The 144,179-nt window shown below is 41.0% G+C and overlaps 1 pseudogene; it reads right to left on the reverse strand.

The window, feature by feature from the left end:
• Positions 1 to 4,075: 4,075 nt before the first annotated feature.
• Positions 4,076 to 97,307, reverse strand: LOC113709947 (uncharacterized; annotated as a pseudogene).
• Between the last annotated feature and the right edge of the window lie 46,872 nt (positions 97,308 to 144,179).

Genomic DNA, 144,179 nt, shown 5'->3' on the forward strand with positions numbered 1-144,179 from the left:
ATCTTGTCCAAGGAGTGGCCGACCCTCCTTAGCTAGTTTCTTAGGGTTTCATTAGCCCCTTAGCCTATATAAAGGCTCACTTTGTACGGTTAACGGGTACACAAGTTTTATAATAAAATTCTGATTTGTTTCTCTTCAAATTATTGAGAGCAATCGAACCTTAACTTGCTTGGCAAGGGTTCTTGAGCAATCTCGCGAATGTCCATGATTGTTCTACCGACCTATCCACTAGAGTATTCACCTCAATTGAAATTGTCGTTCTACCACCTTCAATCAATTCGTGTGGTCCGTTTTGTTTTAGGTCCCGCAACCCAAGCGTTGGACAACCTCGCTAGATCCTTGGGCAAACGTGCTACGTGTCTCAAAACGTGTTGATCGAGGAGCGTATCAGCTTCTTTGTCTTCTTGTACATCGGCCCTAAGCATAAGGATCTCCATCTCTTTGTGATACTCATTAACATTCCTAGTGCCTTGTGTAAGAGTTTGTAACCGTTGGTACAAATCTCTATAATAGTGGCTCGGCACAAATTGGGTTCTCATCATGCCCTTCAACTCGGTCCAAGACATGATTTCTGGTAGCCTACTCCTTCGTCGTGATTTAGTAAGCTGGTCCCACCACACAACGGCATATTCACTAAACTCAATCACAGCCAACTTCACCTTTTGCTCATCCATGTAGTCTTGACAAGCAAAAATCATCTCAACCTTCGATTCTCATTCCAAATATGCCTCCGGATCCGACCTTCCTTTAAATTTTGGAATTTTCATTTTGATGCTTTTGAAAGGATCGGAAGAACGTCCTCGAGTCCTTTGTTGAGACATAGGACGCCTAATGAGTTCCTCCTCACCATTTGAACTTTCGGACTCCATAATTTTGGACTTCCCGCTGAGATGTACTTGGAGAGCTTTTGTTGCGATAAATCTCACTATGAATTGGTTCCAAGGCGTCATCCAACATCTTCTTGAACTTTGCCTCCAACGCCTCTGTCAACAATTTCACGTCAAATAGAGGGGTACTTGGTGGTGGATTACTCCGTCCTCCTTCTTGTGACATGATTGAATAGCCTGCAATTCAAGCAAAGACAACAAAAAAACAAATTGTGTGTCCTCACTTGCTCTCTCACGTGTATGCACTCGCGCTCATGTATTCACTCTAATTTTTTTTTGTCTTCAAATAATTCTTGCAATTATGTTCTCAAGGTCCTGCTTGCTTCACTTGAAGAAAGTAGAAAATTTCCCTGAAAAGTTGAACTAGCTTCGCACAAGAATCTACTCAAATGTGGCTCGTTATAAGCTGGAAATTTGAGGAGGTATAAGACGAAAATGACTCAAAAGAACTGAAAAAAATCTGCTGGAATTTGCTGGAAAAATGTGCATAGATGCACGACAAAAGGACTACTAGTTACGCAACACAAAAACTTGGCAAATGACTCTACACAAGAGCTGGAAATTTGGACACTACTATGGCTGGAAATTACTGGAAAAATAAGCTAAACAACTGATTCAAGAAAGCTATAAAGAATTGACTCAAAAACAAATGCCTAAAGAGTGCACCAACACTTGTTCTTGTCGCAGCAATTTAGGAAATAATGGATAGTGGAAATTCTTGGATTATTCTGGAACTAATCCCCTTTTCCTATCCCAATAAGGATTTAACAAGCTATAAAAATGAAATTGAAGTAAATATGGACAGCCTTATTCATGTTGGACTAAACTAGTCAAATCCAACTTGGAATTGGAGTAGGGTTGGTGGTTGTTTTGGTGCTCCTTTTTTTTTTTGATGGTCAGCTTTTAGGAAGGCATTTATCACAATCAATGGTCAAATCTGAAAGCTTTCAAGAGTCAAATTTTGTGGCTTAGGAAGGCTGGCTTTCAAGAGTCAAATTTCATGGCTGAATGTTTTTCTTCTTATCAATGGTCAATTCTGGAGGCTTTCAAGAGTCAAATTTTGTGGCTGAATGTTCTTCTTCTTCCTTTGTTTTTATTTTTTTTAATCAGCCAAGAAGAGTCAAATTTCGTGGCTAAAATGTTCTTGATCAAGAAAGAAGATTGTTGTGGTGAAGACAAGGATTTTGGCAGTTGGAATTTTGCAGCCTTGTTGTTTACCAAGATTTGGTTCCCAAAACCTAGAAACTTCATGATTCTTTCAAGAATTCAAGATGTTAATTTCCAGAATTCAAGAAACATGAAATTGAAGATGATTTCCTCCCCAAACAATCCAAGATTTCACGATTTGATCAAGATAGATTTTGGTTGGCTTCAAAAATCCCAACTAAAGTTCCAAGAACTTCAAGATTGTGGTTTTAAACAATCAAGAACTTCAATGATATGTGCACGGATGGTGATGACCCCACGGATGGTGATGACCAAGTGAGAGTTCGAAGTGTCCAAGGTCAACAAGGGGTCTATAGGAACATTGAAGGCTTGGACGTGGCTAATCAAGTTGTCTACACATTGATCCAAACCCATGAGGCATTGATTGAGGGCCACACGTGTCCTTAAAAGGCTGGGCCGAATGTTAGCATTATTAGTCGTATGAGTTGTTAGTCGATTTTGATCATCATCGAGTCATTAGTTGTTAGCTGCCTTGTTAGTCATGTTTTAATTAATAGTTTATTAGTTATTGGAGTCAAATAATCGGCCCATTCATGTTCAAGAGTGGATCGAGTTCCTTTTCTAGTTTAGGTAGATGGGCCACCAATCCTTGACCAAAACGGATTAGGCTCATAGGTTTCTAACCTATAAAAAGGCTCCTCTTGTACGAGCAAAGGATTAGACATCATTGATAATAAAATTTTACTTTGTTTCTCTTCCAAAACCGAGAGTTACATCCTTACTTGCATGGCAAGGGTTCTCGAGCAATCTCGTGTGACGTTCTTGGTTGTTCATCCAGCCTATCTACTTGAGTAACCATCTCAATTAGAGTCGCTGTTCTACCACCTTCTACCAAGTTGAGTCGTCCATCTTGGTTCTAGGTTCCGCAATCCAAACGATTGATCATCCGTCTAGATCCTTGGGCAATCGTGCTACGTGTCTCGGAACAAGTTAACCGCACTTTTGTTGGCTTCAGAACTGGTTGAGGTATCCATTTCTCTTGTCCATCTAGTCATTCTAGGGTTTGTTATTTCCGCTGCATTGTTAAAAAAAAAAAATATGCTGTCCGCACTTTTGTTCGTTTGCACGTCTTGCCCGTAGTGTCAAATCTGGCCGTCTTGTGCTTGCTCGTTGCTTTACCATTTAGTCGTGTGTTTGGTCAAAATTTCTGGCTGTAGTTGCTTACTTGTTGTGTCTCATAACCTGTCCGAAGTTTTGTGTTTCTCGTGTCACAAATCTGTCCGAAGTTTGGTCCTTCATTGGCATCAATTTCTGTCCATGTTTGCATTTTATCGTGAGCACTAAAATTCTGACCGTACGTGTGTTTTGTTGCGTTGAATTTTGTCCGTGCTTGTGTCTTGTCGTACGTCTTCAATTTTGCCATAGTTGCCTTTGCAAACCTGTCCGAATTTCAGTCACTAGGGTTTCATCGTGTTTTGGTGTCCTTGCTATCCGAAGTTTCTTTGTTGTCGTGGCTTGCTGTCCAAGTCTGTCCAACCTTGTTCGTGAGTTATCCAACTTGTTTACTTGGTTTTCAAATCTGAATTTTTGTGAAATTTGTTGGCAATTTGTGAATCTTGAGAGAACCTACAATAATCTTGAGTTTGTTGAATTTCTTGACCACAATCTTGAAGTTCTTGATAATATCCTTGAAAGTTCTTGAGGGATCTTGAAGTTCTTGAAGGTGTCTTGTGCGATTGAATTGGCCGAACACAAATCTGGAAAAACAATAATCCATTCGGTCAAAGCTTTGTGTTGTATTTGTTTGTTACAAGTCAAAAAAAAAGGGAACAAAACAGAAACGAAAAAAAAAGAGAAGGAAGGATCGGTTGGCAAAACAAAACAAGAGAGAAAAAAAAGGAAGGCAATCGAATTGTGGGAAGGAAATTTCTGATTTGCGCAATACTACTTGGAGTAGAATTTGGAACCTTCTAAAAGTTGTTACAAGAAGGAAAGGGGGTTTTCCAAAAAGGTTTCCTAAACTAATCAGATTTGCGCAATCCTTCTTGGATAGAATTTGGAAGTTCCTAAAAGTCGTTACAAGAAGAAAAGGTTTTCCAAATGGTTTCCAAAACTAACTTGTTTCCAAATTCAATTAGGTAACTAAGTGGACAGCTTGGATAACTCTCCTTTTTCCAATTTACCAAGCCCAATCGAATTAGGAAACTAGGGTTTCTTATTTCCTTTTTCCATTCTCGCGTATTCCAAATATATCCGCCTTAGGAAATTGCCAAAATCATTGTGTCCAAATTGTGTCTTCATTCTTGGTTACTCTTGTGCGAAAGTTTGGTAAACAATTTTTGGATTTTGTACGGCATTTCTCTACTGCTCAAACAGGCAAAGTAAGGAATTTTGGTAAGATTATTTGAGTGCATTTGGAGTGATACACGAGAGTAGAGTGTACATACGTGAGCTTGTGTGTGGGAGGAAAATTTTTTCTCTGCTAACCGTCAATCATGCCTAATGGAGTTGCATCTTGCTCATACAATCAAGAATTCTTGGAGACTGAGCCTCTCAAAAGGAGCCTCTCGTGAGTTTTGTTCACTCCGGGAGGAGATGGTACGTTACCGTGCCTCGTGTGCATATGAAAGGTATAAACATGATTGTGATGAGTATGAGAAGGAGCAAAGAAGTTTGCCCCGAGCATCTAAATCGAGGTCAACCTCAAGCAAACGAGATTTCATCTAAGAAGTGCCTTGTGATACGAACGTCGCCAACCTTGTGACGAAACCCGTAAAAGATTAGATTCAGGATCGACAAGAGGACACCAAGTTTGGAGCGGATGACCTCAACCCGTTAATCACGTGGTTAACGAACCTTGGTATAATGGTAGAAGACGCCACAACCTAGTGCGATTCTAGATTGATAAGTCACGAACACCTAGAGAAATTCTAAGGTATTCAAGAAGCCTTGGAGAAACCAAGAAAACTCTCAAAATCTGATTTATTGATTGAATGCCTAAATCCATTGGAAGTGTGGGCTATTTATAGCCTTACATAGAGATGAACAACTAAATGTGGAACTAGTCTAGAGTTGTGGTCTTGACTAAGACTAACAATTGTAGGCTTGACTATTTCCATAAGACTAAGAATTGTGGGCTTGACCAAACCTTATGAGGTCATCCCTTAGGTAAACAACCTTATGAGGTCATCGCTTAGGTAAATAACCTTATGAGGTCATCGCTTAGGTAAATAAGCAATGCTATGGACCATTAAGCCCTTATTACAATGACTTAATTAAAACAGCAAATGTGACTAGAGAAGGGTCACACATGGTTCTCTTTGACGTGCACTACATGGATGGCTTTCATTCCTTCATGCTCAAGTCCCTCAATGACCTTGGGGACAATTTCTTGGCCTTGTATCTCATGAACAAGTCCTTGGAGTTCCTCCCTCATCTTCTTAGCTCGTGCTCGAGTTACGGGTCCTAGGGGAACTCGAATAGTTCGCAATGGTGTCTCTTGGTTCGTATCATCCCCCTCCTCTTCAAAAGGATTTGTCCTCAAATCAGCTTCATCGTCTGCAAGAAAAGGAGATAGATCAGAGACATTGAATGTAGCGCTCACATTGTACTCACCGGGTAGGTCCAGTTTGTAAGCATTGTCATTGATGCGCTTGATGACTTGGAACGGCCCATCTCCTCGGGGAAGTAATTTATTGCGCCTTTGGACTGGGAACCTTTCCTTGCGTAGATGTAACCACACCCAGTCACCAGGTTCAAACACAACGCGTTGGCGTCCCTTGTTAACCCGTTGAGCAACTTGGTCCATCCTTCGCTCAATGTTTAGGCGTACCTGCTGGTGTAATTTCTTGACAAAATCTGCTCGTTTAGCACCATCCATGTTAATGTGCTCAGAAGAAGGTAAAGGTGATAAGTCTAGTGGTGTTAAAGGGTTAAAACCATAGACTATTTCAAATGGTGAAAAATGAGTAGAACTATGCACCGTACGATTGTATGCAAACTCAACATGGGGTAAACACTCTTCCCAGGTTCTAATGTTTTTTCTAATGATGGCACGCAAGAGTGTAGATAGTGTACGATTGACAACCTCAGTTTGGCCATCAGTTTGTGGGTGACTAGTAGTAGAAAATAGCAATTTGGTACCCAATTTTCCCCACAAAGTTTTCCAAAAGTAACTCAAAAATTTGACATCCCTATCAGAGACAATTGTCCTAGGCATGCCATGCAATCTAATGATTTCTTTGAAAAATAAATCAGCAATGTGCGATGCATCATCTGTTTTGTGACATGGTATAAAATGTGCCATTTTTGAAAATCTGTCAACAATAACAAAGATGCTATCATTTCCCCTCTTTGACCTAGGCAACCCTAAAACAAAATCCATGGAAATGTCGGTCCAAGGTTCCTTAGGTACAGGTAAAGGACTATAAAGGCCATAGGGTTGAAGTTTAGACTTAGCTTTGTGGCAAGTAATGCATTTAGCCACCATTCGCTCCACATCTCGTTTCATCCTTGGCCAATGGAAGTGCTCTTGAAGGATAGCTAAGGTTTTAGCCACGCCAAAGTGTCCCATCAAGCCACCTCCATGTGCTTCCCTAACAAGTAAAGAGCGAATAGAGCAGTTAGGTATACATAGTCGATTGAGGTAGAAAAGAAATCCATCAAGGATGTAGAATTTACCTTGAGTTGCTGAACCACAAGAGTCATAAATACCTGAGAAATCTGGGTCATTGGTGTATAACTCTTTAACTAATTCAAATCCTAACAACCTTGCATCAAGTTGAGTAAGCAAAGAGTACCGACGTGATAATGCATCAGCAACAACATTAGTTTTCCCCACTTTGTACTTAATCACATAAGGGAAGGTTTCAATAAATGCAATCCACCTAACATGACGCTTATTCAACTTGTATTGTGACTTAATGTGCTTAAGCGACTCATGGTCAGTGTGTATGACAAATTCCCTTGGTCTCAAGTAATGTTGCCAAGTTTCTAAAGCACGGATTAAGGAGTACAACTCCTTATCATAAGTGGAATAGTTCAAAACTGCCCCATTGAGTTTTTCACTAAAGTATGCAATTGGTTTGCCCTCTTGCATTAGGACAGCTCCAATACCCACCCCAGATGCATCACACTCTATTTCAAACATCTTGTCAAAGCATGGTAATGCAAGTAGTGGTGCATGTGTGAGTTGATGTTTAAGCATTTGGAAAGCACGTACTTGAGCATCTCTCCACACAAATGGCTCATTTTTCTTAATTACAGCAGTTAGAGGTGCAGCAATGGTACTAAAATCTTTAACAAATCGTCTATAAAAACTAGCAAGACCGTGGAAGCTACGTACCTCACCCACCGTGCTTGGAGTAGGCCATTCTCGAATTGCTTTAACCTTCTCCTCGTCCACTTTGATTCCCTGTTTACTCACAACAAAGCCTAGGAAGACAAGTTGATCAGTACAAAAGGAGCACTTCTTAAGGTTAGCATAGAGCTTTTCCCTTCGAAGTACATCAAGAACAAGCTTCACATGTTCAACATGCTCATCTAAGCTCCTACTATAAATCAGGATATCGTCAAAATATACAACTACAAATTTTCCAAGGAATGGACGAAGTACATGGTTCATCAATCTCATGAACGTACTAGGTGCATTAGTTAGTCCAAATGGCATAACTAACCACTCGTACAAGCCATGTTTGGTTTTAAAGGCTGTTTTCCATTCATCCCCCTCTTTCATCCTAATTTGATGATAACCGCTTTTTAGATCAATTTTAGTGAAAATCACAGCACCATATAGCTCATCTAACATATCATCAAGTCTAGGAATAGGGTGACGATATTTTACCGTTATTGCATTAACGGCCCTACAGTCAGTGCACATTCGCCAACTTCCATCCTTTTTAGGCACCAAGATGACGGGAACCGCACATGGGCTCAAGCTTTCTCGTGCCCATCCCTTTGTTAGAAGCTCTTCGATTTGGCGTTGGAGCTCCTTTGTCTCATCTGGACCCATTTTGTAGGCTGGTCTGTTAGGAAGTGGGGCACCTGGAACCAAGTCAATTTGATGCTCAATTCCCCTTATTGGTGGTAGTCCATTTGGAATCTCATCGGGAAAGACATCCTCATAATCCTGCAAAAGAGAGACAATACTAGATGGTAGAGTGTTAGTAAGATCACTTGTAACAACCAACACCTCTTTGCACAAAAGTACAAAGATGGGTGTATTAACACTCAAAACTTTTCTTACTGCATTGGCTTTTATCAATAGATTTTGCCTTTTCTCTCTCTTTTCAATTTTGGCCGGCTCACCATATGTTTTTTTCCTCTCAATTTTCTCGGCCTTATCATTTTCTGTTGAGCTCTCGGCTTTTTCTATTTTTTTCTTCTCATTCTCGAGCTCACTTTCCTTGATCAAGCTTTCTTGATCTTCACGAACTTGAATAGGAGTGAGTGGCACAAGCACAATCCTCTTCTCGCCTTGCTTGAAAGAGTATTTATTAGTAATGCCATCGAATGTAACTCCCTTGTCGAATTGCCATGGTCTCCCCAATAGTATGTGACATGCTTGCATAGGGACCACGTCGCATAACACCACGTCCTCATACTTTCCAATTCGGAAAGGTACTTGGACTTGCTTGGTCACACGAACATCCCCGCTATCGTTCAACCATTGCAAACGATACGGTGTTGGATGTCGTAGAGTGGGTAGTGCTAGTTTCTCCACCATCAAGGCACTAGCAACATTAGCACAACTACCTCCATCTATGATCAAACTACATACCTTGCCTTTGATATAGCAACGGGTGTAGAAAATGTTCTCCCTTTGTGCATGGTCAGCGGCTTTCACTTGGGTTGCTAAGGCTCGTCTGACAACGAGTCCAACTCGTTCATCGATGGGCAATGCTTCCTCTTCTTCCTCTTCTTCCTCAAGGGATGGCAACTCCTCCTTCTCATCTTCATCATCAGTGAGAAACTCACCATTGGGTAAGATGATCATAGTGCGTTGGTTCGGGCATTGGCTAGCAATATGCCCTCGGCCTTGGCATTTGAAGCATCTAGTATCTCGATTTCGCCCCAAGCTCAACTCAATGGCAGTCTTTGGTGTTGCTTTAGACTCCCACTTAGTCGTATCCGGCCTCGGTCTTGAAGGGATGGAATTACTCGGCCCTTTATCCTCTTTCTTTGGTGGTGTAGTTCGGGGATAAGAGGGTGAAAAGTTGGAGTAACTCCGAGTTGAACCCTTCCTCTTAATCCTCCTTTCAATCTTGATGGCCTTCTCCACCAAGTCCCCAAGTTCCACATAGTGGTGTAACTCCACTTGATCAGCAATTTCGGGCCTTAATCCGTTCAAGAAGCGTGCCATTGTTGCTTCTCGATCCTCCATGATGTCTGCCCGTAGCATGAGTATTTCCATTTCCTTGTGATAGTCCTCGACACTTCGTGCTCCTTGGTTGAGGGTTTGAAGCTTTTGGTACAAGTCACGGTAGTAGTGACTTGGTACGAAACGCTTCCTCATTAGTCGTCTTAGCTCCGTCCAAGTTTGTATGGTAGGTTCACGACTCCTCCTTCGACTAGTAGAGAGTTGATCCCACCACACAACGGCGTAGTCGGTGAATTCGACCACGGCCAACTTGACCTTTTGCTCCTCCGAGTAAGTATTGCAATCGAAGACAAGTTCAATCCGCTTCTCCCACTCTAAGTAGGCATCGGGGTCTGATCGTCCTTGGAAAGGCGGAATTTTCATCTTTATGCCCGGAATGTGGTCATTTGAAGGCCTAGCTTCACGCTTGGACCTACTTTGCTTATGCTCATAGTTGTTGTCTGAGTTAGAGTCGGTAGACTCATGTGCATAAGCCTTTCCACGGCTGCCTTTGGAGCTTCCATGAGACAACTCTAAGCTGTCAATGCGTTGGTGCATTAGTTCAAGTTTTTGGTCCATCATGCGTCCCAATTCGCCTTTGATTGCTTCTGTGAAAAGTTTAAGATCAAAAGCTTGGGAGCTTGCTCCCCCCTCGTTAGCCATGGTAGGGTAAAAAAAATAATAATGGAAAGAAGCAAAGTTTATCTCGCACACTTCCTCACGTGTTTACTCTCGCTCTCGTGTTTGAACACTCTAATGAACTCACCAAGGTATTTTCAAGGCTCCTCGGTCAACTCCTCGAAGAAGTTAGAACTCCTTCTAGTGTGGATCGACTTACCAACCAGGGTCACAAGATTGTAGCACTTTGAACGAAAAAAAAACAAAAGATGAAGAGACTGACCACGACTCAATGAATGACTCAGAGTTGAATTTTAAGGATCCTAGACAAAACTCTACCCAAAACTGGAATTTTGAGCTGCTGGTTGCTGCATTTCTGGTCAGTGTTTTGGTAGGTAAATGGACACTTAGAGGATTCAGAATGACACTTAAAACTGACCTAATGATGCACAAAAATTTCCAGAATTAATGATTGGACAGAAATTCCCCAATGGTTGCAAAGATGGAATCCGAATGGAAGATGAATTTGTGTTGCGGTAGGACTGTTTTGGAAACCCAAGGCTGACTTTTCTTCCTTAATCCTTTGGAAACAAGGATTAGTCTTCCTATTTGCTGGTTCCCATAAATTCTAAGGTCAAGTTCAAGATTGGAACTGATTTGGTTGTTTTTGGGAACAAGGGTGGAAAATTTGACTTTGAACAGGTTGGAAAATTTGACTTGAATAGGTTGGGAAATTTGACTTGAATAGGCTGAATATTCTTCTTCTTCCTTTGTTTTTGTTTTCTAATCAGCCAAGAAGAGTCAAATTTCGTGGCTAAAATGTTCTTAGTCAAGAAAGAAGATTGTTGTAGTGAACACAAGGATTTTGGCAGCTGAAATTTTGCAGCCTTGTTGTTTACCAAGATTTGGTTCCCAAAACCCAGAAACTTCAAGATTCTTTCAAGAATTCAAGATGTTAATTTCCAGAATTCAAGAAACACAAAATTGAAGATGATTTCCTCCCCAAACAATCCAAGATTTCACGATTTGATCAAGACAGATTTTGGTTGGCTTCAAGAATCCCAACTAAAGTTCCAAGAACTTCAAGATTGTGGTTTTAAACAATCAGGAACTTCAAGAAACCCAAGTTTTGATCAAGACAGATTTCCAGGAATTTTTGTAAGGTTAGCTAGCTATATTTTTTTTTTTGTATGTAAACAAGAACACAAGGTAATAACTAGATAGGACTCTAAAACCCTTGCTACAAATTGATTTTTTTTTTTTTCGGATGAACAGTAACCTCGAATGATCAAATAGAACAAAAGACTGGAATTAAATGGATATAACAGGATAGAAACAAGACACAAACACAAACAAAGAATCAAGAATAAGACACAAAAAAAAAGGCTGGACCAAACAAGGCTAACCACAGCAATTAACAACAACTAGACGCAAGTTTACGATGCAACAAATCTGGAAAAATAACGCAAGAACACGATGCAACAAATCTGGAAATTGCGAACAGCAAACTTAGAACACGAAAACAGAATTTTGGACAACTTGACTCGAAAGGAAATAAATAAAGGGATATAACGTGATACCTCTTAACTAGCTCTGATTACCAACTGATACGAACGTCGCCAACCTTGTGACGAAACCCGTAAAAGATTAGATTCAGGATCGACAAGAGGACACCAAGTTTGGAGCGGATGACCTCAACCCGTTAATCACGTGGTTAACGAACCTTGGTATAATGGTAGAAGACGCCACAACCTAGTGCGATTCTAGATTGATAAGTCACGAACACCTAGAGAAATTCTAAGGTATTCAAGAAGCCTTGGAGAAACCAAGAAAACTCTCAAAATCTGATTTATTGATTGAATGCCTAAATCCATTGGAAGTGTGGGCTATTTATAGCCTTACATAGAGATGAACAACTAAATGTGGAACTAGTCTAGAGTTGTGGTCTTGACTAAGACTAACAATTGTAGGCTTGACTATTTCCATAAGACTAAGAATTGTGGGCTTGACCAAACCTTATGAGGTCATCCCTTAGGTAAACAACCTTATGAGGTCATCGCTTAGGTAAATAACCTTATGAGGTCATCGCTTAGGTAAATAAGCAATGCTATGGACCATTAAGCCCTTATTACAATGACTTAATTAAAACAGCAAATGTGACTAGAGAAGGGTCACACATGGTTCTCTTTGACGTGCACTACATGGATGGCTTTCATTCCTTCATGCTCAAGTCCCTCAATGACCTTGGGGACAATTTCTTGGCCATGTATCTCATGAACAAGTCCTTGGAGTTCCTCCCTCATCTTCTTAGCTCGTGCTCGAGTTACGGGTCCTAGGGGAACTCGAATAGTTCGCAATGGTGTCTCTTGGTTCGTATCAGTTTATTAGTTATTGGAGTCAAATAATCGGCCCATTCATGTTCAAGAGTGGATCGAGTTCCTTTTCTAGTTTAGGTAGATGGGCCACCAATCCTTGACCAAAACGGATTAGGCTCATAGGTTTCTAACCTATAAAAAGGCTCCTCTTGTACGAGCAAAGGATTAGACATCATTGATAATAAAATTTTACTTTGTTTCTCTTCCAAAACCGAGAGTTACATCCTTACTTGCATGGCAAGGGTTCTCGAGCAATCTCGTGTGACGTTCTTGGTTGTTCATCCAGCCTATCTACTTGAGTAACCATCTCAATTAGAGTCGCTGTTCTACCACCTTCTACCAAGTTGAGTCGTCCATCTTGGTTCTAGGTTCCGCAATCCAAACGATTGATCATCCGTCTAGATCCTTGGGCAATCGTGCTACGTGTCTCGGAACAAGTTAACCGCACTTTTGTTGGCTTCAGAACTGGTTGAGGTATCCATTTCTCTTGTCCATCTAGTCATTCTAGGGTTTGTTATTTCCGCTGCATTGTTAAAAAAAAAAATATGCTGTCCGCACTTTTGTTCGTTTGCACGTCTTGCCCGTAGTGTCAAATCTGGCCGTCTTGTGCTTGCTCGTTGCTTTACCATTTAGTCGTGTGTTTGGTCAAAATTTCTGGCTGTAGTTGCTTACTTGTTGTGTCTCATAACCTGTCCGAAGTTTTGTGTTTCTCGTGTCACAAATCTGTCCGAAGTTTGGTCCTTCATTGGCATCAATTTCTGTCCATGTTTGCATTTTATCGTGAGCACTAAAATTCTGACCGTACGTGTGTTTTGTTGCGTTGAATTTTGTCCGTGCTTGTGTCTTGTCGTACGTCTTCAATTTTGCCATAGTTGCCTTTGCAAACCTGTCCGAATTTCAGTCACTAGGGTTTCATCGTGTTTTGGTGTCCTTGCTATCCGAAGTTTCTTTGTTGTCGTGGCTTGCTGTCCAAGTCTGTCCAACCTTGTTCGTGAGTTATCCAACTTGTTTACTTGGTTTTCAAATCTGAATTTTTGTGAAATTTGTTGGCAATTTGTGAATCTTGAGAGAACCTACAATAATCTTGAGTTTGTTGAATTTCTTGACCACAATCTTGAAGTTCTTGATAATCTCCTTGAAAGTTCTTGAAGGATCTTGAAGTTCTTGAAGGTGTCTTGTGCGATTGAATTGGCCGAACACAAATCTGGAAAAACAATAATCCATTCGGTCAAAGCTTTGTGTTGTATTTGTTTGTTACAAGTCAAAAAAAAAGGGAACAAAACAGAAATGAAAAAAAAAGAGAAGGAAGGATCGGTTGGCAAAACAAAACAAGAGAGAAAAAAAAGGAAGGCAATCGAATTGTGGGAAGGAAATTTCTGATTTGCGCAATACTACTTGGAGTAGAATTTGGAACCTTCTAAAAGTTGTTACAAGAAGGAAAGGGGGTTTTCCAAAAAGGTTTCCTAAGCTAATCAGATTTGCGCAATCCTTCTTCGATAGAATTTGGAAGTTCCTAAAAGTCGTTACAAGAAGAAAAGGTTTTCCAAATGGTTTCCAAAACTAACTTGTTTCCAAATTCAATTAGATAACTAAGTGGACAGCTTGGATAACTCTCCTTTTTCCAATTTACCAAGCCCAATCGAATTAGGAAACTAGGGTTTCTTATTTCCTTTTTCCATTCTCGCGTATTCCAAATATATCCGCCTTAGGAAATTGCCAAAATCATTGTGTCCAAATTGTTTCCAAATTGTGTCTTCATTCTTGGTTACTCTTGTGCGAAAGTTTGGTAAACAATTTTTGGATTTTGTACGGCATTTCTCTACTGCTCAAACAGGCAAAGTAAGGAATTTTGGTAAGATTATTTGAGTGCATTTGGAGTGATACACGAGAGTAGAGTGTACATACGTGAGCTTGTGTGTGGGAGGAAAATTTTTTCTCTGCTAACCGTCAATCATGCCTAATGGAGTTGCATCTTGCTCATACAATCAAGAATTCTTGGAGACTGAGCCTCTCAAAAGGAGCCTCTCGTGAGTTTTGTTCACTCCGGGAGGAGATGGTACGTTACCGTGCCTCGTGTGCATATGAAAGGTATAAACATGATTGTGATGAGTATGAGAAGGAGCAAAGAAGTTTGCCCCGAGCATCTAAATCGAGGTCAACCTCAAGCAAACGAGATTTCATCTAAGAAGTGCCTTGACAATCAAGACAAGGAGTTTGAGAATTCTCGAATTGAGTCCAAGCCTCGTGAATCAAAGGATGATTTTCGAAGTCGGACTAAAGCATTGGTTGATTCTATGATGGAAAAAATTAGCCAAGTGTTGGATTCACACTTGGAGCAACTTAATCATGTGTCAACCAGTGCTAATAAAGGAAAATTTCATTCTAGTCCCTCGTTGATTGAAGAGCCACATATGAATGAGTTGTAGCCGAGCCATGAACATGAGCTAGACAATGAAAATCAAACCTCAAGTACAATGAGTGAACAATGGTCCGAGAAGAATGGAGTGGGAAAAGGCAAGGATAATTTGGCCTTAGTGAAGAGTAAAGAGGAGGAGTTGACCATGTTTGCCAAAGTTGAAAGTGCGAACATTTGGTTTGCTAACAGGCTGACATGTGTTTTGTTTAGTATTTCTTCTTTTGTGCATATTAAACAAGGTCAAGTAGAGAAGGTCATGGCATGTTCCATTCCGAAGTCACTTGGACACTTTGTGAGTTTCCATGGAGTTTGTCTTCTAGGAGCTAAATTTCTTTGGTATCAATTCATGGAACAATGTCAATGCAAACCTGTCCACACCATTGGTGGAAGGAATATCGAAGTGTCAAAGGGAGTTTTCGCATTTAAATCTTGTTCCACACCTTCTTACCATTTAGCTAACGATGTCCCATTGCTTCTTTATCCAATTTCTGGTTCGACACAAGCTGAAACTTATTTCATTTTTGTAGGTAGTATAGCTGTCCGAAAATTTTCAGCCTTGACCAAAGAATTGCAACCTGATTTCATGCTTGTTCCAGCTGCATGTTGCGAAGAAGGGCCGAACTATACCACCTTGTACAACCCGATTCAGGATTTCTCTAACTTCAATGAGCATAATTATGAAGATCCTTTTCTTGTGCACGTGACTAGTAAGCCATTGCATAGTTTTATACCTACGGCTACTCACTATGTGATTTATTGTGTAGGTAACATCATGACAGTCCATGCTTGAAGGCTAATTAGAGAGTTTTGGGTTGCAACCTGGAATTCTCGCAAGCCTTATACACGTTCTTTCCTACCTTGGCGAATGTCCTTGTTTGAGAGCCCCTTGAGGCTGGCCAAACGGCATTTAACTTGGCTCGTGACCCTTCATTTCTTTCCAACGTGGTTGTCCTCTAAGCGTACCGTCAATTTGAGGCCAAATCGCTTTCAAGAGGAGGGGAATGATGCAAACATGAAGATCATCCTCCAAACTATTGAGTCAAATGAAGAGTGGCTGCAATTTGTTTCCCGTTTCGAGTGCTCCAACGAGTCAATGACAACGCCTACAAATTGGAGTTACCTGGGGAGTACAATGTTAGCGTGACAACACTACTTGAGTAACCATCTCAATTAGAGTCGCTGTTCTACCACCTTCTACCAAGTTGAGTCGTCCATCTTGGTTCTAGGTTCCGCAATCCAAACGATTGATCATCCGTCTAGATCCTTGGGCAATCGTGCTACGTGTCTCGGAACAAGTTAACCGCACTTTTGTTGGCTTCAGAACTGGTTGAGGTATCCATTTCTCTTGTCCATCTAGTCATTCTAGGGTTTTTTTATTTCCGCTGCATTGTTAAAAAAAAAAAATATGCTGTCCGTACTCTTGTTCGTTTGCACGTCTTGCCCGTAGTGTCAAATCTGGCCGTCTTGTGCTTGCTCGTTGCTTTACCATTTAGTCGTGTGTTTGGTCAAAATTTCTGGCTGTAGTTGCTTACTTGTTGTGTCTCATAACCTGTCCGAAGTTTTGTGTTTCTCGTGTCACAAATCTGTCCGAAGTTTGGTGTGAGGCCCCAGTCCGTTCTACGTTGATATATTCATTAGTTGGGCGGTAACGTTTGGTTTTAGGAGTATTTCGAAAACCCTATGTAGGGATTAAGATTTAAAGCCCTACTATCCAATTATTCCATAATAAGTGCAAGTGAGCCTAGAAAGTAGGGTTTCACTCTTCGGTTTCAGCATTGGATCAAAATTAGGGTTTTTGTGATTTTCGCCGGATGAAATTTTGGTACGGAAAAAGGATCAAATTTGGTGATTAAAAGTGACTTTTAAGTGAGAAATAATATGTAATTAGGAGCAATAAGATAAGATTAGTGAATAGGAAGTAAAAACCCTAGTACGTGTGTTTTAAGAAAAAACGGCGCGAACCGGCGGGTCCCGCGCATTACCGATTGAACGCACCAATTGACCACCACTTACTTGCCATGCAAGTTTACCACTAATAGAGCAAAATATCTTCCCCCCCTCTTAGCTTCTTATTGGCCGAAAATTAGTGGTTCAAAATGCAACAAGAGAGAGAAAATTGTGTGGTTGTGATTCAACCAAGTGTTAACCAAACTTGTGGCTAGAATTAATTCTTATTTTTTCCAACCTTCTTATAAGACAAATGAAGCTTAATCTTCCTCATTCTTTTCTCTCTCTTGGCCGAAATTCTCTCCAAAGGAAGAAAGAAAAATCTCTCTCAATTCCTTGTCCTAATCTTGCTCAATCTCATAAACTAACCGGTTAATCTTGAATTCCTTCCATAAAACCTCTTCATTTGGTATTAGTAAGTTGATTGGTGAAGTGTTTGTGGAAGCTAAGGTGACAAGCAACTCCCTCTCTCTTGTTTTACTAGGTGAGTAATGAATGAACTCTCTCCTTCACCTAATGAAGCTTAATTCATGCTTAGTGGTGTTAAGAGATGAAAAATTATGGTTTATATCTTGATTTGTGGATGATTTAGTGAAGTTTTATATTTATTGGGATTTTTCCTGTTTTAATATAAGCATGGTTGTGTGGCTATATATGATGGTTGGAAATGGTATGTAATGATGCTAGATGGTGGAAAAAGTGGAAGATTGCAAGTGATTTCTGTTTTGAATGAAATCTGGAAAATTGGGGTTTCTTGGTTCTTCATTTTGTCCGAATATTTTGGTCCTAGATAGAGGCCGAATTGGCCTTGACTTAAAACATGAAAGTTGTAGGAAATGACATTTTATAGGTTCCTGTAAAATTTCAGGTCAATCGGAGTAGCGTAGAGTGAGAAAAGTCGAAAATACCCTTGCTGTTCTGGTTTTGTCCGAATGTAAGAACTGCACTTGTAATTGGTGATTTTGGATAGGATTACTTCAGAATTGGTTGTTCTAGCCTTCTGATGAAATGTATCCCTGTTTCTAAGCTTTCGTATGCCTTTGAAATTTCTGAATTTGGACTTAAGTAGGCTGAGTTATGCTGTTTGCACCAGGTTACGGTTTGTTCACCTGTTTTACGATTCTGGTTTAGTATCTTACAGTTTTGACCTAGTTACACTCGAAACTGGGTTAAGTGGCCTTCTTCAACGTTGTATCCTTTTAAGTGCTGAATCTACCTGTAAAATTACAGGTCAAACGGATTAATGTATTCCGAGTTATAGACAAAACCCTCAGACCTGTTTTAGACGTTCGTTTGTGTACGTTTTGCATTTCAGTTTCTGCCGTGCATTTTTCCGTTCTGATTCCATACGATCTGGGTGTCGACTCCTTCATAAGAAATTTAGATCTTTGTCTCAGCTTCGAAACGGTATAAAATACGTCGAAAACCGAGTTCCGTAGCTCCTGTTATGATCAAAACAATAACGCTCGTCAGAACTGCCTTGTATTTGGACAGTTCTGACGGGTACGTTGACACTCGATTTTCGTTCTGTTCTGAGTGGATTCAGGTCTTGGCCAAAACATCAAAGTTTTAACCTTATGTCTCAGCTTTCTAACTCCTTTGGAATTTCTTGATTTCGATTTCTGAGCCGTGAGTTACTGCCTTGCAAACAGGGCATGTTTGGTAACTTGCCATGAAACAGCTGGCACTATTTCGTGCCTTTTTGACCTATACCTATTGAGATCTGGGTTGAGATGTCTTCATGAGAATTGTAGCCCTTCCTCTTAGCTTCGAAACGGTATCTCGCTCACCTTGATCCGACACTCCTAGCCTAACTTTCGACCAAAACGGTTTAAGATGGCCGATTTGGCCGTCCCGTTTGCCGTTCCGCGCGTGCGCGTGTGCCCCTTTTTGCCGTTTTCGCACTTGCGCGTGCCAATTTTGCCGTTTTGCTTGTTTTACGTGTGTGAGTAGCTGTTTGTGATATATTGTGACACAATCTTCGATTTCAGACGGTGGTGAACTAGGCGGAGCCGGTGGGGCCCACTACTAGCCAACCAACGAAGTGATTTCCGCTTTTGTACTGCTTTTGTATTTGGAGTAAGTATTCAGGCCGCTTTTGTATGTTAGTTGCTTATGTGTTTCGATATGTATGAAGAGGGTACTTAGACGAGGGTGTACTTTATCGCACTCGCTCTAAACCCTAATTTGCACACATATTTGTACATGGCTTATGTATATAAGCAATTTTGGAACTAAAACCCTTGAGCTGGTGGCTCAGGGTGACTTTTGAATAATTTTGTGAATTTTGTGAGTTTGAGGTTGAACTCAATACCTAGATGGACTATTCGAGCCGGTTAGGGCTTGGTCGAAGTCAGTCCAACTTGGTTTGAGGTCACCAAGTTTGTGAACCCGGTTCGCTGAGTATGTGAACCAATTTTGTGACCCGAGCTTGTGACTCAAGCTCAAGTTTGTGATTTCGTTCGCCTGGGCAAGTTTGTGAGGTGACTGGCCAGTGAGGGTGATAAGGTGTTCGGTGGGTGTACAAGTGGAGTTCTACGGACCTTATGTATGGTCGACGGAGTGTCGACAGGAGGTCACGCATGGCAACGACTTGGCTTTGGAGCCACCTGTATCCTTATTATGTGATGTTACTTTTCTGCTTTTGCTTTACTCTTATTGAGTAACTGTGGTTACGTGACATTTACGCTTTTGCCCCTGTTTACTTACTAAGCATATAGCTTACCCCGTTCCTTTTGTTTTCCTTAGCAGGGGCCGACGCGGGGACTTATGGGCACTTACACTAGTATTGGTTTGTCATAGTTGGACAATTAGGATGTTTGTTTTTATTGTGGTGGTTTGTATAAGGACCCTCCTTAGGGTCTACCTTTTAGTTTTGGTTGTAATTATAAGGGTGTAATAGTTTGAGCAGGTACTTTTGGAGAATGTAATTATAACCTTTTTGGGATTTGTATATAGTATGTAAGGTACTCTTTTGGATTTTCTGGTTTTTATCGCTTTAAGGTTTGAGTCCTGGCGCGAGCTAGGCAGGCGGCCCGCCGATACCCTTGGGTTCGCCCTTGGGAGAAGTGGGGTCGTCACAGTTGGTATCAGAGCTTAGGCTTCAGATCTCTGTAGTGTATCCTAGGCTTGAAGTTTAGGATGCCGGACTGTGGGATTTGATTTGATATGAAAGTTAAGTAATTGAGGGATAAAATATATAGCTGCTTCGCGTGGTCTCTGCGCGGAGTGAGCCTGGACTAAGTGGTGAATAAATATGAAGGACTAAGTGCTCGTTCGAGCATAAGCTGTGAATTGCAAATGTTATGGGCCTTTAATCTTTTCCGTGGTATTTGAGGATCATAAATAGGTACGTCGGGTAGGAATTTCGATTGTAGATAGTTTACTCTTGGGACTGGCCAGCTCGAGATGTGAATTATCTTATTTCGGATTCTCGTGCCCGAGTACTCTAAAGTTGAGGCAGCGTTAAGTACTTGAAATTTCATTTTGGAAACATGAACAGGCTTTGTCTGACTAGAATGAGCACAAGAGGTCAATGGACGTCTAGTTTGGATAGAAAGTAACGTGATAGATCGGACGGGGTTATTTATTTGAGACTGGGACGATTTCACCTTTTCTTTTGACTCGCCCGTATATAGTTACTACATGATGTTAGTATGTGTGTGTGTGTACATGGTTATCTGTCCAATTTGATATGTATTTGTGTAATTGATTATCTGTCTCCTTAATATGGCGTGTTATGTGCGTATAAGTTTATTTGCGTATTTCATTTATTAAAGTACCCTTTGGAAGAAAAAAAAAAACATAGAGGGAAGACGTAGTCGCGGACATGGTCGTGGCCGTGGAGCCAAGCGGGGCCAAGAGTCAAGAAAAAGGGGAAACAACCACTGAACAAAACCAGGGACCGAGAGTGTCATTGGTATTTAGGAATTTATTATGACCCATTGTTTTGGCCAGCAGGCTACTATCGAAGGTCCAGCAACTCCGTGAGATGGCACATTGGGTCGAGATGTATAAGGAAATCGCAGTTCTTCGAGACGAAATAGAGGTCCAAAGGAGACTAGCCGCATACTGGGAAGGGCGATGGAAGCACGAGTATTCAGAAAAGATTGAGCTCTTGCACCAGAACTTGGAGCTAAAAAGGAAATACGAAGGGATTTCTGAGGAGGCCTTAACAATGGCACAAAACACTACTGCTATGGGGTTTCCAGAGGAAGCTCAAAGGACAGGAATTGCAAGGCCACAAGTAAATATCTTCCATGCAAAGAAAAGAGGTAAAAGGCCAGAACAGTGTAAGCGAGGTAGGCCAGTCGCTAAGAAGGGTCGTGGAGTAAGGGGTGTGAAAATTTTGGAGACACTTAAGGAGGATACTCCGGGAGGAAACCCAAGTGGAGAAGGACCACTGCATGATGTCTCACAAGAGGATCAGACCCCAATCGCTCTCTCATTTTGTGGCTACTGTAGAAAATCCAACCATATGGAGGTGGATTGCTGGAAAAAGGATGGAAGGTGTCTGCGTTGCGGGAGCACCGAGCATCGGATTGCTAATTGCCCTAGTTTATTGCGTGAAAAGAAAGGAACCCAGCAGCCAACCCAGACCGACCCTGGACCGTCAAATAGAGAAGGGACTGGAATGAAAAGCCTCGTTTCTTCTGAGGATGAAGAAGGTACAGGCCACTGGTTACTTTAGATTCGATAGGTTCCGTTCATAGAAAAATTTCGAGGACGAAATTGTTCTAAGTGGGGGAGATTGTGAGGCCCCAGTCCGTTCTACGTTGATATATTCATTAGCTGGGCGGTAACGTTTGGTTTTAGGAGTATTTCGAAAACCCTATGTAGGGATTAAGATTTAAAGCCCTACTATCCAATTATTCCATAATAAGTGCAAGTGAGCCTAGAAAGTAGGGTTTCACTCTTCGGTTTCAGCATTGGAGCAAAATTAGGGTTTTTGTGATTTTCGCCGGATGAAATTTTGGTACGGAAAAAGGATCAAATTTGGTGATTAAAAGTGACTTTTAAGTGAGAAATAATATGTAATTAGGAGCAATAAGATAAGATTAGTGAATAGGAAGTAAAAACCCTAGTACGTGTGTTTTAAGAAAAAACGGCGCGAACCGGCGGGTCCCGCGCATTACCGATTGAACGCACCAATTGACCACCACTTACTTGCCATGCAAGTTTACCACTAATAGAGCAAAATATCTTCCCCCCCTCTTAGCTTCTTATTGGCCGAAAATTAGTGGTTCAAAATGCAACAAGAGAGAGAAAATTGTGTGGTTGTGATTCAACCAAGTGTTAACCAAACTTGTGGCTAGAATTAATTCTTATTTTTTCCAACCTTCTTATAAGACAAATGAAGCTTAATCTTCCTCATTCTTTTCTCTCTCTTGGCCGAAATTCTCTCCAAAGGAAGAAAGAAAAATCTCTCTCAATTCCTTGTCCTAATCTTGCTCAATCTCATAAACTAACCGGTTAATCTTGAATTCCTTCCATAAAACCTCTTCATTTGGTATTAGTAAGTTGATTGGTGAAGTGTTTGTGGAAGCTAAGGTGACAAGCAACTCCCTCTCTCTTGTTTTACTAGGTGAGTAATGAATGAACTCTCTCCTTCACCTAATGAAGCTTAATTCATGCTTAGTGGTGTTAAGAGATGAAAAATTATGGTTTATATCTTGATTTGTGGATGATTTAGTGAAGTTTTATATTTATTGGGATTTTTCCTGTTTTAATATAAGCATGATTGTGTGGCTATATATGATGGTTGGAAATGGTATGTAATGATGCTAGATGGTGGAAAAAGTGGAAGATTGCAAGTGATTTCTGTTTTGAATGAAATCTGGAAAATTGGGGTTTCTTGGTTCTTCATTCTGTCCGAATATTTTGGTCCTAGATAGAGGCCGAATTGGCCTTGGCTTAAAACATGAAAGTTGTAGGAAATGACATTTTATAGGTGCCTGTAAAATTTCAGGTCAATCGGAGTAGCGTAGAGTGAGAAAAGTCGAAAATACCCTTGCTGTTCTGGTTTTGTCCGAATGTAAGAACTGCACTTGTAATTGGTGATTTTGGATAGGATTACTTCAGAATTGGTTGTTCTAGTCTTCTGATGAAATGTAGCCCTGTTTCTAAGCTTTCGTATGCCTTTGAAATTTCTGAATTTGGACTTAAGTAGGCTGAGTTATGCTGTTTGCACCAGGTTGCGGTTTGTTCACCTGTTTTACGATTCTGGTTTAGTATCTTACAGTTTTGACCTAGTTACACTCGAAACTGGGTTAAGTGGCCTTCTTCAACGTTGTAGCCTTTTAAGTGCTGAATCTACCTGTAAAATTACAGGTCAAACGGATTAATGTATTCCGAGTTATAGACAAAACCCTCAGACCTGTTTTAGACGTCCGTTTGTGTACGTTTTGCATTTCAGTTTCTGCCGTGCATTTTTCCGTTCTGATTCCATACGATCTGGGTGTCGACTCCTTCATAAGAAATTTAGATCTTGGTCTCAGCTTCGAAACGGTATAAAGTACGTCGAAAACCGAGTTCCGTAGCTCCTGTTATGATCAAAACAATAACGCTCGTCAGAACTGCCTTGTATTTGGACAGTTCTGACGGGTACGTTGACACTCGATTTTCGTTCTGTTCTGAGTGGATTCAGGTCTTGGCCAAAACATCAAAGTTTTAGCCTTATGTCTCAGCTTTCTAACGCCTTTGGAATTTCTTGATTTCGATTTCTGAGCCGTGAGTTACGGCCTTGCAAACAGGGCATGTTTGGTAACTTGCCATGAAACAGCTGGCACTATTTCGTGCCTTTTTGACCTATACCTATTGAGATCTGGGTTGAGATGTCTTCATGAGAATTGTAGCCCTTCCTCTTAGCTTCGAAACGGTATCTCGCTCACCTTGATCCGACACTCCTAGCCTAACTTTCGACCAAAACGGTTTAAGATGGCCGATTTGGCCGTCCCGTTTGCCGTTCCGCGCGCGCGCGTGTGCCCCTTTTTGCCGTTTTCGCACTTGCGCGTGCCAATTTTGCCGTTTTGCTTGTTTTACGTGTGTGAGTAGCTGTTTGTGATATATTGTGACACAATCTTCGATTTCAGACGGTGGTGAACTAGGCGGAGCCGGTGGGGCCCACTACTAGCCAACCAACGAAGTGATTTCCGCTTTTGTACTACTTTTGTATTTGGAGTAAGTATTCAGGCCGCTTTTGTATGTTAGTTGCTTATGTGTTTCGATATGTATGAAGAGGGTACTTAGACGAGGGTGTACTTTATCGCACTCGCTCTAAACCCTAATTTGCACACATATTTGTACATGGCTTATGTATATGAGCAATTTTGGAACTAAAACCCTTGAGCTGGTGGCTCAGGGTGACTTTTGAATAATTTTGTGAATTTTGTGAGTTTGAGGTTGAACTCAATACCTAGATGGACTATTCGAGCCGGTTAGGGCTTGGTCGAAGTCAGTCCAACTTGGTTTGAGGTCACCAAGTTTGTGAACCCGGTTCGCTGAGTATGTGAACCAATTTTGTGACCCGAGCTTGTGACTCAAGCTCAAGTTTGTGATTTCGTTCGCCTGGGCAAGTTTGTGAGGTGACTGGCCAGTGAGGGTGATAAGGTGTTCGGTGGGTGTACAAGTGGAGTTCTACGGACCTTATGTATGGTCGACGGAGTGTCGACAGGAGGTCACGCATGGCAACGACTTGGCTTTGGAGCCACCTGTATCCTTATTATGTGATGTTACTTTTCTGCTTTTGCTTTACTCTTATTGAGTAACTGTGGTTACGTGACATTTACGCTTTTGCCCCTGTTTACTTACTAAGCATATAGCTTACCCCGTTCCTTTTGTTTTCCTTAGCAGGGGCCGACGCGGGGACTTATGGGCACTTACACTAGTATTGGTTTGTCATAGTTGGACAATTAGGATGTTTGTTTTTATTGTGGTGGTTTGTATAAGGACCCTCCTTAGGGTCTACCTTTTAGTTTTGGTTGTAATTATAAGGGTGTAATAGTTTGAGCAGGTACTTTTGGAGAATGTAATTATAACCTTTTTGGGATTTGTATATAGTATGTAAGGTACTCTTTTGGATTTTCTGGTTTTTATCGCTTTAAGGTTTGAGTCCTGGCGCGAGCTAGGCAGGCGGCCCGCCGATACCCTTGGGTTCGCCCTTGGGAGAAGTGGGGTCGTCACAGTTGGTATCAGAGCTTAGGCTTCAGATCTCTGTAGTGTATCCTAGGCTTGAAGTTTAGGATGCCGGACTGTGGGATTTGATTTGATATGAAAGTTAAGTAATTGAGGGATAAAATATATAGCTGCTTCGCGTGGTCTCTGCGCGGAGTGAGCCTGGACTAAGTGGTGAATAAATATGAAGGACTAAGTGCTCGTTCGAGCATAAGCTGTGAATTGCAAATGTTATGGGCCTTTAATCTTTTCCGTGGTATTTGAGGATCATAAATAGGTACGTCGGGTAGGAATTTCGATTGTAGATAGTTTACTCTTGGGACTGGCCAGCTCGAGATGTGAATTATCTTATTTCGGATTCTCGTGCCCGAGTACTCTAAAGTTGAGGCAGCGTTAAGTACTTGAAATTTCATTTTGGAAACATGAACAGGCTTTGTCTGACTAGAATGAGCACAAGAGGTCAATGGACGTCTAGTTTGGATAGAAAGTAACGTGATAGATCGGACGGGGTTATTTATTTGAGACTGGGACGATTTCACCTTTTCTTTTGACTCGCCCGTATATAGTTACTACATGATGTTAGTATGTGTGTGTGTGTACATGGTTATCTGTCCAATTTGATATGTATTTGTGTAATTGATTATCTGTCTCCTTAATATGGCGTGTTATGTGCGTATAAGTTTATTTGCGTATTTCATTTATTAAAGTACCCTTTGGAAGAAAAAAAAAACATAGAGGGAAGACGTAGTCGCGGACATGGTCGTGGCCGTGGAGCCAAGCGGGGCCAAGAGTCAAGAAAAAGGGGAAACAACCACTGAACAAAACCAGGGACCGAGAGTGTCATTGGTATTTAGGAATTTATTATGACCCATTGTTTTGGCCAGCAGGCTACTATCGAAGGTCCAGCAACTCCGTGAGATGGCACATTGGGTCGAGATGTATAAGGAAATCGCAGTTCTTCGAGACGAAATAGAGGTCCAAAGGAGACTAGCCGCATACTGGGAAGGGCGATGGAAGCACGAGTATTCAGAAAAGATTGAGCTCTTGCACCAGAACTTGGAGCTAAAAAGGAAATACGAAGGGATTTCTGAGGAGGCCTTAACAATGGCACAAAACACTACTGCTATGGGGTTTCCAGAGGAAGCTCAAAGGACAGGAATTGCAAGGCCACAAGTAAATATCTTCCATGCAAAGAAAAGAGGTAAAAGGCCAGAACAGTGTAAGCGAGGTAGGCCAGTCGCTAAGAAGGGTCGTGGAGTAAGGGGTGTGAAAATTTTGGAGACACTTAAGGAGGATACTCCGGGAGGAAACCCAAGTGGAGAAGGACCACTGCATGATGTCTCACAAGAGGATCAGACCCCAATCGCTCTCTCATTTTGTGGCTACTGTAGAAAATCCAACCATATGGAGGTGGATTGCTGGAAAAAGGATGGAAGGTGTCTGCGTTGCGGGAGCACCGAGCATCGGATTGCTAATTGCCCTAGTTTATTGCGTGAAAAGAAAGGAACCCAGCAGCCAACCCAGACCGACCCTGGACCGTCAAATAGAGAAGGGACTGGAATGAAAAGCCTCGTTTCTTCTGAGGACGAAGAAGGTACAGGCCACTGGTTACTTTAGATTCGATAGGTTCCGTTCATAGAAAAATTTCGAGGACGAAATTGTTCTAAGTGGGGGAGATTGTGAGGCCCCAGTCCGTTCTACGTTGATATATTCATTAGCTGGGCGGTAACGTTTGGTTTTAGGAGTATTTCGAAAACCCTATGTAGGGATTAAGATTTAAAGCCCTACTATCCAATTATTCCATAATAAGTGCAAGTGAGCCTAGAAAGTAGGGTTTCACTCTTCGGTTTCAGCATTGGAGCAAAATTAGGGTTTTTGTGATTTTCGCCGGATGAAATTTTGGTACGGAAAAAGGATCAAATTTGGTGATTAAAAGTGACTTTTAAGTGAGAAATAATATGTAATTAGGAGCAATAAGATAAGATTAGTGAATAGGAAGTAAAAACCCTAGTACGTGTGTTTTAAGAAAAAACGGCGCGAACCGGCGGGTCCCGCGCATTACCGATTGAACGCACCAATTGACCACCACTTACTTGCCATGCAAGTTTACCACTAATAGAGCAAAATATCTTCCCCCCCTCTTAGCTTCTTATTGGCCGAAAATTAGTGGTTCAAAATGCAACAAGAGAGAGAAAATTGTGTGGTTGTGATTCAACCAAGTGTTAACCAAACTTGTGGCTAGAATTAATTCTTATTTTTTCCAACCTTCTTATAAGACAAATGAAGCTTAATCTTCCTCATTCTTTTCTCTCTCTTGGCCGAAATTCTCTCCAAAGGAAGAAAGAAAAATCTCTCTCAATTCCTTGTCCTAATCTTGCTCAATCTCATAAACTAACCGGTTAATCTTGAATTCCTTCCATAAAACCTCTTCATTTGGTATTAGTAAGTTGATTGGTGAAGTGTTTGTGGAAGCTAAGGTGACAAGCAACTCCCTCTCTCTTGTTTTACTAGGTGAGTAATGAATGAACTCTCTCCTTCACCTAATGAAGCTTAATTCATGCTTAGTGGTGTTAAGAGATGAAAAATTATGGTTTATATCTTGATTTGTGGATGATTTAGTGAAGTTTTATATTTATTGGGATTTTTCCTGTTTTAATATAAGCATGATTGTGTGGCTATATATGATGGTTGGAAATGGTATGTAATGATGCTAGATGGTGGAAAAAGTGGAAGATTGCAAGTGATTTCTGTTTTGAATGAAATCTGGAAAATTGGGGTTTCTTGGTTCTTCATTCTGTCCGAATATTTTGGTCCTAGATAGAGGCCGAATTGGCCTTGGCTTAAAACATGAAAGTTGTAGGAAATGACATTTTATAGGTGCCTGTAAAATTTCAGGTCAATCGGAGTAGCGTAGAGTGAGAAAAGTCGAAAATACCCTTGCTGTTCTGGTTTTGTCCGAATGTAAGAACTGCACTTGTAATTGGTGATTTTGGATAGGATTACTTCAGAATTGGTTGTTCTAGTCTTCTGATGAAATGTAGCCCTGTTTCTAAGCTTTCGTATGCCTTTGAAATTTCTGAATTTGGACTTAAGTAGGCTGAGTTATGCTGTTTGCACCAGGTTGCGGTTTGTTCACCTGTTTTACGATTCTGGTTTAGTATCTTACAGTTTTGACCTAGTTACACTCGAAACTGGGTTAAGTGGCCTTCTTCAACGTTGTAGCCTTTTAAGTGCTGAATCTACCTGTAAAATTTCAGGTCAAACGGATTAATGTATTCCGAGTTATAGACAAAACCCTCAGACCTGTTTTAGACGTCCGTTTGTGTACGTTTTGCATTTCAGTTTCTGCCGTGCATTTTTCCGTTCTGATTCCATACGATCTGGGTGTCGACTCCTTCATAAGAAATTTAGATCTTGGTCTCAGCTTCGAAACGGTATAAAGTACGTCGAAAACCGAGTTCCGTAGCTCCTGTTATGATCAAAACAATAACGCTCGTCAGAACTGCCTTGTATTTGGACAGTTCTGACGGGTACGTTGACACTCGATTTTCGTTCTGTTCTGAGTGGATTCAGGTCTTGGCCAAAACATCAAAGTTTTAGCCTTATGTCTCAGCTTTCTAACGCCTTTGGAATTTCTTGATTTCGATTTCTGAGCCGTGAGTTACGGCCTTGCAAACAGGGCATGTTTGGTAACTTGCCATGAAACAGCTGGCACTATTTCGTGCCTTTTTGACCTATACCTATTGAGATCTGGGTTGAGATGTCTTCATGAGAATTGTAGCCCTTCCTCTTAGCTTCGAAACGGTATCTCGCTCACCTTGATCCGACACTCCTAGCCTAACTTTCGACCAAAACGGTTTAAGATGGCCGATTTGGCCGTCCCGTTTGCCGTTCCGCGCGCGCGCGTGTGCCCCTTTTTGCCGTTTTCGCACTTGCGCGTGCCAATTTTGCCGTTTTGCTTGTTTTACGTGTGTGAGTAGCTGTTTGTGATATATTGTGACACAATCTTCGATTTCAGACGGTGGTGAACTAGGCGGAGCCGGTGGGGCCCACTACTAGCCAACCAACGAAGTGATTTCCGCTTTTGTACTACTTTTGTATTTGGAGTAAGTATTCAGGCCGCTTTTGTATGTTAGTTGCTTATGTGTTTCGATATGTATGAAGAGGGTACTTAGACGAGGGTGTACTTTATCGCACTCGCTCTAAACCCTAATTTGCACACATATTTGTACATGGCTTATGTATATGAGCAATTTTGGAACTAAAACCCTTGAGCTGGTGGCTCAGGGTGACTTTTGAATAATTTTGTGAATTTTGTGAGTTTGAGGTTGAACTCAATACCTAGATGGACTATTCGAGCCGGTTAGGGCTTGGTCGAAGTCAGTCCAACTTGGTTTGAGGTCACCAAGTTTGTGAACCCGGTTCGCTGAGTATGTGAACCAATTTTGTGACCCGAGCTTGTGACTCAAGCTCAAGTTTGTGATTTCGTTCGCCTGGGCAAGTTTGTGAGGTGACTGGCCAGTGAGGGTGATAAGGTGTTCGGTGGGTGTACAAGTGGAGTTCTACGGACCTTATGTATGGTCGACGGAGTGTCGACAGGAGGTCACGCATGGCAACGACTTGGCTTTGGAGCCACCTGTATCCTTATTATGTGATGTTACTTTTCTGCTTTTGCTTTACTCTTATTGAGTAACTGTGGTTACGTGACATTTACGCTTTTGCCCCTGTTTACTTACTAAGCATATAGCTTACCCCGTTCCTTTTGTTTTCCTTAGCAGGGGCCGACGCGGGGACTTATGGGCACTTACACTAGTATTGGTTTGTCATAGTTGGACAATTAGGATGTTTGTTTTTATTGTGGTGGTTTGTATAAGGACCCTCCTTAGGGTCTACCTTTTAGTTTTGGTTGTAATTATAAGGGTGTAATAGTTTGAGCAGGTACTTTTGGAGAATGTAATTATAACCTTTTTGGGATTTGTATATAGTATGTAAGGTACTCTTTTGGATTTTCTGGTTTTTATCGCTTTAAGGTTTGAGTCCTGGCGCGAGCTAGGCAGGCGGCCCGCCGATACCCTTGGGTTCGCCCTTGGGAGAAGTGGGGTCGTCACAGTTGGTATCAGAGCTTAGGCTTCAGATCTCTGTAGTGTATCCTAGGCTTGAAGTTTAGGATGCCGGACTGTGGGATTTGATTTGATATGAAAGTTAAGTAATTGAGGGATAAAATATATAGCTGCTTCGCGTGGTCTCTGCGCGGAGTGAGCCTGGACTAAGTGGTGAATAAATATGAAGGACTAAGTGCTCGTTCGAGCATAAGCTGTGAATTGCAAATGTTATGGGCCTTTAATCTTTTCCGTGGTATTTGAGGATCATAAATAGGTACGTCGGGTAGGAATTTCGATTGTAGATAGTTTACTCTTGGGACTGGCCAGCTCGAGATGTGAATTATCTTATTTCGGATTCTCGTGCCCGAGTACTCTAAAGTTGAGGCAGCGTTAAGTACTTGAAATTTCATTTTGGAAACATGAACAGGCTTTGTCTGACTAGAATGAGCACAAGAGGTCAATGGACGTCTAGTTTGGATAGAAAGTAACGTGATAGATCGGACGGGGTTATTTATTTGAGACTGGGACGATTTCACCTTTTCTTTTGACTCGCCCGTATATAGTTACTACATGATGTTAGTATGTGTGTGTGTGTACATGGTTATCTGTCCAATTTGATATGTATTTGTGTAATTGATTATCTGTCTCCTTAATATGGCGTGTTATGTGCGTATAAGTTTATTTGCGTATTTCATTTATTAAAGTACCCTTTGGAAGAAAAAAAAAACATAGAGGGAAGACGTAGTCGCGGACATGGTCGTGGCCGTGGAGCCAAGCGGGGCCAAGAGTCAAGAAAAAGGGGAAACAACCACTGAACAAAACCAGGGACCGAGAGTGTCATTGGTATTTAGGAATTTATTATGACCCATTGTTTTGGCCAGCAGGCTACTATCGAAGGTCCAGCAACTCCGTGAGATGGCACATTGGGTCGAGATGTATAAGGAAATCGCAGTTCTTCGAGACGAAATAGAGGTCCAAAGGAGACTAGCCGCATACTGGGAAGGGCGATGGAAGCACGAGTATTCAGAAAAGATTGAGCTCTTGCACCAGAACTTGGAGCTAAAAAGGAAATACGAAGGGATTTCTGAGGAGGCCTTAACAATGGCACAAAACACTACTGCTATGGGGTTTCCAGAGGAAGCTCAAAGGACAGGAATTGCAAGGCCACAAGTAAATATCTTCCATGCAAAGAAAAGAGGTAAAAGGCCAGAACAGTGTAAGCGAGGTAGGCCAGTCGCTAAGAAGGGTCGTGGAGTAAGGGGTGTGAAAATTTTGGAGACACTTAAGGAGGATACTCCGGGAGGAAACCCAAGTGGAGAAGGACCACTGCATGATGTCTCACAAGAGGATCAGACCCCAATCGCTCTCTCATTTTGTGGCTACTGTAGAAAATCCAACCATATGGAGGTGGATTGCTGGAAAAAGGATGGAAGGTGTCTGCGTTGCGGGAGCACCGAGCATCGGATTGCTAATTGCCCTAGTTTATTGCGTGAAAAGAAAGGAACCCAGCAGCCAACCCAGACCGACCCTGGACCGTCAAATAGAGAAGGGACTGGAATGAAAAGCCTCGTTTCTTCTGAGGACGAAGAAGGTACAGGCCACTGGTTACTTTAGATTCGATAGGTTCCGTTCATAGAAAAATTTCGAGGACGAAATTGTTCTAAGTGGGGGAGATTGTGAGGCCCCAGTCCGTTCTACGTTGATATATTCATTAGCTGGGCGGTAACGTTTGGTTTTAGGAGTATTTCGAAAACCCTATGTAGGGATTAAGATTTAAAGCCCTACTATCCAATTATTCCATAATAAGTGCAAGTGAGCCTAGAAAGTAGGGTTTCACTCTTCGGTTTCAGCATTGGAGCAAAATTAGGGTTTTTGTGATTTTCGCCGGATGAAATTTTGGTACGGAAAAAGGATCAAATTTGGTGATTAAAAGTGACTTTTAAGTGAGAAATAATATGTAATTAGGAGCAATAAGATAAGATTAGTGAATAGGAAGTAAAAACCCTAGTACGTGTGTTTTAAGAAAAAACGGCGCGAACCGGCGGGTCCCGCGCATTACCGATTGAACGCACCAATTGACCACCACTTACTTGCCATGCAAGTTTACCACTAATAGAGCAAAATATCTTCCCCCCCTCTTAGCTTCTTATTGGCCGAAAATTAGTGGTTCAAAATGCAACAAGAGAGAGAAAATTGTGTGGTTGTGATTCAACCAAGTGTTAACCAAACTTGTGGCTAGAATTAATTCTTATTTTTTCCAACCTTCTTATAAGACAAATGAAGCTTAATCTTCCTCATTCTTTTCTCTCTCTTGGCCGAAATTCTCTCCAAAGGAAGAAAGAAAAATCTCTCTCAATTCCTTGTCCTAATCTTGCTCAATCTCATAAACTAACCGGTTAATCTTGAATTCCTTCCATAAAACCTCTTCATTTGGTATTAGTAAGTTGATTGGTGAAGTGTTTGTGGAAGCTAAGGTGACAAGCAACTCCCTCTCTCTTGTTTTACTAGGTGAGTAATGAATGAACTCTCTCCTTCACCTAATGAAGCTTAATTCATGCTTAGTGGTGTTAAGAGATGAAAAATTATGGTTTATATCTTGATTTGTGGATGATTTAGTGAAGTTTTATATTTATTGGGATTTTTCCTGTTTTAATATAAGCATGATTGTGTGGCTATATATGATGGTTGGAAATGGTATGTAATGATGCTAGATGGTGGAAAAAGTGGAAGATTGCAAGTGATTTCTGTTTTGAATGAAATCTGGAAAATTGGGGTTTCTTGGTTCTTCATTCTGTCCGAATATTTTGGTCCTAGATAGAGGCCGAATTGGCCTTGGCTTAAAACATGAAAGTTGTAGGAAATGACATTTTATAGGTGCCTGTAAAATTTCAGGTCAATCGGAGTAGCGTAGAGTGAGAAAAGTCGAAAATACCCTTGCTGTTCTGGTTTTGTCCGAATGTAAGAACTGCACTTGTAATTGGTGATTTTGGATAGGATTACTTCAGAATTGGTTGTTCTAGTCTTCTGATGAAATGTAGCCCTGTTTCTAAGCTTTCGTATGCCTTTGAAATTTCTGAATTTGGACTTAAGTAGGCTGAGTTATGCTGTTTGCACCAGGTTGCGGTTTGTTCACCTGTTTTACGATTCTGGTTTAGTATCTTACAGTTTTGACCTAGTTACACTCGAAACTGGGTTAAGTGGCCTTCTTCAACGTTGTAGCCTTTTAAGTGCTGAATCTACCTGTAAAATTACAGGTCAAACGGATTAATGTATTCCGAGTTATAGACAAAACCCTCAGACCTGTTTTAGACGTCCGTTTGTGTACGTTTTGCATTTCAGTTTCTGCCGTGCATTTTTCCGTTCTGATTCCATACGATCTGGGTGTCGACTCCTTCATAAGAAATTTAGATCTTGGTCTCAGCTTCGAAACGGTATAAAGTACGTCGAAAACCGAGTTCCGTAGCTCCTGTTATGATCAAAACAATAACGCTCGTCAGAACTGCCTTGTATTTGGACAGTTCTGACGGGTACGTTGACACTCGATTTTCGTTCTGTTCTGAGTGGATTCAGGTCTTGGCCAAAACATCAAAGTTTTAGCCTTATGTCTCAGCTTTCTAACGCCTTTGGAATTTCTTGATTTCGATTTCTGAGCCGTGAGTTACGGCCTTGCAAACAGGGCATGTTTGGTAACTTGCCATGAAACAGCTGGCACTATTTCGTGCCTTTTTGACCTATACCTATTGAGATCTGGGTTGAGATGTCTTCATGAGAATTGTAGCCCTTCCTCTTAGCTTCGAAACGGTATCTCGCTCACCTTGATCCGACACTCCTAGCCTAACTTTCGACCAAAACGGTTTAAGATGGCCGATTTGGCCGTCCCGTTTGCCGTTCCGCGCGCGCGCGTGTGCCCCTTTTTGCCGTTTTCGCACTTGCGCGTGCCAATTTTGCCGTTTTGCTTGTTTTACGTGTGTGAGTAGCTGTTTGTGATATATTGTGACACAATCTTCGATTTCAGACGGTGGTGAACTAGGCGGAGCCGGTGGGGCCCACTACTAGCCAACCAACGAAGTGATTTCCGCTTTTGTACTACTTTTGTATTTGGAGTAAGTATTCAGGCCGCTTTTGTATGTTAGTTGCTTATGTGTTTCGATATGTATGAAGAGGGTACTTAGACGAGGGTGTACTTTATCGCACTCGCTCTAAACCCTAATTTGCACACATATTTGTACATGGCTTATGTATATAAGCAATTTTGGAACTAAAACCCTTGAGCTGGTGGCTCAGGGTGACTTTTGAATAATTTTGTGAATTTTGTGAGTTTGAGGTTGAACTCAATACCTAGATGGACTATTCGAGCCGGTTAGGGCTTGGTCGAAGTCAGTCCAACTTGGTTTGAGGTCACCAAGTTTGTGAACCCGGTTCGCTGAGTATGTGAACCAATTTTGTGACCCGAGCTTGTGACTCAAGCTCAAGTTTGTGATTTCGTTCGCCTGGGCAAGTTTGTGAGGTGACTGGCCAGTGAGGGTGATAAGGTGTTCGGTGGGTGTACAAGTGGAGTTCTACGGACCTTATGTATGGTCGACGGAGTGTCGACAGGAGGTCACGCATGGCAACGACTTGGCTTTGGAGCCACCTGTATCCTTATTATGTGATGTTACTTTTCTGCTTTTGCTTTACTCTTATTGAGTAACTGTGGTTATCTCGTGAGTTTTGTTCACTCCGGGAGGAGATGGTACGATACCGTGCCTCGTGTGCATATGAAAGGTATAAACGTGATTGTGATGAGTATGAGAAGGAGCAAAGAAGTTTGCCCCGAGCATCTAAATCGAGGTCAACCTCAAGCAAACGAGATTTCATCTAAGAAGTGCCTTGACAATCAAGACAAGGAGTTTGAGAATTCTCGAATTGAGTCCAAGCCTCGTGAATCAAAGGATGATTTTCGAAGTCGGACTAAAGCATTGGTTGATTCTATGATGGAAAAAATTAGCCAAGTGTTGGATTCACACTTGGAGCAACTTAATCATGTGTCAACCAGTGCTAATAAAGGAAAATTTCATTCTAGTCCCTCGTTGATTGAAGAGCCACATATGAATGAGTTGTAGCCGAGCCATGAACATGAGCTAGACAATGAAAATCAAACCTCAAGTACAATGAGTGAACAATGGTCCGAGAAGAATGGAGTGGGAAAAGGCAAGGATAATTTGGCCTTAGTGAAGAGTAAAGAGGAGGAGTTGACCATGTTTGCCAAAGTTGAAAGTGCGAACATTTGGTTTGCTAACAGGCTGACATGTGTTTTGTTTAGTATTTCTTCTTTTGTGCATATTAAACAAGGTCAAGTAGAGAAGGTCATGGCATGTTCCATTCCGAAGTCACTTGGACACTTTGTGAGTTTCCATGGAGTTTGTCTTCTAGGAGCTAAATTTCTTTGGTATCAATTCATGGAACAATGTCAATGCAAACCTGTCCACACCATTGGTGGAAGGAATATCGAAGTGTCAAAGGGAGTTTTCGCATTTAAATCTTGTTCCACACCTTCTTACCATTTAGCTAACGATGTCCCATTGCTTCTTTATCCAATTTCTGGTTCGACACAAGCTGAAACTTATTTCATTTTTGTAGGTAGTATAGCTGTCCGAAAATTTTCAGCCTTGACCAAAGAATTGCAACCTGATTTCATGCTTGTTCCAGCTGCATGTTGCGAAGAAGGGCCGAACTATACCACCTTGTACAACCCGATTCAGGATTTCTCTAACTTCAATGAGCATAATTATGAAGATCCTTTTCTTGTGCACGTGACTAGTAAGCCATTGCATAGTTTTATACCTACGGCTACTCACTATGTGATTTATTGTGTAGGTAACATCATGACAGTCCATGCTCGAAGGCTAATTAGAGAGTTTTGGGTTGCAACCTGGAATTCTCGCAAGCCTTATACACGTTCTTTCCTACCTTGGCGAATGTCCTTGTTTGAGAGCCCCTTGAGGCTGGCCAAACGGCATTTAACTTGGCTCGTGACCCTTCATTTCTTTCCAACGTGGTTGTCCTCTAAGCGTACCGTCAATTTGAGGCCAAATCGCTTTCAAGAGGAGGGGAATGATGCAAACATGAAGATCATCCTCCAAACTATTGAGTCAAATGAAGAGTGGCTGCAATTTGTTTCCCGTTTCGAGTGCTCCAACGAGTCAATGACAATGCCTACAAATTGGAGTTACCTGGGGAGTACAATGTTAGCGCGACTTTTAATGTCGCAGACTTGAGCCCATTTCTTGGCGAGGAGAATCTAGATTTGAGGACAAATCCTTCTCAAGTGGAGGGGACTGATGTGTGCACGGACCTTAGCCCAAGTAATGATCCAGTTCGAGTTCCATTGGGCCCAGTCACACGTGCACAGACCAAGCGCTTCAAAGAGTCCCTTCAAGCTCTTGTGCGAAATGTTCAAGACCAACAAGGAGTCCATCGGGGATATTGAAGGCTTGGAAGGTGATAATCAAGTTGTCTACACAATGATCCAAGCCCACGAAGAGAACCCGTGAAGAGTTGAGTGGACCCCCATGTGGGGATGGTCGACTAGGCCCTAGGCTTTAGTGTTAGGTTCAATTGTTTAGAGTTGGATTAGATTATTTTATTTGAGTCATGGGCCGGCCCATCTTGTCCAAGGAGTGGCCGACCCTCCTTAGCTAGTTTCTTAGGGTTTCATTAGCCCCTTAGCCTATATAAAGGCTCACTTTGTACGGTTAACGGGTACACAAGTTTTATAATAAAATTCTGATTTGTTTCTCTTCAAATTATTGAGAGCAATCGAACCTTAACTTGCTTGGCAAGGGTTCTTGAGCAATCTCGCGAATGTCCATGATTGTTCTACCGACCTATCCACTAGAGTATTCACCTCAATTGAAATTGTCGTTCTACCACCTTCAATCAATTCGTGTGGTCCGTTTTGTTTTAGGTCCCGCAACCCAAGCGTTGGACAACCTCGCTAGATCCTTGGGCAAACGTGCTACGTGTCTCAAAACGTGTTGATCGAGGAGCGTATCAGCTTCTTTGTCTTCTTGTACATCGGCCCTAAGCATAAGGATTTCCATCTCTTTGTGATACTCATTAACATTCCTAGTGCCTTGTGTAAGAGTTTGTAACCGTTGGTACAAATCTCTATAATAGTGGCTCGGCACAAATTGGGTTCTCATCATGCCCTTCAACTCGGTCCAAGACATGATTTCTGGTAGCCTACTCCTTCGTCGTGATTTAGTAAGCTGGTCCCACCACACAACGGCATATTCACTAAACTCAATCACAGCCAACTTCACCTTTTGCTCATCCATGTAGTCTTGACAAGCAAAAATCATCTCAACCTTCGATTCTCATTCCAAATATGCCTCCGGATCCGACCTTCCTTTAAATTTTGGAATTTTCATTTTGATGCTTTTGAAAGGATCGGAAGAACGTCCTCGAGTCCTTTGTTGAGACATAGGACGCCTAATGAGTTCCTCCTCACCATTTGAACTTTCGGACTCCATAATTTTGGACTTCCCGCTGAGATGTACTTGGAGAGCTTTTGTTGCGATAAATCTCACTATGAATTGGTTCCAAGGCGTCATCCAACATCTTCTTGAACTTTGCCTCCAACGCCTCTGTCAACAATTTCACGTCAAATAGAGGGGTACTTGGTGGTGGATTACTCCGTCCTCCTTCTTGTGACATGATTGAATAGCCTGCAATTCAAGCAAAGACAACAAAAAAACAAATTGTGTGTCCTCACTTGCTCTCTCACGTGTATGCACTCGCGCTCATGTATTCACTCTAATTTTTTTTTGTCTTCAAATAATTCTTGCAATTATGTTCTCAAGGTCCTGCTTGCTTCACTTGAAGAAAGTAGAAAATTTCCCTGAAAAGTTCAAGTAGCTTCGCACAAGAATCTACTCAAATGTGGCTCGTTATAAGCTGAGGTATAAGACGAAAATGACTCAAAAGAACTGAAAAAAATCTGCTGGAATTTGCTGGAAAAATGTGCATAGATGCACGACAAAAGGACTACTAGTTACACAACACAAAAACTTGGCAAATGACTCTACACAAGAGCTGGAAATTTGGACACTACTCTGGCTGGAAATTACTGGAAAAATAAGCTAAACAACTGATTCAAGAAAGCTATAAAGATTTGACTCAAAAACAAATGCCTAAAGAGTGCACCAACACTTGTTCTTGTTGCAGCAATTTAGGAAATAATGGATAGTGGAAATTCTTGGATTATTCTGGAACTAATCCCCTTTTCCTATCCCAATAAGGATTTAACAAGCTATAAAAACGAAATTGAAGTAAATCTGGACAGCCTTATTCATGTTGGACTAAACTAGTCAAATCCAACTTGGAATTGGAGTAGGGTTGGTGGTTGTTTTGGTGCTCCTTTTTTTTTTGATGGTCAGCTTTTAGGAAGGCATTTATCACAATCAATGGTCAAATCTGAAAGCTTTCAAGAGTCAAATTTTGTGGCTTAGGAAGGCTGGCTTTCAAGAGTCAAATTTCATGGCTGAATGTTTTTCTTCTTATCAATGGTCAATTCTGGAGGCTTTCAAGAGTCAAATTTTGTGGCTGAATGTTCTTCTTCTTCCTTTGTTTTTATTTTTTTTTAATCAGCCAAGAAGAGTCAAATTTCGTGGCTAAAATGTTCTTGATCAAGAAAGAAGATTGTTGTGGTGAAGACAAGGATTTTGGCAGTTGGAATTTTGCAGCCTTGTTGTTTACCAAGATTTGGTTCCCAAAACCTAGAAACTTCATGATTCTTTCAAGAATTCAAGATGTTAATTTCCAGAATTCAAGAAACATGAAATTGAAGATGATTTCCTCCCCAAACAATCCAAGATTTCACGATTTGATCAAGATAGATTTTGGTTGGCTTCAAAAATCCCAACTAAAGTTCCAAGAACTTCAAGATTGTGGTTTTAAACAATCAAGAACTTCAATGATATGTGCACGGATGGTGATGACAAAGTGAGAGTTCGAAGTGTCCAAGGTCAACAAGGGGTCTATAGGAACATTGAAGGCTTGGACGTGGCTAATCAAGTTGTCTACACATTGATCCAAACCCATGAGGCATTGATTGAGGGCCACACGTGTCCTTAAAAGGCTGGGCCGAATGTTAGCATTATTAGTCGTATGAGTTGTTAGTCGATTTTGATCATCATCGAGTCATTAGTTGTTAGCTGCCTTGTTAGTCATGTTTTAATTAATAGTTTATTAGTTATTGGAGTCAAATAATCGGCCCATTCATGTTCAAGAGTGGATCGAGTTCCTTTTCTAGTTTAGGTAGATGGGCCACCAATCCTTGATCAAAACGGATTAGGCTCATAGGTTTCTAACCTATAAAAAGGCTCCTCTTGTACGAGCAAAGGATTAGACATCATTGATAATAAAATTTTACTTTGTTTCTCTTCCAAAACCGAGAGTTACATCCTTACTTGCATGGCAAGGGTTCTCGAGCAATCTCGTGTGACGTTCTTGGTTGTTCATCCAGCCTATCTACTTGAGTAACCATCTCAATTAGAGTCGCTGTTCTACCACCTTCTACCAAGTTGAGTCGTCCATCTTGGTTCTAGGTTCCGCAATCCAAACGATTGATCATCCGTCTAGATCCTTGGGCAATCGTGCTACGTGTCTCGGAACAAGTTAACCGCACTTTTGTTGGCTTCAGAACTGGTTGAGGTATCCATTTCTCTTGTCCATCTAGTCATTCTAGGGTTTGTTATTTCCACCGCATTGTTAAAAAAAAAAATATGCTGTCCGCACTTTTGTTCGTTTGCACGTCTTGCCCGTAGTGTCAAATCTGGCCGTCTTGTGCTTGCTCGTTGCTTTACCATTTAGTCGTGTGTTTGGTCAAAATTTCTGGCTGTAGTTGCTTACTTGTTGTGTCTCATAACCTGTCCGAAGTTTTGTGTTTCTCGTGTCACAAATCTGTCCGAAGTTTGGTCCTTCATTGGCATCAATTTCTGTCCATGTTTGCATTTTATCGTGAGCACTAAAATTCTGACCGTACGTGTGTTTTGTTGCGTTGAATTTTGTCCGTGCTTGTGTCTTGTCGTACGTCTTCAATTTTGCCATAGTTGCCTTTGCAAACCTGTCCGAATTTCAGTCACTAGGGTTTCATCGTGTTTTGGTGTCCTTGCTATCCGAAGTTTCTTTGTTGTCGTGGCTTGCTGTCCAAGTCTGTCCAACCTTGTTCGTGAGTTATCCAACTTGTTTACTTGGTTTTCAAATCTGAATTTTTGTGAAACTTGTTGGCAATTTGTGAATCTTGAGAGAACCTACAATAATCTTGAGTTTGTTGAATTTCTTGACCACAATCTTGAAGTTCTTGATAATCTCCTTGAAAGTTCTTGAAGGTGTCTTGTGCGATTGAATTGGCCGAACTCAAATCTGGAAAAACAATAATCCATTCGGTCAAAGCTTTGTGTTGTATTTGTTTGTTACAAGTCAAAAAAAAAGGGAACAAAACAGAAACGAAAAAAAAAGAGAAGGAAGGATCGGTTGGCAAAACAAAACAAGAGAGAAAAAAAAGGAAGGCAATCGAATTGTGGGAAGGAAATTTCTGATTTGCGCAATACTACTTGGAGTAGAATTTGGAACCTTCTAAAAGTTGTTACAAGAAGGAAAGGGGGTTTTCCAAAAAGGTTTCCTAAACTAATCAGATTTGCGCAATCCTTCTTGGATAGAATTTGGAAGTTCCTAAAAGTCGTTACAAGAAGAAAAGGTTTTCCAAATGGTTTCCAAAACTAACTTGTTTCCAAATTCAATTAGGTAACTAAGTGGACAGCTTGGATAACTCTCCTTTTTCCAATTTACCAAGCCCAATCGAATTAGGAAACTAGGGTTTCTTATTTCCTTTTTCCATTCTCGCGTATTCCAAATATATCCGCCTTAGGAAATTGCCAAAATCATTGTGTCCAAATTGTGTCTTCATTCTTGGTTACTCTTGTGCGAAAGTTTGGTAAACAATTTTTGGATTTTGTACGGCATTTCTCTACTGCTCAAACAGGCAAAGTAAGGAATTTTGGTAAGATTATTTGAGTGCATTTGGAGTGATACATGAGAGTAGAGTGTACATACGTGAGCTTGTGTGTGGGAGGAAAATTTTTTCTCTGCTAACCGTCAATCATGCCTAATGGAGTTGCATCTTGCTCATACAATCAAGAATTCTTGGAGACTGAGCCTCTCAAAAGGAGCCTCTCGTGAGTTTTGTTCACTCCGGGAGGAGATGGTACGTTACCGTGCCTCGTGTGCATATGAAAGGTATAAACGTGATTGTGATGAGTATGAGAAGGAGCAAAGAAGTTTGCCCCGAGCATCTAAATCGAGGTCAACCTCAAGCAAACGAGATTTCATCTAAGAAGTGCCTTGACAATCAAGACAAGGAGTTTGAGAATTCTCGAATTGAGTCCAAGCCTCGTGAATCAAAGGATGATTTTCGAAGTCGGACTAAAGCATTGGTTGATTCTATGATGGAAAAAATTAGCCAAGTGTTGGATTCACACTTGGAGCAACTTAATCATGTGTCAACCAGTGCTAATAAAGGAAAATTTCATTCTAGTCCCTCGTTGATTGAAGAGCCACATATGAATGAGTTGTAGCCGAGCCATGAACATGAGCTAGACAATGAAAATCAAACCTCAAGTACAATGAGTGAACAATGGTCCGAGAAGAATGGAGTGGGAAAAGGCAAGGATAATTTGGCCTTAGTGAAGAGTAAAGAGGAGGAGTTGACCATGTTTGCCAAAGTTGAAAGTGCGAACATTTGGTTTGCTAACAGGCTGACATGTGTTTTGTTTAGTATTTCTTCTTTTGTGCATATTAAACAAGGTCAAGTAGAGAAGGTCATGGCATGTTCCATTCCGAAGTCACTTGGACACTTTGTGAGTTTCCATGGAGTTTGTCTTCTAGGAGCTAAATTTCTTTGGTATCAATTCATGGAACAATGTCAATGCAAACCTGTCCACACCATTGGTGGAAGGAATATCGAAGTGTCAAAGGGAGTTTTCGCATTTAAATCTTGTTCCACACCTTCTTACCATTTAGCTAACGATGTCCCATTGCTTCTTTATCCAATTTCTGGTTCGACACAAGCTGAAACTTATTTCATTTTTCTAGGTAGTATAGCTGTCCGAAAATTTTCAGCCTTGACCAAAGAATTGCAACCTGATTTCATGCTTGTTCCAGCTGCATGTTGCGAAGAAGGGCCGAACTATACCACCTTGTACAACCCGATTCAGGATTTCTCTAACTTCAATGAGCATAATTATGAAGATCCTTTCTTGTTCACGTGACTAGTAAGGCATTGCATAGTTTTATACCAATGACTACTCACTATGTGATTTATTGTGTAGGTAACATCATGACAGTCCATGCTCGAAGGCTAATTAGAGAGTTTTGGGTTGCAACCTGGAATTCTCGCAAGCCTTATACACGTTCTTTCCTACCTTGGCGAATGTCCTTGTTTGAGAGCCCCTTGAGGCTGGCCAAACGGCATTTAACTTGGCTCGTGACCCTTCATTTCTTTCCAACGTGGTTGTCCTCTAAGCGTACCGTCAATTTGAGGCCAAATCGCTTTCAAGAGGAGGGGAATGATGCAAACATGAAGATCATCCTCCAAACTATTGAGTCAAATGAAGAGTGGCTGCAATTTGTTTCCCGTTTCGAGTGCTCCAACGAGTCAATGACAATGCCTACAAATTGGAGTTACCTGGGGAGTACAATGTTAGCGCGACTTTTAATGTCGCAGACTTGAGCCCATTTCTTGGCGAGGAGAATCTAGATTTGAGGACAAATCCTTCTCAAGTGGAGGGGACTGATGTGTGCACGGACCTTAGCCCAAGTAATGATCCAGTTCGAGTTCCATTGGGCCCAGTCACACGTGCACAGACCAAGCGCTTCAAAGAGTCCCTTCAAGCTCTTGTGCGAAATGTTCAAGACCAACAAGGAGTCCATCGGGGATATTGAAGGCTTGGAAGGTGATAATCAAGTTGTCTACACAATGATCCAAGCCCACGAAGAGAACCCGTGAAGAGTTGAGTGGACCCCCATGTGGGGATGGTCGACTAGGCCCTAGGCTTTAGTGTTAGGTTCAATTGTTTAGAGTTGGATTAGATTATTTTATTTGAGTCATGGGCCGGCCCATCTTGTCCAAGGAGTGGCCGACCCTCCTTAGCTAGTTTCTTAGGGTTTCATTAGCCCCTTAGCCTATATAAAGGCTCACTTTGTACGGTTAACGGGTACACAAGTTTTATAATAAAATTCTGATTTGTTTCTCTTCAAATTATTGAGAGCAATCGAACCTTAACTTGCTTGGCAAGGGTTCTTGAGCAATCTCGCGAATGTCCATGATTGTTCTACCGACCTATCCACTAGAGTATTCACCTCAATTGAAATTGTCGTTCTACCACCTTCAATCAATTCGTGTGGTCCGTTTTGTTTTAGGTCCCGCAACCCAAGCGTTGGACAACCTCGCTAGATCCTTGGGCAAACGTGCTACGTGTCTCAAAACGTGTTGATCGAGGAGCGTATCAGCTTCTTTGTCTTCTTGTACATCGGCCCTAAGCATAAGGATCTCCATCTCTTTGTGATACTCATTAACATTCCTAGTGCCTTGTGTAAGAGTTTGTAACCGTTGGTACAAATCTCTATAATAGTGGCTCGGCACAAATTGGGTTCTCATCATGCCCTTCAACTCGGTCCAAGACATGATTTCTGGTAGCCTACTCCTTCGTCGTGATTTAGTAAGCTGGTCCCACCACACAACGGCATATTCACTAAACTCAATCACAGCCAACTTCACCTTTTGCTCATCCATGTAGTCTTGACAAGCAAAAATCATCTCAACCTTCGATTCTCATTCCAAATATGCCTCCGGATCCGACCTTCCTTTAAATTTTGGAATTTTCATTTTGATGCTTTTGAAAGGATCGGAAGAACGTCCTCGAGTCCTTTGTTGAGACATAGGACGCCTAATGAGTTCCTCCTCACCATTTGAACTTTCGGACTCCATAATTTTGGACTTCCCGCTGAGATGTACTTGGAGAGCTTTTGTTGCGATAAATCTCACTATGAATTGGTTCCAAGGCGTCATCCAACATCTTCTTGAACTTTGCCTCCAACGCCTCTGTCAACAATTTCACGTCAAATAGAGGGGTACTTGGTGGTGGATTACTCCGTCCTCCTTCTTGTGACATGATTGAATAGCCTGCAATTCAAGCAAAGACAACAAAAAAACAAATTGTGTGTCCTCACTTGCTCTCTCACGTGTATGCACTCGCGCTCATGTATTCACTCTAATTTTTTTTTGTCTTCAAATAATTCTTGCAATTATGTTCTCAAGGTCCTGCTTGCTTCACTTGAAGAAAGTAGAAAATTTCCCTGAAAAGTTCAAGTAGCTTCGCACAAGAATCTACTCAAATGTGGCTCGTTATAAGCTGAGGTATAAGACGAAAATGACTCAAAAGAACTGAAAAAAATCTGCTGGAATTTGCTGGAAAAATGTGCATAGATGCACGACAAAAGGACTACTAGTTACACAACACAAAAACTTGGCAAATGACTCTACACAAGAGCTGGAAATTTGGACACTACTCTGGCTGGAAATTACTGGAAAAATAAGCTAAACAACTGATTCAAGAAAGCTATAAAGATTTGACTCAAAAACAAATGCCTAAAGAGTGCACCAACACTTGTTCTTGTTGCAGCAATTTAGGAAATAATGGATAGTGGAAATTCTTGGATTATTCTGGAACTAATCCCCTTTTCCTATCCCAATAAGGATTTAACAAGCTATAAAAACGAAATTGAAGTAAATCTGGACAGCCTTATTCATGTTGGACTAAACTAGTCAAATCCAACTTGGAATTGGAGTAGGGTTGGTGGTTGTTTTGGTGCTCCTTTTTTTTTTGATGGTCAGCTTTTAGGAAGGCATTTATCACAATCAATGGTCAAATCTGAAAGCTTTCAAGAGTCAAATTTTGTGGCTTAGGAAGGCTGGCTTTCAAGAGTCAAATTTCATGGCTGAATGTTTTTCTTCTTATCAATGGTCAATTCTGGAGGCTTTCAAGAGTCAAATTTTGTGGCTGAATGTTCTTCTTCTTCCTTTGTTTTTATTTTTTTTTAATCAGCCAAGAAGAGTCAAATTTCGTGGCTAAAATGTTCTTGATCAAGAAAGAAGATTGTTGTGGTGAAGACAAGGATTTTGGCAGTTGGAATTTTGCAGCCTTGTTGTTTACCAAGATTTGGTTCCCAAAACCTAGAAACTTCATGATTCTTTCAAGAATTCAAGATGTTAATTTCCAGAATTCAAGAAACATGAAATTGAAGATGATTTCCTCCCCAAACAATCCAAGATTTCACGATTTGATCAAGATAGATTTTGGTTGGCTTCAAAAATCCCAACTAAAGTTCCAAGAACTTCAAGATTGTGGTTTTAAACAATCAAGAACTTCAATGATATGTGCACGGATGGTGATGACAAAGTGAGAGTTCGAAGTGTCCAAGGTCAACAAGGGGTCTATAGGAACATTGAAGGCTTGGACGTGGCTAATCAAGTTGTCTACACATTGATCCAAACCCATGAGGCATTGATTGAGGGCCACACGTGTCCTTAAAAGGCTGGGCCGAATGTTAGCATTATTAGTCGTATGAGTTGTTAGTCGATTTTGATCATCATCGAGTCATTAGTTGTTAGCTGCCTTGTTAGTCATGTTTTAATTAATAGTTTATTAGTTATTGGAGTCAAATAATCGGCCCATTCATGTTCAAGAGTGGATCGAGTTCCTTTTCTAGTTTAGGTAGATGGGCCACCAATCCTTGATCAAAACGGATTAGGCTCATAGGTTTCTAACCTATAAAAAGGCTCCTCTTGTACGAGCAAAGGATTAGACATCATTGATAATAAAATTTTACTTTGTTTCTCTTCCAAAACCGAGAGTTACATCCTTACTTGCATGGCAAGGGTTCTCGAGCAATCTCGTGTGACGTTCTTGGTTGTTCATCCAGCCTATCTACTTGAGTAACCATCTCAATTAGAGTCGCTGTTCTACCACCTTCTACCAAGTTGAGTCGTCCATCTTGGTTCTAGGTTCCGCAATCCAAACGATTGATCATCCGTCTAGATCCTTGGGCAATCGTGCTACGTGTCTCGGAACAAGTTAACCGCACTTTTGTTGGCTTCAGAACTGGTTGAGGTATCCATTTCTCTTGTCCATCTAGTCATTCTAGGGTTTGTTATTTCCACCGCATTGTTAAAAAAAAAAATATGCTGTCCGCACTTTTGTTCGTTTGCACGTCTTGCCCGTAGTGTCAAATCTGGCCGTCTTGTGCTTGCTCGTTGCTTTACCATTTAGTCGTGTGTTTGGTCAAAATTTCTGGCTGTAGTTGCTTACTTGTTGTGTCTCATAACCTGTCCGAAGTTTTGTGTTTCTCGTGTCACAAATCTGTCCGAAGTTTGGTCCTTCATTGGCATCAATTTCTGTCCATGTTTGCATTTTATCGTGAGCACTAAAATTCTGACCGTACGTGTGTTTTGTTGCGTTGAATTTTGTCCGTGCTTGTGTCTTGTCGTACGTCTTCAATTTTGCCATAGTTGCCTTTGCAAACCTGTCCGAATTTCAGTCACTAGGGTTTCATCGTGTTTTGGTGTCCTTGCTATCCGAAGTTTCTTTGTTGTCGTGGCTTGCTGTCCAAGTCTGTCCAACCTTGTTCGTGAGTTATCCAACTTGTTTACTTGGTTTTCAAATCTGAATTTTTGTGAAACTTGTTGGCAATTTGTGAATCTTGAGAGAACCTACAATAATCTTGAGTTTGTTGAATTTCTTGACCACAATCTTGAAGTTCTTGATAATCTCCTTGAAAGTTCTTGAAGGTGTCTTGTGCGATTGAATTGGCCGAACTCAAATCTGGAAAAACAATAATCCATTCGGTCAAAGCTTTGTGTTGTATTTGTTTGTTACAAGTCAAAAAAAAAGGGAACAAAACAGAAACGAAAAAAAAAGAGAAGGAAGGATCGGTTGGCAAAACAAAACAAGAGAGAAAAAAAAGGAAGGCAATCGAATTGTGGGAAGGAAATTTCTGATTTGCGCAATACTACTTGGAGTAGAATTTGGAACCTTCTAAAAGTTGTTACAAGAAGGAAAGGGGGTTTTCCAAAAAGGTTTCCTAAACTAATCAGATTTGCGCAATCCTTCTTGGATAGAATTTGGAAGTTCCTAAAAGTCGTTACAAGAAGAAAAGGTTTTCCAAATGGTTTCCAAAACTAACTTGTTTCCAAATTCAATTAGGTAACTAAGTGGACAGCTTGGATAACTCTCCTTTTTCCAATTTACCAAGCCCAATCGAATTAGGAAACTAGGGTTTCTTATTTCCTTTTTCCATTCTCGCGTATTCCAAATATATCCGCCTTAGGAAATTGCCAAAATCATTGTGTCCAAATTGTGTCTTCATTCTTGGTTACTCTTGTGCGAAAGTTTGGTAAACAATTTTTGGATTTTGTACGGCATTTCTCTACTGCTCAAACAGGCAAAGTAAGGAATTTTGGTAAGATTATTTGAGTGCATTTGGAGTGATACATGAGAGTAGAGTGTACATACGTGAGCTTGTGTGTGGGAGGAAAATTTTTTCTCTGCTAACCGTCAATCATGCCTAATGGAGTTGCATCTTGCTCATACAATCAAGAATTCTTGGAGACTGAGCCTCTCAAAAGGAGCCTCTCGTGAGTTTTGTTCACTCCGGGAGGAGATGGTACGTTACCGTGCCTCGTGTGCATATGAAAGGTATAAACGTGATTGTGATGAGTATGAGAAGGAGCAAAGAAGTTTGCCCCGAGCATCTAAATCGAGGTCAACCTCAAGCAAACGAGATTTCATCTAAGAAGTGCCTTGACAATCAAGACAAGGAGTTTGAGAATTCTCGAATTGAGTCCAAGCCTCGTGAATCAAAGGATGATTTTCGAAGTCGGACTAAAGCATTGGTTGATTCTATGATGGAAAAAATTAGCCAAGTGTTGGATTCACACTTGGAGCAACTTAATCATGTGTCAACCAGTGCTAATAAAGGAAAATTTCATTCTAGTCCCTCGTTGATTGAAGAGCCACATATGAATGAGTTGTAGCCGAGCCATGAACATGAGCTAGACAATGAAAATCAAACCTCAAGTACAATGCGTGAACAATGGTCCGAGAAGAATGGAGTGGGAAAAGGCAAGGATAATTTGGCCTTAGTGAAGAGTAAAGAGGAGGAGTTGACCATGTTTGCCAAAGTTGAAAGTGCGAACATTTGGTTTGCTAACAGGCTGACATGTGTTTTGTTTAGTATTTCTTCTTTTGTGCATATTAAACAAGGTCAAGTAGAGAAGGTCATGGCATGTTCCATTCCGAAGTCACTTGGACACTTTGTGAGTTTCCATGGAGTTTGTCTTCTAGGAGCTAAATTTCTTTGGTATCAATTCATGGAACAATGTCAATGCAAACCTGTCCACACCATTGGTGGAAGGAATATCGAAGTGTCAAAGGGAGTTTTCGCATTTAAATCTTGTTCCACACCTTCTTACCATTTAGCTAACGATGTCCCATTGCTTCTTTATCCAATTTCTGGTTCGACACAAGCTGAAACTTATTTCATTTTTCTAGGTAGTATAGCTGTCCGAAAATTTTCAGCCTTGACCAAAGAATTGCAACCTGATTTCATGCTTGTTCCAGCTGCATGTTGCGAAGAAGGGCCGAACTATACCACCTTGTACAACCCGATTCAGGATTTCTCTAACTTCAATGAGCATAATTATGAAGATCCTTTCTTGTTCACGTGACTAGTAAGGCATTGCATAGTTTTATACCAATGACTACTCACTATGTGATTTATTGTGTAGGTAACATCATGACAGTCCATGCTCGAAGGCTAATTAGAGAGTTTTGGGTTGCAACCTGGAATTCTCGCAAGCCTTATACACGTTCTTTCCTACCTTGGCGAATGTCCTTGTTTGAGAGCCCCTTGAGGCTGGCCAAACGGCATTTAACTTGGCTCGTGACCCTTCATTTCTTTCCAACGTGGTTGTCCTCTAAGCGTACCGTCAATTTGAGGCCAAATCGCTTTCAAGAGGAGGGGAATGATGCAAACATGAAGATCATCCTCCAAACTATTGAGTCAAATGAAGAGTGGCTGCAATTTGTTTCCCGTTTCGAGTGATCCAACGAGTCAATGACAACGCCTACAAATTGGAGTTACCTGGGGAGTACAATGTTAGCGCGACTTTTAATGTCGCAGACTTGAGCCCATTTCTTGGCGAGGAGAATCTAGATTTGAGGACAAATCCTTCTCAAGTGGAGGGGACTGATGTGTGCACGGACCTTAGCCCAAGTAATGATCCAGTTCGAGTTCCATTGGGCCCAGTCACACGTGCACAGACCAAGCGCTTCAAAGAGTCCCTTCAAGCTCTTGTGCGAAATGTTCAAGACCAACAAGGAGTCCATCGGGGATATTGAAGGCTTGGAAGGTGATAATCAAGTTGTCTACACAATGATCCAAGCCCACGAAGAGAACCCGTGAAGAGTTGAGTGGACCCCCATGTGGGGATGGTCGACTAGGCCCTAGGCTTTAGTGTTAGGTTCAATTGTTTAGAGTTGGATTAGATTATTTTATTTGAGTCATGGGCCGGCCCATCTTGTCCAAGGAGTGGCCGACCCTCCTTAGCTAGTTTCTTAGGGTTTCATTAGCCCCTTAGCCTATATAAAGGCTCACTTTGTACGGTTAACGGGTACACAAGTTTTATAATAAAATTCTGATTTGTTTCTCTTCAAATTATTGAGAGCAATCGAACCTTAACTTGCTTGGCAAGGGTTCTTGAGCAATCTCGCGAATGTCCATGATTGTTCTACCGACCTATCCACTAGAGTATTCACCTCAATTGAAATTGTCGTTCTACCACCTTCAATCAATTCGTGTGGTCCGTTTTGTTTTAGGTCCCGCAACCCAAGCGTTGGACAACCTCGCTAGATCCTTGGGCAAACGTGCTACGTGTCTCAAAACGTGTTGATCGAGGAGCGTATCAGCTTCTTTGTCTTCTTGTACATCGGCCCTAAGCATAAGGATCTCCATCTCTTTGTGATACTCATTAACATTCCTAGTGCCTTGTGTAAGAGTTTGTAACCGTTGGTACAAATCTCTATAATAGTGGCTCGGCACAAATTGGGTTCTCATCATGCCCTTCAACTCGGTCCAAGACATGATTTCTGGTAGCCTACTCCTTCGTCGTGATTTAGTAAGCTGGTCCCACCACACAACGGCATATTCACTAAACTCAATCACAGCCAACTTCACCTTTTGCTCATCCATGTAGTCTTGACAAGCAAAAATCATCTCAACCTTCGATTCTCATTCCAAATATGCCTCCGGATCCGACCTTCCTTTAAATTTTGGAATTTTCATTTTGATGCTTTTGAAAGGATCGGAAGAACGTCCTCGAGTCCTTTGTTGAGACATAGGACGCCTAATGAGTTCCTCCTCACCATTTGAACTTTCGGACTCCATAATTTTGGACTTCCCGCTGAGATGTACTTGGAGAGCTTTTGTTGCGATAAATCTCACTATGAATTGGTTCCAAGGCGTCATCCAACATCTTCTTGAACTTTGCCTCCAACGCCTCTGTCAACAATTTCACGTCAAATAGAGGGGTACTTGGTGGTGGATTACTCCGTCCTCCTTCTTGTGACATGATTGAATAGCCTGCAATTCAAGCAAAGACAACAAAAAAACAAATTGTGTGTCCTCACTTGCTCTCTCACGTGTATGCACTCGCGCTCATGTATTCACTCTAATTTTTTTTTGTCTTCAAATAATTCTTGCAATTATGTTCTCAAGGTCCTGCTTGCTTCACTTGAAGAAAGTAGAAAATTTCCCTGAAAAGTTCAAGTAGCTTCGCACAAGAATCTACTCAAATGTGGCTCGTTATAAGCTGAGGTATAAGACGAAAATGACTCAAAAGAACTGAAAAAAATCTGCTGGAATTTGCTGGAAAAATGTGCATAGATGCACGACAAAAGGACTACTAGTTACACAACACAAAAACTTGGCAAATGACTCTACACAAGAGCTGGAAATTTGGACACTACTCTGGCTGGAAATTACTGGAAAAATAAGCTAAACAACTGATTCAAGAAAGCTATAAAGATTTGACTCAAAAACAAATGCCTAAAGAGTGCACCAACACTTGTTCTTGTTGCAGCAATTTAGGAAATAATGGATAGTGGAAATTCTTGGATTATTCTGGAACTAATCCCCTTTTCCTATCCCAATAAGGATTTAACAAGCTATAAAAACGAAATTGAAGTAAATCTGGACAGCCTTATTCATGTTGGACTAAACTAGTCAAATCCAACTTGGAATTGGAGTAGGGTTGGTGGTTGTTTTGGTGCTCCTTTTTTTTTTGATGGTCAGCTTTTAGGAAGGCATTTATCACAATCAATGGTCAAATCTGAAAGCTTTCAAGAGTCAAATTTTGTGGCTTAGGAAGGCTGGCTTTCAAGAGTCAAATTTCATGGCTGAATGTTTTTCTTCTTATCAATGGTCAATTCTGGAGGCTTTCAAGAGTCAAATTTTGTGGCTGAATGTTCTTCTTCTTCCTTTGTTTTTATTTTTTTTTAATCAGCCAAGAAGAGTCAAATTTCGTGGCTAAAATGTTCTTGATCAAGAAAGAAGATTGTTGTGGTGAAGACAAGGATTTTGGCAGTTGGAATTTTGCAGCCTTGTTGTTTACCAAGATTTGGTTCCCAAAACCTAGAAACTTCATGATTCTTTCAAGAATTCAAGATGTTAATTTCCAGAATTCAAGAAACATGAAATTGAAGATGATTTCCTCCCCAAACAATCCAAGATTTCACGATTTGATCAAGATAGATTTTGGTTGGCTTCAAAAATCCCAACTAAAGTTCCAAGAACTTCAAGATTGTGGTTTTAAACAATCAAGAACTTCAATGATATGTGCACGGATGGTGATGACAAAGTGAGAGTTCGAAGTGTCCAAGGTCAACAAGGGGTCTATAGGAACATTGAAGGCTTGGACGTGGCTAATCAAGTTGTCTACACATTGATCCAAACCCATGAGGCATTGATTGAGGGCCACACGTGTCCTTAAAAGGCTGGGCCGAATGTTAGCATTATTAGTCGTATGAGTTGTTAGTCGATTTTGATCATCATCGAGTCATTAGTTGTTAGCTGCCTTGTTAGTCATGTTTTAATTAATAGTTTATTAGTTATTGGAGTCAAATAATCGGCCCATTCATGTTCAAGAGTGGATCGAGTTCCTTTTCTAGTTTAGGTAGATGGGCCACCAATCCTTGATCAAAACGGATTAGGCTCATAGGTTTCTAACCTATAAAAAGGCTCCTCTTGTACGAGCAAAGGATTAGACATCATTGATAATAAAATTTTACTTTGTTTCTCTTCCAAAACCGAGAGTTACATCCTTACTTGCATGGCAAGGGTTCTCGAGCAATCTCGTGTGACGTTCTTGGTTGTTCATCCAGCCTATCTACTTGAGTAACCATCTCAATTAGAGTCGCTGTTCTACCACCTTCTACCAAGTTGAGTCGTCCATCTTGGTTCTAGGTTCCGCAATCCAAACGATTGATCATCCGTCTAGATCCTTGGGCAATCGTGCTACGTGTCTCGGAACAAGTTAACCGCACTTTTGTTGGCTTCAGAACTGGTTGAGGTATCCATTTCTCTTGTCCATCTAGTCATTCTAGGGTTTGTTATTTCCACCGCATTGTTAAAAAAAAAAATATGCTGTCCGCACTTTTGTTCGTTTGCACGTCTTGCCCGTAGTGTCAAATCTGGCCGTCTTGTGCTTGCTCGTTGCTTTACCATTTAGTCGTGTGTTTGGTCAAAATTTCTGGCTGTAGTTGCTTACTTGTTGTGTCTCATAACCTGTCCGAAGTTTTGTGTTTCTCGTGTCACAAATCTGTCCGAAGTTTGGTCCTTCATTGGCATCAATTTCTGTCCATGTTTGCATTTTATCGTGAGCACTAAAATTCTGACCGTACGTGTGTTTTGTTGCGTTGAATTTTGTCCGTGCTTGTGTCTTGTCGTACGTCTTCAATTTTGCCATAGTTGCCTTTGCAAACCTGTCCGAATTTCAGTCACTAGGGTTTCATCGTGTTTTGGTGTCCTTGCTATCCGAAGTTTCTTTGTTGTCGTGGCTTGCTGTCCAAGTCTGTCCAACCTTGTTCGTGAGTTATCCAACTTGTTTACTTGGTTTTCAAATCTGAATTTTTGTGAAACTTGTTGGCAATTTGTGAATCTTGAGAGAACCTACAATAATCTTGAGTTTGTTGAATTTCTTGACCACAATCTTGAAGTTCTTGATAATCTCCTTGAAAGTTCTTGAAGGTGTCTTGTGCGATTGAATTGGCCGAACTCAAATCTGGAAAAACAATAATCCATTCGGTCAAAGCTTTGTGTTGTATTTGTTTGTTACAAGTCAAAAAAAAAGGGAACAAAACAGAAACGAAAAAAAAAGAGAAGGAAGGATCGGTTGGCAAAACAAAACAAGAGAGAAAAAAAAGGAAGGCAATCGAATTGTGGGAAGGAAATTTCTGATTTGCGCAATACTACTTGGAGTAGAATTTGGAACCTTCTAAAAGTTGTTACAAGAAGGAAAGGGGGTTTTCCAAAAAGGTTTCCTAAACTAATCAGATTTGCGCAATCCTTCTTGGATAGAATTTGGAAGTTCCTAAAAGTCGTTACAAGAAGAAAAGGTTTTCCAAATGGTTTCCAAAACTAACTTGTTTCCAAATTCAATTAGGTAACTAAGTGGACAGCTTGGATAACTCTCCTTTTTCCAATTTACCAAGCCCAATCGAATTAGGAAACTAGGGTTTCTTATTTCCTTTTTCCATTCTCGCGTATTCCAAATATATCCGCCTTAGGAAATTGCCAAAATCATTGTGTCCAAATTGTGTCTTCATTCTTGGTTACTCTTGTGCGAAAGTTTGGTAAACAATTTTTGGATTTTGTACGGCATTTCTCTACTGCTCAAACAGGCAAAGTAAGGAATTTTGGTAAGATTATTTGAGTGCATTTGGAGTGATACATGAGAGTAGAGTGTACATACGTGAGCTTGTGTGTGGGAGGAAAATTTTTTCTCTGCTAACCGTCAATCATGCCTAATGGAGTTGCATCTTGCTCATACAATCAAGAATTCTTGGAGACTGAGCCTCTCAAAAGGAGCCTCTCGTGAGTTTTGTTCACTCCGGGAGGAGATGGTACGTTACCGTGCCTCGTGTGCATATGAAAGGTATAAACGTGATTGTGATGAGTATGAGAAGGAGCAAAGAAGTTTGCCCCGAGCATCTAAATCGAGGTCAACCTCAAGCAAACGAGATTTCATCTAAGAAGTGCCTTGACAATCAAGACAAGGAGTTTGAGAATTCTCGAATTGAGTCCAAGCCTCGTGAATCAAAGGATGATTTTCGAAGTCGGACTAAAGCATTGGTTGATTCTATGATGGAAAAAATTAGCCAAGTGTTGGATTCACACTTGGAGCAACTTAATCATGTGTCAACCAGTGCTAATAAAGGAAAATTTCATTCTAGTCCCTCGTTGATTGAAGAGCCACATATGAATGAGTTGTAGCCGAGCCATGAACATGAGCTAGACAATGAAAATCAAACCTCAAGTACAATGCGTGAACAATGGTCCGAGAAGAATGGAGTGGGAAAAGGCAAGGATAATTTGGCCTTAGTGAAGAGTAAAGAGGAGGAGTTGACCATGTTTGCCAAAGTTGAAAGTGCGAACATTTGGTTTGCTAACAGGCTGACATGTGTTTTGTTTAGTATTTCTTCTTTTGTGCATATTAAACAAGGTCAAGTAGAGAAGGTCATGGCATGTTCCATTCCGAAGTCACTTGGACACTTTGTGAGTTTCCATGGAGTTTGTCTTCTAGGAGCTAAATTTCTTTGGTATCAATTCATGGAACAATGTCAATGCAAACCTGTCCACACCATTGGTGGAAGGAATATCGAAGTGTCAAAGGGAGTTTTCGCATTTAAATCTTGTTCCACACCTTCTTACCATTTAGCTAACGATGTCCCATTGCTTCTTTATCCAATTTCTGGTTCGACACAAGCTGAAACTTATTTCATTTTTCTAGGTAGTATAGCTGTCCGAAAATTTTCAGCCTTGACCAAAGAATTGCAACCTGATTTCATGCTTGTTCCAGCTGCATGTTGCGAAGAAGGGCCGAACTATACCACCTTGTACAACCCGATTCAGGATTTCTCTAACTTCAATGAGCATAATTATGAAGATCCTTTCTTGTTCACGTGACTAGTAAGGCATTGCATAGTTTTATACCAATGACTACTCACTATGTGATTTATTGTGTAGGTAACATCATGACAGTCCATGCTCGAAGGCTAATTAGAGAGTTTTGGGTTGCAACCTGGAATTCTCGCAAGCCTTATACACGTTCTTTCCTACCTTGGCGAATGTCCTTGTTTGAGAGCCCCTTGAGGCTGGCCAAACGGCATTTAACTTGGCTCGTGACCCTTCATTTCTTTCCAACGTGGTTGTCCTCTAAGCGTACCGTCAATTTGAGGCCAAATCGCTTTCAAGAGGAGGGGAATGATGCAAACATGAAGATCATCCTCCAAACTATTGAGTCAAATGAAGAGTGGCTGCAATTTGTTTCCCGTTTCGAGTGATCCAACGAGTCAATGACAACGCCTACAAATTGGAGTTACCTGGGGAGTACAATGTTAGCGCGACTTTTAATGTCGCAGACTTGAGCCCATTTCTTGGCGAGGAGAATCTAGATTTGAGGACAAATCCTTCTCAAGTGGAGGGGACTGATGTGTGCACGGACCTTAGCCCAAGTAATGATCCAGTTCGAGTTCCATTGGGCCCAGTCACACGTGCACAGACCAAGCGCTTCAAAGAGTCCCTTCAAGCTCTTGTGCGAAATGTTCAAGACCAACAAGGAGTCCATCGGGGATATTGAAGGCTTGGAAGGTGATAATCAAGTTGTCTACACAATGATCCAAGCCCACGAAGAGAACCCGTGAAGAGTTGAGTGGACCCCCATGTGGGGATGGTCGACTAGGCCCTAGGCTTTAGTGTTAGGTTCAATTGTTTAGAGTTGGATTAGATTATTTTATTTGAGTCATGGGCCGGCCCATCTTGTCCAAGGAGTGGCCGACCCTCCTTAGCTAGTTTCTTAGGGTTTCATTAGCCCCTTAGCCTATATAAAGGCTCACTTTGTACGGTTAACGGGTACACAAGTTTTATAATAAAATTCTGATTTGTTTCTCTTCAAATTATTGAGAGCAATCGAACCTTAACTTGCTTGGCAAGGGTTCTTGAGCAATCTCGCGAATGTCCATGATTGTTCTACCGACCTATCCACTAGAGTATTCACCTCAATTGAAATTGTCGTTCTACCACCTTCAATCAATTCGTGTGGTCCGTTTTGTTTTAGGTCCCGCAACCCAAGCGTTGGACAACCTCGCTAGATCCTTGGGCAAACGTGCTACGTGTCTCAAAACGTGTTGATCGAGGAGCGTATCAGCTTCTTTGTCTTCTTGTACATCGGCCCTAAGCATAAGGATCTCCATCTCTTTGTGATACTCATTAACATTCCTAGTGCCTTGTGTAAGAGTTTGTAACCGTTGGTACAAATCTCTATAATAGTGGCTCGGCACAAATTGGGTTCTCATCATGCCCTTCAACTCGGTCCAAGACATGATTTCTGGTAGCCTACTCCTTCGTCGTGATTTAGTAAGCTGGTCCCACCACACAACGGCATATTCACTAAACTCAATCACAGCCAACTTCACCTTTTGCTCATCCATGTAGTCTTGACAAGCAAAAATCATCTCAACCTTCGATTCTCATTCCAAATATGCCTCCGGATCCGACCTTCCTTTAAATTTTGGAATTTTCATTTTGATGCTTTTGAAAGGATCGGAAGAACGTCCTCGAGTCCTTTGTTGAGACATAGGACGCCTAATGAGTTCCTCCTCACCATTTGAACTTTCGGACTCCATAATTTTGGACTTCCCGCTGAGATGTACTTGGAGAGCTTTTGTTGCGATAAATCTCACTATGAATTGGTTCCAAGGCGTCATCCAACATCTTCTTGAACTTTGCCTCCAACGCCTCTGTCAACAATTTCACGTCAAATAGAGGGGTACTTGGTGGTGGATTACTCCGTCCTCCTTCTTGTGACATGATTGAATAGCCTGCAATTCAAGCAAAGACAACAAAAAAACAAATTGTGTGTCCTCACTTGCTCTCTCACGTGTATGCACTCGCGCTCATGTATTCACTCTAATTTTTTTTTGTCTTCAAATAATTCTTGCAATTATGTTCTCAAGGTCCTGCTTGCTTCACTTGAAGAAAGTAGAAAATTTCCCTGAAAAGTTCAACTAGCTTCGCACAAGAATCTACTCAAATGTGGCTCGTTATAAGCTGAGGTATAAGACGAAAATGACTCAAAAGAACTGAAAAAAATCTGCTGGAATTTGCTGGAAAAATGTGTATAGATGCACGACAAAAGGACTACTAGTTACACAACACAAAAACTTGGCAAATGACTCTACACAAGAGCTGGAAATTTGGACACTACTCTGGCTGGAAATTACTGGAAAAATAAGCTAAACAGCTGATTCAAGAAAGCTATAAAGAATTGACTCAAAAACAAATGCCTAAAGAGTGCACCAACACTTGTTCTTGTTGCAGCAATTTAGGAAATAATGGATAGTGGAAATTCTTGGATTATTCTGGAACTAATCCCCTTTTCCTATCCCAATAAGGATTTAACAAGCTATAAAAACGAAATTGAAGTAAATCTGGACAGCCTTATTCATGTTGGACTAAACTAGTCAAATCCAACTTGGAATTGGAGTAGGGTTGGTGGTTGTTTTGGTGCTCCTTTTTTTTTTGATGGTCAGCTTTTAGGAAGGCATTTATCACAATCAATGGTCAAATCTGAAAGCTTTCAAGAGTCAAATTTTGTGGCTTAGGAAGGCTGGCTTTCAAGAGTCAAATTTCGTGGCTGAATGTTTTTCTTCTTATCAATGGTCAATTCTGGAGGCTTTCAAGAGTCAAATTTTGTGGCTGAATGTTCTTCTTCTTCCTTTGTTTTTATTTTTTTTTAATCAGCCAAGAAGAGTCAAATTTCGTGGCTAAAATGTTCTTGATCAAGAAAGAAGATTGTTGTGGTGAAGACAAGGATTTTGGCAGTTGGAATTTTGCAGCCTTGTTGTTTACCAAGATTTGGTTCCCAAAACCTAGAAACTTCATGATTCTTTCAAGAATTCAAGATGTTAATTTCCAGAATTCAAGAAACATGAAATTGAAGATGATTTCCTCCCCAAACAATCCAAGATTTCACGATTTGATCAAGATAGATTTTGGTTGGCTTCAAAAATCCCAACTAAAGTTCCAAGAACTTCAAGATTGTGGTTTTAAACAATCAAGAACTTCAATGATATGTGCACGGATGGTGATGACAAAGTGAGAGTTCGAAGTGTCCAAGGTCAACAAGGGGTCTATAGGAACATTGAAGGCTTGGACGTGGCTAATCAAGTTGTCTACACATTGATCCAAACCCATGAGGCATTGATTGAGGGCCACACGTGTCCTTAAAAGGCTGGGCCGAATGTTAGCATTATTAGTCGTATGAGTTGTTAGTCGATTTTGATCATCATCGAGTCATTAGTTGTTAGCTGCCTTGTTAGTCATGTTTTAATTAATAGTTTATTAGTTATTGGAGTCAAATAATCGGCCCATTCATGTTCAAGAGTGGATCGAGTTCCTTTTCTAGTTTAGGTAGATGGGCCACCAATCCTTGATCAAAACGGATTAGGCTCATAGGTTTCTAACCTATAAAAAGGCTCCTCTTGTACGAGCAAAGGATTAGACATCATTGATAATAAAATTTTACTTTGTTTCTCTTCCAAAACCGAGAGTTACATCCTTACTTGCATGGCAAGGGTTCTCGAGCAATCTCGTGTGACGTTCTTGGTTGTTCATCCAGCCTATCTACTTGAGTAACCATCTCAATTAGAGTCGCTGTTCTACCACCTTCTACCAAGTTGAGTCGTCCATCTTGGTTCTAGGTTCCGCAATCCAAACGATTGATCATCCGTCTAGATCCTTGGGCAATCGTGCTACGTGTCTCGGAACAAGTTAACCGCACTTTTGTTGGCTTCAGAACTGGTTGAGGTATCCATTTCTCTTGTCCATCTAGTCATTCTAGGGTTTGTTATTTCCACCGCATTGTTAAAAAAAAAAATATGCTGTCCGCACTTTTGTTCGTTTGCACGTCTTGCCCGTAGTGTCAAATCTGGCCGTCTTGTGCTTGCTCGTTGCTTTACCATTTAGTCGTGTGTTTGGTCAAAATTTCTGGCTGTAGTTGCTTACTTGTTGTGTCTCATAACCTGTCCGAAGTTTTGTGTTTCTCGTGTCACAAATCTGTCCGAAGTTTGGTCCTTCATTGGCATCAATTTCTGTCCATGTTTGCATTTTATCGTGAGCACTAAAATTCTGACCGTACGTGTGTTTTGTTGCGTTGAATTTTGTCCGTGCTTGTGTCTTGTCGTACGTCTTCAATTTTGCCATAGTTGCCTTTGCAAACCTGTCCGAATTTCAGTCACTAGGGTTTCATCGTGTTTTGGTGTCCTTGCTATCCGAAGTTTCTTTGTTGTCGTGGCTTGCTGTCCAAGTCTGTCCAACCTTGTTCGTGAGTTATCCAACTTGTTTACTTGGTTTTCAAATCTGAATTTTTGTGAAACTTGTTGGCAATTTGTGAATCTTGAGAGAACCTACAATAATCTTGAGTTTGTTGAATTTCTTGACCACAATCTTGAAGTTCTTGATAATCTCCTTGAAAGTTCTTGAAGGTGTCTTGTGCGATTGAATTGGCCGAACTCAAATCTGGAAAAACAATAATCCATTCGGTCAAAGCTTTGTGTTGTATTTGTTTGTTACAAGTCAAAAAAAAAGGGAACAAAACAGAAACGAAAAAAAAAGAGAAGGAAGGATCGGTTGGCAAAACAAAACAAGAGAGAAAAAAAAGGAAGGCAATCGAATTGTGGGAAGGAAATTTCTGATTTGCGCAATACTACTTGGAGTAGAATTTGGAACCTTCTAAAAGTTGTTACAAGAAGGAAAGGGGGTTTTCCAAAAAGGTTTCCTAAACTAATCAGATTTGCGCAATCCTTCTTGGATAGAATTTGGAAGTTCCTAAAAGTCGTTACAAGAAGAAAAGGTTTTCCAAATGGTTTCCAAAACTAACTTGTTTCCAAATTCAATTAGGTAACTAAGTGGACAGCTTGGATAACTCTCCTTTTTCCAATTTACCAAGCCCAATCGAATTAGGAAACTAGGGTTTCTTATTTCCTTTTTCCATTCTCGCGTATTCCAAATATATCCGCCTTAGGAAATTGCCAAAATCATTGTGTCCAAATTGTGTCTTCATTCTTGGTTACTCTTGTGCGAAAGTTTGGTAAACAATTTTTGGATTTTGTACGGCATTTCTCTACTGCTCAAACAGGCAAAGTAAGGAATTTTGGTAAGATTATTTGAGTGCATTTGGAGTGATACATGAGAGTAGAGTGTACATACGTGAGCTTGTGTGTGGGAGGAAAATTTTTTCTCTGCTAACCGTCAATCATGCCTAATGGAGTTGCATCTTGCTCATACAATCAAGAATTCTTGGAGACTGAGCCTCTCAAAAGGAGCCTCTCGTGAGTTTTGTTCACTCCGGGAGGAGATGGTACGTTACCGTGCCTCGTGTGCCTATGAAAGGTATAAACGTGATTGTGATGAGTATGAGAAGGAGCAAAGAAGTTTGCCCCGAGCATCTAAATCGAGGTCAACCTCAAGCAAACGAGATTTCATCTAAGAAGTGCCTTGACAATCAAGACAAGGAGTTTGAGAATTCTCGAATTGAGTCCAAGCCTCGTGAATCAAAGGATGATTTTCGAAGTCGGACTAAAGCATTGGTTGATTCTATGATGGAAAAAATTAGCCAAGTGTTGGATTCACACTTGGAGCAACTTAATCATGTGTCAACCAGTGCTAATAAAGGAAAATTTCATTCTAGTCCCTCGTTGATTGAAGAGCCACATATGAATGAGTTGTAGCCGAGCCATGAACATGAGCTAGACAATGAAAATCAAACCTCAAGTACAATGAGTGAACAATGGTCCGAGAAGAATGGAGTGGGAAAAGGCAAGGATAATTTGGCCTTAGTGAAGAGTAAAGAGGAGGAGTTGACCATGTTTGCCAAAGTTGAAAGTGCGAACATTTGGTTTGCTAACAGGCTGACATGTGTTTTGTTTAGTATTTCTTCTTTTGTGCATATTAAACAAGGTCAAGTAGAGATGGTCATGGCATGTTCCATTCCGAAGTCACTTGGACACTTTGTGAGTTTCCATGGAGTTTGTCTTCTAGGAGCTAAATTTCTTTGGTATCAATTCATGGAACAATGTCAATGCAAACCTGTCCACACCATTGGTGGAAGGAATATCGAAGTGTCAAAGGGAGTTTTCGCATTTAAATCTTGTTCCACACCTTCTTACCATTTAGCTAACGATGTCCCATTGCTTCTTTATCCAATTTCTGGTTCGACACAAGCTGAAACTTATTTCATTTTTGTAGGTAGTATAGCTGTCCGAAAATTTTCAGCCTTGACCAAAGAATTGCAACCTGATTTCATGCTTGTTCCAGCTGCATGTTGCGAAGAAGGGCCGAACTATACCACCTTGTACAACCCGATTCAGGATTTCTCTAACTTCAATGAGCATAATTATGAAGATCCTTTTCTTGTGCACGTGACTAGTAAGCCATTGCATAGTTTTATACCTATGACTACTCACTATGTGATTTATTGTGTAGGTAACATCATGACAGTCCATGCTCGAAGGGTAATTAGAGAGTTTTGGGTTGCAACCTGGAATTCTCGCAAGCCTTATACACGTTCTTTCCTACCTTGGCGAATGTCCTTGTTTGAGAGCCCCTTGAGGCTGGCCAAACGGCATTTAACTTGGCTCGTGACCCTTCATTTCTTTCCAACGTGGTTGTCCTCTAAGCGTACCGTCAATTTGAGGCCAAATCGCTTTCAAGAGGAGGGGAATGATGCAAACATGAAGATCATCCTCCAAACTATTGAGTCAAATGAAGAGTGGCTGCAATTTGTTTCCCGTTTCGAGTGCTCCAACGAGTCAATGACAACGCCTACAAATTGGAGTTACCTGGGGAGTACAATGTTAGCGCGACTTTTAATGTCGCAGACTTGAGCCCATTTCTTGGCGAGAAGAATCTAGATTTGAGGACAAATCCTTCTTAAGTGGAGGGGACTGATGTGTGCACGGACCTTAGCCCAAGTAATGATCCAGTTCGAGTTCCATTGGGCCCAGTCACACGTGCACAGACCAAGCGCTTCAAAGAGTCCCTTCAAGCTCTTGTGCGAAATGTTCAAGACCAACAAGGAGTCCATCGGGGATATTGAAGGCTTGGAAGGTGATAATCAAGTTGTCTACACAATGATCCAAGCCCACGAAGAGAACCCGTGAAGAGTTGAGTGGACCCCCATGTGGGGATGGTCGACTAGGCCCTAGGCTTTAGTGTTAGGTTCAATTGTTTAGAGTTGGATTAGATTATTTTATTTGAGTCATGGGCCGGCCCATCTTGTCCAAGGAGTGGCCGACCCTCCTTAGCTAGTTTCTTAGGGTTTCATTAGCCCCTTAGCCTATATAAAGGCTCACTTTGTACGGTTAACGGGTACACAAGTTTTATAATAAAATTCTGATTTGTTTCTCTTCAAATTATTGAGAGCAATCGAACCTTAACTTGCTTGGCAAGGGTTCTTGAGCAATCTCGCGAATGTCCATGATTGTTCTACCGACCTATCCACTAGAGTATTCACCTCAATTGAAATTGTCGTTCTACCACCTTCAATCAATTCGTGTGGTCCGTTTTGTTTTAGGTCCCGCAACCCAAGCGTTGGACAACCTCGCTAGATCCTTGGGCAAACGTGCTACGTGTCTCAAAACGTGTTGATCGAGGAGCGTATCAGCTTCTTTGTCTTCTTGTACATCGGCCCTAAGCATAAGGATCTCTATCTCTTTGTGATACTCATTAAAATTCCTAGTGCCTTGTGTAAGAGTTTGTAACCGTTGGTACAAATCTCTATAACAGTGGCTCGGCACAAATTGGGTTCTCATCATGCCCTTCAACTCGGTCCAAGACATGATTTCTGGTAGCCTACTCCTTCGTCGTGATTTAGTAAGCTGGTCCCACCACACAACGGCATATTCACTAAACTCAATCACAGCCAACTTCACCTTTTGCTCATCCATGTAGTCTTGACAAGCAAAAATCATCTCAACCTTCGATTCTCATTCCAAATATGCCTCCGGATCCGACCTTCCTTTAAATTTTGGAATTTTCATTTTGATGCTTTTGAAAGGATCGGAAGAACGTCCTCGAGTCCTTTGTTGAGACATAGGACGCCTAATGAGTTCGTCCTCACCATTTGAACTTTCGGACTCCATAATTTTGGACATCCCGCTGAGATGTACTTGGAGAGCTTTTGTTGCGATAAATCTCACTATGAATTGGTTCCAAGGCGTCATCCAACATCTTCTTGAACTTTGCCTCCAACACCTCTGTCAACAATTTCACGTCAAATAGAGGGGTACTTGGTGGTGGATTACTCCGTCCTCCTTCTTGTGACATGATTGAATAGCCTGCAATTCAAGCAAAGACAACAAAAAAACAAATTGTGTGTCCTCACTTGCTCTCTCACGTGTATGCACTCGCGCTCATGTATTCACTCTAATTTTTTTTTGTCTTCAAATAATTCTTGCAATTATGTTCTCAAGGTCCTGCTTGCTTCACTTGAAGAAAGTAGAAAATTTCCCTGAAAAGTTCAACTAGCTTCGCACAAGAATCTACTCAAATGTGGCTCGTTATAAGCTGAGGTATAAGACGAAAATGACTCAAAAGAACTGAAAAAAATCTGCTGGAATTTGCTGGAAAAATGTGCATAGATGCACGACAAAAGGACTACTAGTTACGCAACACAAAAACTTGGCAAATGACTCTACACAAGAGCTGGAAATTTGGACACTACTCTGGCTGGAAATTACTGGAAAAATAAGCTAAACAACTGATTCAAGAAAGCTATAAAGATTTGACTCAAAAACAAATGCCTAAAGAGTGCACCAACACTTGTTCTTGTTGCAGCAATTTAGGAAATAATGGATAGTGGAAATTCTTGGATTATTCTGGAACTAATCCCCTTTTCCTATCCCAATAAGGATTTAACAAGCTATAAAAATGAAATTGAAGTAAATCTGGACAGCCTTATTCATGTTGGACTAAACTAGTCAAATCCAACTTGGAATTGGAGTAGGGTTGGTGGTTGTTTTGGTGCTCCTTTTTTTTTTGATGGTCAGCTTTTAGGAAGGCATTTATCACAATCAATGGTCAAATCTGAAAGCTTTCAAGAGTCAAATTTTGTGGCTTAGGAAGGCTGGCTTTCAAGAGTCAAATTTCATGGCTGAATGTTTTTCTTCTTATCAATGGTCAATTCTGGAGGCTTTCAAGAGTCAAATTTTGTGGCTGAATGTTCTTCTTCTTCCTTTGTTTTTAGTTTTTTTTAATCAGCCAAGAAGAGTCAAATTTCGTGGCTAAAATGTTCTTGATCAAGAAAGAAGATTGTTGTGGTGAAGACAAGGATTTTGGCAGTTGGAATTTTGCAGCCTTGTTGTTTACCAAGATTTGGTTCCCAAAACCTAGAAACTTCATGATTCTTTCAAGAATTCAAGATGTTAATTTCCAGAATTCAAGAAACATGAAATTGAAGATGATTTCCTCCCCAAACAATCCAAGATTTCACGATTTGATCAAGATAGATTTTGGTTGGCTTCAAAAATCCCAACTAAAGTTCCAAGAACTTCAAGATTGTGGTTTTAAACAATCAAGAACTTCAATGATATGTGCACGGATGGTGATGACCAAGTGAGAGTTCGAAGTGTCCAAGGTCAACAAGGGGTCTATAGGAACATTGAAGGCTTGGACGTGGCTAATCAAGTTGTCTACACATTGATCCAAACCCATGAGGCATTGATTGAGGGCCACACGTGTCCTTAAAAGGCTGGGCCGAATGTTAGCATTATTAGTCGTATGAGTTGTTAGTCGATTTTGATCATCATCGAGTCATTAGTTGTTAGCTGGCATGTTAGTCATGTTTTAATTAATAGTTTATTAGTTATTGGAGTCAAATAATCGGCCCATTCATGTTCAAGAGTGGATCGAGTTCCTTTTCTAGTTTAGGTAGATGGGCCACCAATCCTTGACCAAAACGGATTAGGCTCATAGGTTTCTAACCTATAAAAAGGCTCCTCTTGTACGAGCAAAGGATTAGACATCATTGATAATAAAATTTTACTTTGTTTCTCTTCCAAAACCGAGAGTTACATCCTTACTTGCATGGCAAGGGTTCTCGAGCAATCTCGTGTGACGTTCTTGGTTGTTCATCCAGCCTATCTACTTGAGTAACCATCTCAATTAGAGTCGCTGTTCTACCACCTTCTACCAAGTTGACTCGTCCATCTTGGTTCTAGGTTCCGCAATCCAAACGATTGATCATCCGTCTAGATCCTTGGGCAATCGTGCTACGTGTCTCGGAACAAGTTAACCGCACTTTTGTTGGCTTCAGAACTGGTTGAGGTATCCATTTCTCTTGTCCATCTAGTCATTCTAGGGTTTGTTATTTCCGCTGCATTGTTAAAAAAAAAAAATATGCTGTCCGTACTTTTGTTCGTTTGCACGTCTTGCCTGTAGTGTCAAATCTGGCCGTCTTGTGCTTGCTCGTTGCTTTACCATTTAGTCGTGTGTTTGGTCAAAATTTCTGGCTGTAGTTGCTTACTTGTTGTGTCTCATAACCTGTCCGAAGTTTTGTGTTTCTCGTGTCACAAATCTGTCCGAAGTTTGGTCCTTCATTGGCATCAATTTCTGTCCATGTTTGCATTTTATCGTGAGCACTAAAATTCTGACCGTACGTGTGTTTTGTTGCGTTGAATTTTGTCCGTGCTTGTGTCTTGTCGTACGTCTTCAATTTTGCCATAGTTGCCTTTGCAAACCTGTCCGAATTTCAGTCACTAGGGTTTCATCGTGTTTTGGTGTCCTTGCTATCCGAAGTTTCTTTGTTGTCGTGGCTTGCTGTCCAAGTCTGTCCAACCTTGTTCGTGAGTTATCCAACTTGTTTACTTGGTTTTCAAATCTGAATTTTTGTGAAACTTGTTGGCAATTTGTGAATCTTGAGAGAACCTACAATAATCTTGAGTTTGTTGAATTTCTTGACCACAATCTTGAAGTTCTTGATAATCTCCTTGAAAGTTCTTGAAGGATCTTGAAGTTCTTGAAGGTGTCCTGTGCGATTGAATTGGCCGAACACAAATCTGGAAAAACAATAATCCATTCGGTCAAAGCTTTGTGTTGTATTTGTTTGTTACAAGTCAAAAAAAAGGGAACAAAACAGAAACGAAAAAAAAAAGAGAAGGAAGGATCGGTTGGCAAAACAAAACAAGAGAGAAAAAAAAGGAAGGCAATCGAATTGTGGGAAGGAAATTTCTGATTTGCGCAATACTACTTGGAGTAGAATTTGGAACCTTCTAAAAGTTGTTACAAGAAGGAAAGGGGGTTTTCCAAAAAGGTTTCCTAAACTAATCAGATTTGCGCAATCCTTCTTGGATAGAATTTGGAAGTTCCTAAAAGTCGTTACAAGAAGAAAAGGTTTTCCAAATGGTTTCCAAAACTAACTTGTTTCCAAATTCAATTAGGTAACTAAGTGGACAGCTTGGATAACTCTCCTTTTTCCAATTTACCAAGCCCAATCGAATTAGGAAACTAGGGTTTCTCATTTCCTTTTTCCATTCTCGTGTATTCCAAATATATCCGCCTTAGGAAATTGCCAAAATCATTGTGTCCAAATTGTTTCCAAATTGTGTCTTCATTCTTGGTTACTCTTGTGCGAAAGTTTGGTAAACAATTTTTGGATTTTGTACGGCATTTCTCTACTGCTCAAACAGGCAAAGTAAGGAATTTTGGTAAGATTATTTGAGTGCATTTGGAGTGATACATGAGAGTAGAGTGTACATACGTGAGCTTGTGTGTGGGAGGAAAATTTTTTCTCTGCTAACCGTCAATCATGCCTAATGGAGTTGCATCTTGCTCATACAATCAAGAATTCTTAGAGACTGAGCCTCTCAAAAGGAGCCTCTCGTGAGTTTTGTTCACTCCGGGAGGAGATGGTACGTTACCGTGCCTCGTGTGCATATGAAAGGTATAAACGTGATTGTGATGAGTATGAGAAGGAGCAAAGAAGTTTGCCCCGAGCATCTAAATCGAGGTCAACCTCAAGCAAACGAGATTTCATCTAAGAAGTGCCTGACAATCAAGACAAGGAGTTTGAGAATTCTCGAATTGAGTCCAAGCCTCGTGAATCAAAGGATGATTTTCGAAGTCGGACTAAAGCATTGGTTGATTCTATGATGGAAAAAATTAGCCAAGTGTTGGATTCACACTTGGAGCAACTTAATCATGTGTCAACCAGTGCTAATAAAGGAAAATTTCATTCTAGTCCCTCGTTGATTGAAGAGCCACATATGAATGAGTTGTAGCCGAGCCATGAACATGAGCTAGACAGTGAAAATCAAACCTCAAGTACAATGAGTGAACAATGGTCCGAGAAGAATGGAGTGGGAAAAGGCAAGGATAATTTGGCCTTAGTGAAGAGTAAAGAGGAGGAGTTGACCATGTTTGCCAAAGTTGAAAGTGCGAACATTTGGTTTGCTAACAGGCTGACATGTGTTTTGTTTAGTATTTCTTCTTTTGTGCATATTAAACAAGGTCAAGTAGAGATGGTCATGGCATGTTCCATTCCGAAGTCACTTTGTGAGTTTCCATGGAGTTTGTCTTCTAGGAGCTAAATTTCTTTGGTATCAATTCATGGAACAATGTCAATGCAAACCTGTCCACACCATTGGTGGAAGGAATATCGAAGTGTCAAAGGGAGTTTTCGCATTTAAATCTTGTTCCACACCTTCTTACCATTTAGCTAATGATGTCCCATTGCTTCTTTATCCAATTTCTGGTTCGACACAAGCTGAAACTTATTTCATTTTTCTATGTAGTATAGCTGTCCGAAAATTTTCAGCCTTGACCAAAGAATTGCAACCTGATTTCATGCTTGTTCCAGCTGCATGTTGCGAAGAAGGGCCGAACTATACCACCTTGTACAACCCGATTCAGGATTTCTCTAACTTCAATGAGCATAATTATGAAGATCCTTTTCTTGTGCACGTGACTAGTAAGCCATTGCATAGTTTTATACCTATGACTACTCACTATGTGATTTATTGTGTAGGTAACATCATGACAGTCCATGCTCGAAGGCTAATTAGAGAGTTTTGGGTTGCAACCTGGAATTCTCGCAAGCCTTATACACGTTCTTTCCTACCTTGGCGAATGTCCTTGTTTGAGAGCCCCTTGAGGCTGGCCAAACGGCATTTAACTTGGCTCGTGACCCTTCATTTCCAACGTGGTTGTCCTCTAAGCGTACCGTCAATTTGAGGCTAAATCGCTTTCAAGAGGAGGGGAATGATGCAAACATGAAGATCATCCTCCAAACTATTGAGTCAAATGAAGAGTGGCTGCAATTTGTTTCCCGTTTCGAGTGCTCCAACGAGTCAATGACAACGCCTTCAAATTGGAGTTACCTGGGGAGTACAATGTTAGCGCGACTTTTAATGTCGCAGACTTGAGCCCATTTCTTGGCGAGGAGAATCTAGATTTGAGGACAAATCCTTCTCAAGTGGAGGGGACTGATGTGTGCACGGACCTTAGCCCAAGTAATGATCCAGTTCGAGTTCCATTGGGCCCAGTCACACGTGCACAGACCAAGCGCTTCAAAGAGTCCCTTCAAGCTCTTGTGCGAAATGTTCAAGACCAACAAGGAGTCCATCGGGGATATTGAAGGCTTGGAAGGTGATAATCAAGTTGTCTACACAATGATCCAAGCCCACGAAGAGAACCCGTGAAGAGTTGAGTGGACCCCCATGTGGGGATGGTCGACTAGGCCCTAGACTTTAGTGTTAGGTTCAATTGTTTAGAGTTGGATCAGATTATTTTATTTGAGTCATGGGCCGGCCCATCTTGTCCAAGGAGTGGCCGACCCTCCTTAGCTAGTTTCTTAGGGTTTCATTAGCCCCTTAGCCTATATAAAGGCTCACTTTGTACGGTTAACGGGTACACAAGTTTTATAATAAAATTCTGATTTGTTTCTCTTCAAATTATTGAGAGCAATCGAACCTTAACTTGCTTGGCAAGGGTTCTTGAGCAATCTCGCGAATGTCCATGATTGTTCTACCGACCTATCCACTAGAGTATTCACCTCAATTGAAATTGTCGTTCTACCACCTTCAATCAATTCGTGTGGTCCGTTTTGTTTTAGGTCCCGCAACCCAAGCGTTGGACAACCTCGCTAGATCCTTGGGCAAACGTGCTACGTGTCTCAAAACGTGTTGATCGAGGAGCGTATCAGCTTCTTTGTCTTCTTGTACATCGGCCCTAAGCATAAGGATCTCCATCTCTTTGTGATACTCATTAACATTCCTAGTGCCTTGTGTAAGAGTTTGTAACCGTTGGTACAAATCTCTATAACAGTGGCTCGGCACAAATTGGGTTCTCATCATGCCCTTCAACTCGGTCCAAGACATGATTTCTGGTAGCCTACTCCTTCGTCGTGATTTAGTAAGCTGGTCCCACCACACAACGGCATATTCACTAAACTCAATCACAGCCAACTTCACCTTTTGCTCATCCATGTAGTCTTGACAAGCAAAAATCATCTCAACCTTCGATTCTCATTCCAAATATGCCTCCGGATCCGACCTTCCTTTAAATTTTGGAATTTTCATTTTGATGCTTTTGAAAGGATCGGAAGAACGTCCTCGAGTCCTTTGTTGAGACATAGGACGCCTAATGAGTTCCTCCTCATCATTTGAACTTTCGGACTCCATAATTTTGGACTTCCCGCTGAGATGTACTTGGAGAGCTTTTGTTGCGATAAATCTCACTATGAATTGGTTCCAAGGCGTCATCCAACATCTTCTTGAACTTTGCCTCCAACGCCTCTGTCAACAATTTCACGTCAAATAGAGGGGTACTTGGTGGTGGATTACTCCGTCCTCCTTCTTGTGACATGATTGAATAGCCTGCAATTCAAGCAAAGACAACAAAAAAACAAATTGTGTGTCCTCACTTGCTCTCTCACGTGTATGCACTCGCGCTCATGTATTCACTCTAATTTTTTTTTGTCTTCAAATAATTCTTGCAATTATGTTCTCAAGGTCCTGCTTGCTTCACTTGAAGAAAGTAGAAAATTTCCCTGAAAAGTTCAACTAGCTTCGCACAAGAATCTACTCAAATGTGGCTCGTTATAAGCTGGAAATTTGAGGAGGTATAAGACGAAAATGACTCAAAAGAACTGAAAAAAATCTGCTGGAATTTGCTGGAAAAATGTGCATAGATGCACGACAAAAGGACTACTAGTTACGCAACACAAAAACTTGGCAAATGACTCTACACAAGAGCTGGAAATTTGGACACGACTCTGGCTGGAAATTACTGGAAAAATAAGCTAAACAACTGATTCAAGAAAGCTATAAAGATTTGACTCAAAAACAAATGCCTAAAGAGTGCACCAACACTTGTTCTTGTTGCAGCAATTTAGGAAATAATGGATAGTGGAAATTCTTGGATTATTCTGGAACTAATCCCCTTTTCCTATCCCAATAAGGATTTAACAAGCTATAAAAATGAAATTGAAGTAAATCTGGACAGCCTTATTCATGTTGGACTAAACTAGTCAAATCCAACTTGGAATTGGAGTAGGGTTGGTGGTTGTTTTGGTGCTCCTTTTTTTTTTTGATGGTCAGCTTTTAGGAAGGCATTTATCACAATCAATGGTCAAATCTGAAAGCTTTCAAGAGTCAAATTTTGTGGCTTAGGAAGGCTGGCTTTCAAGAGTCAAATTTCATGGCTGAATGTTTTTCTTCTTATCAATGGTCAATTCTGGAGGCTTTCAAGAGTCAAATTTTGTGGCTGAATGTTCTTCTTCTTCCTTTGTTTTTATTTATTTTTAATCAGCCAAGAAGAGTCAAATTTCGTGGCTAAAATGTTCTTGATCAAGAAAGAAGATTGTTGTCGTGAAGACAAGGATTTTGGCAGTTGGAATTTTGCAGCCTTGTTGTTTACCAAGATTTGGTTCCCAAAACCTAGAAACTTCATGATTCTTTCAAGAATTCAAGATGTTAATTTCCAGAATTCAAGAAACATGAAATTGAAGATGATTTCCTCCCCAAACAATCCAAGATTTCACGATTTGATCAAGATAGATTTTGGTTGGCTTCAAAAATCCCAACTAAAGTTCCAAGAACTTCAAGATTGTGGTTTTAAACAATCAAGAACTTCAATGATATGTGCACGGATGGTGATGACCCCACGGATGGTGATGACCAAGTGAGAGTTCGAAGTGTCCAAGGTCAACAAGGGATCTATAGGAACATTGAAGGCTTGGACGTGGCTAATCAAGTTGTCTACACATTGATCCAAACCCATGAGGCATTGATTGAGGGCCACACGTGTCCTTAAAAGGCTGGGCCGAATGTTAGCATTATTAGTCGTGTGAGTTGTTAGTCGATTTTGATCATCATCGAGTCATTAGTTGTTAGCTGGCTTGTTAGTCATGTTTTAATTAATAGTTTATTAGTTATTGGAGTCAAATAATCGGCCCATTCATGTTCAAGAGTGGATCGAGTTCCTTTTCTAGTTTAGGTAGATGGGCCACCAATCCTTGACCAAAACGGATTAGGCTCATAGGTTTCTAACCTATAAAAAGGCTCCTCTTGTACGAGCAAAGGATTAGACATCATTGATAATAAAATTTTACTTTGTTTCTCTTCCAAAACCGAGAGTTACATCCTTACTTGCATGGCAAGGGTTCTCGAGCAATCTCGTGTGACGTTCTTGGTTGTTCGTCCAGCCTATCTACTTGAGTAACCATCTCAATTAGAGTCGCTGTTCTACCACCTTCTACCAAGTTGACTCGTCCATCTTGGTTCTAGGTTCCGCAATCCAAACGATTGATCATCCGTCTAGATCCTTGGGCAATCGTGCTACGTGTCTCGGAACAAGTTAACCGCACTTTTGTTGGCTTCAGAACTGGTTGAGGTATCCATTTCTCTTGTCCATCTAGTCATTCTAGGGTTTGTTATTTCCGCTGCATTGTTAAAAAAAAAAAATATGCTGTCCGCACTTTTGTTCGTTTGCACGTCTTGCCCGTAGTGTCAAATCTGGACGTCTTGTGCTTGCTCGTTGCTTTACCATTTAGTCGTGTGTTTGGTCAAAATTTCTGGCTGTAGTTGCTTACTTGTTGTGTCTCATAACCTGTCCGAAGTTTTGTGTTTCTCGTGTCACAAATCTGTCCGAAGTTTGGTCCTTCATTGGCATCAATTTCTGTCCATGTTTGCATTTTATCGTGAGCACTAAAATTCTGACCGTACGTGTGTTTTGTTGCGTTGAATTTTGTCCGTGCTTGTGTCTTGTCGTACATCTTCAATTTTGCCATAGTTGCCTTTGCAAACCTGTCCGAATTTCAGTCACTAGGGTTTCATCATGTTTTGGTGTCCTTGCTATCCGAAGTTTCTTTGTTGTCGTGGCTTGCTGTCCAAGTCTGTCCAACCTTGTTCGTGAGTTATCCAACTTGTTTACTTGGTTTTCAAATCTGAATTTTTGTGAAACTTGTTGGCAATTTGTGAATCTTGAGAGAACCTACAATAATCTTGAGTTTGTTGAATTTCTTGACCACAATCTTGAAGTTCTTGATAATCTCCTTGAAAGTTCTTGAAGGATCTTGAAGTTCTTGAAGGTGTCTTGTGCGATTGAATTGGCCGAACACAAATCTGGAAAAACAATAATCCATTCGGTCAAAGCTTTGTGTTGTATTTGTTTGTTACAAGTCAAAAAAAAGGGAACAAAACAGAAACGAAAAAAAAAAGAGAAGGAAGGATCGGTTGGCAAAACAAAACAAGAGAGAAAAAACAGGAAGGCAATCGAATTGTGGGAAGGAAATTTCTGATTTGCGCAATACTACTTGGAGTAGAATTTGGAACCTTCTAAAAGTTGTTACAAGAAGGAAAGGGGGTTTTCCAAAAAGGTTTCCTAAACTAATCAGATTTGCGCAATCCTTCTTGGATAGAATTTGGAAGTTCCTAAAAGTCGTTACAAGAAGAAAAGGTTTTCCAAATGGTTTCCAAAACTAACTTGTTTCCAAATTCAATTAGGTAACTAAGTGGACAGCTTGGATAACTCTCCTTTTTCCAATTTACCAAGCCCAATCGAATTAGGAAACTAGGGTTTCTTATTTCCTTTTTCCATTCTCGCGTATTCCAAATATATCCGCCTTAGGAAATTGCCAAAATCATTGTGTCCAAATTGTTTCCAAATTGTGTCTTCATTCTTGGTTACTCTTGTGCGAAAGTTTGGTAAACAATTTTTGGATTTTGTACGGCATTTCTCTACTGCTCAAACAGGCAAAGTAAGGAATTTTGGTAAGATTATTTGAGTGCATTTGGAGTGATACACGAGAGTAGAGTGTACATACGTGAGCTTGTGTGTGGGAGGAAAATTTTTTCTCTGCTAACCGTCAATCATGCCTAATGGAGTTGCATCTTGCTCATACAATCAAGAATTCTTGGAGACTGAGCCTCTCAAAAGGAGCCTCTCGTGAGTTTTGTTCACTCCAGGAGGAGATGGTACGTTACCGTGCCTCGTGTGCATATGAAAGGTATAAACGTGATTGTGATGAGTATGAGAAGGAGCAAAGAAGTTTGCCCCGAGCATCTAAATCGAGGTCAACCTCAAGCAAACGAAATTTCATCTAAGAAGTGCCTTGACAATCAAGACAAGGAGTTTGAGAATTCTCGAATTGAGTCCAAACCTCGTGAATCAAAGGATGATTTTCGAAGTCGGACTAAAGCATTGGTTGATTCTATGATGGAAAAAATTAGCCAAGTGTTGGATTCACACTTGGAGCAACTTAATCATGTGTCAACCAGTGCTAATAAAGGAAAATTTCATTCTAGTCCCTCGTTGATTGAAGAGCCACATATGAATGAGTTGTAGCCGAGCCATGAACATGAGCTAGACAGTGAAAATCAAACCTCAAGTACAATGAGTGAACAATGGTCCGAGAAGAATGGAGTGGGAAAAGGCAAGGATAATTTGGCCTTAGTGAAGAGTAAAGAGGAGGAGTTGACCATGTTTGCCAAAGTTGAAAGTGCGAACATTTGGTTTGCTAACAGGCTGACATGTGTTTTGTTTAGTATTTCTTCTTTTGTGCATATTAAACAAGGTCAAGTAGAGATGGTCATGGCATGTTCCATTCCGAAGTCACTTTGTGAGTTTCCATGGAGTTTGTCTTCTAGGAGCTAAATTTCTTTGGTATCAATTCATGGAACAATGTCAATGCAAACCTGTCCACACCATTGGTGGAAGGAATATCGAAGTGTCAAAGGGAGTTTTCGCATTTAAATCTTGTTCCACACCTTCTTACCATTTAGCTAATGATGTCCCATTGCTTCTTTATCCAATTTCTGGTTCGACACAAGCTGAAACTTATTTCATTTTTCTAGGTAGTATAGCTGTCCGAAAATTTTCAGCCTTGACCAAAGAATTACAACCTGATTTCATGCTTGTTCCAGCTGCATGTTGCGAAGAAGGGCCGAACTATACCACCTTGTACAACCCGATTCAGGATTTCTCTAACTTCAATGAGCATAATTATGAAGATCCTTTTCTTGTGCACGTGACTAGTAAGCCATTGCATAGTTTTATACCTATGACTACTCACTATGTGATTTATTGTGTAGGTAACATCATGACAGTCCATGCTCGAAGGGTAATTAGAGAGTTTTGGGTTGCAACCTGGAATTCTCGCAAGCCTTATACACGTTCTTTCCTACCTTGGCGAATGTCCTTGTTTGAGAGCCCCTTGAGGCTGGCCAAACGGCATTTAACTTGGCTCGTGACCCTTCATTTCTTTCCAACGTGGTTGTCCTCTAAGCGTACCGTCAATTTGAGGCCAAATCGCTTTCAAGAGGAGGGGAATGATGCAAACATGAAGATCATCCTCCAAACTATTGAGTCAAATGAAGAGTGGCTGCAATTTGTTTCCCGTTTCGAGTGCTCCAACGAGTCAATGACAACGCCTACAAATTGGAGTTACCTGGGGAGTACAATGTTAGCGCGACTTTTAATGTCGCAGACTTGAGCCCATTTCTTGGCGAGGAGAATCTAGATTTGAGGACAAATCCTTCTCAAGTGGGGGACTGATGTGTGCACGGGCCTTAGCCCAAGTAATGATCCAGTTCGAGTTCCATTGGGCCCAGTCACACTTGCACAGACCAAGCGCTTCAAAGAGTCCCTTCAAGCTCTTGTGCGAAATGTTCAAGACCAACAAGGAGTCCATCGGGGATATTGAAGGCTTGGAAGGTGATAATCAAGTTGTCTACACAATGATCCAAGCCCACGAAGAGAACCCGTGAAGAGTTGAGTGGACCTCCATGTGGGGATGGTCGACTAGGCCCTAGGCTTTAGTGTTAGGTTCAATTGTTTAGAGTTGGATTAGATTATTTTATTTGAGTCATGGGCCGGCCCATCTTGTCCAAGGAGTGGCCGACCCTCCTTAGCTAGTTTCTTAGGGTTTCATTAGCCCCTTAGCCTATATAAAGGCTCACTTTGTACGGTTAACGGGTACACAAGTTTTATAATAAAATTCTGATTTGTTTCTCTTCAAATTATTGAGAGCAATCGAACCTTAACTTGCTTGGCAAGGGTTCTTGAGCAATCTCGCGAATGTCCATGATTGTTCTACCGACCTATCCACTAGAGTATTCACCTCAATTGAAATTGTCGTTCTACCACCTTCAATCAATTCGTGTGGTCCGTTTTGTTTTAGGTCCCGCAACCCAAGCGTTGGACAACCTCGCTAGATCCTTGGGCAAACGTGCTACGTGTCTCAAAACGTGTTGATCGAGGAGCGTATCAGCTTCTTTGTCTTCTTGTACATCGGGCCTAAGCATAAGGATCTCCATCTCTTTGTGATACTCATTAACATTCCTAGTGCCTTGTGTAAGAGTTTGTAACCGTTGGTACAAATCTCTATAACAGTGGCTCGGCACAAATTGGGTTCTCATCATGCCCTTCAACTCGGTCCAAGACATGATTTCTGGTAGCCTACTCCTTCGTCGTGATTTAGTAAGCTGGTCCCACCACACAACGGCATATTCACTAAACTCAATCACAGCCAACTTCACCTTTTGCTCATCCATGTAGTCTTGACAAGCAAAAATCATCTCAACCTTCGATTCTCATTCCAAATATGCCTCCGGATCCGACCTTCCTTTAAATTTTGGAATTTTCATTTTGATGCTTTTGAAAGGATCGGAAGAACGTCCTCGAGTCCTTTGTTGAGACATAGGACGCCTAATGAGTTCCTCCTCATCATTTGAACTTTCGGACTCCATAATTTTGGACTTCCCGCTGAGATGTACTTCGAGAGCTTTTGTTGCGATAAATCTCACTATGAATTGGTTCCAAGGCGTCATCCAACATCTTCTTGAACTTTGCCTCCAACGCCTCTGTCAACAATTTCACGTCAAATAGAGGGGTACTTGGTGGTGGATTACTCCGTCCTCCTTCTTGTGACATGATTGAATAGCCTGCAATTCAAGCAAAGACAACAAAAAAACAAATTGTGTGTCCTCACTTGCTCTCTCACGTGTATGCACTCGCGCTCATGTATTCACTCTAATTTTTTTTTGTCTTCAAATAATTCTTGCAATTATGTTCTCAAGGTCCTGCTTGCTTCACTTGAAGAAAGTAGAAAATTTCCCTGAAAAGTTCAACTAGCTTCGCACAAGAATCTACTCAAATGTGGCTCGTTATAAGCTGGAAATTTGAGGAGGTATAAGACGAAAATGACTCAAAAGAACTGAAAAAAAGCTGCTGGAATTTGCTGGAAAAATGTGCATAGATGCACGACAAAAGGACTACTAGTTACGCAACACAAAAACTTGGCAAATGACTCTACACAAGAACTGGAAATTAGGACACTACTCTGGCTGGAAATTACTGGAAAAATAAGCTAAACAACTGATTCAAGAAAGCTATAAAGATTTGACTCAAAAACAAATGCCTAAAGAGTGCACCAACGCTTGTTCTTGTTGCAGCAATTTAGGAAATAATGGATAGTGGAAATTCTTGGATTATTCTGGAACTAATCCCCTTTTCCTATCCCAATAAGGATTTAACAAGCTATAAAAATGAAATTGAAGTAAATCTGGACAGCCTTATTCAAGTTGGACTATACTAGTCAAATCCAACTTGGAATTGGAGTAGGGTTGGTGGTTGTTTTGGTGCTCCTTTTTTTTTTGATGGTCAGCTTTTAGGAAGGCATTTATCACAATCAATGGTCAAATCTGAAAGCTTTCAAGAGTCAAATTTTGTGGCTGAATGTTCTTCTTCTTCCTTTGTTTTTATTTTTTTTTTAATCAGCCAAGAAGAGTCAAATTTCGTGGCTAAAATGTTCTTGATCAAGAATGAAGATTGTTGTGGTGAAGACAAGGATTTTGGCAGTTGGAATTTTGCAGCCTTGTTGTTTACCAAGATTTGGTTCCCAAAACCTAGAAACTTCAAGATTCTTTCAAGAATTTAAGATGTTAATTTCCAGAATTCAAGAAACATGAAAATTGAAGATGATTTCCTCCGCAAACAATCCAAGATTTCACGATTTGATCAAGATAGATTTTGGTTGGCTTCAAAAATCCCAACTAAAGTTCCAAGAACTTCAAGATTGTGGTTTTAAACAATCAAGAACTTCAATGATATGTGCACGGATGGTGATGACCCCACGGATGGTGATGACCAAGTGAGAGTTCGAAGTGTCCAAGGTCAACAAGGGGTCTATAGGAACATTGAAGGCTTGGACGTGGCTAATCAAGTTGTCTACACATTGATCCAAACCCATGAGGCAATGATTGAGGGCCACACGTGTCCTTAAAAGGCTGGGCCGAATGTTAGCATTATTAGTCGTATGAGTTGTTAGTCGATTTTGATCATCATCGAGTCATTAGTTGTTAGCTGGCTTGTTAGTCATGTTTTAATTAATAGTTTATTAGTTATTGGAGTCAAATAATCGGCCCATTCATGTTCAAGAGTGGATCGAGTTCCTTTTCTAGTTTAGGTAGATGGGCCACCAATCCTTGACCAAAACGGATTAGGCTCATAGGTTTCTAACCTATAAAAAGGCTCCTCTTGTACGAGCAAAGGATTAGACATCATTGATAATAAAATTTTACTTTGTTTCTCTTCCAAAACCGAGAGTTACATTCTTACTTGCATGGCAAGGGTTCTCGAGCAATCTCGTGTGACGTTCTTGGTTGTTCATCCAGCCTATCTACTTGAGTAACCATCTCAATTAGAGTCGCTGTTCTACCACCTTCTACCAAGTTGAGTCGTCCATCTTGGTTCTAGGTTCCGTAATCCAAACGATTGATCATCCGTCTAGATCCTTGGGCAATCGTGCTACGTGTCTCGGAACAAGTTAACCGCACTTTTGTTGGCTTCAGAACTGGTTGAGGTATCCATTTCTCTTGTCCATCTAGTCATTCTAGGGTTTGTTATTTCCGCTGCATTGTTAAAAAAAAAAATATGCTGTCCGCACTTTTGTTCGTTTGCACGTCTTGCCCGTAGTGTCAAATCTGGCCGTCGTGTGCTTGCTCGATGCTTTACCATTTAGTCGTGTGTTTGGTCAAAATTTCTGGCCGTAGTTGCTTACTTGTTGTGTCTCATAACCTGTCCGAAGTTTTGTGTTTCTCGTGTCACAAATCTGTCCGAAGTTTGGTCCTTCATTGGCATCAATTTCTGTCCATGTTTGCATTTTATCGTGAGCACTAAAATTTTGACCGTACGTGTGTTTTGTTGGGTTGAATTTTGTCCGTGCTTGTGTCTTGTCGTACGTCTTCAATTTTGCCATAGTTGCCTTTGCAAACCTGTCCGAATTTCAGTCACTAGGGTTTCATCGTGTTTTGTGTCCTTGCTATCCGAAGTTTCTTTGTTGTCGTGGCTTGCTGTCCAAGTCTGTCCAACCTTGTTCGTGAGTTATCCAACTTGTTTACTTGGTTTTCAAATCTAAATTTTGGTTAAACTTGTTGGCAATTTGTGAATCTTGAGAGAACCTACAATAATCTTGAGTTTGTTGAATTTTTTGACACAATCTTGAAGTTCTTGATAATCTCCTTGAAAGTTCTTGAAGGATCTTGAAGTTCTTGAAGGTGTCTTGTGCGATTGAATTGGCCGAACACAAATCTGGAAAAACAATAATCCATTCGGTCAAAGCTTTGTGTTGTATTTGTTTGTTACAAGTCAAAAGAAAAGGGAACAAAATAGAAACGAAAAAAAAGAGAAGGAAGGATCGGTTGGCAAAACAAAACAAGAGAGAAAAAAAAGGAAGGCAATCGAATTGTGGGAAGGAAATTTCTGATTTGCGCAATACTACTTGGAGTAGAATTTGGAACCTTCTAAAATTTGTTACAAGAAGGAAAGGGGGTTTTCCAAAAAGGTTTCCTAAACTAATCAGATTTGCGCAATCCTTCTTGGATAGAATTTGGAAGTTCCTAAAAGTCGTTACAAGAAGAAAAGGTTGTCCAAATGGTTTCCAAACTAACTTGTTTCCAAATTCAATTAGGTAACTAAGTGGACAGCTTGGATAACTCTCATTTTTCCAATTTACCAAGCCCAATCGAATTAGGAAACTAGGGTTTCTTATTTCCTTTTTCCATTCTCGCGTATTCCAAATATATCCGCCTTAGGAAATTGCCAAAATCGTTGTGTCCAAATTGTTTCCAAATTGTGTATTCATTCTTGGTTACTCTTGTGCGAAAGTTTGGTAAACAATTTTTGGATTTTGTACGGCATTTCTCAACTGCTCAAACAGGCAAAGTAAGGATTTTGGTAAGATTATTTGAGTGCATTTGGAGTGATACATGAGAGTAGAGTGTACATACGTGAGCTTGTGTGTGGGAGGAAAATTTTTTCTCTGCTAACCGTCAATCATGCCTAATGGAGTTGCATCTTGCTCATACAATCAAGAATTCTTGGAGACTGAGCCTCTCAAAAGGAGCCTCTCATGAGTTTTGTTCACTCCGGGAGGAGATGGTATGTTACCGTGCCTCGTGTGCATATGAAAGGTATAAACGTGATTGTGATGAGTATGAGAAGGAGCAAAGAAGTTTGCCCTGAGCATCTAAATCGAGGTCAACCTCAAGCAAACGAGATTCATCTAAGAAGTGCCTTGACAATCAAGACAAGGAGTTTGAGAATTCTCGAATTGAGTCCAAGCCTCGTGAATCAAAGGATGATTTCCAAAGTCGGACTAAAGCATTGGTTGATTCTATGATGGAAAAATTAGCCGAGTGTTGGATTCACACTTAGAGCAACTTAATCATGTGTCAACCAGTGCTAATAAAGGAAAATTTCATTCTAGTCCCTCGTTGATTGAAGAGCCACATATGAATGAGTTGTAGCCGAGCCATGAACATGAGCTAGACAATGAAAATCAAACCTCAAGTACAATGAGTGAACAATGGTCCGAGAAGAATGGAGTGGGAAAAGGCAAGGATAATTTGGCCTTAGTGAAGAGTAAAGATGAGGAGTTGACCATGTTTGCCAAAGTTGAAAGTGTGAACATTTGGTTTGCTAACAGGCTAACATGTGTTTTGTTTAGTATTTCTTCTTTTGTGCATATTAAACAAGGTCAATTAGAGATGGTCATGGCATGTTCCATTCCGAAGTCACTTGGACACTTTGTGAGTTTCCATGGAGTTTGTCTTCTAGGAGCTAAATTTCTTTGGTATCAATTCATGGAACAATGTCAATGCAAACCTATCCACACCATTGGTGGAAGGAATATCGAAGTGTCAAAGGGAATTTTCGCATTTAAATCTTGTTCCACACCTTCTTACCATTTAGCTAATAAAGTCCCATTGCTTCTTTATCCAATTTCTGGTTCGAAACAAGCTGAAACTTGTTTCATTTTTGTAGGTAGTAAAGCTGTCCGAAAATTTTTAGCTTTGACTAAAGAGTTGCAACTTGATTTCATGCTTTTTCTAGCTGCATGTTGTGATCTTTCCTGCATATTCCCACATCCAAAAGCTGGTCACCACGAGCTCATTCTATCAACTCCAACTTGCACAAATTCATGTGATTTTTATGGAGTGAGCTTCACTTCATTACTGCCGCTTATGTTGGGTGATGCACACAAGTGTGACAATCAAGATCCGAATGTTGTTCTTATCTGGCTGGTTCATGCTTCTATGGATGTGCAACACGATTGGTTCATTGTTCTATCTCAAGATGGGCAAGTTGTGCCAAATCAGCAAAAACTAGGATCAAATTATACCACCTTGTACAACCAGATTCGGGATTTTTCTAGCTTCAATGAGCATCATTATGAAGATCTTTATCTTGTGCACGTGAATGGTAAGCTATTGCATAGTTTTATACCTATGACTACTAACTATGTGATTTATTGTGTAGGTGACAATATGACAATCCAGGCTCGAAGGCTCATTAGAGAGTTTTGGATTGCAACAGGAAATTTTCACAAGCCTTACACAAGCTCTTTCCTACCTTGGTGAATGTCCTTGTTTGAGAGCCTCATGAAGCTGACCAAACGGCATTTAGCTTGGCTCGTGACCCTTCATTTATCTCCAACGTGGTTGTCCTCTAAGCGTACCGTCGATTTGAGGACAAATCTTTCTCAAGGGACTGATGTGTGCACTGATGGTGATGACCCCACGGATGGTGATGACCAAGTGAGAGTTCGAAGTGTCCAAGATCAACAAGGGGTCCATAGGAACATTGAAGGTTTGGACGTGGCTAATCAAGCTGTCTATACATTGATCCAAGCCCATGAGGCAATGATTGAGGGCCACACGTGTCCTTAAAAGGCTAGGTCGAATGTTAGCATTGTTAGTCGTATGAGTTGTTAGTCGGTTTTGATCATTATCGAGTCATTAGTTGTTAGCTGGCTTGTTAGTCATGTTTTAATTAATAGTTTATTAGTTATTGGAGTCAAATAATCGGCCCATTCATGTTCAAGAGTGGATCGAGTTCCTTTTCTAGTTTAGGTAGATGGGCCGCCAATCCTTGACCAAAACGGATTAGGCTTGTGACAGCCCCACCTCCCCCTAAGGCGAACCAAAGGGTTCGGCGGACCGCCTGCCCAGCTCTCGCCGGGACTTAATCGTTCACTCAGACAAATCAGAAATAGATCCACAAGAAAGAACAAAACGAGGATCCAAACCTTAAAATAAAACTTATATACATTGCTATCTCCGAAAGTAGTACAACCGACGAGAATACAAAAGTTCTCAAGTCACCATACAACCAGCCCGTGGCAAGCACTAGGGCGAGAACCAAAACAAAACCAAAACTAGACCCAGCCAGTCGGTACAGAGCTCTAGCCCTTGCTCGCCTTCCCCTGTTAAGGAAAACAAAATTAAAGGGATGAGCTAAAAGCTCAGTGAGGTTCCGAACATAGAATCAAGCCATAAATCAAACAATAAGTCAAGAAACATTTACAACATTTACAATAGTCACACATGAAAAGGATACGTTTGTTCATTCGTTCGTTCATTCGTTCGTTCTCCTGTCATTCCCCTTATTCCTTCATTCGTTTGAAAATGCATTGTTCATTTCTCAATAAAACCCTCGTTCGTTCGTTCGTTCGTTTATTTCATTCAACCCTTCATGGGCATTGGCCAGGCTCCACCAACCTCCACCAACCTGCAAGGTAATACTCGAGTATACCAAACGTTCACCTAGGTCTCCATATCGTCCGACCGAGTCCGCTTCTGCCTCGAGTCGATCGGTAACAAGGGGCAGTGGCCAGTTCAGCCAAAAGGCTTACATTCATGCACAAGTAACATTTCAATCGTTCAATCATTGAAAATTTCACAATCATTTAGGCTGAGTGCGATAAAGTACACACTCGCCTAGAAAACTCGTTTTGGCTAATCATTGAAAGCGTTTAACATGTTATCAGTCATATATACAAGCCATATAATCAAGAAACATAACAAACAAGGAACACTCATCGAATTATGCAAAATAACGTCCAAAATGTCCTATCGAATCTTACCCTCAGTCACCGAGAAAACCTATGATTCAACGAGAAAGAATATTACAATTCATCTAGCAAAACAAGTAAGTGGAATCGAGGAACTCGACTAGTTACGAGTAAAACGGACAAAGGTGACTTTAAAGTGAAAATAAAGCCATTTGGATCTGTGGACAGAAACAACTAGGGTGTCATAAACCAAACTCAAAGGGTTATAACAGTTCCAATGGAAAACACTTGAATCAAAGCCAAGTCGGAATCCAACCAGATAGGCTCAGAAATATTAGTTTTCGGAATCGTTTATGTGGGTCAAAATCAATATACATTCAAGTAGGTATTATGGCCTACATGTCTTGACTGAGAAAACCTTAGGTCATACCTCGATATTTTGGTATGAAATAGTAAATAAACATTTGAAGGTTCAAATGGAAAAGGTATCATGTTTTAAGATGGAAAACGGGCATAGTATTTGCCAAACGAAAATATACAAGTTCAAATAGAAGCTTAGCCCTTGAGCGAAAATTTGGGCAGCACGCCCTTTGTATTTTCCTATTTCCAGCCATTTATGGCTTGATTATTTTTCTTATTCAAACCCAAAGATACACACACAACAATTTAATTTCAATAGCCGTTCAGTAAGCACCAAGTAGTACCAGTACCATTCAAGCTAGGGAAAAGTCCGGAAATGAAAGTTATGCTCTAAACCATAAAACAGTTTTTGACATCATTTTACAGTTTTGGCACCATTGGCACTACGATTATCGGATGGAGGTGAAAGATACACTGTTTCAAAGCTAAGAGATAGTGCTACAATGTTGAAGAAGGCTACTCAGTCCAGTTTCTAGTGCAATCAGGTCAAAAAGTCAATATACTAAACCAGAACCGCAAAAATAGGTTCACCAACCGCATTCTGGTTCAAACATCATAAGTCAGGCTACCTAAGTCCAAATCAAGTGATTCCAAAGCCATCCGAAATATAAGATACAAGGCTACAATTCTTCAGAAGACATCAACAACCAATTCAGAAGCATTCCCAATCAAATTAGCCAATCACAGAAGCAATTCTCAAGTTCGGGTAGAAACAGGGCAGCAGGGGTATTTCAGTCTTTTCACAGGCTACGTTACTCCGATTGAGCTGAAATTTTGTAGGCATCTCTAAAATATCATTCCCTACAACTTTCATGTTTTAACCCAAGGCTAATTCGGCCTCTAACTATGATGAACAGTGCCAGACAGAATTGGGGAAAATGAAACCCTAATCTGGAAATTTTTGCTTCAAACCAGAAATTTTCCACTAATCATTACAATTATCATACCAAAGCTTCATTCTAACCCATACTAGACCATCATACATGATCAAACAATATTAATCATATGAAAACAGAAAAATTCCCAATAAATAGAAAACTTAGACAACACAACCATAATTCATGAAATACTCCACAAAATTGCATCTTTAACTACCAACCTCTACTAATTTCACATCAAAACCAACAAAGGGATAATTTCTTAACCACTCACCTTTGTAACCTCAAGAAACAAGATAGCTAGGGCTTGTTCTTCCCAAATGGCTCCACCAATCCCCTTAAACTAGTTTAGCAACTCACTTTTGTGGAGAATTTTGGAATTTAAACGGTTGATTTGTAAGATTCAAGCAAGAAATTGAAGAAAGAAGTTGGGAGTTTTTCTCTTCTTTTCCACCAAGAAATTCGGCCAAAGAGGGAGAAATGGAAGATGATTTTTGGTCAAAATTAGTTTTAAGAAGGAAAGAAAATATCTTGGTCAAAAGTCCACCCTCGAATAGAAACGCGACATGTGGCGCCTTTTATGTGTAAGCTTATCTTCTTGTCTCTCCACTCTCTTCCATTTAACAAACTTCAATTATCTCTTAACACCTGGTAAAATAAATCCGATATCCAAAACTTAACCTAACTGGCCGAATTTTTCCGAACTTTCCGCACTAGCGGGTCCCACGTCCGGTATACGTTCTTAATTTCTCAAAAACTAACCGATACTAGAAAAATAATTTTAAAACCCTATTTTCTCACAAAAATTATCTAGAAAATTTTCCTAATAATGAAAATGCAGAAAATATGCCATTAAATAGAATAAAACCCAGAAAATGAGAAAATTACGGGGTCTCACAAGGCTCATAGGTTTCTAACCTATAAAAAGGCTCCTCTTGTACGAGTAAAGGATTAGACATCATTGATAATAAAATTTTACTTTGTTTCTCTTCCAAAATCGAGAGTTACATTCTTACTTGCATGGCAAGGGTTCTCGAGCAATCTCGTGTGACGCCCAGCCATCTACTTGAGTAACCACCTCAATTAGAGTCGTTGTTCTACCACCTTCTACCAAGTTGAGTCGTCCATCTTGGTTCTAGGTTCCGCAATCCAAACGATTGATCATCCGTCTAGATCCTTGGGCAATCGTGCTACGTGTCTCAGAACAAGTTGACCGAGGAGTGTATCATTCAAGAAACCCAAGTTTTGATCAAGACAGATTTCCAAAATTTTGTAAGGTCAGCCAGCTGTTTTTTTTTTTTTGTATGTAAACAACAAGAACACAAGGTAACAACTAGATAGGACTCTAAAACCCTAGCTACAAACTGATTTTTTTCTGGATGAACAGTAACCACAGATGAACAAATAGAACAAAGATTGGAATTAAATGGATATATCAGAATAGAAACAAGACACAAACACAAACTAAGAATTAAGAATAAGACACAAAAAAAAAAGGCTGGAATTAAATGGACATAACCTGAAAAACCATCAACTAGCTCTGATACCAACTGATGCGAATTCCTCCACGAAGGTGAAATTCATCTCCACAACCCACGATCTTGATGGAAATTTTCCAGGTTTTGAACTTGCGGATTTCCCTTTTAGACCGAATCTAACCCTCTAAGTTGCGAACAATCTTGATACAATCTCAACTTGCGACTTAACGAATTAGTGAACCTAGGAATTTGGTAGAACGGCGCCACAAACAAGTGCGATTCTTATTTGATAAGCCAAGGTGAACTCTTAGGAAATTTCTAAGATGTTCAAGAGGTGCTTGCAAGAAGCCAAGAGAAGTACTCTTAATTTTATTAGGAAGCCAAATCTGATATCATTGTTGGTTATGAGGCTATTTATAGCTTACACGACACAAACCCTAGCAAGACTAGAAATTTGGAAGGTGGCCCATGAAACTCCTTATGGGCTGAATATAACAACTAAAAAATGGAATAAAACTAATGGGCTGAAATGGCAAGGACTACAACACTTAAGTTGCTTATTCTTTTAGTTTAAACAACAAAACTTGCTAGACTTGAAGCCCGTGAAGCTCGATTCATCTTGTAACTTGAAATGCTTAGTTCACGGGTCTTGATCTTTGAGTCGGAGTAAAGTCACGTACCCCGAGCTATCTTCAAACATCGAGCTACCTTCTTTGGCCTCTTGTATCGCATGTACAAAGATATTCAATTCATTCTTTTGGCACGAGCTCTCGTGATTGGTCCAGATGGTATCACCACGTCCTTGGTAGTAACTTGGATGACCGCATCATTACCTATACCTAAGGAACCTTGGACCGATATTTCCATGAATTTTGTTTCGGGATTACCTAGGTCAAAGAGAGGTAATGATGGCATTTATATTGTTGTTGATCGATTTTCAAAAATGGCACACTTTATCCCATGTCACAAAATAGATGATGCATCCCACATTGCTGACTTGTTTTTCAAAGAAATCATTAGATTGCATGGCATACTAGAACGATTGTCTCTGATAGGGATGTCAAATTTTTGAGTTACTTTTGGAAAACTTTGTGGGGAAAATTGGGTACTAAATTGCTCTTTTCTACTACTAGTCACCCACAAACTGATGGTCAAACCGAGGTCGTCAATTGCACCTTGTCTACACTCGTACGTTCCATCATTAGGAAAAATATTAGAACTTGGGAAGAGTGCTTACCCCATGTCGAATTTGCATACAATCGCTGTGCATAGCTCTACTTATTTTTTACCATTTGACACCACTAGACTTATCACCTTTACCTTCATTTGAGCGAGTTAATTTAGATGGTGCTAAGCGGGCAGATTTTGTGAAGAAATTGCATGAGCAGGTTCGCTTAAACATTGAGTGAAGGATGGACCAAGTTGCTCAACGGGTTAACAAGAGACGCCAATGCGCCCGGTGATTGGGTGTGGTTGCATCTGCGCAAGGAGAGATTTCCTATCCAAAGGTGCAACAAACTACTTCCGCGAGGAGATGGACCGTTTCAAGTCCTTAAGCGCATTAATGATAATGCCTACAAGCTCGATCTTCCGGGTGAGTACAATGTGAGTGCAACATTTAATGTATCTGACCTTTCCCCATTCCTTGCAGATGATGAAGTTGATTTGAGGACAAATCCTTTTCAAGAGGAGGGGAATGATACAAATCAAGATATACCATTGGACAAGGTTCGAGTGCCTCTAGGTCCAGTGACGCGAGCTCGAGCTAAGAAGATGCGAGAGGAGTTTCAAGGGCTTGTTTGAGAGGTGCAAGGTCAAGAAATTGTTCCCAAAGTCATTGAGGGTCTTGAGCATGAAGGTTTGAAGGTTGTCCATGTCGTTCAAGTGAAGGAGGATAATTGACCTAAACGGATTTGTGGAATTGATAGTTGTTTTAGTTAGTAAGTTGGAGTCGTTTTTAGTTACATTTTAGTCATTCCAAATAATGAATAAAAGTCGGCCAGCTTGCATGCAATAGGGCCAATTGTTAGTGCCTATTATTTAGGAAACCTTGTCTTGTTTTAGTCTTTTCGAGTTGCATTAGGTTTATTATTTGTAAGGCTATAAATAGCCTACTTAGGGTCATGTTTTCATTAATTGAATAATAAGATAGATTTGAGAGTTTTCTCTTGGCTTTCTCATAAGCTTCTTGAACATCTTAGAGTTTCCTTTTAAGTGTTCGTGACTTATCAATCAAAGACCGCGTTTGATTGTGGCGTCTACTACCTTTCATATCAAAGTTCGTTAACCACGTGATTAATGGGTTGAGGTTTTCCGCTTCCAAACTTGATACCAATTATCGATCATGAGCTTGTCTCTTACAGGTTTCGTCACAAGGTTGGCAACGTTCGTATCAAGAAGATTCGTTCTCCTTGATCAAGAAAATGATGAAGTTCATGAAAGTGATCTAGCTTTGATCACAAAAGGTATCAAAAGATACTTCATCAACAAAGGAAGACTTAAAAAAGGAGGATCAAGCAACCACAAGAAACAAGGAGGTAAATGCTACGAATGCGGTTAACTGGGGCATTATATGAATAAGTGTTCAATGAAGAAGAAAAAAGAAACAAAAGGAGATAGAAGACAAAATTCAAAAACATTCAAATCGTATAGAATGATTGCGATTAGGATGGTGAAATTAAAGAAGAATGTGAAAGGTCTCAAATTGCATTGATGGCATTTGGAGATGAAGAGATATCTTCTAAATACATCTCTCATGATGACAATGATGATCATGATGTTGAGGCATTTGTAATGAAATAGCATGAAAGTCATAAAAAATCTTATGCTAGAAATGAGGAACTGAAAATCAAAATAAATGTTTTGTTGAAAGAAAACTCCAAATTTTTTTTAAAAAATAAGATATTGAGAAAAGAAAATGATGATTACAAGAAAATTAGAGTTGACTTTGCATATAAAAAGGATGACTTGAAAAGAAAGTTAGATGAGAAAATAAAATTTTATGAAAAGATTAAGGAAGAATAAATTTTATTAATAAAAAGAATGGTTGACCTTAGTAAATTTCTTCAAAAGAAAAAATATGTTACTTTAGAAAAGAAAAAGATTAGGAACATAATTGTCAACAAAAATTTTATACTTTTAGAAATAATCGTCTTTGCTTTATGAAATCCTCCTATGTTAAAAATCATGATGTTGTTAATGTGACCATATTAAAAATAATTATTGTGTTAAAAGAAATATTAACTTAGGAATGAAGGCCATCTGGGTATGAAGAATACCATTAACCCTTTTCGGACCCAAGAAAAAATGAGTACCAAAATAATTTCTCATGAAACTTAATGGATGCCATAAAATACTACTTAGTGTCAAAAGCATGAAAGGGTAGAAAAGAGTAAAGCAAACAAGATGCTAAAGTGATGATAGGGTCCATCATGGGTTACAAAAGTGATAAGCCTCTTAAATAAAAGAAAGTGTCTCAATAATGAGATATGATTTTAAAAGCACAAAATATATTATTTTACTCAAATCTCAAATCTTGATATTGTAAGCTAGATGTGATTACATGCTTAGTTATACTATGTATTCTAATTTAGCATGCTAGTTGGTGTAAGTGAAAATTTTGAGATATTTCTTGCAATTTTTATACCTAAATGTTATATATATGCAGGCTAGTATCATATGGGAAATTGAAACATGCATCCATTAGTGATTGCTTATGATTAGATAGATACACAAGTGCTTACACATCAAGCATGTGATGACCTCATCTCTCTCTAAGGCGAACCAAAGGGTTTAGTGGGCCGCCTGCCCAACTCTCGTCAGGACTCGAGTACTAACTTATTAACAAACCTTTTAAAAACAAGAGTCACATTTCCAATGACAAAATAAAACGATCCTTGGCCGAAGTACATAAGTATGTGATCAATACAATCTTCAAATACACTACTAGATCTATTTACAACAGTCGAGTTCCCAACTTACAAAAACAAACTCAAAGTTGGTACAACTATGCTAAAACAAAAGTTCTGACAAAACCCGACCCTTCCTAGTCACTCGCCCAAGTGTTCGTCCCCTGTAAGGAAAACAAAATTAGAAGGGTAAGCTTTAGCCCCATGAAGTTCCCAGAAAGTCATGCAAACAATGATATCATACTCAAGCCACAAAATCATAATACACCGCAATATAGAGCAAGTACACTTCAACTAAGAATTCACATATTTATTTAAAAGGATACAGGGCTCTCATGAGCTTGTTCAAGTAGCTTGATCAAGATCCAAGATTCCGTTAACACTTCGTCAACACTTCGTCAACATTATTCCAAAATACTATCAAGTATTTCATCATTTCATGTCATTCTTCAACCACCGTCCAACCCCCTTCCGGGCCCGCACGTCAAAATCAGGAAGGGTAATAGCTCAATTGCAAGTTCAAATTCAAGTGACAAGACCCATGGTTCATCGATCTCATCAACCAAGCCCTTGCCGACTCGACTTGACCAACTAGCCAATGGGTTTGGGCCCCAAGCATGTAAGAAAGTCGATGGGATAACCACCCAAATGACCAACAGGTTAAACACAAGTAAAGCAGCTCATTTAATACAAATATCAGGAATCTAGCCATAAAGGATCCAGTATGATAAAGTACATCCCCGTCCCGCTATTATCAATTCAAGAGCAAGTATCTCAAGTGAGCAAGCATGATTTAAGAAAAGAACCATTGCACATAAACACTTCACAAGCACTTCAAACACTCACCACGGCAACAAAGATTAAGTATTCGCCTTGGGAGTAACTTCGGCTTCACTTCCAAGCCCTAGAATCAAGTATATGAGTGCATTAGGATCTACTACTCCAAACCACAATATTTAAAGGAACTACTTCCAAACCAACTAAGTAATTTCACTCCAACTCACATGATTTCTAGCTCAACTCAAGGGAAACATTCATTTAGACGTTAGGCTAATGATTTAAGCAAATGGTAGTGCAAAATTTTCTCATTTTCATCCACCAAATTGAGTTTAAACTACCCAAATCAATTTTTCCTTAGGCTGGAAATTTCTTGCTTGAAACTTAAAATGTATAAAAGTGAGGTTTTCACCTCTTAAAGCCTTTCATTTTGCTCTCAAATCCTTCACCTATACTAGGGTTAAAGTGTAATCACATGTCTAGGCATTAACAAGAAAATTTAACCACATAAAACCAAGAGTAAAACTAACAAAAGCTCTCTCTCTCTTTCTATTGGCCAACTTGAGCAAATTTCCAGCCATGAAAACAATGAAAGAAATGAAATTTAAACAACTTAAAGTCCATGATTTTGGTTCAAATCCAACACACTTATAGCTTAAAGTCTTATAGAGTTTTTTGAGCAAAATTAAGCTTAAAATAATCATGAAAATTTAGAAATCAAGGCTGAAATTCCAGCCCTTAAGTTCGCCCAACAAGCAGAAATTTATTTCCAATTTTCCAACATCCCTTTAACTAATTTACCAAATCCAACCAAACATACTTAGCAAATCCAAAAATTTCATCACCAACATAACATTAGATACATATAAAGCCACCATCTTAACAATAAAACCACCATAATCATATATATCCAATCCCTAACTCAAATATGAAGTACAAGAATCATCAACTTAGGAAACTTCCAAGATTCACCACAAATCTTGTCTTTAATCCAACAATCAAACTTATTTTCAACATAAGGTAAAGAAAAAAGGTTATTCTAGCATTTTATCTCTTTTGCTTTCCAACCAAGATGAAATTCAACCCACCAAATCTTCTCCTTTCTAAGCTTAAGCCAAGGTTGATGGAAAACCCAAGATATGATGTGTGCACCGACCCTAGCCCACGTGATGATCCAGTTCGAGTTCCATTGGGCCTGGTTACACGTGCATGGGCTAAACGCTTCAAAGAGTCACTTCAAGCCTGATACGTTCCTCGGTCAACACGTTTCGAGACACATAGCACGTTTGCCCAAGGATCTAGCGAGATTGTCCTACGCTTGGTTTCCGGAACCTAGAATCAAACGGACAACACGTTTTGATTAAAGGCGGTGGAACGATGATTCCGATGAAGGTGATTACTCCAAGGGATAGGTCGGTAGAATAATTAAGGACAAGATACAAGATTGCTCAAAAACCCTTGCCAGAGCAAGTAAGTGCTCGAAAATTCTCACAAGAAGAATAAACGAAAATAAACAAAGTTTATTGATAAAACGTCTACCGAAACCTTACAAAGCAAGCCTATTTATAGGCTAAAGTTACTAAGACCCTAAAGGGACTAAGTAAGGGAAAAGTCGGCCCATGCTCTTGGAACAAGATGGGCCGGCCCATGCTCTTACTTCAACACTAATCAATTGCTAAATAAATACTAGGGCCTAAGGCCTTATTCGGCCAACTCACTTGGCGGCCCATTTGACTCTTCATGGGCTTGGATCATGGTGTAAGTGACTTGATTGTCTCTCTCCAAGCCCTCAATATCTTTGTGGACTCCATGCTGGTATTGGACAACTCTAACAAGGGCTTGGAGTGATTCTTTGAAAAGCTTGGCTCGTGCACGTGTGACTGGGCCCAATGGAACTCGGACTGGGTCATTACGTGGGCCGAGATCTGTGCACACATCAATCCCCTCCTCTTGAGAAGGATTTGCCCTCAAATCTGGATCCTCCTCGTCAAGAAAAGGGCTTAGGTCCGCGACATTGAATGTCGCACTAACATTGTACTCCCCAGGTAGCTCCAGTTTGTATGCGTTGTCATTGACTCGTTGGAGCACTCGAAATGGTCCATCACGTCTTGGGGATAATTTGCTTTGACGTTGCTTGGGGAATCGCTCTTTCCTCAAGTGTAGCCAAACCCAATCTCCAGGTTCAAAAATCATCTTACGACGGTGCTTGTTGGCTTGCTGGATGTATTGCTGTGTACGCCTCTCAATGTTCGCTCGCACGGCTTCATGTAACCTGCGCACAAAATCAGCTTTCTTTTTCCCATCTAAGCTGGTGTGCTCAGAGGAAGGTAAGGGCACCAAATCAAGGGGGGTCACAGGGTTGAAGCCATAAACAATTCAAAGGGGGAGTAGTGTGTGGCACTATGCACTGTTCGATTGTAGGCAAATTCAACATGAGGGAGGCACTCTTCCCAAGTCTTAAGATTCTTTTTAATCAAGGCCCGAAGTAGAGTGCCAAGTATGCGATTGACAACTTCAGTTTGTCCATTGCTTTGTGGATGATTAGTGGTAGAGAATAATAACCTGGTGCCAAGTTTGGACCACAAAGTCTTCCAAAAGTAACTCAAGAACTTCACATCTCTATCACTAACAATAGTCTTAGGCATGCCCTGCAGACGGGCAATTTCTTTGAAGAACAGATTAGCAATATGAGATGCATCGTCAGTTTTGTGACAAGGGATAAAATGAGCCATCTTAGAGAATCTATCAACCACAACAAAGATGGAGTCATTACCCCTAGGTGATCTAGGCAATCCTAATACAAAGTCCATAGACACGTCAACCCAAGGATGGTGAGGGATAGGTAATGGGGTATACAAGCCATATGGATTTGTCTTAGACTTTGCCTTGTGACAAGTAGCACACCTACCAACCATGCGTTCAACATCTCTACGCATATGAGGCCAGTAAAAGTGCTCTTGCAACATGGCCAGAGTCTTGGTAAACCCAAAGTGGCCCATGAGACCACCACTATGTGCCTCTCGAATCAAAAGATCACGAATGGAAGAATTAGGCACACACAGTTTATCTACATGGAAGAGAAATCCATCATGCAAAAAGTACTTTCCATGCGGGTTCTTCACACAAGCAGCATAGATCTCACCAAAATCATGATCATTTGTGTAGAGTTCTTTAATCATATCGAACCCTAATAACTTAGCATCAAGAAAGATAAGCAAGGAATGTCTACGTGACAAGGCATCGGCTACCACATTCGTCTTGCCAGTCTTATACTTAATGACATAAGAAAAGGTGTCAATGAAGCTTACCCATTTGGCATGTCTCTTACTCAACTTCGGTTGCCCTTTGAGGTACTTCAATGACTCGTGATCAGTGTGTATCACGAACTCCCGAGGGCAAAGGTAGTGTTGCCAGGTCTCCAAGGCCCTCACCAACGCGTACAACTCCTTGTCGTACGTGGGGTAGTTTAATGCAGCTCCTCCCAACTTCTCTCTAAAGAAGGCACAAGGCCTCTTGTCTTGCATGAGGACTGCTCCAATACCTACACCAGAAGCATCACATTCAATTTCAAAAGTCTTGTGAAAGTTTGGTAATGCCAAAACAGGTGCATGTGTGAGTTTGTTTTTGTGGGTAAGTAATGCTTGATCTTGGGCTTCCCCCCAATAGAACTTGTCATTTTTCTTGGTCACGACGGTCATTGGGGCGGCAATGGTGCTGAAATCCTTGACAAAGCGCCGATAGAAACCCGCCAATCCAAGAAAGTTGCGCACCTTAGGGACGGATGTGGGCGTTGGCCATTGCTCGATGGCCTCAATCTTGGACTTGTCTACTTTGATACCCTGCGAACTCACTCCATAGCCCAGAAACACAAGTTCATTAGTACAAAAGGTGCACTTCTTAAGGTTAGCGTATAAACGCGCCTTTCGAAGTGTCTCAAGAACTAGTCTCACATGCTCCAAGTGCTCCTGTTCACTGCGACTATAGATCAGAATATCATCAAAGTAAACTGTGACAAATTTGCCAATAAACTGTCTCAAGACATGGTTCATTAATCGCATGAAGGTGCTAGGAGCGTTAGTCAACCCAAAAGGCATGACTAGCCACTCATAGAGACCATGCTTGGTTTTGAAGGCCATTTTCCACTCATCGCCTTCTTTCATCCTAATTTGATGATAGCCACTCCTTAGATCGATTTTAGTGAATATGACAGCACCATCGAGTTCATCAAGCATATCATCTAATCTAGGGATGGGATGACGATACTTAATAGTAATGGCATTGACGGCCCTACAGTCAGTGCACATTCGCCAAGTACCATCCTTTTTAGGGACGAGTACTACAGGCACAACATAAGGACTGAGGCTCTCTTTTACCCAACCCTTACCTAATAGGCCATCAACTTGCCTTTGAAGCTCTTTTGTCTCCTCAGGGCCCATGCGGTAAGCAGGTTTGTTGGGTAGTGGTGCTCCAGGAATGAGGTCGATTTGGTGTTCAATCCCTCGAATGGGTGGTAAACCATCAGGGACCTCGTCAGGTAATACATCCTCGAATTCCTGCAAAAGAGCAACCATACTCGAAGGCAATGCCTTATCGAGTTCAGCAACATCTAAAAGCACGTGCTTGCAAATCATGAGAAGCACAGGTTGATCAGAATTGACAACTTTTCTAACGTCCTTAGCCTTAATGATCATGTTTTGCTTCCTAGTGGTAGGTGTAGTGGGTGATTTGTCATGTGTAACACTAGGTGTGCTTACTTGACCCTTGGTCGATGGCTCACTTGCAGAAGTGGAGCCTTTGCCAGGGTCGACCGCCTTTTGTTTCCTTCTTTGACGGTCTTGTTCACACTCTCTTTGCAACTTAAGTTGGTCCTCATACACTTGTGTAGGTGTGAGTGGTGTGAGGACCTTGCGTTTGCCATCATGCAAGAGTGTGTACTTGTTGGCCCTTCCGTCGAATGTGACGTGTTTGTCAAATTGCCAAGGTCTCCCCAAGATGACATGGGTAGCATGCATTGGCACGACATCACAAACAATTTCATCAGTGTAAGTTCCAATGGAAAAGGGAACGCGTACCTGTTTGAAGACACGTACCTCTCCATCCTCACTCAGCCATTGGAGGCGATAAGGGTGTGGATGTCTAGTAGTTGGGAGCCCTAAGCTCTCAACCATGAGTAAGCTTGCCACGTTTGTGCAACTCCCACCGTCGATGATGAGGCTACACACCTTGTCACCCACCTTATAACGGGTGTAAAACAGGTTCTCCCGTTGTAGTTGCTCGTCTTCCTTAACTCGGGCGGTTAGCACTCGTTGTGCTACCAAGCACCCTACTTCCCCTTGTGTAGGCGAGCAATCTTCCTCAGCAGAGTCTTCATCCAGGCAATCGCCTTTGGTCAATTCGGGTGTCTCCTCACAGTCGTCATCATTGGACACGATCTCGCCATTGTGAGTGATTAGCATGACCCGTTGGTTCGGTTATTGAGATTGAATATGTCCAAATCCTTGGCACTTAAAGCATTTGATGTCCCTACTCCTAGTCTTAGGAGTCTCATGTGGTGCCTTGGAAGTAGACCTAGATATATCGGTAACTTTGTTAGGAGTGGAATTGGAATTTCGGTTAGGCACATTACCTTGTATTCGGCTTGAAGAGATTGGTGTGGCCGAATATCCAGCTTCGTGGGTCGCCCTCCGTGGTTGGTTGCCCTTCCATGAGGTCGAGTTTGAAGGCTGGAAGGTACGGGCTCCTCGCCTTAGTTTCTTTCCCCTCTCGGCCTTGATAGCGAGTTCAAGAAGGTCATGCATGTCCACATAGTGTTGAAGCTCCAAGGCTTCTTGAAGGTCTGGGTTGAGACCTCGGAGGAATCTAGCCATGGTTGCTTCGCTATCTTCTTGAAGGTTCGCCCTCATCATGGCCATCTCGATCTCTTTGTAGTAGTCCTCCACACTCATGTTGCCTTGAGTGAGGGTTTGCAATTTGGAGTAGAGATCTCGGTTGTAGTAGCTTGGAACGAATCGCTTACGCATCAATACCTTGAGCTCTCATCAAGTTCGGACTCGCGGTTCCCCCATTCTCCTCCTATGGGTCCTCACTTGGTCCCACCAAACTAGGGCGTAGTCGGTGAACTCAACGGTGGCAACTTTAACCTTTTGTTCCTCGCTATAGTCGTAGCAGTCGAAGACCATCTCGATGCGGCCTTCCCATTCCAAGTAAGCTTCGGGATCACTCTTGCCTTTGAACGTGGGTACGTGAATCTTAAGCCCTTTGAGTTCGTTCTTAGATGTGTCCCTTCGAGACCTCTCGGGTCGCTCCTCATCCTCACTAGCGGAGTGCTCTTCGCTATTCGCCTCTTTGGTGCCATGGTTACTCCGGTTGTGGGATCTCGAACGAGAGCCTCGTGTGAGACTCTTGGATAACTCGTCGAAACGAGTGTGCAACTCCTCCATTTGTTGCTCACTGACGTGTCTAAGCTCATTCTTCATGGCGGTGAACATCAATGAGTAGTCCTTGGTGGGAGGTTGTTGCTCCATGTCCTGCAAAGGTTAGTAACAAGAATAATGCAAATATATATCTCACTTCACTCCCTGAGTGTATCACTCACGCTCGTGTATAGCACTCAAACACTCAATTAAACTTACCAAGCACATTTACCTGTGGGTTAGGTAGTTTGGGAAATGTGGCTCGTGTCCACAATCGTTACCAACTTTCCCGTAAGAGTAACCAAGAGTGTATGACACAGATGGGGATGGAAAATGAGGTGAAATGGATGGAATTGGGGAAGAAAGGAAAAAGGAAACCCTAGCTCTAAAGTGTAGGAGTAGTTTCCTAGAATGGATGAGAGAGTATAGGAAAGTTTCCTAAAATGGGTGAGAGAATATAGGGAAGTTTCCTAAAGTGGATGAGAAAATATAGGAGAGTTCCCTAAAGTGGATGAGAAAATATAGGAAAGTTTCCTAAAGTGGATGAGAAAATATAGGAAGAGTTATCCAAGTGCTGTACTTAGTTTCCTAAATTGATTTGGAAAACAAGTTAGTGTTGGAAACCGTTTAGGAAACCTTTCCATGAACAACTTTAATTAGTTTCCAAATCCCAATCTAATGTGGATTACCAAATCAGATTTGGTTTCCTAAAAATTCCAGATTTCCTCATTCCTAAACTCCTCTCCAAAGTCGGCTAATCCCCTATAATTAACCCCCTCTCACAGCCGCACCCTTTCTTCAAGAAATTCGACTTGATCCTCCAAGAGACAACACAATTCGGCTCCCTCCTCTCAAGACACAACTGACGGCCAGCCTTGGTTCTTGTCTCAAGACAATGGCTTCCCAAGACAACGTGAGCAATATTACCCAAGGTTCACCCAAACGGTCAGCCCACGAAACCCCCAAGAAATTTATTCCTAAGCCAAGAAAGCCCCGTATGGATGCACAAACGTACAAGAAACTGTTTATTCGAAGGGAGGTGCAAGTGTTCAAGGCTCAAGATGATCAAGAACCTCAAGAATCGCAAAGGGTGGTACAAATGATCAAGGCTCAAGGTGATCAAGATTTTCAAGAAGAGGTAGGCCAAAACTTCTGAGTTCCTTTCTTTGTGCGATTTTCTATTTTGGGTAGGAACTTGATGTAAGAAACTGATTTGGAAATAAGACACGCCTCTCCTTGCGGGATTTCCCTTGTTCTTGCCAATCGGCCTTCTCTCTTTTCTTTTGTTTTCCGTTTCTGTTTTCTCTTTTTTTTTTCTTTTTTTTTTTGACTTAAAGAACAACTAAACCACAACTTGACCGAACTTGGAGTTGAATTCCAGAATTGATTTGGTCCTCAATGCACACGTACAAGCCTCCAAGAATTTCCCACGCAAGTTTCAAGAACTCCAACTTGCGTTTCTGTGTATTTTTTTTTCCTTAACAAGCGGCACAAGCCACTTGGCCGAATGTATCTAGACCAAAATCTGGTCAGCCCCTCTACTCGCAATAATGCACAACCCAACTCTCTCAAGATACTTTCACGAATTTCAAGAACTTCTAGGTAGTGACCAAGAACTTCAAGAAACCATAAAAATCTGGTAGGTTCACTTTAGGATTCCCAACCCCAACAAGTTTTAACCCAAAAGTCAGTTTAGGAAATTAATAACAACTCGGACAACACATGTAGCTACTTGGACAGATTTGAGCACAAGAAGAAACCCTAGCCGCACTCAAGAAACCCTAGTTGCCGCTGCTATGTTTTCTTGTTGTTTCGGCTTAGACTCTCTATTTGGACAGAATTGGGATGCAACAAGGACACAAGCTATGGTCAGATTATCAATGGCAACATCAACACATGCATGGACAGATTTAGACGTAACAATGGAGCAACAAACTTCGACGAACAGAATTTTTTTTGACTAACAATGGCGCAACAAGAACAACAACTACGACCAGAATTTTATGACAAGGGACACGACTTGGAACAAGAAATTACTCTGTCAGATTTGTTTTTTTTTTTTGTGTAAAACAAGGCACAAATGGATAGATTTGGACTCGACTTCAACAACAAAACAACGACCAGAATTTTTTTTTTTGAGACAATTGCAGCGGACACAAAGGAAACTAACGATAAACAAGGACAAACAATGGATATAACGAAAGATACCTGTGAGGACCCAGACCGTTCGTAAGTTGATATTAGGGTTAGGGCTAAGAAGAAAACCCTAATTTCCGGTTAAGATTGAAAACCCGCATTTTCTACATTTTCTTTATTAGAAAAGTTTCCCAGATAAGTTTTATGAGTAAATATAGTTTTAGATGTTTTTTTTCTAGTATTAGTTAGTTTTTGAGAAATTAAGAACGTATATCGGATGTGGGACCCACTAGTGTGGGAAGGTATAGGATTTAATCCATTTTGTATAGGTTAATTAATTTTAAGAAGGTTAGAAACCCTAAGTGAGCAAAATCCCTAATGTTATGATTTATTAGAAACTTTAAGTTGGGTTTAAACCCTAATTTTGCCCTTGACAAAAAGGTTATTGTTTAATTACTTTTATGTGGGATAAAGCATGCTTAAGTGTAAGTGATTAAGATGAGAAAGTGATTAGTGAGGTAATTAAGTGTGATTACATGATTTAAAAGAGATTAAGTTATGACTTATGGAGTAAATTGAAAGATTATCAAATGTGTGAGGGAAATTGTATAAGAAAGAGAAAGTTAAAGTGCAAGGGTTTAAACAACAAATAAAGCATTTTTGTGATTGGTTAGCTATAAGAAATATCTCCCAAAGCTTTGACTGTATGTTGTCTTACAACTTATAAGAAACAAGAGAAAACAAAACAAAACAAAACTAAGAAGAAAAAAAAGAAAGGAAGAGCCGAGAGAGAGAGGGAGAGAAAGTGAGAAAATTTCTTCAAAAATCTTCAAGTTTTAGCTTCCATCTTGGGTTTGAATCTTGGAGCAACAACTTGGGTGCTTGATTAGTGAAGGTTAATCATCTACAAAGCTTAATTGAAGGTATGCCTCTTACTTGAAAGATAAACTTTTGAGGCTTTGATCTTTAAGCCATGGAAATGATGTATTATGTTATGATTATGGATTTATTTGATGGATTTGATGTGTATAGTGAAGTTTCATGGTTAATTTTAGTGTTATTTGGTTGCTGAAAATTCGGCCAAGAAGAGGAAAAAATTTGGGTTTCTTGCTAATGCTTTCCTTACTTGTTTTAGTTGAGAAATGGACTTGTAGTGGTTATGTTTGATGAATTGCCTCACTTGATTTGGTTGGTTACTTGCAAAAATCTGATTTGGGTTAAGAAACCCTAAACTCCATTAGGCTAATTTAGCTTAGCTTGTGGTTAGTGAGATAGAGTTTAGTTAGTGAGAGGTTGGATTAAGTTCATTGGTGCAAATGAAATTTTGGTTAGGGATTGTGGTTGATGTTTGTTAAATTTGGACTGATTTGGGAAGAGAATTTCGGACCAATTAAGAACTGAGATACATAAGGATTATTTGGTATCAAAATGGATAAAAATCTGGTATAAGAATCGTAGGAACGGACCGTGCGACTTCGGCGCGCGATAACGGCAAAACTGGGAAACAGGACAGTTTAACAACTGAACTTCGGCTTCATTTTTCTTAATGCTATATACGGATTTAGGAATTCCTCAAAACATGAAAGTCGTAGCCCCTTGAGTCTTGTTTATGCCTGTAACATTTCAGGTCAATCGGATTAGTGTAGCCTGAGTTATCGATGATATGCTCCAGCCTGTTTTGCCCTCTGATTCTGCGCGTTTTTCTAGTTTCGCTTCTGCCCATGACTTTTCGGTTTTGATTGCCTTCGATCTGGGTGTCGACTCCTTCATAAGAAGTTTAGATTTTGGTCTCAGCTTCGAAACGGTATAAAGTACGTCGAAAACCGAGTTCCGTAGCTCCGATTATGATCAAAACAATATCGCTCGTCAGAACTGCCTTGTATTTGGACAGTTCTGACGGGCACTTTGGCACTCGATTTTCGTTCTGTTCTGAATGGATTCAAGTCTTGGCCAAAACATCAAAGTTTTAGCCTTATGTCTCAGCTTTCCAACGCCTCTGGAATTTCTTGATTTCGATTTCTGAGCCATGAGATACGGCCTTGCAAACAGGTCCTGTTTGGTAAACCGCAATGAAACAACTGCCACCATTTCATGCCTTTTTGACTTATACCTATTGAGATCTGGGTTGAGATGTCTAAATGAAAGTTGTAGCTCTTCCTCTTAGCTTCGAAACGGTGTCTCACCCGCCTTGATCCGACACTCCTAGCCTAATTTTTGACCAAAACGGTTTGAGATGGCCGATTTGGCCATTTCCGTTTGCCGTTCCGCGCGGACGTGTGCGGCCGTTTTGCCGTTTCCGCATTTGCGCGTGCCAATTTTGCCGTTTGGCTTATTTCAAGTACGTTAGTTGCCATTTGTGATATATTATGACATAATCTTCGATTTCAGACAGTGGTGAGCTAGGCGGTGCCGGTGGGGCCCACTATTAGCCAACACACAAAGTGAATTCCGCCTTTATACTACTGTTGGTATTTTGAGTAAGTATTCAGGCCGCTCTTATGTGTTAGTTGTTTATGTGTTTCGTTATGCGTAAAAAGGGTACCTAGGCGAGAGTGTACTTTATCGCGCTCGACCTAAACCCTAATTTGCGCGCTTATTTGTACATGACATATGTATATGAGAAATTTTGGAACTAAAACCCTTGAGCTTGTGGCTCGGGGTGACTTTTGAATAATTTTGTGAATTTTGTGAGTTTGAGGTTGAACTCAATACCTAGATGGACTATTCGAGCCGGTTAGGGCTTGGTCGAAGTCAGTCCAACTTGGATTGAGGTCACCAAGTTTGTGACCCGAGCTTGCGACTCAAGCTCAAGTTTGTGATTTCGTTCGCCTGGGCAAGTTTGTGAGGTGACTGGCCAGTGAGGGTGATAAGGTGTCGGTGGGTGTACAAGTGAAGTTCTACGGACCTTATTTATGGTCGACGGAGTGTCGACAGGAGATCACGCATGGCAAATGACTTGGCTTTGGAGCAACCCGTATCCTTATTATGTGATGTTACTTTTCTGCTTTTGCTTTACTCTTACTGTGTAATTGCTGTTACGTGAAATTTACGCTTTTGCCCCTGTTTACTTACTAAGCTTTTAGCTTACCCTATTCCTTTTGTTTTCCTTAGCAGGGGCCGACGCGGGTACGTTTGGGCACTTACACTAGTGTAGTATAGTTAGACTTGCTTGTAATAGCGGACAATTAGGATGTTTGTTTTTATTGTGGTGGTTTGTATAAGGACCCTTCTTAGGGTCTACCTTTTGGTTTTGGTTGTAATTATAAGGATGTAATAGTTTGAGCAGGTACTTTTGGGGAATGTACTTATAACTCTTTTGGGATTGCATATATATGTATAGTACTCTTTTGGATTTTGCTAGCTTTCGTTGTTTTAAGTTTTGAGTCCTGGCGCGAGCTAGGCAGGCGGCCCGCCGATACCCTTGGGTTCGCCCTTGGGAGAAGTGGGGTCGTCACAGTTGGTATCAGAGCGCCTAGGTTAGAGGACTTGGGCAATTGTGGGACATACGCGACAGGCATTAGGCATATTGGATTCTTTTAAGTTGAATGATATCTTTTAAGTTGAAATGCCGGTTGACTGACGACTTAATGTTTTGTAGGTATGGACCCAGGCAGTTCGAGTAGGAGGGGCCCAGAGGATCGACCGCTGTGTAAGCGGGCTATCCGTTATCGACAGAGGCTGGGAGAGCCTTACACTTTGTACTCCCCCTTCGGCCAGGTGTCGCGCCGACCCTGCGCGTGTTGGTATACTTACGGCTATCCCGACGAGATAGTCTTAGCATTGGATGATGAGCGTTATCACCTCGACAGGACGGTCGAGACTCTGAGGGAGCAGCTTGAGGAGGCTAGACAGTTTAGCCGCTGGCAGGCGTTACGCGTTAGGGGCCTGGAGCGGGACCTCCGGGACACACACCAGCACCTCTTCTCTTTGAAGAGGCAGCTTAGGGAGAGGGCCCGGAGTATCACGTTTGACTGCGGGGTCTTGCTAGATATGGCCTCGGAGGCACCCCCGCGAGCTACTGGGCCAGAGCAGATAGGCGAGATTGGTACTTTAGGTTCCGTTGGGGACCAGGGCCCTAGGGGAGGCGTTTAGGTCGCTTTCGTCTTTTGATTAGCTGGTAGATTCCTTTTGTTAAAACTGGCATGACCACTTTCTTTCTTTATTTGGTTGGCCGACTAGATCTTGGAGCCGGAGTGCTCATGTGTACATTGGGTTTTGTACCGACTGGAGGTCGGTAATCTGTAAATCTTTTGGGGTGATTTTGTATATCTATGTATATATTTGAGTAGCATTTTGAATTTATCCTTTGTGTGTCTTTTGTTCGTACGCTTTACGTCCGTACTTTTGCTCATAGTCCGGATAATAAGTTTATGTGTAATGTTCCGATCTATAGACGTTTGCACTTAAATGGCCTCCGGTACTCGAGGTGGAGGTAGAGGGCGAGCACGAAGCCCTGAAAGGGAACAAGGACCAGAGCAAGATCAAGTCGCTACAGCCATCCAGCGGATGGCCGATTTACTAGAGCAAATGACAAATCAACAGGGCCAAGGAAGCGGTATGGGGAATCCTGGACATAATCCGGGACATAATCCAGGCAATCACGAGGGTGAAGACCGTGCCTTGGAGCGATTCCAAAAATTCGCACCCCCAAAGTTTATCGATGGGGCCGACCCTGACTTAGCGGAGGGTTGGCTAGACCGTATGTTAGACATATTTGCCGCGCTTAGGTATTCAGAGGAGCGGCAGATATCCTTTGCGGTCTTTCAGTTTGAAGGGGCCGCTCGAGCCTGGTGGAATGTAATCAAAGCCAAGTGGGAGCGCGAACAGACTCCTCGGACCTGGATCAACTTCACACGGGAGTTTAATGAAAAATATTTACCACCCATTGTGCAAGAAAAACGGGAAGATGATTTCATCCGCCTACGTCAAGGGGCCTCGAGTGTGGCGGAGTACGAAACTCAGTTCACTAAACTTTCTCGCTTTGCCCCAGAGCTGGTGTTAACGGAGCAGAAACGAATCCGTCGATTCGTTCAAGGTTTAAATGTGGAAATCCAGGAATCGCTAGCAGCGGCTCAGTTGAATACGTTTAGCCAAGCGCTAGAAAAAGCACAGCGAATTGAGACTGCCAGAGGACAGGTTAAAGCCTTCCACGATCGGAAAAGGAGGCAACCTAGCTCAAATGATTCCATGGTCGGACAAAGCTCGCGAAACGAGCCATCTGCCAAGATAAATAAAGGTACGGATGGTCCATGACCTGCAAGGACCCCGAATAGCTTTGGGCGAGGTCAAATAGTGCAAGAGCCTCAGAAGAGCGCTCAGCGTGGAGGGTCAAGTACGGCCGCTAAGCCAACCTGTGGTTTCTGTGGGGGCAATCACACCGCTGAAAATTGCTGGAAAAATAGTTCGGTACGGAAATGCTTCAAATGTGGCAGCACCGAACATCTGATTGCCCGGTGCCCTAAGATGCAGAAAGATGAACTCAAGCCACCGACTGAAGGGACCACAACTAAGCCGTCAACTACAAGGGAAAATCGACCCAAAGGGCCAGCAAGAGTCTATGCGATGGGTCAACCTGAGATGACAAATCCTTCGGTGGACTTTGAAGGTACGCTTTGACCAACGAATTAATTTCGAGGACGAAATTGTCCTAAGTGGGGGAGATTGTGAGGACCCAGACCGTTCGTAAGTTGATATTAGGGTTAGGGCTAAGAAGAAAACCCTAATTTCCGGTTAAGATTGAAAACCCGCATTTTCTACATTTTCTTTATTAGAAAAGTTTCCCAGATAAGTTTTATGAGTAAATATAGTTTTAGATGTTTTTTTCTAGTATTAGTTAGTTTTTGAGAAATTAAGAACGTATATCGGATGTGGGACCCACTAGTGTGGGAAGGTATAGGATTTAATCCATTTTGTATAGGTTAATTAATTTTAAGAAGGTTAGAAACCCTAAGTGAGCAAAATCCCTAATGTTATGATTTATTAGAAACTTTAAGTTGGGTTTAAACCCTAATTTTGCCCTTGACAAAAAGGTTATTGTTTAATTAGTTTTATGTGGGATAAAGCATGCTTAAGTGTAAGTGATTAAGATGAGAAAGTGATTAGTGAGGTAATTAAGTGTGATTACATGATTTAAAAGAGATTAAGTTATGACTTATGGAGTAAATTGAAAGATTATCAAATGTGTGAGGGAAATTGTATAAGAAAGAGAAAGTTAAAGTGCAAGGGTTTAAACAACAAATAAAGCATTTTTGTGATTGGTTAGCTATAAGAAATATCTCCCAAAGCTTTGACTGTATGTTGTCTTACAACTTATAAGAAACAAGAGAAAACAAAACAAAACAAAACTAAGAAGAAAAAAAAGAAAGGAAGAGCCGAGAGAGAGAGGGAGAGAAAGTGAGAAAATTTCTTCAAAAATCTTCAAGTTTTAGCTTCCATCTTGGGTTTGAATCTTGGAGCAACAACTTGGGTGCTTGATTAGTGAAGGTTAATCATCTACAAAGCTTAATTGAAGGTATGCCTCTTACTTGAAAGATAAACTTTTGAGGCTTTGATCTTTAAGCCATGGAAATGATGTATTATGTTATGATTATGGATTTATTTGATGGATTTGATGTGTATAGTGAAGTTTCATGGTTAATTTTAGTGTTATTTGGTTGCTGAAAATTCGGCCAAGAAGAGGAAAAAATTTGGGTTTCTTGCTAATGCTTTCCTTACTTGTTTTAGTTGAGAAATGGACTTGTAGTGGTTATGTTTGATGAATTGCCTCACTTGATTTGGTTGGTTACTTGCAAAAATCTGATTTGGGTTAAGAAACCCTAAACTCCATTAGGCTAATTTAGCTTAGCTTGTGGTTAGTGAGATAGAGTTTAGTTAGTGAGAGGTTGGATTAAGTTCATTGGTGCAAATGAAATTTTGGTTAGGGATTGTGGTTGATGTTTGTTAAATTTGGACTGATTTGGGAAGAGAATTTCGGACCAATTAAGAACTGAGATACATAAGGATTATTTGGTATCAAAATGGATAAAAATCTGGTATAAGAATCGTAGGAACGGACCGTGCGACTTCGGCGCGCGATAACGGCAAAACTGGGAAACAGGACAGTTTAACAACTGAACTTCGGCTTCATTTTTCTTAATGCTATATACGGATTTAGGAATTCCTCAAAACATGAAAGTCGTAGCCCCTTGAGTCTTGTTTATGCCTGTAACATTTCAGGTCAATCGGATTAGTGTAGCCTGAGTTATCGATGATATGCTCCAGCCTGTTTTGCCCTCTGATTCTGCGCGTTTTTCTAGTTTCGCTTCTGCCCATGACTTTTCGGTTTTGATTGCCTTCGATCTGGGTGTCGACTCCTTCATAAGAAGTTTAGATTTTGGTCTCAGCTTCGAAACGGTATAAAGTACGTCGAAAACCGAGTTCCGTAGCTCCGATTATGATCAAAACAATATCGCTCGTCAGAACTGCCTTGTATTTGGACAGTTCTGACGGGCACTTTGGCACTCGATTTTCGTTCTGTTCTGAATGGATTCAAGTCTTGGCCAAAACATCAAAGTTTTAGCCTTATGTCTCAGCTTTCCAACGCCTCTGGAATTTCTTGATTTCGATTTCTGAGCCATGAGATACGGCCTTGCAAACAGGTCCTGTTTGGTAAACCGCAATGAAACAACTGCCACCATTTCATGCCTTTTTGACTTATACCTATTGAGATCTGGGTTGAGATGTCTAAATGAAAGTTGTAGCTCTTCCTCTTAGCTTCGAAACGGTGTCTCACCCGCCTTGATCCGACACTCCTAGCCTAATTTTTGACCAAAACGGTTTGAGATGGCCGATTTGGCCATTTCCGTTTGCCGTTCCGCGCGGACGTGTGCGGCCGTTTTGCCGTTTCCGCATTTGCGCGTGCCAATTTTGCCGTTTGGCTTATTTCAAGTACGTTAGTTGCCATTTGTGATATATTATGACATAATCTTCGATTTCAGACAGTGGTGAGCTAGGCGGTGCCGGTGGGGCCCACTATTAGCCAACACACAAAGTGAATTCCGCCTTTATACTACTGTTGGTATTTTGAGTAAGTATTCAGGCCGCTCTTATGTGTTAGTTGTTTATGTGTTTCGTTATGCGTAAAAAGGGTACCTAGGCGAGAGTGTACTTTATCGCGCTCGACCTAAACCCTAATTTGCGCGCTTATTTGTACATGACATATGTATATGAGAAATTTTGGAACTAAAACCCTTGAGCTTGTGGCTCGGGGTGACTTTTGAATAATTTTGTGAATTTTGTGAGTTTGAGGTTGAACTCAATACCTAGATGGACTATTCGAGCCGGTTAGGGCTTGGTCGAAGTCAGTCCAACTTGGATTGAGGTCACCAAGTTTGTGACCCGAGCTTGCGACTCAAGCTCAAGTTTGTGATTTCGTTCGCCTGGGCAAGTTTGTGAGGTGACTGGCCAGTGAGGGTGATAAGGTGTCGGTGGGTGTACAAGTGAAGTTCTACGGACCTTATTTATGGTCGACGGAGTGTCGACAGGAGATCACGCATGGCAAATGACTTGGCTTTGGAGCAACCCGTATCCTTATTATGTGATGTTACTTTTCTGCTTTTGCTTTACTCTTACTGTGTAATTGCTGTTACGTGAAATTTACGCTTTTGCCCCTGTTTACTTACTAAGCTTTTAGCTTACCCTATTCCTTTTGTTTTCCTTAGCAGGGGCCGACGCGGGTACGTTTGGGCACTTACACTAGTGTAGTATAGTTAGACTTGCTTGTAATAGCGGACAATTAGGATGTTTGTTTTTATTGTGGTGGTTTGTATAAGGACCCTTCTTAGGGTCTACCTTTTGGTTTTGGTTGTAATTATAAGGATGTAATAGTTTGAGCAGGTACTTTTGGGGAATGTACTTATAACTCTTTTGGGATTGCATATATATGTATAGTACTCTTTTGGATTTTGCTAGCTTTCGTTGTTTTAAGTTTTGAGTCCTGGCGCGAGCTAGGCAGGCGGCCCGCCGATACCCTTGGGTTCGCCCTTGGGAGAAGTGGGGTCGTCACAGTTGGTATCAGAGCGCCTAGGTTAGAGGACTTGGGCAATTGTGGGACATACGCGACAGGCATTAGGCATATTGGATTCTTTTAAGTTGAATGATATCTTTTAAGTTGAAATGCCGGTTGACTGACGACTTAATGTTTTGTAGGTATGGACCCAGGCAGTTCGAGTAGGAGGGGCCCAGAGGATCGACCGCTGTGTAAGCGGGCTATCCGTTATCGACAGAGGCTGGGAGAGCCTTACACTTTGTACTCCCCCTTCGGCCAGGTGTCGCGCCGACCCTGCGCGTGTTGGTATACTTACGGCTATCCCGACGAGATAGTCTTAGCATTGGATGATGAGCGTTATCACCTCGACAGGACGGTCGAGACTCTGAGGGAGCAGCTTGAGGAGGCTAGACAGTTTAGCCGCTGGCAGGCGTTACGCGTTAGGGGCCTGGAGCGGGACCTCCGGGACACACACCAGCACCTCTTCTCTTTGAAGAGGCAGCTTAGGGAGAGGGCCCGGAGTATCACGTTTGACTGCGGGGTCTTGCTAGATATGGCCTCGGAGGCACCCCCGCGAGCTACTGGGCCAGAGCAGATAGGCGAGATTGGTACTTTAGGTTCCGTTGGGGACCAGGGCCCTAGGGGAGGCGTTTAGGTCGCTTTCGTCTTTTGATTAGCTGGTAGATTCCTTTTGTTAAAACTGGCATGACCACTTTCTTTCTTTATTTGGTTGGCCGACTAGATCTTGGAGCCGGAGTGCTCATGTGTACATTGGGTTTTGTACCGACTGGAGGTCGGTAATCTGTAAATCTTTTGGGGTGATTTTGTATATCTATGTATATATTTGAGTAGCATTTTGAATTTATCCTTTGTGTGTCTTTTGTTCGTACGCTTTACGTCCGTACTTTTGCTCATAGTCCGGATAATAAGTTTATGTGTAATGTTCCGATCTATAGACGTTTGCACTTAAATGGCCTCCGGTACTCGAGGTGGAGGTAGAGGGCGAGCACGAAGCCCTGAAAGGGAACAAGGACCAGAGCAAGATCAAGTCGCTACAGCCATCCAGCGGATGGCCGATTTACTAGAGCAAATGACAAATCAACAGGGCCAAGGAAGCGGTATGGGGAATCCTGGACATAATCCGGGACATAATCCAGGCAATCACGAGGGTGAAGACCGTGCCTTGGAGCGATTCCAAAAATTCGCACCCCCAAAGTTTATCGATGGGGCCGACCCTGACTTAGCGGAGGGTTGGCTAGACCGTATGTTAGACATATTTGCCGCGCTTAGGTATTCAGAGGAGCGGCAGATATCCTTTGCGGTCTTTCAGTTTGAAGGGGCCGCTCGAGCCTGGTGGAATGTAATCAAAGCCAAGTGGGAGCGCGAACAGACTCCTCGGACCTGGATCAACTTCACACGGGAGTTTAATGAAAAATATTTACCACCCATTGTGCAAGAAAAACGGGAAGATGATTTCATCCGCCTACGTCAAGGGGCCTCGAGTGTGGCGGAGTACGAAACTCAGTTCACTAAACTTTCTCGCTTTGCCCCAGAGCTGGTGTTAACGGAGCAGAAACGAATCCGTCGATTCGTTCAAGGTTTAAATGTGGAAATCCAGGAATCGCTAGCAGCGGCTCAGTTGAATACGTTTAGCCAAGCGCTAGAAAAAGCACAGCGAATTGAGACTGCCAGAGGACAGGTTAAAGCCTTCCACGATCGGAAAAGGAGGCAACCTAGCTCAAATGATTCCATGGTCGGACAAAGCTCGCGAAACGAGCCATCTGCCAAGATAAATAAAGGTACGGATGGTCCATGACCTGCAAGGACCCCGAATAGCTTTGGGCGAGGTCAAATAGTGCAAGAGCCTCAGAAGAGCGCTCAGCGTGGAGGGTCAAGTACGGCCGCTAAGCCAACCTGTGGTTTCTGTGGGGGCAATCACACCGCTGAAAATTGCTGGAAAAATAGTTCGGTACGGAAATGCTTCAAATGTGGCAGCACCGAACATCTGATTGCCCGGTGCCCTAAGATGCAGAAAGATGAACTCAAGCCACCGACTGAAGGGACCACAACTAAGCCGTCAACTACAAGGGAAAATCGACCCAAAGGGCCAGCAAGAGTCTATGCGATGGGTCAACCTGAGATGACAAATCCTTCGGTGGACTTTGAAGGTACGCTTTGACCAACGAATTAATTTCGAGGACGAAATTGTCCTAAGTGGGGGAGATTGTGAGGACCCAGACCGTTCGTAAGTTGATATTAGGGTTAGGGCTAAGAAGAAAACCCTAATTTCCGGTTAAGATTGAAAACCCGCATTTTCTACATTTTCTTTATTAGAAAAGTTTCCCAGATAAGTTTTATGAGTAAATATAGTTTTAGATGTTTTTTTCTAGTATTAGTTAGTTTTTGAGAAATTAAGAACGTATATCGGATGTGGGACCCACTAGTGTGGGAAGGTATAGGATTTAATCCATTTTGTATAGGTTAATTAATTTTAAGAAGGTTAGAAACCCTAAGTGAGCAAAATCCCTAATGTTATGATTTATTAGAAACTTTAAGTTGGGTTTAAACCCTAATTTTGCCCTTGACAAAAAGGTTATTGTTTAATTAGTTTTATGTGGGATAAAGCATGCTTAAGTGTAAGTGATTAAGATGAGAAAGTGATTAGTGAGGTAATTAAGTGTGATTACATGATTTAAAAGAGATTAAGTTATGACTTATGGAGTAAATTGAAAGATTATCAAATGTGTGAGGGAAATTGTATAAGAAAGAGAAAGTTAAAGTGCAAGGGTTTAAACAACAAATAAAGCATTTTTGTGATTGGTTAGCTATAAGAAATATCTCCCAAAGCTTTGACTGTATGTTGTCTTACAACTTATAAGAAACAAGAGAAAACAAAACAAAACAAAACTAAGAAGAAAAAAAAGAAAGGAAGAGCCGAGAGAGAGAGGGAGAGAAAGTGAGAAAATTTCTTCAAAAATCTTCAAGTTTTAGCTTCCATCTTGGGTTTGAATCTTGGAGCAACAACTTGGGTGCTTGATTAGTGAAGGTTAATCATCTACAAAGCTTAATTGAAGGTATGCCTCTTACTTGAAAGATAAACTTTTGAGGCTTTGATCTTTAAGCCATGGAAATGATGTATTATGTTATGATTATGGATTTATTTGATGGATTTGATGTGTATAGTGAAGTTTCATGGTTAATTTTAGTGTTATTTGGTTGCTGAAAATTCGGCCAAGAAGAGGAAAAAATTTGGGTTTCTTGCTAATGCTTTCCTTACTTGTTTTAGTTGAGAAATGGACTTGTAGTGGTTATGTTTGATGAATTGCCTCACTTGATTTGGTTGGTTACTTGCAAAAATCTGATTTGGGTTAAGAAACCCTAAACTCCATTAGGCTAATTTAGCTTAGCTTGTGGTTAGTGAGATAGAGTTTAGTTAGTGAGAGGTTGGATTAAGTTCATTGGTGCAAATGAAATTTTGGTTAGGGATTGTGGTTGATGTTTGTTAAATTTGGACTGATTTGGGAAGAGAATTTCGGACCAATTAAGAACTGAGATACATAAGGATTATTTGGTATCAAAATGGATAAAAATCTGGTATAAGAATCGTAGGAACGGACCGTGCGACTTCGGCGCGCGATAACGGCAAAACTGGGAAACAGGACAGTTTAACAACTGAACTTCGGCTTCATTTTTCTTAATGCTATATACGGATTTAGGAATTCCTCAAAACATGAAAGTCGTAGCCCCTTGAGTCTTGTTTATGCCTGTAACATTTCAGGTCAATCGGATTAGTGTAGCCTGAGTTATCGATGATATGCTCCAGCCTGTTTTGCCCTCTGATTCTGCGCGTTTTTCTAGTTTCGCTTCTGCCCATGACTTTTCGGTTTTGATTGCCTTCGATCTGGGTGTCGACTCCTTCATAAGAAGTTTAGATTTTGGTCTCAGCTTCGAAACGGTATAAAGTACGTCGAAAACCGAGTTCCGTAGCTCCGATTATGATCAAAACAATATCGCTCGTCAGAACTGCCTTGTATTTGGACAGTTCTGACGGGCACTTTGGCACTCGATTTTCGTTCTGTTCTGAATGGATTCAAGTCTTGGCCAAAACATCAAAGTTTTAGCCTTATGTCTCAGCTTTCCAACGCCTCTGGAATTTCTTGATTTCGATTTCTGAGCCATGAGATACGGCCTTGCAAACAGGTCCTGTTTGGTAAACCGCAATGAAACAACTGCCACCATTTCATGCCTTTTTGACTTATACCTATTGAGATCTGGGTTGAGATGTCTAAATGAAAGTTGTAGCTCTTCCTCTTAGCTTCGAAACGGTGTCTCACCCGCCTTGATCCGACACTCCTAGCCTAATTTTTGACCAAAACGGTTTGAGATGGCCGATTTGGCCATTTCCGTTTGCCGTTCCGCGCGGACGTGTGCGGCCGTTTTGCCGTTTCCGCATTTGCGCGTGCCAATTTTGCCGTTTGGCTTATTTCAAGTACGTTAGTTGCCATTTGTGATATATTATGACATAATCTTCGATTTCAGACAGTGGTGAGCTAGGCGGTGCCGGTGGGGCCCACTATTAGCCAACACACAAAGTGAATTCCGCCTTTATACTACTGTTGGTATTTTGAGTAAGTATTCAGGCCGCTCTTATGTGTTAGTTGTTTATGTGTTTCGTTATGCGTAAAAAGGGTACCTAGGCGAGAGTGTACTTTATCGCGCTCGACCTAAACCCTAATTTGCGCGCTTATTTGTACATGACATATGTATATGAGAAATTTTGGAACTAAAACCCTTGAGCTTGTGGCTCGGGGTGACTTTTGAATAATTTTGTGAATTTTGTGAGTTTGAGGTTGAACTCAATACCTAGATGGACTATTCGAGCCGGTTAGGGCTTGGTCGAAGTCAGTCCAACTTGGATTGAGGTCACCAAGTTTGTGACCCGAGCTTGCGACTCAAGCTCAAGTTTGTGATTTCGTTCGCCTGGGCAAGTTTGTGAGGTGACTGGCCAGTGAGGGTGATAAGGTGTCGGTGGGTGTACAAGTGAAGTTCTACGGACCTTATTTATGGTCGACGGAGTGTCGACAGGAGATCACGCATGGCAAATGACTTGGCTTTGGAGCAACCCGTATCCTTATTATGTGATGTTACTTTTCTGCTTTTGCTTTACTCTTACTGTGTAATTGCTGTTACGTGAAATTTACGCTTTTGCCCCTGTTTACTTACTAAGCTTTTAGCTTACCCTATTCCTTTTGTTTTCCTTAGCAGGGGCCGACGCGGGTACGTTTGGGCACTTACACTAGTGTAGTATAGTTAGACTTGCTTGTAATAGCGGACAATTAGGATGTTTGTTTTTATTGTGGTGGTTTGTATAAGGACCCTTCTTAGGGTCTACCTTTTGGTTTTGGTTGTAATTATAAGGATGTAATAGTTTGAGCAGGTACTTTTGGGGAATGTACTTATAACTCTTTTGGGATTGCATATATATGTATAGTACTCTTTTGGATTTTGCTAGCTTTCGTTGTTTTAAGTTTTGAGTCCTGGCGCGAGCTAGGCAGGCGGCCCGCCGATACCCTTGGGTTCGCCCTTGGGAGAAGTGGGGTCGTCACAGTTGGTATCAGAGCGCCTAGGTTAGAGGACTTGGGCAATTGTGGGACATACGCGACAGGCATTAGGCATATTGGATTCTTTTAAGTTGAATGATATCTTTTAAGTTGAAATGCCGGTTGACTGACGACTTAATGTTTTGTAGGTATGGACCCAGGCAGTTCGAGTAGGAGGGGCCCAGAGGATCGACCGCTGTGTAAGCGGGCTATCCGTTATCGACAGAGGCTGGGAGAGCCTTACACTTTGTACTCCCCCTTCGGCCAGGTGTCGCGCCGACCCTGCGCGTGTTGGTATACTTACGGCTATCCCGACGAGATAGTCTTAGCATTGGATGATGAGCGTTATCACCTCGACAGGACGGTCGAGACTCTGAGGGAGCAGCTTGAGGAGGCTAGACAGTTTAGCCGCTGGCAGGCGTTACGCGTTAGGGGCCTGGAGCGGGACCTCCGGGACACACACCAGCACCTCTTCTCTTTGAAGAGGCAGCTTAGGGAGAGGGCCCGGAGTATCACGTTTGACTGCGGGGTCTTGCTAGATATGGCCTCGGAGGCACCCCCGCGAGCTACTGGGCCAGAGCAGATAGGCGAGATTGGTACTTTAGGTTCCGTTGGGGACCAGGGCCCTAGGGGAGGCGTTTAGGTCGCTTTCGTCTTTTGATTAGCTGGTAGATTCCTTTTGTTAAAACTGGCATGACCACTTTCTTTCTTTATTTGGTTGGCCGACTAGATCTTGGAGCCGGAGTGCTCATGTGTACATTGGGTTTTGTACCGACTGGAGGTCGGTAATCTGTAAATCTTTTGGGGTGATTTTGTATATCTATGTATATATTTGAGTAGCATTTTGAATTTATCCTTTGTGTGTCTTTTGTTCGTACGCTTTACGTCCGTACTTTTGCTCATAGTCCGGATAATAAGTTTATGTGTAATGTTCCGATCTATAGACGTTTGCACTTAAATGGCCTCCGGTACTCGAGGTGGAGGTAGAGGGCGAGCACGAAGCCCTGAAAGGGAACAAGGACCAGAGCAAGATCAAGTCGCTACAGCCATCCAGCGGATGGCCGATTTACTAGAGCAAATGACAAATCAACAGGGCCAAGGAAGCGGTATGGGGAATCCTGGACATAATCCGGGACATAATCCAGGCAATCACGAGGGTGAAGACCGTGCCTTGGAGCGATTCCAAAAATTCGCACCCCCAAAGTTTATCGATGGGGCCGACCCTGACTTAGCGGAGGGTTGGCTAGACCGTATGTTAGACATATTTGCCGCGCTTAGGTATTCAGAGGAGCGGCAGATATCCTTTGCGGTCTTTCAGTTTGAAGGGGCCGCTCGAGCCTGGTGGAATGTAATCAAAGCCAAGTGGGAGCGCGAACAGACTCCTCGGACCTGGATCAACTTCACACGGGAGTTTAATGAAAAATATTTACCACCCATTGTGCAAGAAAAACGGGAAGATGATTTCATCCGCCTACGTCAAGGGGCCTCGAGTGTGGCGGAGTACGAAACTCAGTTCACTAAACTTTCTCGCTTTGCCCCAGAGCTGGTGTTAACGGAGCAGAAACGAATCCGTCGATTCGTTCAAGGTTTAAATGTGGAAATCCAGGAATCGCTAGCAGCGGCTCAGTTGAATACGTTTAGCCAAGCGCTAGAAAAAGCACAGCGAATTGAGACTGCCAGAGGACAGGTTAAAGCCTTCCACGATCGGAAAAGGAGGCAACCTAGCTCAAATGATTCCATGGTCGGACAAAGCTCGCGAAACGAGCCATCTGCCAAGATAAATAAAGGTACGGATGGTCCATGACCTGCAAGGACCCCGAATAGCTTTGGGCGAGGTCAAATAGTGCAAGAGCCTCAGAAGAGCGCTCAGCGTGGAGGGTCAAGTACGGCCGCTAAGCCAACCTGTGGTTTCTGTGGGGGCAATCACACCGCTGAAAATTGCTGGAAAAATAGTTCGGTACGGAAATGCTTCAAATGTGGCAGCACCGAACATCTGATTGCCCGGTGCCCTAAGATGCAGAAAGATGAACTCAAGCCACCGACTGAAGGGACCACAACTAAGCCGTCAACTACAAGGGAAAATCGACCCAAAGGGCCAGCAAGAGTCTATGCGATGGGTCAACCTGAGATGACAAATCCTTCGGTGGACTTTGAAGGTACGCTTTGACCAACGAATTAATTTCGAGGACGAAATTGTCCTAAGTGGGGGAGATTGTGAGGACCCAGACCGTTCGTAAGTTGATATTAGGGTTAGGGCTAAGAAGAAAACCCTAATTTCCGGTTAAGATTGAAAACCCGCATTTTCTACATTTTCTTTATTAGAAAAGTTTCCCAGATAAGTTTTATGAGTAAATATAGTTTTAGATGTTTTTTTCTAGTATTAGTTAGTTTTTGAGAAATTAAGAACGTATATCGGATGTGGGACCCACTAGTGTGGGAAGGTATAGGATTTAATCCATTTTGTATAGGTTAATTAATTTTAAGAAGGTTAGAAACCCTAAGTGAGCAAAATCCCTAATGTTATGATTTATTAGAAACTTTAAGTTGGGTTTAAACCCTAATTTTGCCATTGACAAAAAGGTTATTGTTTAATTACTTTTATGTGGGATAAAGCATGCTTAAGTGTAAGTGATTAAGATGAGAAAGTGATTAGTGAGGTAATTAAGTGTGATTACATGATTTAAAAGAGATTAAGTTATGACTTATGGAGTAAATTGAAAGATTATCAAATGTGTGAGGGAAATTGTATAAGAAAGAGAAAGTTAAAGTGCAAGGGTTTAAACAACAAATAAAGCATTTTTGTGATTGGTTAGCTATAAGAAATATCTCCCAAAGCTTTGACTGTATGTTGTCTTACAACTTATAAGAAACAAGAGAAAACAAAACAAAACAAAACTAAGAAGAAAAAAAAGAAAGGAAGAGCCGAGAGAGAGAGGGAGAGAAAGTGAGAAAATTTCTTCAAAAATCTTCAAGTTTTAGCTTCCATCTTGGGTTTGAATCTTGGAGCAACAACTTGGGTGCTTGATTAGTGAAGGTTAATCATCTACAAAGCTTAATTGAAGGTATGCCTCTTACTTGAAAGATAAACTTTTGAGGCTTTGATCTTTAAGCCATGGAAATGATGTATTATGTTATGATTATGGATTTATTTGATGGATTTGATGTGTATAGTGAAGTTTCATGGTTAATTTTAGTGTTATTTGGTTGCTGAAAATTCGGCCAAGAAGAGGAAAAAATTTGGGTTTCTTGCTAATGCTTTCCTTACTTGTTTTAGTTGAGAAATGGACTTGTAGTGGTTATGTTTGATGAATTGCCTCACTTGATTTGGTTGGTTACTTGCAAAAATCTGATTTGGGTTAAGAAACCCTAAACTCCATTAGGCTAATTTAGCTTAGCTTGTGGTTAGTGAGATAGAGTTTAGTTAGTGAGAGGTTGGATTAAGTTCATTGGTGCAAATGAAATTTTGGTTAGGGATTGTGGTTGATGTTTGTTAAATTTGGACTGATTTGGGAAGAGAATTTCGGACCAATTAAGAACTGAGATACATAAGGATTATTTGGTATCAAAATGGATAAAAATCTGGTATAAGAATCGTAGGAACGGACCGTGCGACTTCGGCGCGCGATAACGGCAAAACTGGGAAACAGGACAGTTTAACAACTGAACTTCGGCTTCATTTTTCTTAATGCTATATACGGATTTAGGAATTCCTCAAAACATGAAAGTCGTAGCCCCTTGAGTCTTGTTTATGCCTGTAACATTTCAGGTCAATCGGATTAGTGTAGCCTGAGTTATCGATGATATGCTCCAGCCTGTTTTGCCCTCTGATTCTGCGCGTTTTTCTAGTTTCGCTTCTGCCCATGACTTTTCGGTTTTGATTGCCTTCGATCTGGGTGTCGACTCCTTCATAAGAAGTTTAGATTTTGGTCTCAGCTTCAAAACGGTATAAAGTACGTCGAAAACCGAGTTCCGTAGCTCCGATTATGATCAAAACAATATCGCTCGTCAGAACTGCCTTGTATTTGGACAGTTCTGACGGGCACTTTGGCACTCGATTTTCGTTCTGTTCTGAATGGATTCAAGTCTTGGCCAAAACATCAAAGTTTTAGCCTTATGTCTCAGCTTTCCAACGCCTCTGGAATTTCTTGATTTCGATTTCTGAGCCATGAGATACGGCCTTGCAAACAGGTCCTGTTTGGTAAACCGCAATGAAACAACTGCCACCATTTCATGCCTTTTTGACTTATACCTATTGAGATCTGGGTTGAGATGTCTAAATGAAAGTTGTAGCTCTTCCTCTTAGCTTCGAAACGGTGTCTCACCCGCCTTGATCCGACACTCCTAGCCTAATTTTTGACCAAAACGGTTTGAGATGGCCGATTTGGCCATTTCCGTTTGCCGTTCCGCGCGGACGTGTGCGGCCGTTTTGCCGTTTCCGCATTTGCGCGTGCCAATTTTGCCGTTTGGCTTATTTCAAGTACGTTAGTTGCCATTTGTGATATATTGTGACATAATCTTCGATTTCAGACAGTGGTGAGCTAGGCGGTGCCGGTGGGGCCCACTATTAGCCAACACACAAAGTGAATTCCGCCTTTATACTACTGTTGGTATTTTGAGTAAGTATTCAGGCCGCTCTTATGTGTTAGTTGTTTATGTGTTTCGTTATGCGTAAAAAGGGTACCTAGGCGAGAGTGTACTTTATCGCGCTCGACCTAAACCCTAATTTGCGCGCTTATTTGTACATGACATATGTATATGAGAAATTTTGGAACTAAAACCCTTGAGCTTGTGGCTCGGGGTGACTTTTGAATAATTTTGTGAATTTTGTGAGTTTGAGGTTGAACTCAATACCTAGATGGACTATTCGAGCCGGTTAGGGCTTGGTCGAAGTCAGTCCAACTTGGATTGAGGTCACCAAGTTTGTGACCCGAGCTTGCGACTCAAGCTCAAGTTTGTGATTTCGTTCGCCTGGGCAAGTTTGTGAGGTGACTGGCCAGTGAGGGTGATAAGGTGTCGGTGGGTGTACAAGTGAAGTTCTACGGACCTTATTTATGGTCGACGGAGTGTCGACAGGAGATCACGCATGGCAAATGACTTGGCAAGGGTTCTTGAGCAATCTCGCGATTGTCCTTGATTGTTCATCCGACCTATCTACTTGAGTAACCAGCTCAATTGGAGTCGCTGTTCTACCGCCTTGATTCAAGTCGTGTCATCCTTCTTGAATCTAGGAATCGCAAATCCAAATGGTTGGAAATCTCGCTAGATCCTTGGGCAAACGTGCTACGTGTCTCGGAACGTGTTGACCGAGGAGCGTATTAGTTGGTTTCAGAGCCTTGGTTGAGGTATCATCCGTTATATCCGTGTTTTGTCTTTGTTATGTCATTAGGGTTCCTTGTTGTTCCGCTGCGTTGTTACAAAAAAAAAAAGCAAAAGATTCTGTCCGCACTTTTGTTCCTTGTTGCGTCAATTTCTGGCCGTGGTTGTGTTGAGTCGTAGTTGTCACAAATCTGTCTGCAACTTGTTTATTGTTGTTGAGTCGTAATTGCCTTTCATTTGTCACAAATCTATCCGAAAGTCCACTTGCTAGTTGTTGTCCAAATTTAGCCTCCTTTGTGTTCGATTCTGTCCGTAGACTTGTTCCTTTGTTTTTGTGTGAAATCTGTCCGAGGTTTGTGTGCACTTGTGGTGTCCAAAATTCTGGTTTGAGTCCACAAATCTGTCTTGTTAAGTTAGTCATCGCTTGAGCAACAAGAAAACCAACTTGGGCGGCAGCTAGGGTTTCCCTTCTTCGCTAGGGTTTCGTGTGTCCAATCTGTCCAAGTTTGTTCGTGAGATACCCAACTTGTTTTACTTGTTTTCAAAATCTGATATTGGTTGAAACCTGTTGGTATTTGAGAATCTTGAGAGAATCTACAAGAATCTTGGGTTGCTTGAATTTCTTGATCACAATCTTGAAGTTCTTGAAGTCCTTGATCACTTACTTGGAAGTTCTTGAAGGATCTTGGAATTCTTGACAGTTTCTTGTTGTGAGGGGGGGCTGAATCAAATCTGGAATTTATTTCCTTCGGCCAAGTGTGATGTTGTTATTCGTTTAAGTCAAAAAAAAAAACAGCAATGAAAAGAAAAGAAAGAAAGAGGAGTCGGGTGGGCAAGAAAACTAAACAAGAAGGAAAGTTCGAAACTTTTATTGCCAAATCAATCACCAATACATCTTGTTCCTAGCCGAAAAGAAAATAAAAACAAAGGGAAAAGATTCAAAAGTTTTGATCTACTACTTCTTGGAGTTCTTGAATATCTTGATTCTTGGAAGCTTGTTTCATCCGTCTTGTGTACATCTTTTTTGTACTCTCTAGCGGTAGTGAAGGGTTTCCTTGGAGTTCTTGTATCTTTCTTGGGTAACCCATTGGGGGGGAGGCTAGAGGAGGGTTGTTTGCGTTATCTTGTGGAGTCTTCATTGTTGAGTGAGAATCGAAACTGTTTGCACCAAAAAGAAAGGATAACCCGCACTTGATCTTGTGTGTGTGAGTTTCGGATTGAGAGAGGGAGCTTTATAAGTGGCTGTCCAACTGACTTGAGTAAGGAAATTTTGGAAAGAGACAAAATCTGATTTGTTACTCCTTATTGGGAAAGAATTTAGAAGTTTCTAAAAGTTGTTTCAAGAAAGAAAGGGTATTTTAAAGGTTTCCAAAACTAACTTGTTTCCAAATTCAATTAGGAAACTAAGTAGACAGTTTGGGAACTCTTGTAATTCCACTTGGACAAGTCCCTTCAATTTAGGAAACTAGGGTTTCGTTGGATTCCTTTCACACTAGCGCCCCCTTCCATTGCTGTCCGCCTTAGGAAACCTCCAAATCGCGTACCATTGTTCCTACATTGCATCCGAAATTGTGTCTTGTTTCTTGGTTACTCTTGTGGAAAGTTGGTAAACAATTGTTGGACTTTGGGCAACATTTCTCAACTACTCAAACCAACAGGTAAGGAATCTTGGACGATCATTGGAGTGATTTTGATGTGTGCACGCACCTTAGCCCAAGTAATGACCCAGTTCGAGTTCCATTGGGGCCAGTCACACGTGCACGGGTCAAACACTTCAAAGAGTCAATCCAAGCCCTTGTGCGAAATGTTGTTCCTGTGCATGCGATACATGTCATCTTAAGCAGACCTTGGCAATTTGAATAAACATGTCACATTTGACGGTAGAGCCAATAAATACACTCTATTGCACAATGGTAAACGCACGGTCCTAACACCCCTCACACCTGCACAAGTATATGATGACCAACTTAAATTGCAAAGGGAGTGTGACTTAGACTGCCAAAAGAAGAAGCAAAGGGCGGCCGACTCTGGGAATTGCTCCACTTCCACAAGTGAATCGACCAAGGGTCAAGTGAGCACACCTAGTGTAACACATGATCATGCATTGATTAAATCCAACACTAGGAAGCAAAACATGATAATCAAGGCTAAGGATGTTAGGAAAATTGTGAATTCTGATCAGCCAGTGTTACTCATGATTTGCAAACATGTGCTTCTGAATGTTGATGAGCTCGATAAGGCCTTGTCTTCGAGTTTAGTTGCTCTTTTGCAGGAATTCGAGGACGTGTTCCCTAATGAGATCCCTGATGGCTTACCACCCATACGAGGGATCGAGCACCAAATTGACCTGATTCATGGAGCACCACTACCCAATAAACCCGCTTACCGCATGGGTCCTGAGGAAACTAAGGAGCTCCAAAGGCAAGTTGATGGCCTACTAGGTAAGGGTTGGGTAAAGGAAAGTTGATGCGGTGGAGCACGAGGCCCAAAGTGTACAAGTAGACCCTGTGAAGGTGCCCCAAGGCACAGTGACACGAGCACGAGCTAAGAGATTCAAGGAGTCCCTCCAAGCCTTGGTACGTGCTATCCAAAACCAAGAGAAACCGAGCATTGAAGGGATTGAGTTGGAATATCCTTGCACGACTACTAAAATGCTGCTTACAATTGAAGATGCGAGTGTTCAAGCTCCAAACGGCGTGCTGAGCCCCGAAGCTTATGATCTATAGTTAGTTGGGCTAGCTTTCGGTCAAGTATAGGCCCAAGGGGCTGGCCGAACTTTCCTTGTTATTTTTCCAGTTTATTAGGTCTTAGTTACGGCTATTAATAGCCTCAAACCGCATGTTACATTCAGTTTTTTGAGAGTATTGAATAAAATTTCCAGAATTTCGTCCATTCCTTGTGGCAAATTCCCTTAGCTTGTGAAAGCTAAGTTGAACATCCTAGAGTCGATCCTAGGCTGTTCTTGACTTATCAATCAAGCACACATACTTGATTGTGGCGTCCTCTACCGTTAAATCTGTTCTTGAGTGGTCCAAGTTCGGGTTCAACTCCATCAAATCTTCATCGTGTTCCTCTAGATCCGAAGTAGCTTCCGCGTCTCGTATCAGCTGGCATCAGAGCTAGTTAGAGGTATCACGAATATCCTTTTTTTATCGTTTTTAGATCTATTTTAGTCTTCTAAATTCGTAGCTCAAGTGCTCGGGTTTGTCAAGTCCGAAATCTGTCTTTGTTGTTTCCTTGTCAGAAATCTGTCTTGGTTGTTTCCTTGTCAGAAATCTGTCTTTGTTGTTTAGTTGTTGTCCGAAATTTTCTGTCCAGTTTTGTCTTGTGTTTATGTTCTGTTTAAATCCAGAAAAAAAAAATCTCTTGTGTTGCATACCTTATTGTCATTCCCTTGAGTCGTTGATGGAATTAATTGCTGGGTTGCCGAATCTGTTTGCACTTGTTTCTTGAACCTTTGTGCTGTTGCTTTGCAAAACTCGAACATCAAAACCTTATTGGGGAAGTCTTGAGCTTCTTGGATCAAAGAGGTTAATCTTGGCAGTCTTGAAACCTGAAATAAACCTTCAACCGTGTTCTTGTTTTCATGGAACTTTGATCCTGAAACCAAATCTGTCCAAGTTGTTTACGTTAATTGCTGTGAAATTGTGGTCTAAACTAGCTGGCTATTGTGTGAAAACACCCCAACAGAAGTCAAAAAAAAATTCAAGAAAGACGGCTCTAGTTTCCAATTCTTGACCAGCCTTCAAGTTTTACCAAATCTGATTCAAAGGTCAAAAAAAAAATTTTTCAAGAAAGTCGGCTCTAGTTTCCAATTCTTGACCAGCCTTCAAGTTTTACCAAATCTGATTCAAACTTGGACTTTCAAATCTGAACAGCCCTAGTCTTGGTCAGCCTTCAAGCCACCAAATCTGATTCAAACTTGGACTTCCAAATCTGAACAACATCCAATTCTTGACAGCCTACAAGTTTACCAAATTTGGTGCAAAATCTGACTTCCAAATCTGACCAGCCCCAAAATTTCGAATTTGAACCACTTGGGACTCCCAAATCTGACCAAACTCCAAGGTTTCCAATCCTTGGCAACCCCAAGTGTCCAAATCAGATCAAACTTTCCAATTTCCGAATCTTGAATTCTTGAATTTTCCTAAAACCGTTGGAGCAATTGTGCCACCCGATTGGGCTGAGTTTTAGGTAGTAGATTGCCCATTATTTGAGCAGCCTAAGGCCACCCAAAATACTCCAAAACCCTTACCAAAAAGACCACGGACCAGCAGCTCAACACATTCCAGAAATTTGGGTTTCGGGTAGAGTTTTCTAGGATTTTCAAAATTTCAGCATTCAAGTTAATTGTCTTACTTTCTTTTGAGTCGTTAGTTATTGTCCAGCTATATTCTGAGTCTTGAGTCGTGTCTAGGTATTCAGTTATTCACCTCCATTTGTTGCTACTAGCTTGTGTGTCACTTGTTGACTAGTCAAGAACGTACACTGCGGTGACGCCTAGTTTGTTCAACTCGAGCAACTAGCAAGCCAAGGAATTGCTTGGTAAGATTATTAGAGAGTGATACACTTGAGTGAAACACGAGTGTGAGTGACCTATACATCGTATTTAAAAAAAAAAAAAAAAAAAAAAAGAGAGCAAGGAACTCGTTTTTGTTTATTTATTTTGCAGGTGGACTAAATATGTCTAGTGAAGTTGGTGAACAAACCATGGACATCAAACTACAATTGGAAGCCATGTGTGGGAGGAAAATTCCTTTGCACTACTAACCGTTTTGCAGGTCACATAGTCATGGCCACTAGAGTTGCATCTTGCTCATACAATCAAGAATTCATGGAGACCGAACCTTTCAAGAGGAGAGGTCCCAAGCGAAGTACCTCCAAGTACTTTAGCCCCATGCAATCCAGTTCACAATGTGGGTATCATTCACTCCGGGAGGAGATGCAACGCCACCGTGCTTTGTGTGTGTATGAAAGGTATAAACAAGATTGTGATGAGTATGAGAAGGAGCAAAGCAGTTTGCGTAGAGCATCTAAATCAAGGTCAACTTCAAGCAAACAAGGTTCATCTAAGAAGTGTCTTGACAATCAAGACGAAGGGCTCGAGAATTTTCGAATTGAGTCAAAGCTTCGTGAATCAATGGATAAATTTGAACGTCGGACTGAAGCATTGATTGATGATATGATGGAAAGACTTAGCCAAGTGCTGGATTCACACCTGGAGCAACTTAACCATGTGCCAACCGGTGGTAATAAAGGGAAAATTCATCCTAGTCCCTCGTTGATTGAAGAGCCAAATATGAATGAGTTACAACTGAGCCATGAACATGAGCTAGACAATGAAAATCAAACCTCATGTACAATGCGTGAGCAATGGTCCGAGAAGAATGGAGTGGAAAAAGACAAGAATAATTTGGCCTTAGTGAAGAGTAAAAAGGAGGAGTTGGCCGTGTTTACAAAGGCTGAAAGTGTGACCATTTTGTTTGCTAACCGGCTAACATGTGTTTTGTTTAGCACCTCTTCTTTTGTTCAAGTTACACAAAGTCAAGTAGAGTTGATCATGGCATGTTCCATCCCGAAGTCACTTGGACACTTTGCGAGTTTCCATGGAATTGGTCTTCTAGGAACTAAATCTCTTTGGTATCAATTCATGGAACAATGTCCATTCAAATCTGTCCGCACCATTGGAGGATTCATTCGAGCTCATCTTAAAAGGGAAATTCCAGAATCTACTTCTTGTTCTTTACCTATGTGTCAAGGACTAGCACTGGAATCTCAAGTTGAATCAATTGGTGGAAGGAATATCGAAGTGTCAAAGGGAGTTTTCTCATTTAAATCTCGTTCTACACCTTCTTACCATCTAGCTAATAATGTCCCATTAGTCCTTTACCCGATTTCTGAATTGCTCCAAGTTGAAGGTTATTTTGTTTTCATAGGTTGTAACGCTGTACACAATTTTCCAACTACGGCTAAAGACTTGCAACCCGATTTCGTGCTTATCCCTGCTGCAAGTGGTGCACGTTCGTGCTTCTTCACATGTCCAAAAGCTAGTCACCACGAGCTTACTTCACCAACCCCAACTTGTGCAAATTCATGCGATTCGTATGGAGTGCATTTCACTTCATTGCTGCCACTTATGTCACGTGACAATAAGACAATCCATGGCCGAAGGTTGATTAGAGAGCTTTGGATTGCTACCTGGAAGTTTCGTGAGCCTTACACAAGCTTTTTCCTATCTTGGCGCATGTCCTTGTTTGAGGGCCTCATGAAACTGACCAAACGGCATTTAACTTGGCTCGTGACCTTTCATTTGTTCCCAACGTGGTTGACCTCCAAACGCACTGTCGACATCCCCATCTAGATTTGAGGACAAATCCTTTTCAAGAGGAGGGGAATGATGCGGTGGAGCACGAGGCCCAAAGTGTACAAGTAGACCCTGTGAAGGTGCCCCAAGGCACAGTGACACGAGCACGAGCTAAGAGATTCAAGGAGTCCCTCCAAGCCTTGGTACGTGCTATCCAAAACCAAGAGAAACCGAGCATTGAAGGGATTGAGTTGGAATATCCTTGCACGACTACTAAAATGCTGCTTACAATTGAAGATGCGAGTGTTCAAGCTCCAAACGGCGGGCTGAGCCCCGAAGCTTATGATCTATAGTTAGTTGGGCTAGCTTTCGGTCAAGTATAGGCCCAAGGGGCTGGCCGAACTTTCCTTGTTATTTTTCCAGTTTATTAGGTCTTAGTTACGGCTATTAATAGCCTCAAACCGCATGTTACATTCAGTTTTTTGAGAGTATTGAATAAAATTTCCAGAATTTCGTCCATTCCTTGTGGCAAATTCCCTTAGCTTGTGAAAGCTAAGTTGAACATCCTAGAGTCGATCCTAGGCTGTTCTTGACTTATCAATCAAGCACACATACTTGATTGTGGCGTCCTCTACCGTTAAATCTGTTCTTGAGTGGTCCAAGTTCGGGTTCAACTCCATCAAATCTTCATCGTGTTCCTCTAGATCCGAAGTAGCTTCCGCGTCTCGAACATGTCATGACCAACTCTACTTGACTTTGTTTAATCTGCACAAAAGAAGAGGTACTAAACAAAACACACGTTAGCTTGTTAGCAAACAAAACGTCCACACTTTCAACTTTTGCGAACATGGCCAACTCCTCCTCTTTACTCGTCAATAAGGCCAAATTATTCTTGCTTTTACCCACTCCATTCTTCTCAGACCATTGTTCATTCATTGCACTTGAGTTTGGATTTTCATTGTCTAGCTCATGTTCATGGCTCGGCTGCAACTCATTCGTATATGGCTCTTCAATCAATGAGGGACTAGGATGAATTTTCCCTTTATTACCACCGATTGACACATGATTAAGTTGCTCCAAGTGGGAATCCAGCACTTGGCTAAGTCTGTCCATCATAGAATCAACCAAGGCTTTAGTCTGACTTCGGAATTCATCCTTTGATTCACGAAGCTTTGACTCAATTCGAGAATTCTCAAACTCCTTGTCTTGATTGTCAAGACACTTCTTAGATGAATCTCGTTTGCTTGAGGTTGACCTCGATTTAGATGCTCTGCACAAACTTCTTTGCTTCTTCTCATACTCATCACAATCTCGTTTATACCTTTCATATACACATGAAGCACGGTAATGTTCCATCTCCTTCCGGAATAAACGAAACTCTTGTTGTGAACTAGATTCCATGGAACTAGAGTGCTTGGGAGTAGGCCGCTCGGAACCTCTCCTCTTGAGAGGCTCATTCTCCAAGAATTCTTGGTTGTATGAGTAAGAGGCAACTCCCCTAGACATGATTACGTGCCTGCCAAAATGGTTAGCAAAGAAAAAGAGATTCCTCACGACACACAAGCTCACGTGTATGTGCTCATCACTCGTGTATCACTCAAAGCACTCAAATAAGCTTACCAAAATTCCTTACCTGTCGGATTGAGTAGTTGAGAAATACTGCGCAAAAATCCAAAAATTGTTCCCCAAACTTTCCACAAGAGTAACCAAGAAAACAAGACACAGATGGGATGTAAAATGGAACAAGGATGCATGGTTTGGAAGCTTTCTAGTGGCGGACAGAAATGGAAACTAGCGCTAGTGTGAAAAGGAAGCCAACGAAACCCTAATTCCTAAAATGTAGGAGTGTGTCCAAGTGGAAATAAAAGAGTTATCCAAGAAGCCTACTTAGTTTCCTAAATAAATTTGGAAAACAAGTTAGTTTTGGAACCTTTTAGAAAACCTTTTCCTTTCTCAAATAACTTTAGAAACTTCCCAAATTCCTTTCCAAATAGGATTCCCCTAGAAAATGTCGGTTCTCTCCCCAAGAACCTCTTCCCAAGTCGGTGGAAGTTGGCTTATTAAAGCCCTCCACTCAAGCCGTCACTTGCACACACACAAATACCAAGCACAATTCAGATTTTTCTGGTTTTAGTGCTCAAGGCAATTTTGGCTATTGTGCAAGACAATGGAGTCTCAATAAGAAGGTGCAAGCAATCCTACTCAAGCTCCCCCCCCAATGGGTTACTCAAGATTTTCCCAAGAAATTTACTCCCAAGCCAAGGAAACCCTTCACCACCGCAAGGGAGTACAAAAAGATGTTTACTCGAAAGGTGAAACAAGCTCCCAGGAAACAAGAAATTCAAGAACTCCAAGAGGTGGTGGATCAAAACTTTTGAATATTTTCCTTTTTTTGTGTGAGTTTTCTGTTTTGGGGGTAGAAAACACGATGTAAGAAACTGATTTGGCAATAAAATTCAACTTTTCCTTGTTTTTCTTGGTAATCGAAGGCGCCCCTCTCTTTTCTTTTTTTTTTCGTTTCTATTTTTTTTTTTACTCAAACGGACGAACACAAACTTCACTTGGCCGAAAGGATGCAAGTTTCCAGCTTTGGTTTCGGCTAAAACATGCAACAATAATTGACTTCCCTCAAGAACTTCCAAGATACTTGTCAAGAATTTCAAGAACTTCAAGATGGTAATCAAGAAATTCAAGAAGCCCTTAAATCTTGTAGATTCCCTCAAGATTCACAAACCACCAACTAGTTTTACCAAAAATTCAGTTTTGAAAATTAAGCAAACAACTTGGATGAAGCAAACAAAACTTGGACAGATTTGAAACGAGAGAAACCCTAGCACGACAAGAAACCCTAGCCGCCGCCCCACTTGGTTTCTTGTTGCACAAGTGATGACTAACGACCAAGACAGACTTGGGAACACAACCAGAAATTTTTTTTGTATGTTCCAAGTGTACACAAACCACGACAGAATTTTTAAATGATAAAGCAACACGACTTGGACAGATTACTATGCGACAACAACAACAACTAACGGTCAAAGTTTGTTCTCTTTTTTTTTTTTTTTATAACAAGGCACAACAAAGACGGATAGATTAGAAACAAGACTCAATAACAAGAACAAAAACGACATGGATAGAATTTTTTTTTGGAATAATGCAGCGAAAATAACACAAAACCCTAACGACACAACTACGAAAAACAAGGATATAACGAAAGATACCTCCACCTAAGCTCTGAAGCCAACTGATACGGTCCTCGATCAACTCGTTTCGAGACACATAGCATGCTTGCCCAAGGATCTAGTGAGGTTGTCCAACGCTTGGATGGCAGAACCTAAAATCAAAACGGACGACACGAATTGATTGAAAGTGGTAGAACGACGACTCCAATCGAGGTGAATACTCTAGTGCATAGGTTGGTAGAACAATCAAGGACAATACGCAAGATTACTCAAGAACCCTTGCCAAGCAAGTTAAGGTTCGAATACTCTCAATAATTTGAAGAGAAAACAAATCAGAATTTTATTATCAAAATTGTGTTCCTTTAACCGTACAAAGCGAGCCTTTATATAAGCTAAGGGACTAATGAAAACCTAAGGGAAATAGGTAAGGGGTTTCGACCACTCCTTGGACAAGGTGGGCCGGCCCATGACTCAATAAACAATTTAATCCAACTCTAAACAATTGAAACCTAGCACTAAGGCCTAAGGCCTAGTCGGCCATCCCACTTGGGGGCCTACTTGATTCTTCATGGTTTTGGATCATCGTGTAGACAACTTGATTATCCCCTTCCAAGCCTTCAATGTCCCTATTGACTCCTTGTTGGTCTTGAACATTTCGCACAAGGGTTTGGAGTGACTTCTTGAAGCGCTTGGCCCGTGCACGTGTGACTGGGCCCAATGAAATTCGAACTGGGTCATTACTTGGGTTAAGGTCCGTGCTAAGAGTCAGCATGGAAAATACTTTTTGCATGATGGATTTTTATTCTATGTGGACAAGTTGTGTGTGCCTAATTCGTCTATTCGTGATCTTTTGGTTAGAGAGGCATATAGTGGTGGTCTCATGGGACATTTTGGCATTGTTAAGATGTTAGCAATGTTGCAAGAACACTTTTACTGGCCTCATATGCGTAGGGATGTTGAACGCATGGTTGGTAGATGTGCCACTTACCACACAGCCAAGTCTAAAACAAATTCATATGGCTTGTATACCCCATTGTCCACTCCACATTATTATTGGGTAGACTTGTCTATGGAATTTGTCTTGGGATTACCTAGATCACCAAGGGGTAATGACTCCATCTATGTGGTAGTTAATAGATTCTCAAAGATGGCTCATTTTATCCCTTGTCATAAAACTGATGATGCATCTCATATTGCTAACTTGTTCTTTAAAGAAATTGTACGCTTGCATGGTGTGACGCCCCGAAAAGAATGAGTGTGAGAACCCGAAAATTTTCTAATTTTCTAGGGTTTATTTTATTTAATCGCCCGTCTTTTCTACATTTTCTTTATTAGAAAAATTCCCCAGATAAAGTTTATGAGCAAAGATAGTTTTAAAATGATTTTTCTAGTATCGGTTAGTTTTTGAGAAATTAAGAGCGTATTTTGGACGTGGGACCCGCTAGTGCGGTAAATGCATTATATTTTTGACAACTTGTTGGAATTTTGTATTAAGTGATATTATTTTACAAAGTGTTAAGATATTTGTATTGGAGAGACAAAAAGATAAGTTTTAAACCAAAAAGGTGACAAGTGTCACCTTGTGATTTAATCTTGGATTTGACCATTATTTCTTACCTTTACTAATACTCAATTTTGACCCAAAAATCATCCTATTTCTATGCTTCATGGCCGGCTCTCTCTCAAAAGAAAAGAAGAAAAATCTCTCAACTTTCTAGCTTCTCATCTCACTCAATCTTCAATTCCAACCGATTAAACTTGAATTTACTCCATAAAACCTCTTAGTTTGGTGGAGTTGAGCTTGGTTGTGAAGTTGTTTGGAAAGCTAAGGTGACCAATAGCTCTCTCTCTCTTGGTTTAAGGTGAGTTGTGAAGAACCACTTTCCTTCCTCTAATGATGTTCAATTCATGATTGGTGGTGGTATAAGATGCACTTTTATGGATTATATCTTGGTTTTGGTTGAATTGGTGAAGTTTTATAATTATTGGGAATTTTTCTGTTTTCATATGAATATGATTATGTGGTCATGTATGATGATTGGAAATGATGTTTAAGGACTCTATGAGGTGGAAAAGTGGTAAATTGCAATCAATTTCTGTTTTGGAAGAAATCTTGGAAAGTTAGGGTTTGATGTTCTTCATTCTGCCCGAATTTGTAGCTCCTAGTTAGAGGCCGAATTGGCCTTGGCTTAAAACATGAAAGTTGTAGGAAATGATATTTTAGAGGTGCCTGCAAAATTTCAGGTCAATCGGAGTAGTTTAGAATGAGAAAAGTCGAAATTACTATTGCTGTTCTGGTTTTACCCGAATGTAAGAATTGCTTCTGTAATGGGTTGTTTTGGCTGGAATTGCTTCTGAATTGGTTGTTGAGGTCTTCTGATGAAATTTATCCCTGTTTCTTAGCTTTCAGCTGGTTTTGGAATTTCTGGATTTGGACTTGGATAGCCTGTTTTATGATGTTTCCGCTAGAATGCGTTCTGTGAATCTGTTTTTGTGATTCTGGTATGGTATCTTGCATTTTTGACCTAGTTACACTCGAAACTGGGTTGAGTGACCTTCTGCAATATTGTAGCCCTATCTCTTAGCTTCGAAACGGTGGGTCTTTCACCTTTATTCGACAATCGTAGCGCCTTTGGTACCATTACCGTAAAATGACGTCAAAACCTGTTTTTCTGGTTTTGAGCTTAACTTTCATTTCCGGACTTTTCCCTAGCTTGACTTGTACTAGTACTACTTGGAGCTTGCTGAATGGCTATTGGATGAACTTGTTGTTGTGTGTGTACCTTTGGGTTGGAATGAGGAAATAATGAAGTCATGATGGCTGGAAAAGTTAGCAAATTCAGGGGAAGTGCTGTCCGAACTTTGAAGGGATTTGTTTGCATTGAGTTTGTGATCTAAGACTTGGATTTGAGCAAGGCAATGTTATATGCTGGATGATTTCTGAGCCGTGGAGGCGAGTGACCCTAAACTATTTCCAAAGTACTTGTGAAATGTTTCTTGCATTATGTACTTGATTGCATATCATGCGTGCTTGCATGTGAGTTCATAACATGATTTGGCTTCAATGAGTTCTGGGAAAGTCTTGTGCTGGACACCAACGTCTCCACTCTGTTTATGGTTCATGTTCATGTTTATCTGGAGCTCAAGAAGGGGCTCCCTCTTAATGTTAATGTTAATGTTAAATGATCTATTTGAGCGTTGGGTGTTCAAGTGCTATGATTTCCCTGGCTCATGAGAGCACTAAACGAACATTTGATCTCTGAATCATGACATCATCGAAATGATCGAAATGCAACATTGTGAAATATATTTGTTTAAGGATTTTACTGGTTACTCGCTGAGCTTCTAGCTCACCCCAAAAATATTTTATTCCCCTCCACAGGGCTCAAAGCGAAGGAAGGTCTTGTTGTGCTTATTCACATGTCTGGATGGCCTATATCTTGTACAGTTTGGATTTGGAATCATTTTAGGTATAGTTGGGAATTATTTCCGCTTTGCTTTTGACATGTAATTATTGGAGAATTTGATGTAATATTTGAGTTTTATCTTGTAATCTGTTTGAGAATTGTAGTGAACGACTGAGTCCCGGCGTGAGTTGGGCAGGCGGCCCGCCGAACCCTTTGGTTCGCCTTAGGGGGAGGTGGGGCTGTCACACATGGTATGCCTCAAACCATTGTTAGTGATAGAGATGTGAAGTTTTTTTGTTACTTTTGGAAGACTTTGTGGTCTAAACTTGGCACTAAAACTATTATTTTCGACCACAAGTCATCCCTAAAGCGATGGACAAACTGAGGTAGTCAATCGGACAATTGGTACTTTACTCAGGGCTTTGATTAAGAAAAATATCAAATCTTGGGAAGAGTATTTGCCCCATGTTGAATTTGCTTATAATCGAACTGTTCATAGTGCAATACACTACTCACCATTTGAGATTGTTTATGGCTTTAACCCCCTGACCCCACTTGATTTGGCGCCCTTACCTTCCTCTAAGCATACAGGCTTAGATAGAAAAAAGAAAGCTGATTTTGTGCACAGGTTACATGAAACTGTTTGAGCCAACATTGAGAAGCGTACTCAGCAATACATCCAGCAAGCTAACAAGCATCGTCGTAAGATGATTTTCGAACCTGAAGATTGGGTTTGGCTGCACTTGAGGAAAGAAAGGTTTTCCAAGCAACGCCAAAGCAAGTTGTCCCCAAGGGGTGATGGACCTTTTCGAGTGCTTCAACGAATCAATGACAAGGCATACAAGCTGGAGCTACCTAGGGAGTACAACGTGAGCCCGACTTGCAATGTCACGGACTTTAGCCCATTCCTTGACGAGGAGGATCCAAATTTGAGGACAAATCCTTCTCAAGTGGAGGGGTCTGATGTGTGCATGGACCCTAGCCCACGTGATGATCCAGTTCGAGTCCCATTGGGTCCGGTTACACATGCACGGGCTAAACGCTTCAAAGAGTCACTTCAAGCCCTTGTTCGAAGTGTCCAAGATCAACATGGGATTCATAGGAACATTGAGGGCTTGGACGTTGCAGGCCAAGACACCTGCATATTGCTCCAAGCCCATGAAGAGCCAAGTGGAGACCACGACTTCACTAAGTAGAGTCGGCCCAACTGTTTAGGCCTCTAACTGCGAGTTGTTAGCCATCGAGTCAATGTTTAGATTAGTTACTAGTTTGTTACCTTGTTGGAGTCATGGATTCGGCCCACTTATATCCCAAAGGTGGCCGAATGTGAGAACCTGAAAATTTTAACATTTTTTAGGCATTATTTTATTTTTGCCTACATTTTTATACTTGCCTTTAAAATATTAAAGTTTCTATTCATTTTTATAAGTAAGTACAATTTTAAATCATTTTCCTTGTGAGACCCCAGTCAGTTCTTAAGTTTGATATTAGGGTTATATTCATTATTTGTGCGGTAACATTTGGTTTTGGGACTACTTCGAAAATCCTAAGTTGGGGTTAGGATTGAAACCCTAGTTTTTTTTTTGTATTAATTATACGTTCGAGTGGTGATTAAGTTAGTTATGCTAGTGTGTGTTTTAGTGCGGGTAAGTATAGGATTTGATCCATTTTAGATAGGTTAAGTGAGTTTAAAAGTTAGGAAAATCCTAAACTAGAAAAGTTTCTAAGTTTAAATCCCTAATTTTGCCCTTGACAAAAAGGTTGTTATTTAATTGCTTTTATGTGAGATAAAGTATGCTTAAGTATAGGTGATTAAGGTAGGAAAGTGGTTAGTGAAGTAATTAAGTGTGATTACATGTTTTGGACTAGACTAAGTTATGACATATGGAGTTAATTGAAAGAGTCCAAAATGTTTGAGGGCAAGAGTGGAACTAAAGCTAAGTTGAAGTGTAAGGGTTAAAAAGTAAATAAGGTATTTTTATGTGATTGGTGGAGAGAGAAAATATCTTCTTACACTTTGACCATCTTATATATATCATAGGATTGCAAGATTGTCATAAGAAAACAAAACAAAATAAGAAAGAAAAGAGAGGGAGAGAGAGCCGAGAGAGAGAGCAACCAAGGAGAGGAAATTTCCTTCAAAATTCTTCAATTTCTAGCTTCCATCTTGTAGTTGGAGCTTAAGGGAAACAACTTGGGGCCTTGTTGTGGTAGCTTTCTTCATTTACAAAGCTCTCTTGAAGGTAAAACATCTTTCTTTGAAGTTAAAGTTTGGTGATTAAGTTTTGAAGTCATGTAAGTGAAGTTTTGTTGTGATTATGTATTTTTATGGGTTGTATGATAACTTTTGAGTAGTTTAATGGTTAATTTTAGTGAGTTATTGCTGCTGGAATTTCGGTCAAGAGATGAAAGAATTAGGGTTTCTTGTTAAACATTTTAGTTAGCTCTAATCTTGTGTTATTGAACTTGTAGTGGTTGTGTTTGATGATTGGTTTCATTGGTTTGGTGAGTGAGTGGTAAAAACTGATTTGGGTTAAGAAACCCTAGGCTTCCTTAGGTTGGTTTAGCTTGGCTAATGTTTAGTTAGTTAGGGTTTGGTTAGTAAGTTGTTAGATTAAGTTTGGTAATGCAAATAAAGTTAGTTTAAGGATCATGGTTAGTTTTGGCAATTTTGTAGTGGCTTAGAGGGAAAACTTCAGACCAATTGTAGGTCATTTAGAAGTTAGTATATGTGTGCTTAGTTGGTATGAATTTGGTTGGAAACCTTGTATAAGAACCATAGAAATGAACCATGCGTTTGCGACATTGGAAACTGGCAAAACGGGTAACCAGGGCAGTTCAGCATCTGAACTTCGGTTCCATTTTTCTTGATGTTACGTATGGATTCAGAGTTTTCCCAAAACATGAAAGTTGTATCCCATTAAGTCCTTATTGTTCTTGCAAAATTTCAGCCCAATCCGATCAGTAGATCCTGAGTTATGGCCAAAATCTTTACTTCTGTTCTAAACCCAGGATTTTGCTACGTTTCTGGGTTTTGCCTCTGACCATGTTTTGTCTGTCTAGATAATGTGTGAACTGGCCCTTCATAAGAAATTTAGATCTTGGTCTTAGTTTCGAAATGGTATAAAGTTCATCCAAATCCGAGTCCCGTAGCTCCAGTTATGACCAAAACAAGATCGGTTGTCAGAACTGCCTTCGAATTTGGACAGTTCTGACAGGGATGTTTGGACCCGTTTTTCTCCATGCTCTGTATTGATTCAGCCTTTGGTCCAAACATGAAAGTTATAGCTTTATGAATGATCTTTCTAACGCCTCTGGAATTTCTTGATTCCGATTTCTGAGCCGTGAGTTACGGTCTGTCAAACAGGGCCTGTTTGGTAAACCAAAATGAAATGGCTGGAACTATTTTGTGCATTTTTGACCAATACCTATTGAGATCTGGGTTGAGATGTTTAAATAAAAGTTGTAGCCCTTCTTCATAGCTTCGAAACAGTGTCTCACCCACCTTGATCCGATATTCCTAGCCTAACTTTTGATCAAAACGGCTTGAGATGGCGGATTTGGCCGTTCCGTGTGCCGTTCCGCGCGCGCGCGTGTGTCCAACTTGCCGTTTCCGCACTTGCACGTGCCGATTTTGCCGTTTTGTTTGTTTTGGGCATGTTAGTAGCCGTTTGTGATATAACGTGATGCAATCTTCTATTTCAGACCGTGGTGAGTTAGGCGGAGCCGGTGGGGCCTACTACTAGCTAAAACACACGAAGTGATTTCCACTCTTGTACTACTTTTGTGTTTTGGGTAAGTATTCAGGCCATTTTGTGTATAACTTGCTTGTGTTTAAGGTGAATGAAAGGGTACCTAGGCGAGGGTGTACTTCATCGCACTCGACCTAAACCCTAATTTACGTGCATATTTATACCGGACATGTCTAAATGAATTATTTTGGGTTTGAACCCCTTGAGCTTGGAGCTCGGGGTGACTTTCGTGAGTTCGTGAAATATGTTGAAGTTGTGGGCCCGATCTCAAGACCTAGATGGACTATTCGAGCCGGCCGGGGCTTGGTCGAAACCAGTCCAACCTAGTCTGAGGTCACCAAGTTCGTAGGTTCAAGTTATGAACCAAGTTTGTGACCCGAGCTTGTGATTCAAGCTCAAGTTTGTGATTTCGTTCGCTCGAGCAAGTTCGTGAGGTGACTGGCCAGTGAGGGTGATAAGGTGTTAGGTGGGTGTACAAGTGGAGTTCTACGGGCCTTATTCGTGGTCGACGGGGTGTCGACAGGAGGTCACGCATGGCAAACGACTTGGCTTTGGAGCCAACCTGTATCCTCCCTTTGTATTGTTACTTTTGCACTTGACTTGGCATTTTGTGAAATAGTTATTTATTTTCATATGAAATTTACGTGTTTACCCCCGTGTACTTACAAGTATATAGCTTACCCCGTTTCCTTTGTTTTCCTTAGCAGGGGGCGACGCGAGGAAACTTTTGGACACTGCCACTAGTATAGTTAGGGTTAGTTGTAATAGTTGGTCGGTTAAGATGTTTCTTTTGTTTTGGTGGTTTGTATAAGGACCCACCTTAGGGTCCACCTTCTGCTGATTGTTATTGTAATGTAATATGGTGGTCTGAATAGATACTTTTGAAGATGTAAATAGTACTCTTTTGGTTTAATATAGTTTTATTAGTTTTGTGTTTCGAGTCCTGGCGCGAGCTAGGCAGGCGTCCCGCCGATACCCTAGGGTTCGCCCTTGGGAGAAGCAGGGGCGTCACATTACTAGTGTACGTTAAATTTGAAGTGTATTATAGACGTGGGACCCGCTAGTGCGATAAAATTTTGGTGACTAAGTGATTTTTGTGCTAAATGTTATTATTTTATACGGTGCTAGAAGATGATTAGAGGCTAGCTAGATAGATTAACCATTGGGAGAAGGAAGATAAGCTTAAAACATTCAAGGTGCCACGTGTCGCGAACCGATTGGAAGTTGGACTTGACCAAGACTTTCTCACCTTTACTAAACCAAATTTTGACAAAAAATTCCTTTATTTTTCTTGCTTCTTGGCCGGCTGTTTTGAGGAGAAAAACAAGAAGAGAAACTTCCTTTTCTAGCTTCCAAACTTGTTCAAATCTTGAGTTTTAGCCAACCAAATTAGAAACTACACCATACAAGTGCTCACTAAGGAGGTTTAAAGATTTTGGTGGAGTTATTTTGGAGGAGAAAGGTCTAAGCTACCATTTTTCCTTGTGGTCATAAGGTCTATTGTCAAGAAAATCCTTCTTTACTTCTAGTAATGGCATATTAGTGGTTTAGAAATGAGAAATATGTAGTTTTATGAGGAATATTGTGATTTGAAGTAATGATTGAGGAATTTTCAGTTTTCTTAGAGAATTTTCTGCCCTCATGTGATGATTAATGGTTGGCCATGATTTATTAGCTTTGATAAGTGAAAAATCTAGTGTTTTGGTGTTAGTTTAATTTGCCTAAAGGAATTTTCAGCTTGGGTGTTAAATTTCAGCTTTAGTAGAGAATTCTGCCCTGTTCTGACTAGTTTCATTCGGCCATGATGGAGGCCGAATTGGGCTTAGCTTAAAACATAAAAGTTGTAGGAAATGATGTTTTATAGCTGCCTGTAAAATTTCAGCTCAATCCGAGTACTATATCACATGAAATGACAAAAATACCCTTGACTGCCATAGGTAGAGTTTTGCGGACAGTTTTGACATTTCATCATTCTGGTTTCATTTTTCACCTTGATCCGTATTAAATCAGCAGTTTCCCAAAACACAAAAGTTGTAGTTTTATGTTTTAGCTTTCCAACACATCCTAAAACGCCTCAATTGGACTTGTGTAGCCTAAGTTATTGTCATTTGAATCCAGTGCTGTTATCCAGCCTGATAGTGAAATTCTGGTTCTGTAATCTGTAAATTCGACCTGGATAAACTGTGAACCGTGTGACGCCCCCGCTTCTCCCAAGGGCGAACCCTAGGGTATCGGCGGGACGCCTGCCTAGCTAGCGCTATGACTCGAAATTTCGAAACAATAAAACCTAGATAAACCAAAAGCGTACTATTCACAATAGCCAACTCCAAAAACAATTCTATTTACATCCCCAAAAGCAGCTAGTCAATCGACTATATTACATTGTGACAACAACTAGCAGAAAGTAGACCCTAAGGAGGGTCCTTATACAAACCACCAAAACAAAAATAACCATCTTAATTGGCCAACTATTACAAGCAAACCTAACTATACTAGTGAATGTGCCAAGTAGTTCCCCGTGTCGTCCCCTGCTAAGGAAAACAAAGGAAAACGGGGTAAGCTATGTGCTTAGTAAGTAAACAGGGGTAAAATCGTAAATTGCACATGTAGATAAACAACTCTTTCACAAAATGTCAAGTCAAGTGCAAAAGTAACAATACAAATGAAGGATACTGTAACGCCCCGAGGCAGAAGAAAAGGGAAAAATTTCTGGTGAATAGAGTTTTGTGGGGAATCCGGCCCACATAAATCTGGAAGAAATTCGGTCCGCATAAAGAGCTTAAAGAGCCAGCTCTTTAAGGCTTTCCGATAAGGCCCAATAAGTACTAAAATACTCAACGCCTAACAACTACTAACTAAGCTAACAAGTATGAGATCATTCTTTCACTTCAAACGTACAAGTGAACAAGGTAACTTCATGGTCCATCAAATCTTCAAGCTTAGTTTGCTTGCTCCTTGCTTCCTTCACCCTCTTGGATCTTGATCTTGTCATCGGACTGCCAATGTGGACCAAAGGATCCTTGACCTAAGGTTGAAGTTGTTGCGCACCCAGATCCATATCAATAAGTGCCAATGAACCTAGAAAATAGGGTTTCACGCTTCGGTTTCAAGTTTAGAGAAAAATTAGGGTTTTCGCGATTTTTCGCCGGATGAATTTTCGGTACAGAGTAAGGATTAAATTTGGAGATTAAAAGTGACTTTTAAGTGAAAAATAATATGTGAGTAGTAGCAATAATATAAAGTTAGTGAATGGGAAGTAAAAACCCTAGTACGTGAGTTTTTAAGAAAAACGGCGCGATCCGGCGGGTCCCGCACACTACCGTTTGAACCACCACTTGACCACCACTTTCTTGCCATACAAGTTTATTACTAATGGAGCAAAATATCTCCTCTCTCATGATGACTTCTTGACCGAAATTTGTGGCTAAAATGCAAGGAAAGAAAGAGAAAATTTTGTGGTGGAAATTAAGCCAAGTGTTGCCTAAACTTGTGGTCCCAAATTAATCCTAATCTTCTTGCTTTCTTATCTTACAAACTTAGCATTCTTCTTCATTTTTTCTTCCCCTTGGCCGAAATAAGAGAGAGAGAGAGAGTCAAAGAGAGTTCATCTCATTCTCCTTCATTTCTTCTCCAAATCTTGAAAAGTTTCTTCTATTCGCGCAAATCTACTCCGATTAAGTTGTTATCTAGCACAAAGGCTACCTACCGGTGTAATTTTCTTGAGGAACAAAGGCCTTGAACACTTGTTTCTAGTCTCCTTGGAAAGGTATACATGCTAGAACCTTGATTCCCCGATTAAATGCGTGATTAGTTGCTGAATATGTCACATATGGTTGAATTATTGATGTATGTGGTGAAATAGAGGCTTGGATCATGATTTTCCATTTTATTGGAATTTTTACAGTTTTCCTATGATTCTTCTAGTGCTTAAAATTTGGGGCTTTGATGTTTAAAGTTTAATATGGGAAGTTAATATGGTGAAGCAAGCCAAAAATAAAGAAATTAGCATTTGATTTCAAGAATTTCCAGATTTCAGGAACTTGAAAATTCAGTTCTGCCCGTTTCTGTATCATCTAGTTAGAGGCCGAATTTGGCTTGGCATAAAACATAAAAGTTGTATAGAATGGTATTTTATAGTTTTCCACAAAATTTCAGCTCAATCGGAGGATCGTAGCTTGTGAAAAGACGAAAATACACTCGCTGATCTAGGTCACTTTCCAGATTGCCGCGCGGACAGTTTAGTCTTTTTGGTTGAGTTTATTCACTGTAATCCGTTCAGTTTTAGTCTTTTCTCAAAACATGAAAGTTTTAGCTCCCTGTCTTAGCTTTGTAACACCACCAAGAACGTCTTAAACGGACCTCGGTAGACTGAGATATGGTCATTTGAATGCAGTGCGGTTAATTAACCGACTAGTTGGATTTTGGATCTGTAAAGTGGGCATTTGACTAGATTGCACTGTAAATCTGACTAAGTCATCTTCATGAGAATTGTATACATTTGTCTTAGCTTTCATATGGCTTTGGAATTACTGGATTCGGAGTTATGTGTGCTGAGATCAGAGTGGATGAATCAAGACTACCACAGTAAACCTCGAACTAGAAAATCTGGGACCATTTTGATAAATTTGACCTAGATACAGGGCAAACTGGACTGAGTGGCCTTCTTCAACATTGTAGCCCTGTGTCTTAGCTTCAAAACGGCTTAAGTTTCATCCCAATTCGATAAGTGTAACTCCGGTTATGACCGTTATGCATGAACCCGTCAAAACTGTCTTTTGTCAAATTGCATTTCCGCACTTGTTATTACTTTGATTTTTGTTCTTATATTGTCTTGAGCCTACGAAACGGCTATTATGATGAGTTTGTACTGTACATGACTTTGGGATTGGCTGAGAAAAATCATGAAGCCATAAATGGCTGGAAATTAGGTAAACACAAAGGGCATGCTGCCCAAATTTTCGCCCGAAAGCTAAGTTCTATTTGAACTTGTATAATAGTATGACCGTTTTTCCATCTTAAAAACATGATCCTTCTTCAATTGGAAACTCCAAATGTTTACTTACTCTTACCAAATAAAGAGGAGTGGTTTCGGATTTTCTTGAGTATTTTGTCCTCTCTTTTTCATGAATTTCATTAAGACAATTAGTCTATAATATCTACTTGAATATGAGATAAGTTTCAACCATACAAACGATTCCGAAAACGGTTTTTTTTTTAGTCTATCTAGTTGGATTTTGACTTGTCTTTAGTTCAAATGTTTCCATTAGAAAATTTATAACCCTTTTGAGTTTGGTTTACGTGTGGTCTAGGAAACCCTAGTTATTTTGTCCACAGGTCCAAATGTCCTTGTTCCACTTTAAAGTCTTTTTATACGTTCTACTCATCATTTGTCGAGCTTCTTTGATTGCACCTAATTGTTTGTGATAAATGAGTGGTAATATTCTTTTCATTTAATTTTAGGTTTTCTCAGTGACTAAAGATAATATCTGGAAGGATATTTTGCACGTTGTTGTGCGTAAATAGGTGAGTGTTCTATATACCCGTTGTTTTCTGTGACTACCTGATTACTTGACTATCTGTTTACTCGATTTCGAATTTATGTGATTACGTAATATCCGTGAATTACATGCTCCTATGAAATCAACTGGTATTGCTTACGTGCTAAGTGTCCACTTGATTACTTAATTATCATGAATCACATGCTATATGAAGTTGTCCATCATTGTTAGGCAAGTGTGTACTTTACCTCACTCGACCTATTCAATTGATGAATTTTACCCTTTGCCGAATTACTTGGTTACTTGTGCATGTTGTAAGCTCTAAGCTGAACTTGGGCCCCGCCTCGGTTACTGACCTACTCGAGCCAGGACTGGGCTCGGTCGGGTAGGTTGGAACCCTGGACAACCGTCGGTATACTCGAGTATTACCACTGGAGGGATAAGGTGATGGCCAGTCAACCGTGGGGATCCGGAAGTTATAAGGTGCAGAGGACCGACAAAGTTCCACCGGAACACCGTATCCTTCAGTATATGGTTACCGTGTATCATGATAAGTGTTCCATGCTAAAATGCCAACATGAAATCATGTGCTATACCTGTGATATGCTCCATACCTGTAATAAGTCCCAACCACTCATGAACTATACATAAGGTTTTCTGGATTAATTGTTATTACATGACTAATATTCCTTGTTTAATTACTTGTTTATATATATAGAACCTCACTGGGCTTTTTAGCTCATACCACGTCAATTGTTTTCCTTAGCAGGGGAAGGCGAGCAAGGACGAGAGTTCTGTATAGTCTAGTTGATCTAGTTCTTTGGCCTTGTAATGGTTCTCGCCCTAGTGCTTGGCACGGGCTGGTTGTATGAGGAATGAGAACCCTTGTATATTCGATGTTTGTACTTGAATGGTAAACACTTTGAAAACTTCTGGTGTGTAGAAGTTCTTATCTTTTACTTGAGCATCTATTGTCTATGGATGTATATACATGATACGAGTGAGTGAGTCCTGGCGAGAGTTGGGCAGGCGACCCGCCGATACCCTGGGGTACGCCCTAGGGAGAAGTGGGGCCGTTACAGATACAGGTTGGCTCCAAAGCCAAGTCGTTTGCCATGCGTGACCTCCTGCCGACACTCCGTCGACCACAAATAAGGTCCGTAGAACTCCACTTGTACTCCCACCTAACACCTTATCACCCTCACTGGCCAGTCACCTCACAAACTTGCTCGAACGAACGAAATCACAAACTTGAGCTTGAGTCGCAAGCTCGGGTCACAAACTTGGTTCACATTCTCGGTGAACCGGATTCACAAACTTGGTGACCTCAGACTAAGTTGGACTGGCTTCGACCAAGCCCTGACCGGCTCGAATAGTCCATCTAGGTCGGAAAATCAATCCCAACTTACAAACGTCACCCCGAGCTACAAGCTCAAGGGGTTCAAATTCAAAATAATTCATGTATACACATCTCATAAAGAAACATAGGTACAAACTAGGGTTTAGGTCGAGTGTGATAAAGTACACCCTCGCCTAAGTCCCCCTTTTATTCACATCAAACACATAAGCAGTTTATACACATAAACGGCCTGAATACTTACTCCAAAAGTACGTATAGCAAAAATACAAGGATCACGTCACGTATATGGCTAGTAGGCCCCACCGGCACCGTCTAGCCCGTCACCGTCTGAAATAGAAGATTGCATCACAATATATCACAAACGGTCACTAACATGCATAACTCAAGTAAAACGGCAAAATTGGCACATGCAAGTGCGGAAACGGCACACGGAAATGGAGACGGACACGGAAACGGAAACGGAAACGGCCAGATTTGCCATCCCAAACCGTTTTGATCAAAAGTTAGGCTAAGAATGTCAGATCAAGGTGGGTGAGACACCGTTTTGAAGCTACGAGGAAGGGCTACAACTTTTATTTAGACATCTCAACCCAGATCTCAATAGGTATTGGTCAAAAATGCACAAAATAGTTCCAGCCATTTCATTTCGGGTTACCAAACAGGCCCTGTTTGAAAAACCGTAACTCACGCCTTAGAAATCGGAATCAAGAAATTCCAGAGGCGTTAGAAAGCTCATTCATAAGACTATAACTTTCATGTTTGGACCAAAGGCTGAATCAATACAGAGCATGGGGAAAAATGGGTCCAAACATCCCTGTCAGAACTGTCCAAATTCGAAGGCAGTTCTGACAACCGATCTTGTTTTGGTCATAACTGGAGGTATGGTACTCGGATTGGAATGTACTTTATACCGTTTTGAAGCTAAGACCAAGATCTACATTTCTTATGAAGGAATCAACACCCAGTTCGCATGTTATCAAAACGGACAGAGCATGGTTAGAAGCAAAATTCAAAAACGTAAAACAATCTAGTGTACAAAACAGGTGCAAGTGTTTTGGCTATAACTCGGGCTACACTGATCCGTTTGACCTGAAATGTTGTAGGAATATTAAGGACTTAAGAGGCTACAACTTTCATGAAGACCACTCAGTCCAGTTCTCACCCTAACTAGGCCAAATTTACCAAAACAACTCCAGATTTTCCAGTTCGAAATACACTGCAGAAATCAACTAGCAGTCCTGCTTTATTCACTCATATCTCAGCACATACAACTCCAATTCAGGTAATTCCAAAGCCATCAGAAACCTAAGATACAAGGATACAATTCTTAAGAAGACATCAACAACCAAATCAGAAGCATTCCCAATCAAATTAACCAATTACCAAAGCTGATTACCAAGTTCGGA

This window comes from Coffea arabica, chromosome 5e, assembly GCF_036785885.1.
Source record: "Coffea arabica cultivar ET-39 chromosome 5e, Coffea Arabica ET-39 HiFi, whole genome shotgun sequence".
In the NCBI taxonomy this organism is placed as follows: domain Eukaryota; kingdom Viridiplantae; phylum Streptophyta; class Magnoliopsida; order Gentianales; family Rubiaceae; genus Coffea; species Coffea arabica.